Source organism: Staurois parvus, unplaced genomic scaffold, assembly GCF_062004578.1.
Source record: "Staurois parvus isolate SC_StPar_1 unplaced genomic scaffold, SC_StPar_1.0 ptg000020l, whole genome shotgun sequence".
NCBI classification, from domain to species: Eukaryota; Metazoa; Chordata; class Amphibia; order Anura; family Ranidae; genus Staurois; species Staurois parvus.
The window spans coordinates 14604250-14738123 of record NW_028317816.1 but is presented as its reverse complement, the minus strand read 5'-3'; the positions used below and the strand labels follow the sequence as shown (position 1 = coordinate 14738123).

Genomic DNA, 133874 nt, shown 5'->3' with positions numbered 1-133874 from the left:
TGTTCCAGCCTTTCCTCTGCAACCATGCTCTAGTGGACTTGGAGGTATGCTTGGGATCATTGTCCTGTTGAAAGGTCCAACGTCTCCCAAGCCTCAGGTGTGTGACGGACTGCATCACGTTTCCATCCAATATCTCCTGGTACTGAAGAGAATTCATGGTACCTTGCACACGCTGAAGCTTCCCTGTACCTGCAGAAGCAAAACAGCCCCAAAGCATGATTGACCCTCCACCATGCTTCACAGTAGGCAAGGTGTTCTTTTCATCATAGGCCTTGTTCTTCCTCCTCCAAACATAGCGTTGATCCATGGGCCCAAACAGTTCTAATTTTGTTTCATCAGTCCACAGAACACTATCCCACAACTTTTGTGGTTTGTCCACATGGCTTTTGGCATACTGCAGTCGACTCTTCTTATTCTTTGGAGACAGCAAGGGGGTACGCCTGGGAGTTCTGGCACGGAGGCCTTCATTACGCAGTGTGCGTCTTATTGTCTGGGCTGAAACTTCTGTACCCACATCTGACAAATCTTTTCTCAGTTCCTCAGCAGTCACACGGGGACTTCTCTCCACTCTACGCTTCAGGTAGCGCACAGCAGTCGAAGTCAGCATCTTCTTTCTGCCACGACCAGGTAGCGTTTCAACAGTGCCCTTTGCCTTGAATTTGCGAATGATGCTTCCTAAGGTGTCTCTTGGTATGTTTAACATCTTTGCAATCTTCTTATAGCCATTGCCCTTCCTGTGAAGAGAAATCACCTCTTCTCTTGTCTTCCTGGACCATTCTCTTGCCTTCACCATGTTTGTAACCACACCAGTAAATGTCTAGAAGGAGCTGAGTATCACAGTCATTTTAAAGCTGCCTAATTGGTGCTTATTATGCTTGATTGCTGCTCGGTGACATCCACAGGTGTTTTCAATACCTGATGGAAAGCACCTGTATGAACCTCTGTTCTTCAGAGTGGTAGTCTTTAAGGGGTTGAATAATTGTGGCAATGAAGAAACCACATAAGAACCATTTACTACTGTATTACATAAACAATTGATGTCATTTTAGTTGCATTTGGGTAGTTACAACGTCCTTGTAGGATTTGATTCTGAATACAATTCCAAATGTACACTATAGTCCCTAAACCCCTTTACAGCATTGGGGGTTGAATAATTTTGGCCACAACTGTATATATTGTACATTCACATCAGTCCCTAACCCTCAAGGAGTGTACAATCTAAGGTCCCTAACTTACATTCATACATACACATTTCAGGGCCAATTTAGACAGGATCCAATTAACCTACTAGCATGTCTTTGGAGTGTGGGAGGAAACCAGAGTACCCGGAGGAAACCCACACAGGCACAGGGAGAACATACAAACTCCAGGCAGGTGGTGCCGTGGCTGGGATTTGAACCAAGGACCCTAGTACTGCCAGACGGAAGTGCTAACCATTTAGCCACTGTGCTGCCCTTATTACAGTTGATAGTTGGAAACGCACACAAAAAATGATTATTTGCAGAAAATACAATTTCCAATGTTCTTTGCGGATATTAAAGAAAATGCCTGCTAGTTAGCTTATGTGCTAGGATCAGGAACTATTTTGTTCCCAATTATTTGATTTCTAAGGTCAGCCAGTCATGGTGATCACAGAAAAACAGAGATACTGCACCAAAATATTCCAGTTAAGCGGAATGCTGTCTGACATCACCTAGTTCTAGAACCTTGTAGAAATAAAATCAGGATCCAAACTGGCTGGGCCCTCATCATGTGTTCTCCTACAGTTTTAATGTTATCAAAAAAACGTCTTCACAAAAAGTAAAATAATTATCTTGGACCAGATCCTAGTAAGTGTGACCACAGATGGAAACAGACAATGAGACGTTTGTCTTAGAGGGCTTGCACATCACTGCGGCACACTTTGATCTAACCAAGGCTGCAAGCAGATAACGAGGGCACATATCACATATTTCTCTTCTTTTTTTTTTTACTAAAAATGAAATAATCAAATATTGGGTACAAATTAATTATTCAAACATAAATATTATTTCCAGGTCTTGGTAGTCTTTGTAACTCACCTTGTAAATTATGGTTGTCATTAGGGGTGCACCGAAAGTTCGGTGGCCGAAATTTTTTGGCCAAAAACACCCCTATCGGCCATTGGCCGACGTGAAAATAAGCACTGGTACAGGTGTAAAAAAAAACCCCGCCCCTCGCCGCTGCCACCCCTCACCACGTTCGCCCTCCACCTCCTGCCCGCTGCTGCCACCACCCACCGTCGCTCGGTGGTTCTCAGCTTTATCCCGGCACTGGGCATAGAGATAAGTGGAGGAAAGTGGGCCTCCACTCATCTCTATGCTCTTGGAGGACCGGAGCAATGTCACGTTCGGTTCTGGGGCCTTGTAAACAAGGCAATTTTTTTTTTTTTTCAAAGCACTAGACTAGATCAATGCTTTTTTTGATCTAATGCTTTACTTTGGAGAGATGTGTGGGGTCTTATTGACCCCATATTTCTGTATAAAGACCTGTCACTAATTATTTCTATCACAGGGGATGCATGGGGATGCATGGTGATAGGAATAAAACTGATTAAAAAAAAAAGTAAAGGGACAGTGTAAAAAATAAATAAATAAATGTTAAAAAAAAAAAAGTTTAAAGTGCCCCCGTCCCGCCCGTGCTCGCATGTAGTGGTGAACGGCGTTCAAGCCACACATGAGGTATCACCACGAGCGTCAGAGCAATAGCAATAATTCTAGCACTAGGCCTACTCTGTAACTTTACACTGGTAACCTGTAGAACTGTTTAAAGCATCACCCATGGAAATTTTTAAGTACCGTAGTTTGATGCCATTCCACGAGCATGCGCAGTTTTAAGGCATGACATGTTGGATATCTATTTACTCGCTGTATCATCTTTCATATTTTACAAAAAAAATTTTGTATATATTGTGATTTGTTTTAATCATAAAAGTGTATTTTTTTCCAAAAAATATGTATTAATTTTTAAAAACCGTCCATTTCAGTTTCGGTCTTTGGCCAAGTGCATCCTGAATTTTCAGTTTCGGCACCAGAATTTTCATTTCAGTGCACCACTAGTTGTTACAAGTGAAAGAATAGGTTACCCCACTATTTCATATTCCTGATATGTGTCAAGTACCATGTACTTGTGTTAACCTCTTATAGTCATGGGCTGGATGGGAGCATTGCCGATGTGGGTGGATGTTTCAAAACGTCCCCCTGCATCCACTGCTTGTGCTCGCTCCCTGGGGGTGTGCAGTGCTGTGATCTGTGCCTAATGTGACACAGTGGAATGCCGACCACTGTTTGAAGCCGCTGTGTGAGGTCCCGATTCATGTGATCACTGATTGGCCAATCAGTGATCACATGAACAGTAGTAAACAAGATGTCACTTTCTGACATCATTGTTTACAACTTGTGAATTCTGTGAATGATCACAACAGAGGTCACATGGTACAAGGCCATTCATAGCAGCCTTGTATCATGTGATAAGCTGTGACCAATCACAGCTTTCACATGATTTCTCAATAACTGCAGGAATGCAGCCAAAGAGAAGGAGAAATTATTGCTTTTACAGCCTTTATGGGTGTAAAAGCAATCACAGTGTAAAAAAAACTGCTAGGGTGACAGTATGTACAAAAAAAAGGAAATAAATATAAAAAATAAATAAAAATGTAAAAAAAGTTTTTGAAAAATGATAATTATTTTTCTATATACTCATTTAGGTTAATTTGTTTACCAAAAAGGTAGCAGAATACATTTTGGCCAAGATTTATGAAGAAAGATTATTTGCTAAATTTATAAGAAAAACATGTTTTTTTCAAAATGAATATCCCCAAAAGAAAGTTCTATCTGTCTCAAAAACATGTGGGAGAGCACTGAAAGCTGAAAATTGACCTGGGAAGGAAGTGGGTGAAAGTGTCTGGACTTGAAGTGGTTAAAAAGTATCCTGGTTTTTTTGTATTGCTTCCATTGTGTGCAATACCTGGTGATCCTGCCAGTCCCCCTGCTTTGCTATTTCAAAGTGACCACACTAGCCATAGAAGCACCCCAATCCCAGAGTAGTCAGTTTTCTGGCTGTGCTGGGAAAACAGCCTGCTTGTCCTCCAATGACCAAGACTTGTGCTGACACACCCTCCTGCACAACCATTCACTGTGAAGGTCAATGTGCTGCTGTTTCTCCACCCCCAGCTTTCCAAGCCCCTGTGCAGCTGAGAACAGAGATTGTGTTCACTTACAATATAAAAAAGGGTATTAATTTTTTTTATAGATATGTACACACAAATGTGCCTTTCATTTTTATTTTGGGTTTACATATACTTGAAGCTGGAAATATTTACACTATTTTAAATACTAAGGAAGAGGGTATGGGGTGGAGGATGGTAGGGTTTGAGATTACACTTATACTTTATTCTCTGGGTCAGGGGCGGACTGACCATTTGGAAATTCGGGCACTGCCCGAGAGCCCGAGGTCAGTAGGGGGCCCCTTGAGATGCCCCTGGTACGTTTTTCATAGGCTTTTTTGAGTTTGGGCAAGGACACAGGGGACCCATGATCCCTTATTGCCCCGGGGGCCCCATTAGTTGTCAGTCCGCCCATGCTCTTGGTATGTTATGGAGCTTACACTTGAAGGACGTGTGTGGACTGTCCCATAATTTGGTCAGTGCATATTGAAGTGTTTTGCTCCATGACATGGAATTGCTGATTTTTGCAATATATCATTTACTAGATACTGTAAATAACTACCTCTTGTAAAGTATATCTAAATCCAGAATGGGTTGGAACTCGTTCTTTTTTTTGTGTCCTATTGGGGAGATTTCCCTTTACGTCCTGTCTCAGAGACAGAACAGGAAGTAAACAGAAATCTCTTAGTGTGATGAATTTCTCTAGATGAATTTCCCTTTTATTTATTTATTTCAGGTACTTATATAGCGCCACCAATTTACACAGCGCTTTACATATATATTGTACATTCACATCAGTCCCTAACCCTCAAGGGGCGTACAATCTAACGTCCCTAACTCACATTCATACATACACATACTAGGGCCAATTTAGACTGGGTCCAATTAACCTACCAGCATATCTTTGGATTGTGGGAGGAGACCGGGGTACCTGGAGGAAACCCATACAGGCACAGGGAGAACATGCAAACTCCAGGCAGGTGGTGCTGCAGTTGGGATTTGAACCAAAGACCCTAGTGCTGCCAGGTGGAAGTGCTAACCATTTAGCCACTGTGCTGCCCCTAAATTAGACAGCTGTCACTAAAACAGGTGCTTCCATTGAAATAATCCCCCCTCACCATCTCTCTGGTGACAGGTGTAAAATTTTGGATCTATTATGTGACACTAGCTAATTATGACAAGAGAGGGTGCACAGACCAATGAAAAAACTGACACAGATTTAACTATTCCCTAGTCCATTAGTAAAAACAAGTTTTAGATTTAGATATATTTTTACATTTTTTTTTATCTATTTTCAAAGACAATATATTATCAGGAATTGAACCAATGAGAAATTGCAACTGGAAAGCCAAACTGTAGACTGTTATTGCTAGGCCCTAATACATGCCCAGACAGAGGACTGGACTGGCTCAATCTCATGTCATCACTATATGCAGGGCTGGATTTCCCATTAGGCACTGTAAGCATGAGCCTACATGCACCCTTCTTAGTGGGACCTAGAAAGAAGAATAAAGCAACCGAATGCATGTACTCCTGCACTGGACAGTGGACTCCACAATGTCAAAATCCCCCTATGAGTATGAAAGGAATGCAGGCCTTGCTGCCCTCAACGGACCAGGGAAATCTAAAGAGAACTGTATATAGGAAACAAAAAGATGGCGCACGGGCCTAGTGCATTACCTTTAAAAATGAGATTTATTCTAAATATCAAAATACTCACAAGAGAAATAAAATCAAATAGAAAGCATGGGCTCTGAGGAAGAGGTACAACCTCAAAACACGTCAGCCACCATCTAGAGGTCTCCAGTCCCCCACCAGACCACTTCCAGGGGTTTTAGACCTCATTGCATCCTCTGTGACATGCTTTCTATTTGATTTTATTTCTCTTGTGAGTATTTTACTATTTATAATAAATCTCATTTTTAAAGGTAATACACTAGGCCTGTGCGCCCTCTTTTTGTTTCCTATATACACTTTTTAGTGGGACACCCGTCTTTATGAGCCCCGATAAGGGCTCTCTCTTCCTTTTACACTAGCGCCCCACAGTGCAAGGGAAACTCTGACGTAAATGGGAACACTATGAACCCTGTAGTAAAAGGAATGCTGCTGAGTGTGATGTAAGGGGGGGGGGGGGGGCTTTGGTGACCAGAGACCACCTTACATCAGAGTTACCCTTTATTTCATAGTCCGCAGTGTCCGCCTTACATCAGAGTTCCCCTTTACACCAAAGTCCCGAACATTTCCCTTTACACATATTAAAATATCTTTTTAAAAAACATTGTCATAAATGAAAAAAAGGCAGTCTTACTGTCTTTTTTTTGGGCCTCTGCCTATAGGCTCCTGAGATGTAAATCCAGTGCTGACTATATGATTGCCTCATGACAGTATTGCTGCACCACACTTGGCAGAACCACAATTAGGTTCCATTCACACTGGTACGCCATTAGAGTCGCACAACTTTGGAGTGCAACTTAGGATGGGTACGACTTGGATGTGACTTGTCCTCTGCAAAGTCGGACCCACTGTTGCACCACTGTCGCTTGTAAATCATTCAGGTACAACTTTCATGCAACTTTTGAGGGTGTTTTGGGCACTCCAAGCATTCTGATTTATTATAGTTGAAGTATAATAGGTCAAAGTCTGGACAGGAATGTTCTCTTCCACTGCATATGCAGTTTCCATATATGCAGCGCCATCATGTTGTACATGTTCGGGGAAAAGCATGTGAATGAGTGTTCTCTCATACTCTGCTTTTTCAATCAAGTGCAGAGTACCGAAACATCTAAAGGCTTTTATCGCTCTGCTATGCTATACTATTGTTGACCTTAACCACTTCCAGATCGGACACTTCTACCCCCTTCCTGACCAGGGCAATTTTCAGCTTTCAGCACTATCACACTTTGAATGACAATTGCGCGGTCATGCAACACTGTACCCAAATACATTTTTTACCATTTTTTCGAGACAGATAAAGCTTTATTTTGGTGGTATTTATTCACCGCTGGGATTTTTATTTTTTTGCTATGTAAATGAAAAAGTTCAAATATTTAAAAAAAAAGTGTTTTTTTAATAAAATTTTGCAAATAAATAATATTTCATCATAAATCTTGGCCAAAATGTATTCCTTTATCTCTTTAGTAAAAAATAAAAAAAATCCAAATTCGTTTATAACCAAAAATTATACATTTTTTTTTTAAATTTTTTTTTACAATATTATTATTTTTTTTTTTACATACGGTCACCCTAGCAGTACGGTGTCACCATGGTGACACTGTACTACTTGTGGGGGGTGATGAAGATTTTTTTTTTTTTTTTTTTACACTGATTGCTTTTACACCCATATAGGATGTAAAAGCGATAATTTCTCTTTCTCTCTGTCTGCATTCTTGCACTCATTGAGAAGTATTGAGTGAGCTGTGATTGGTCACAGCTTGTCACATGGTACAAGGCTGTTGTGAATAGCCTTGTACCATGTGACCTCTGTGATCATTCACAGATTTCACACGTAGTAAGCAATGATGTCACATGTGACATCTTGCTTACTACTTTGCATGTGATCACCGATTGGCCAATCAGTGATCACATGATCGGGACCTCACACAGAGGTCCCGTCCGACGATCGGTGTTTCACTGTGTGAGGACACAGCGGGCACCGGATCGCGGTGCTGCACGCTCCCAGGGAGCGCGCACAAGCAGGATGCGGGGAGGCCGTTTATAAACGGCCACCTGACCCTGCACTGCCCGGCCGTTTATATGCAACGGCCAGTCGGGAAGTGGTTAAAGTGGAACCTAAGGGGTTAATCCTCTGCATTGCGTAAAAAGGCTGTTTGATCCTGTTTTCTCTGTCCCTCCTCTTGTTCAAATGTCCACCTGATAAGACAGACTGAACCCGTAGCCATTCTGCACATGTTCAGTTTAGTGTGTATTGTTAATAGAGAGGTTTTTTTTTTTTCTTGGGAGAGTGCATGTGATCAGCACAGTGCCAATTAGCTTTAACCAGTGCTCTGCTGAAGTCACAAGACTACTCTAACTGCTGATGAGAAAAAGGTATTTAGCAGTTTATATTTACTAAAATAATTGCACTTCCATGTTCTGTGCACTGTAGGAGACCAGATATAGTGAATGCAGGGTCCTGGGTTTAATAGCACTTTAACATTGAAGTCTATGGCCCTCAAGCTGCATGAAAGTCGGACCAAAGCAGTGCATGAACTACTTTGAAGTCACTGTAAATTTAAGTCGCACATATATGGATGGTTATGGTTGGAAAACATAGGGTACAATTTGTCATGCAACGTTGATGTCCAAGTCGCACAAGCAGTGGTGTATTTAGTTCTTGTGCTGCCCTAAGCAACACTAAAATTGAGAGCCGCACCACCACTAGCATCTCCTGGCCCCCGCCACTCTCTGCCACACCCAACACTCTCAGGCGTCCCCCTTGAGGTGAGCACAGACAAACCACACATGTGAAGGGAATCAAGAAAAGCACTGCAGCAAGGAGATACTGGTACATACCCATACCTTATTTGGAGAGGAGCCACTACCTGAGTGCTGACCCCCCGAGAGGGAGATCTGTGTGCGGGGAGAGCAGACCAGTGGAGAGGCTGTATGCTACAAGGATCTGAGGGTGTGATCCCACAATACGCTTTGACCCTCACGGGTCGAAGTCTGGAGGTGAGAGGCTAATCTAGCCGTTGGATTTTGTACCAGCAGTTACCTCACTTTTATCAGCACGAGTGTTGGATTTGACGTAGTGGAATCATCCACTTATTGGACTTTGGAGCACGGATCAGACTTTCCAGTTTGATCTAATTAGTGTGTTTGCACATTTTTGTCACACATTATATATTTTTTGCTTCATGTATGTTTATTGCACATATTGAGATTTTCACATATATTATACATATTTATGGTATTATCCTCTGTTATATATTGTGGCACTAGTGTATGGCTTGTTTATTTCATTTATATGCATTAGTCCTATGCATGGTTTATATATTTTATTTATATTTAGTGGTATTGATGTATCACTTTTTTCACTGGATCATTATTCACCTCCACGTTTGAGTTTAATTGTAGAACACAAATATTTAATGTAGTATATTCAGTGTCACATTGCATGGTGGAATTTATATATTGTTTTATAGGTACGTCACCTTTTATTGTGGCATTTTTTTGTTTTCATTTAGTTTGTGTTATTTATTTAACACTACATGTTTATTGATTAAATATTCACATAAGGGTATATTGATGGTTAATATTTAGGAGTAGTGCTACATTCATTTATTGTTTTGTCCTGCGCCCTGCCTGCATTTTTACCATTCTTTCTGCCTGGAAACTGAGAAAAGTCCATGAAATCCAAAAAGCGTCCCTTTAGGTCAAAAGCGGTTTTAGACCAGCTAGAGAACAGCGATAGTAAATTAGAACCACTTGCAGAATTGAGTGATGACTCGTGGGGAAATTCGTCATCAGACACTGAAAACGATTTTGCGACTAAGCTCAGTGATGTGCGAACTTGGCGCTCTATTTCAAATTTCAGTGTTTTTGGTTTGATTATATTATTGAATTTCATTTATTATATATTTTTTTGATTATTTATAATATTATAATTTATGATTTCATTTTTCAAATTTTATCATACCTGGGATGTTTACTAGACTCTTGTTCGGACAGATTTCAGTGAGTTATTCCTAAAAATTACAGGCCTACAATAAAAAAAAAAAAGAAGATATTTCCATGCAGAAAAATTTACCGCTTTGAGCACAGAAATACTGACATAATCAGACCACTAGGGAGGTTAATATAACAGTATACACCTGCTGAGTATGTCCTCCTAGCCTCTTTCTACTCCTAGTGGAACCACCAGCTGCAACAGGTCTGAATGTAAAACCTCTGCGATTCTGAGGTTACAAGAATTGGGGCTGATCGGAGGTCTGAAGATGCAGGACTTGGGGCTGATATGAGGTCTGAACGTGCAGTAATAGAGGGCTTATCTAAGGTCTGAAGGTGTAGGAATTGGGACTGATATAAGGTAAAAAGGTGCAGGAATGGGGGCTCATCTGAGGTCTGAAGGTACAGTAATTGGGGCTGATCTAAGGTCTGAAGATTCAAGAATTGAGGTTGAAAGTGCAGGAACTGGTGCCAAACTGACAGCTGAAGGTGCAGGAATCAGGGAGGCTCTGAGGGCTGAAAGTCCAGGAATTGGAGCTGATCAGAGTTTTGACGATTCAGGAATTGGAGCTGATCTGAGGTCTGAAGGTGCAGGAATTGGGGTTAAATGGAGGTCTTAAAGTGCAAGAATTGAGGCTGAACTGATGAGTGAAGGTGCAGGAATGAGGGCTAATCTGAGGTATGAAGGTGCAGTAATGGAGGGCTTGAGGTCTGAAGGTGTAGGAATTGGGGCTCATCTAAGGTCCAAAGGTTCAGGAATGGGGGCTGATCTGAGGTCTGAAGGTACTGTAAGTGGGGCTAATCTACGGTCTAAATATTCAAGAATTAGGGCTGAAGGTGCAGGATTTGGTGCCAAACTGAAGGTGCAGGAAGCAGGGTGGATCTGAGAGCTGAAAGACCAGGAATTGGAGCTGATCAGAGGTTTGACGATGCAGGATTGGGACTGATCTGTGGTCTGAAGGTGCAGGAATTGGGGCTGAATGGAGGTCTAAAAGTGCAGGAATTGGGGATGAATTGATGAGTGAAGGTGCAGGAATGAGGGCTGAGGTATGAAGGTACAGTAATGGAGGGCTTATCTGAGGTCTGAAGGTGTAGGAATAGACGCTGATCTGATATCTACAGCACATTATTATTCACTGGTAAATCTTTACTGTAATAAGCATTAAAAGGGACACAAACAATTTCATCATGACATTTTATTTAGAATCAAAGTTTTATTACAGTAGATACAGAAAATACATTATCACATTAAATGCAAAAGCTATTAGAAGCAAATTAAAACTTAGCCATCCAATAAACAATTACATGTCAACTTACACATTTCAAATAGAATACAGTTTGTTATATGGAAAATATACTGGTTTAGAGGTAAAAGTGAGATAAAGCACCTTGTTAGGTAACCATTCACTCAGCTGTCCATCTGATGTGACATTACAAGCTCATCGATGGTAGCTGAGAGGTCCAATTTATTTAAACTAGAGTAAGGAAAAATGTTTTAGTTGTCCATGGCAACCAATCCTAATCTATTTCTTATGTTTCTATGGTGTATATCCTGTCCAGCATAGGTCCTGTTCACTTGTGCCTGTCGTTATCTTCCACTACCAATTTGCCGACTGAAGCCTCACAAAAAAATGCTTATGTAAGTTATAGGTCACATCTAACACATTGCTATAGGCCTGCTCCTAGCAATTGGGTATGGAGGCTCCCATTTGTGCATGGTGGGAGGCAGTGGAGCCAGTCATGTATGTTTACATACCCAGAAATACTGTTTTTTGGGGGGTTTTTTTCCTCAAGACTCCAGAAAGCAATAAGCGAGTGGAAGGTAAGCACATGCATCGGCTATGCTATTCATTGAGCCTGTTACTTTGCACTGAATTGGGCAAAGAACAATTTTGCTTTAAAGTGGACCTGAACTCAAAAAGTGTGGATCTGCTATATTATAGGGAACATTTGGAAATGTTTTTTGTGCTCAAGCAGTACCTTGAAATTTTTTTTCTTGGATACCTCGTCAAAAATAGCAGTGCATTTCCTAGTATGTCAGAGTTCCTAGGCACACCTAAGACTACAGCCTCATAGCTGTATATCTGCAGTGTGAAATCTAAGGCACTACTGCCTCTGACTGCTAGTCGTAGGAGATTTGGAGAGAGATTTGGTGATGTCACTACTGTGCTGCATACTATTCTCCTTGCTGAAGGTTCTGACACAAGGAAGCAAAGCTCCGCTGCTACCAAGATGGCTGCCTCCACCCAGAGACAAAGTGCACAAGGCTAATTGACCATCTATGGTTAGTTATTTTTTGTGGGACTCTCCTCTGTCAGAATACACTGATCAGCAGCTCTTTTTCCCTCTTCCTAGTTTCACAAGTGGCACTGAGAACAGTGGGAGGCATAGGCTCCTGCTGGTGTCAGTCAAACCTTGTGAGAAGGGCCAAGTCACACTGTGTGTGTGTGTCTATGGGCGCACACAGACTGCGCGTCTATGGGTACACACAGTCTGCGCTTGGTGGGGAGGGGCACTCCGAGAGGAAAAAGAGGAGCAGAACAGCATTGGCAGGGGACTCCAGAACAGGAAGTAGGAGACCACTCTGTGCAGTATCATTGCACACAGCATTTAAGTATAAATTCTTTTTTATTTTAAAGTAAAAAAAAAACAGCCTTTAGAATCACTTTAATATTGTGTAATGGGAGATATGGGTAAAAAAATGAAGAAAGGAAGTAATTATTATTTATCATGTTTAAATTTAGCTGAACAGTATATTAGTAAGTCCATATACATAAAAAAATATAGGTGGATATGGTTGAATGATCTTTGTACTGCTAACAATATTGATATATATATATACTGTATATATATATATATTATTTTTTTTTTATATAATAGTCTCCCCTGAGGGTATCCCTTCACACTTTTACATTCCACTGCAGTGTGTTACTATTGGGTATTTTGTATGTTAACATACACAGTGGTTTAGGCAGCCCATTCATTTTTTTTAAAGCCGCACACCACAATGCACAGTGACATACACCAATCTGTACAATTATTATTATACAGGATTTACTGTATACAGTTGCAAGAAAAAGTATGTGAACCCCTTGGGATTATGTGGAGTTTTGCATGAATTGGGCATAAAATGTGCTCTGAACGTCATCTAAGTTACAACAATAGAAGAACACAGTCTGCTGAACATAATACTACACAAATATTAGATGTTGCCATGGTTTAATTGCACATAACATGTAGACATTCACAGTGCAGGAAGGAAAAAGTATGTGAGGCCCTAGCTTAGTGACTTCTCCCAGAGCTAATTGGAGCCAGGAGTGAGCCAACCTTGACTCCAATCAGTGTGATGATATTGGATGTGTTGCTGACAGCTGTCCTGCCCTTAAAAAACACACACCTGTTTTGGGTTTACTGGTTTCAAGAAGCACTGTCTGATGTGAACCATGTCTCGCAGAAAAGAGCTCTCAGAAGACCTACGATCAAGAATTGTTGACTTGCATGAAGCTGGAAAAGGTTACAAAAGTATCTCCAAAAGCCTTGATGTTCATGTGTCCACGGTAAGACAGACTGTCTACAAATGGAGAAAGTTTAGCACTGTTGCTACTCTCCCTAGGCATGGTCGTCCTGTAAAAATGACTGCAGAATGCTGCATGAGGTAAAGAAGAATCCCAGAGTGTCAGCTAAAGACCTACAGAAATCTCTGGCACATGCTAACATTTTTGTTGACACATCTACAATAAGGAAAACATTAAACAAGAATGGAGTACATGGGAGGACACCACAGAGGAAGCCATTGCTGTCCAAAAAGAATATTGCAGCACATTTGAAGTTTGCAAAAGAGCACCTGGATGTTCCACAGCACTACTGGCAAAATATACTGTGGACAGATGAAACCAAGATTGAGTTGTTTGGGAAGAACACACAACACTATGTGTGGAGAAAAAAAGGCACAGCACACCAACATCAAAACCTCATCCCCACTGTAAAACATGGTGGAGGGAGCATCATGGTTTGGGGCTGCTTTGCTGCCTCAGGGCCTGGACGGATTGTTGTCCTTGATGGGAAAATTAATTCCAGAGTTTATCAAGACATTTTGCAGGACAACGTACGACCATCTGTCCGCCAACTGAAGCTCCGCAGAGGATGGGTGATGCAACAGGACAATGACCCAAAGCATACAAGTAATTCAACAAAACAATGGCTGCAACAGCACAGAATACGCCTTCTGGAGTGGCCCAGTCAGAGTCCTGACCTCAACCCGAATGAAATGCTGTGGCATGACCTTAAGAGAGCGATTCACACCAGACACCCCAAGAATATTGCTACACTGAAACAGTTTTGTGAAGAGGAGTGGTCCAAAATGACTCCAGATCGTTGTGCAGGTCTGATCTGCAACTACAGGAAACGTTTGGTTGAGGTTATTGCTGCCAAAGGAGGGTCAACCAGTTATTAAGTCCAAAGGTTCACATACTTTTTCCTCCCTGCACTGTGAATGTTTACATGTTATGTGCAATTAAACCATGGCAACATCTAATGTTTGTGTAGTATTATGTTCAGCAGACTGTGTTCTTCTATTGTTGTGACTTAGATGACGTTCAGAGCACATTTTATGCCCAATTCCTGCAAAACTCCACGTAATCCCAAGGGGTTCACATACTTTTTCTTGCAACTGTATAGCACCAACAGTCTGCACAGTGCTTTACAATATGAGTTACAGTGATATTTATTTAGATTGGTATCTCAAGGCAGAGGAATAATAGCAGATATCATACCCCCACATACATTGTGATGCACTACATTACAAAACAGCTCAGGTAGATTTTTTCATAGTTTGTGATGAGGTGGCAGGCCTTTTAGTTTAAATACAACAAACATTAATGCACATATAATAATGCAATGCAACTTTGTGACGGGACCCTTAAAGGAAAAGTACAGCCAAATCTGGATGACAGAGTTCGTTCTGCATTCCTGTGACCTGTTTCAGCTGAGAGCGGACCAAAGCCCGCTGTTGGCTGTCACAGCCAGTCCAGGCTGGGGAAAGATCCTGACTGTATGGTCGAGATCCACCCAGGAGCCTAGACTGGCACCTGGTTCAGCCACTCCAACCCATTCCACAGCCCAGCTCTCCAGTGAGTACTGGGGGGGTAAAGTAGACAGAGGCAGGGAGCACTGAGCGATCAGCAATGTGCTGCATTCACCTAGGTATGATTTAAAAAGATAAAAATAATAAAAATCCTATACTGCTCTTTTAACATTTGTGTCTTTCATGCATTGCATTTGCTTTATATTATTATGAATACTAGGCTTGCATTTTATATTCATATACAGTAGTAAATGTATATGTTATATTTATACATACAGTATACTATGGGGTTTTTTTTTACTAAAGCTGGTTCACTCAGAATCTTGAGAACTTCTGCATAGAAACCAATCACCTTCCAGGTTTTATTGCTAAAGCTTAATTAAACAAGCTGAGGTTAAAAGCTGATTGGCTACCATGTACAGGTGCACCAGATTCTGAGTGAACCCACTTTAGTAAAAAAACAAACAAAAAACTCCTGTATATGTTCTGCAACACTAGTGTTACTTTAGGTTCACACCTAAGCATTTTCTGAAGCATTTTGCAGAAACACAGTACAGTCCATTTAACATGATATCCTATGGGACAGGTTCAAATCTTCACGTTTTCACCTGGTGTGTTTTTTGGAAAGCGTCAGGGACTATTTTGAATGCAAAAAGTTGTGTTTTTGGTTCTATAGACTTCAATGGCAACGCTGCAGAAAAGCATATATTGCATTTTTGATGCGTTTTGCATTTTGTTTAAAATCTGCCTAGCAACAAGAAAAAAAACCGCAAGTGCAAAAACACAACGCAAAACGCAATGCAGAAACTCCTCAAACACAACCTGCATAGATGTGAACCTAGATTTAAATAAAGAGATGTGCATGAAGGAAAGCACACAATACACATTTATCATACACATGTTTGCTGTAATGAACAACCCTTCAGTTCCTTTTCCTGCAGTTTTTATAAAAGGACCAGGCGATTAGTGTAATCATACAATAATATTAGATATATTCTTGTCATTACATTATAGCCATATAGCAAATATCTTAATTCCATCATTTGTATTCATGCCATTTCTTTGGTTAATGAATTAACTCTTTGGTATCATTTATTAAAAAAATGCACTCATTTGCAAAATTAAGTATGATAGTAGACAAATCAGTTACCATTTTGAAGAGTTTCTCACATTTCTGATGTGTTTATTAGTTGTTTAATACTACAGAGCTCAGAGGACATGTTTTGGGCTAACAATATTTTACTTTTTTTTTTTCAGGAAGGTCTGTCGGATGTTATTCTTCATCAGGCCACAATATGGAGCTGTGCGTTGATTTTTAGATGTGTATACACCAGGAATTAGTTGCCAGCAGTTAAAGTGTCACTAAACCCACAACAGCAAAATCAGTCTGTATATGCAGTAAAGTATGCTTGTTATACTCACTGTGGAACCTAAGGAGTTAATCCTATGACTTGTGTAAACATTCCTGACTTCTCTGATCCTCTCCTTCTTCCAGTGTCCCCCTCTTATCCCCCTATCTGCTGATAAGACATAGTTTGGAGTCACTGTGCACATGTTGAGTTTGGTGTGTATTGCTAGAGAGGTTTTTTTTTTTTTTTTCTTGGCAGAGTGCAGGTAATCAGCACAGGGCCTATCAGCCCCGTCCAGACAGAGGATCAGGGGTCTGCATCCTCCTAGAGCAAAATGAAAACTCCTCCTACAAACTTTAATATGTACTCTGCTGAACATTGTTAGAAGTCGCAAGATTGCGCTAACTGCTGATGAGAAAAGGTATTTAGTAGTTTATATTTACTAAAATAATTGCACTTCTATGTTCTGTGTACTATGGGAAAGCAGATATAATGAATGCAGGGTCCTGGGTTTAATAACACTTTAAATCCCGCTAACAAAATAATTATTATAACTGAACAGCAGAAACATTATTAAAAAAAACATTAAAACACAAAAAAGCTACTGTAGACATCAACGTTAAGGCAACCAATTTTTTTCCAGTGTAATTGAGTTTTACTGAAGCGCTATCCAGCTCCTAATATTGGCTCTATAAAGGCTAAGACTAAAGAGAGGTGCATCATATTTTGCTTAGTAAACTTAACACTACTCAGCTCATTATCAAAGTAAATGTGGACCCACACTAGAAAGGACATTTACAATGCTAAAGAACTGTGTATCAAACAATTGCCATTTTTTAAGTTGGTAGTTTTCATTCTTTTATATCTTTGCATATCAGCACTACTATTCTGCATGCTCTTTACAGCCACTTGTCCACATGTGTGCTCTCCAGCAACTTTTGTTTGCAGCATCTCTAGGTGGATTTCCTGACAAGTGGACCATACCTGTGCAAAATACATTGGCTAATTGGAGTCTCAACAACACATGACAGGGCACCAACTTAGAAAATGAGTGTTGTCACCCAATGAGAGGAAAGGCCTTCACAAAAAAACAAATGTTATAACAATGAAAGCTGCAGAAGTAAACATTTTAAAACTGACATTTAAATAATTACATTAACATGTTAACGTTTATGTCATTTTACTAATTGGGTTCATATATACATTAATTCTTAGTCCATAAAGCAGTGCAACAGAGCATAAATAAGGTGTAAAGCGCATTACCAATAACAACCAAATTTTGTCTACTAAAAACAGAAAATCAAATACTGATTGGTTGTGATGGGTTACTGCCTTACTGAATTCTTATGTTATACCAGATATGGTAAAATTGTGAATTACTATGTCCATTTTAGCACCAAGTTGGATGGCTCTTCATCAGCATAAAAACATGTAAATTTATTTCCCTTACTGCAAACATTTCAACATTTGCAGATAGTTTCCAGAGTTGCTTTCTATGGCTGGTTACCTAATATTCTCCAGTGATTAAAATTGTGAATATAGTTAATAATGGAAATAATATAACAGCTAAAGCAACCCATAGTGATCAAGGTGAAGCACGATTTGCTCTATACAGGTAACCTCACCAAAGTGACTTACTGAAAAAGAATAAAAATGATAATGTCCAATATAAGAAGTCCAACAAAAAAAAAAGTCCATGTGAAATTATTGCAGAAAAAGAAGAACGAATCTTCAAGAGACCTCTTTGATTGTGATCCACCACCAGTAAAGAGACTAATAACTGCTTACCAGATAAACATGGCTAATATTATAGAGTTATAATACGCTTGATCGGAAATCCACACAGATCCTCACACACATTCTCCCAGGATCTCCCCCTCTGGAAATAATCTCAAATGCCAGTGAATATCTGCATTGCTCCCACCAGGTAAAAGGCTCATGCATGCAAGGAAGTACCTAAAAGAGTACAATATGCTCCACATAGTGTGAAAACCGTAAATGTTACTAAAGGATATATCAAAGTGCACTTGCAATAATTTAAAATAAACCAGCGCTGTTAAAAACAAGACATCCAAATATACCACATTTCTGGTGAAACGTGATAATGTCAACAGGCGCTATCCTACGCGTTTCATCATAGATGTCTTGCGAGGCATTTTATCTATCCTTTATTACACTTTACAGTTTTCACACTACGTGGAGGTTATTGTTGTCTTTTTTGGGTACTTGTAAGCGTGAACCTATTACCTGGTGGAGATATTCTCTGGCATTCAAGAGATTATATCCATATTTATAATATTATATAAATGTTTATTGGGTAAGCAGTAATTAGTCTCTTTACTGGTGGTGGACCACAATCAAAGAGGTCTCTTGAAGATTCTTTCTTCCTTTTTATGCAATAATTTCAAGTGGACTTTTTATGTTATTTTTATTCTTTTCCACTAATTCTTTGGTGTGGTGTATTTAGGGCAGTACATTTTTTTGTATTTGTCAAGTGCAATGTCAAATATTTCATAACGTGCATGCAGCTTTTTGTAATTAATTTAATTTTTTTTTTACAAACACGGTAATCACTTGTTGCTTTTTATAAAGGTAAAAACTGTCAGGAGAGAAACACAGGCTGCTGGCTTGTTTTTGAAAGTAGACCCCCCCTAAGTCCATTAAAGGTATCCTTACTTTAATACTTACTGAATCACTGAACCAGATTAAGCAAATACCAATTAATTGCCTGCTTATTTTGGTTCACAAGCTCACATTACATTAGTGAAGGAATGAGAAGCATGACAACTCTGGAACTTGCACCTTCACAAAAAGTCAGCCAGACAGTAACAATATGTTTGTATTGACAGTAAATCAGCCAGTTAGTTTATTGAGTACAAAAAAAAAAATCTGATTCTTGTTCTTGGGTAAACTCAATTGTGACTGATTCCAATCATATAGGTTTAAAAACTTTAAAAAGTATTAGCAAATATAAATAATTTGGGTGCACTTGAATGAAGAACATGAGCCAAAGTTGCATAGCTGCAATACTGAAGTCTGAATTTCAGATACAGATTTTGGAAGGCACCTATTAAATGAACAGAAAGTTTCATTTTATTTGTGATGTGCCACTGTAATCATCTAAAGGACAGTCCATCCAAAACCGACAAATCAGCTACAAGAACATGTTGTTGGGCTGCCATTGGCTCCTTATATCTCTCAAGCAGTGTCTTCCTGGAGGAGTTCCCAGCTACTTTCCCACAAATACTCAATGTCTCTAGCATAAAATAGATGAAAAATCTACCAAGGGCAGTAGGACTTGTAATGACAGTAGCTGGTAGGCAGCCCTTTATGCATAGACCCAAACATCATCAGATCACCTGGGAGACACTAGAAACCATACTATATGGCCACAGGGAGGTTAAACACCCTGACCATGACACACATGAGCTTGTTAGACATCCTATTACAAAACCATGAGCCATGGGAACAACGTAGAGCTGGTCCCTCTGTAGCTGTAACACCCTATGCCCTTCTGGGAAGGCTCTCCACAAGATTATGGCTTGTCTGTGGGAATTTGTGAACAGTAAGGCATAAAAAAAGTATTTGTGAGGTCAGGCACTAAGGCTGGATGAGAAGACCTGACTTAGTCAGCATCCCAATTCACCCCAAAGGTGTTCAATAGGGTTGAGGTCAGAGCTCCATGCAGGCCACTTGGTTTAGTTCTTCCACACCAAGCTTGGTAAGCCAGACTTGCCAAGAGCTGACCTGCACTGGGGCACAGTCCTTCTGGAGCCTTCTCCTAACTGGTTGACACAGATGGAAGTGCACGATTGTCCAAAATATGTTTGTATGCTGCATTCACTGGAAACACCGCAATTCAACTTAACTCAATTTGTCAGTTTTGGGTAGACTGAACCCTTAATTATACCTGTACACCTAGAAGCAAATGTACTATAATCACAATTAGCCAGATTTGAAATGTAAAAACATGGAAGAAAAGTTCACACTAATTTACCAATACTAAGGCTTTCCTTATTCCTAGGGGAGAAATGTAAACAGGATGCAAAATAAATAAATACATTTATAGATAAAAAAAAAATCAGATTATAGATTGCGTTCCCAGCAACCCATTGCAGCCAAAATCATGTATGATTTTCATGGATTCCCATGGTCCTTCATTTACTTCACTGGCATCCTATCTTAACACTACCATACTTTTCTATACTCTGCAAATGATTGTGCAGAATTACAGCATTGAACAATTGCACACATGGAACAACTGGTCATAGCAATCAGCAACCAGTCAAGGGCACCAATTTGTGTAATTAAACTTCAGCTTGTATAGAGAAGCACCCAATTAAAATACCAGTAACATATATTCCAGTTAGATTGTCAGTGATATGAACGAAGTAAAATTTCCAAGGCAGTGTTTGTATCTGGAGCAGCTAACATTAAAAAGATATAACAGAATGCTCAAGTAATTCATTTAGCAAACCTAAAGTTTAAGGTCAGTGTTGTAAACACAAAGGGAAAAGGGGTTAGACACAAATTGCTGTGTCATCTGCTACCAGAATGATTGAAGATCCCCACAGGAAAAAGGCACTTTTCTATATTTTTAAACTATAGGCCATTAACAAATGTTGTGTCAGTTTCTAAACTTGACGGCTGATAATTTACAAACTATCCAATCTTCAAAGCCAAACTAACTTATTGCCTTTTACTTGCTCCACTGGCAGAGGTGTGCTGAACCTACCATCACCATTGATGTAACAGGTAAGGAGCCCAAAATCTAGTTTTTGAAGTTCTTCCATTAACCTCTTGCCATAACCTCCCAAAAGCAGGAAATAATTATATACAGCGAAAGAAATCCCTGCAAATTCATTCTGCATATTCTTTGGTGCCAGTCTAGGAAGAACACTGTGCTAAGTGAAGTTCTTATTTAAGCTAGAAGCATATTACAGTCTAAAGTGCTACATTAAGGGGATGACTATAATTTAACCAACTCCCAGCACAACGTATCCCCCCCCCCCCCCAAAGTATTTCTCTCACCTGTTTTGGCTCCTACCAGATCATCGCTCTGAAGCCCATTGGGAGCTGCATGGTCACCCCTGCCAAGTATTCCAGACAAGAATATTCTTCTTCTGCTACTTGGCTTCCAATGGGCTACAGGGTGAAGTTATGGCAGATATAAGGATATGCATTAGACTTTGAAGGGGTGTTGGGGGGAGGGGTCATGTGAAGGATAACTTTAAGTACAGTTATGCCTAAGGCACTTATCACTACGATGTTGACATAACGCTGCAAAGAGGAAGGTGGTTACATGTTGGTTGCTTTTTAAAAAAAAGCAATAAAGATAGCCCTTTCATTAAAGCAGGAATTCATGGACAAGGTCAAGTTGCCATGTTCCTCAATGTAATCAATGATCACAGGTAAGAAATGGGTGAGCTCCCTCTTGCTATACTGTGCAACAATAAATGCTGGTTGTATGGCTCTTTGGCTGAAATACTTTGAGTCACAGATCCAAAACAAGTTTGTGTGTCTGGACTTCTGATTTCACTAGCTTCACTTGCTGCATTCTTGTTCTGGGTCAGTGGCCATAGCCTCCGTAGAACAGCCAAGAAAGTATCCTTTTTAGAATGAGGTCAGCAAAGCAGCATACATTTGTCTCTTATGAGAGGTTCAATGCATAAAACCTCACTAAAGTAGTGAAAAAAGCAGAAAAATCCAAGCAATGTATTTAGTACACACATTATGTGAAGAAAGGAAAGTCCTTTGCATAGTCACCATCATGAAATCTGAAAGCAGAAGCCTAGCACACCAATGGTACAGATGTTGAAATTTGTGTGCCTGTTGTGCTTTTTACAGGTTTTTTTTAGTTATTATTTGAAGGATTTGACTCATCTTCACCTCTCACTTCTATGACTTCCACATTTCCTACCATCTTTCCAATGACTATTTCACCACCCTTTCCAGACAATCCATTTTCAATATCCGATGGCACCTTCTGATAAACAGTTCCTGAAAAAGGACTCAACCATCCAAGAGAGAAACTACCACCAAAAGCTTGCTTCAACCCTTCCCAGCTGCTGGTCTTTTCCCAGGATGTGGTCTCCTTCTTCAGTTTTTCGATGCCCTGAGATTTGGAAAACAAAAGTAATTCAAGGTAAAATGTAACCATGAGTTAAAAAAGTATACATATAAAAAAGCCACATAAAATAGCACCAAATTCTTAAACATACTGCATTATTATTGCCATACTAATTTAGGTTCAGCAAAAGATACTCTAGTATACAAAGAACATGCACCATCACAGTGTATACCTAAGGCATACAAATATATGCAGAATGCAATCTCTAAGTATTGCTGCCCAGGTAAGGCAGTCCATTCATGTTTCTGTGGGAGCAATTCACCATCTGGCTTTATAAAAGCTTTTCTGCTTGTTGCTGGCAGATGGCAAATTGTTAGCCATTTCATCGCTTCATTATCAGGACAACCATTGTTACCACTCAGATCAAACTTTTATGATGCAATATCTGGGTTTGCAATGACATTTATATCCTTTGTGGATATTGTTTATTATATTTAAATAACATTTTTGCACCCAGAGGTCAGCTTTAAATGACTTCAAACACGTCTTCCTTGCTAACAGAGAGAAGTGATGATTCCGATTCATTTTCTGGAAAACAGGTTGGAGACAGAGAGGTGACAAAGAAAGCTACTTTCATGAGCCAGAAAAAAATTCACTTGTCTGACTGTGCAGTGCAGTTGATATGTGAAAATTACAAGATACAAGACTGACTGGGCAGAATTACAAATCCTTTAGGTCGGCAATAGTTTTCATCTATCATTTACTTAAAGGGTCATTTTATTGTTTTATAAATGTTCAAAGATTTTTCAAGAGGTACATCCCCGTGAAAGAGACTTATTAACCGTTTCCGTGCTGCGCTATTGCAGAAATACTGCTACAGGGCAGCACGGCTGCACAAAAATCACGTATATATACACAGACACACACGTGATTTTGCAGTTCCGGGTAGGGTGCAGTGCGCCCTACCCGCACCGCCATTTGCGGCCTCGGCTGTCAATCACCAGGTCCCGGCCAGTGATTCCCCGCTGGCACCCGGAGATCGCAGAGTATCACCGACGGGGGAGAGACCTGTGTATAAACACCACAGATCTTTCCCGTCAGATCCTGCACACTGTAAAGCAGTACAAAGTTAACCCTTTGATCACCCCAGATGTTAGCTCCCTTCCTGCCCAGTGCCATTAGTACAGTGTCAGTGCTGTTTATTAGTACTGATCACTGTATTGGTGTCACCGACATCCCCAGTGACACCAAGTCAGCTCCCCGCAGTCCCACTATAAGTCGCTGATCGCCATTAGTAAAAAAAACGCTATAACTTTCTCGTAAACCAATTAATTTACACATATTGGGATTTTCTTTTCAGCAAAGACATTCAGCAGAATATATTTGATTTTTTAAATTTTTTTTACTGAACATGTTTAATAGCAAAAAGCCAAAAACTTTTTTTTTTTCAAAATTCCCCCTTTTTTTAATTTATAGCGCAAAAAACGCAGAGGCGATCAAATACCATCATAAAAAAGAAAGCTCTATTTGTGGGGGGGGAGACATAAATTTAATTTGGGTGCAGCATTGCATAACCGCGTAATTGTCAGTTAAAGTAATCCAGTGCCATATCGCAAAAAACAGCCTGGTCAGGAAGGGGGGTAAATCCTCTGGAGGGCAAGTGGTTAAGAGGCCTGAATGTAATTTAATTAATAGAAAAAAGAAAAATCAGTAATGACAATACAGGCATTATATAAACAATATAAAACAATGACACCCAGGTATACATTTAAGGAAAGAGTTAAGGGTAGAGTGATAAACACAGAAGAGGGTGTAAAAAAAAGGGAGGTGGGTGGGTGCCTCAGTCTCACCTCCAAAAGTTGACTGATCCAATTTCTAATTAGGCATTGTAAACTCTCAGACGCTCACATTACACTTCATACATCTCCAGGTAAGAAGGGGTGGTTTTGAGGGCAGTAGGCCTATACTTTTCGGAAGGGTTTGTGAGAATCACAATACTGGAGTGCCATTTTAAATAATTATTTACAAATCTACTTTTATCTAAAATATGCTAGCTATATTATTTGGCTACAGAAATTGTTTTTTATTATTTATATTTCTATTTACATTCTATTTTGCACATTTTATTAAAAGTACTTCTAAATTATTTAGCTCCTGCAAATTTTAAGGCATTCCAAACTGATAAATAAAGGACTAGGGGATGCTGTTTGGCAGTCCTCAATTCTACTTTTTGGCCAAAAAAAAAAAAATCTGTCTTCGCTTTATGTCAAACAATTTGGCATCCATGACTGTTTTTTCTTAGAATAAGATTTAAAGATTCTGCACCTGTATGAGCAATTAATATTTTCCAAACCTGCAACTTCTGGCTTTTTTATGCATACCTAAACATCATGCACTTCTATAACACCTCCCTGAGAGCCTGAAACAAGAGACAGTCAGAGCAGTTGACTGTATCCGCATCACGAGATTGAAGGAGTAATTTCTAAATGGACAGATGGTATACATGAAACCATCTTGTTATGTTGCAGACTGATACTACAGTTGTTTAAATTGTTTTCCTCAATCTATATTCAGTATCCATGCATGACAGATTTTTAGAAATGTTTGCAAAATGTATGAAAAAGGAAAAACTGAAATATCACATTAGCATAAACATTCAGACCCTTTGCAACAACACTTGAAAATTTAGCTCAAGTGCCTCCCATTGCTCTTGATCATTGCTAAGATGCTTCTACACCTTGGAGTCCACTTATGGTAAATCAAACTGATTGAACGTGATTTGGAAAAACACACAACTCTCTATAAAAGGCCTCACAGCTTACAACACATACTGTATCAGAGCAAAAGCCATGATGTCAATGGATCTGCCAGCAGAGCTCACAGACAGGATTATTGCCAAGCACAGATATGGGGAAGGCTACAAAAAAAGCTCTGCTGCACTGCAAGAGCATAGAGGCCTCCATATTTTTTAAATGGAGGACGTTTGGCACAACCAGTACTCTTCCAAGTGCTGGTCGCTGAGCCAAACTGAGCAATTGGGAAAGAAAGGCCTTAGTAAGAGAGGTGACCAAGAACCCAATGGTCACTCTGACTGATCTCCAGAGATCATGTGTGGAGATGGGACAACTTTTCAGGACAACCATCACTGGAGTCCTCCACCAACCTGGACTTTATGGTAGAGTGGCTATACGGAACCCTCTCAGTGTAAAACACAAGAAAGCCCTCTTGGAGTTTGCAAAAAAGTGCCCGAAGGACTCTCAGACTGTGAGGAACAAGATTATGTGGTCTGATAAAACCAAAATTTAACAGATTTAACAGTTTGGCCTCAAATCTAAACGCTGTCTGGAGGAAACCAGGCACCGCTCATCACCTGCCTAATACCATTCCAACAGTGAAGCATGGTGGCGGCAGGATCATGCAGTGGGGGTGTTTTTCAGCAGTAGGGACTGGGAGATTGGTCAGGGTTGAGGGAAAGCTAAATACAGCAAGGTACGGAGATATCTTCAATAAAAAAAAAAACCTGTTCCAAAGCACTCAGGACCTCAGACTGGACCTTCCAACATAATTCAAAGACAACACAGGAGTGGCTTAGGGACACCTCTGAATGTCCTAGAGTGGCCCAGCCAGAGCCCTGACTTGAACCCTATTGAATATCTCTGGAGAGACCTAAATATGGCTGTACAAAGAAGGTCCCCATCCCACCTGACTGAGCTTGAGAGGATTTGCACAGGACAATAGCAGAAAATCCCCCAATTCAGCTATGCAAAGCTTGTCAAGTCATACCCAAAACAGCTCAAGGCTGTAATTGCTGCCAAAGGTGCTGCAACAACGTACTGAGTAAATGGTCTGAATACTTAAGTACATGTGATATTTCAGTTTTTTCTTTTTAATAAAATCACAGACATTTCTAAAATTCTATTGTCACTTTGTCATTTTGAGTGTAGAGTAATGAGGAAAAAAAAAATTAAAAACTGTAGTATCAGGCTGCAACTACAAAGCTGAAAAAAGTGAAGGGGTCTGAAGGAACTTTAGGAACGCACTGTAATATATATATATATATATATATATATATATATATATATATATCTTGCAAAGTCCGTGCACGCAACCTGGTGTGTTCTCAAAAAACCACCAAAAATAAACAAATACAAAATACACAGAGGGAGTTACAGCACCGAGGGTGTATTTATTGCTTATTAAGAAGCAAAAGCATACAGATCAGGGATTCACCAATGCCATTTTTTTTTTAATGGCGAGTACCGATACTTTTGGACAAGTACTCGGCCGATAGTTTGTGGTGCGATTTGCGTTAATGGAGCCAAATCACACCGCAAAGATTACCATGCGATTTGAACAGGAATGCGATTCCTGGCCAAATTGTATGCAGTTTCCCCACTGCTCCTGTGTGAACCCAGGCTTGTCATAGCCCAAGTTCACACAGGAGCGATGAGGGAAACCTCCCTGCAGGCATCCCATGCTGAGTGTCAGTGGAAGAAGAGGGAAAGCGGGAGGGATTTGAAATCCTTGCCGCTTTCTTTCCTCTCCTTGAAGCGATGACAGTTCGGGCTAGATGGCATCCGATTTGTCAGCTGCTGTCCAATCCCTGCCGTTATCTCTCCTCTCTCACCGACACTCAGCACGGAAAGGTTTCCCACACTGCTCCTGTGTGAACTTGGCCTGAGTTCACACAGGAGCAGTATGGAAACCACGTGCGTTTTGGACAGGAATCACATTCCTGTTCAAATCGCGTACTAATCTTTGCGGTGCAATTTGTGTCCATTAGCGCAAATTCCATCGCAAAGTATCGGTTAAGATATTGAGAGATCGAGAGTACTCATGAAAATACTCGGTATTGGCACCAATACCGATACCGGTATCAGTGCATCCCTAATACAGATGAAGGCTTTTGCTTCTAAAAGAGCAATAAAATATGCTCAGTGCTGCAACCCACCTCTGTATTTGATATTTTATATATATATATATATATATATATATATATATATATATATATATATATATATAAATAATATTATAACATTTTTTTTTTGTTATAGACCACATGTACAAAACCGTTGTTTTCTTGAAAAACGTTTATTGCATTATTGTTTTCAGTATGGAAGCATATACTGTACAGAACGAAATGAGATGCAGTTTTCAATTCACATTTTAAATAAAATAGTAAACAGTTTCCAATCTGTGATAACCTATTTCCATAGTTTTCAAAGTCTTGAGAAGCCCGATTACAAGCCATGATCGCCCATACCCATCAGAAAATCAAGACCACGATAATCAAAAAAGATCTCCAAAATTTTGCAAAAATAACAAAAAATACATATGGTACAGTTCATTGCCAAAATATAATTAAAAATACTCTGCAGCAGTGGTTGAATGGAATGTGTCCTTATATACATGTATATTTCTATATACCAAGAAGTATAGTATACATCTTGCAAAGCAGATCTGCACAGCCTCTGCACTCCATTACTGTGCCTGATGAAACAAGACATGTAGTAACTAAAAGCTCCCACCATGCTTAGATTCCACAGAACCCTGGGAACCATATTGAATAATGCCCACCATCCTATGTTACATAGTTTGTATAAAATACTTGGGCATTTACTAATGTAAATTTATAAAAGGTGCGGCCACAAGGCCCAGTCAGCAGTTGTAGTCCAGTTGCTTTACTCACTATACAATTAAATCAAAAGTCTCTAACAGTGGAGTTACAACATCAAATGACAACGTGACAGTGTAGGCCTTTGGTATTAAAAAAAAAAAAAAAAATATGTGCTCATATAATTCCCAAAAGAGAAACGACAGCCTTTTAAAAAGAATTGTCAGTGTACTCAGCTTGGTGTTCATGTCAGTATAGTTTATAAATATATATGTACATGACAGCAACCATATTTTCCTACTACATCTGTAGGCTCTCCTTTCTGCTCTGTACCAATGCACAGTGATTGTTCTTTCAATGCAGTCTATTATGGCATAGATATACACAGAGATTTGCTTGGATTTGAACTGCTAAGAACATCTTACAATAACACGCTTAAAGTGACCCTGTCACTACAGGGTCACAACGAATATAATTCCATCCTGTAAGAAAAGATGCTCAGTACTTACCTTTCCGGTGGTCTGTGTGTAAAAACTGAAGCATGTTGCTGTTCTCTGGCCCCTGCAGGTATCCCACACTTCTGAGTGAGTTAAGTACCTGCTCCACCGATGGATTTGAAAAACTGCTCAGCCAGTCTTATGATAATTACACTCCTCTGTCATACTGCATAGCCACGTAGCTAAAACCCTATTTCTTGTATCAGCTGTACAGCTTCCAGTGCCACTTGCCTGCTCAATGGGCAATTAAAAAAATAAATAACTGACTCAATGTCCACTGACCAGGTGGGTGGTGTAGGAAACAGCAATGCTTTAATAGATGTTTGTAATTTCCCTTGCCTAGATAGTTAGTGCGTCAGACCTGTATGAAATCATATGATTAGCTGAACAGAATTTGGGAGGTAAAAGAGTACACATCATATACATGAGTATATGTCCTGGAGTTAAAATTGTAATAATTAATCAGACCAAAACTGCTTATATTTTATTACCAGTGCAATTTATTTATAAATGTGGATACATTATAGATTCTTTTTGATCATAAGAAAAAATATTATTTCAGGTTGTCTTAGAAATACCCTGCTTAATTTTACAGGTAACAAAGTAGAGAGGGTGTTATAAAAAGACAAAGCCATAGGAAAGCATGGTCCAGTAGCTTACTGCAGTTTTTATGCAAGGTGCATACAGGTCCTACATATTTGGGGCATACTGCATATCCTAAAGAATTGAATATTCCTAGTGATAGTCCTATGGTCCTGGGTGATATTTTGGGAATTTTCTGTAACAAACCTGTGAAGTTGCAGCTTGGCAAAGACAACATAGGATACCAACTGCGTAAATTAAAATGGACTTAAACCACAAAAGTAAGGATTTCCTGTCTTATAAGGAAATCTAGAAAATGCTAAAATGTGTTCTGAGCAAAACCCCAAAGCAAATGTAGCTTTTGCCCCGATTTCCTCCTAAAAATAGCAGTGCAAATCCTGTGCCTAATGCCCCAAAGCTACATATCTGTAGGGTGAGATCATCTAAGATTCTGCTGCCTCAGATTTCTAGTCACCCGAGATTTGGTGATGTCTCTATTGGGCTGCTCAGTGTTCTGCTTCCTGGAGGGGAAACTGTACCAGAGGATCTGCAATGCAAGGATCTCCCTGATTCTACTTCATTCTTTAACTTTTCCTACTGCTGCTTGATTATTACCCCACCAGTGATCAGAGGGACAGTTCTGACCAAAGCCCTGATTCCCAATCAAGATGGCCACTTACAAGGACACGGATGGATTGTGCAGAACAATGTATGGCAAGTAAGTAATTGGGAACAGATCAGATGTAAGGAATCCACAGACAATACCGGTGACTAGTCCTTTGCCCTCTACTATTATTTTGGGCAGTTTCCAAAGTTCAGGTCCTGTCTAACGTGACAACAAAATTGCAAATAGCAAGGCAAGACCCATGTCTAACAAGCATCATGTTTTGTGCTATATTTAAAGCATATGGAATGCATACTTGCCCTGGATTATGATGAACGTGTCTGAGAAGCAGCATAAGTGGGACAGCACGATCATGGGAGTGTTACAGCATATCAAGAGAGGAGACAAATTTGCTTTGGAGTTACATTGGGAAATTCTAGTAAGTATGCAGGATCCAACAGCAGCTAAGTATTGTGGCTCATTGAATACAAAGCCACTTAAAGGCACACAGAAGATTTATTGCTAAAACAGTTTTACATCAGCATGTGTGTTCTTAAAATAGTGATAAGATGCTAAAAGTTTGCTTTTATGTTTGTGCCTTTTTACTTCCTTGATTACTTAAAATGCCTTTACAGTTACCACATTTGCAAGCATTGCAAACATTTTAGAAAGAGATACTAGTAATACAGTAAATAACGTTTGCTTCATGCAGACCACAAAATAAACATACTTCAAACAGGAAACACAAATTGGACTTAGCAGGACTAATAACAAACCTCTTATGAGGATAGCTGGATATCAAATCAAGCAATTGTTTCTCAGTATGAATAGAAAATATATAAAATTATCCAGTTAGGATAGAATTCAATGACGGTACTTTTTTGTGTTTGTCACACAGAACACCAATACAATGAGTATCTATATTACTGTTGAGATACTCATAGGATACTGTTAATATAATTGTAGTCTCTAATGCTGGTATTAAAAGATTACTACCTTCTACCATGTATGCTGACACTGGGATACAACATTGGAAACATGATACAAACCTACTCATAAATACTGCAATACAGTTGCGGTAAAAAAACATTGTTTGTACTGAACATGATTTAACAATTATGTAGCAAAGATATAAATAAAACTCTCATTCCACTGTAGAAATGAGCATCATGGTGTATCAATAGCATATGGAGTGCCAGAGGTTGCACATTTTGCTTACAGTATACTTGGTTATACAGTAAATACCTCATAGAATGGAAATTAAAGCTAACAATTATCCTTTTCCACAAAAGATGTTAATTTTCAATACAGCCCAAAAAACAATCTGTCAGAGTCCAGCACATTTAATACACACTGCCTTAGAGGGTACCAATTTAGGTTTTCACCCTTTGCTTCAGCTTTAGACAGAAGACCACCAACACCTTTCAGTTTCAAAGAGGAACCTCAACCAAATTCTACCAGCTAACGTCTGACTGCTATAGTCTATTACATAAAATTTAGCCACAATGCCTTTTTGTGCAGATGGAAGCCGTTTTTCCTTTTTATGTAGGAAAATATAAAAAAAAAAATGGCTCACATTTAACAATACCAGGGTATAAGGTCATCCACAGATGACACCATTTCTAGAATCCAGATTTTAAATGTAATGAAGGTAGAACAGATGCGCAAATAATGGACATAACCCCTAAACGGTATGTATAAGACAATTTAAGTGCACTGGGCTCACATATGTGCAATTCTCCTAAACCACATATACAGTCTAATACAGAATAAGTATAACGGTAGTTGTAAACCTGCCAATTTAAATGCCATGTAGCCAATATCTATAAAAATTACCAAAAAAAATGCTTTTTTGGGGAAATGTCTCACTTTGAAGACCTCCTAAAAAGGGACACCCTTCCAGAATATCATGTTTTTTTTGTTTTAGGTAAAGCTGTGCGTAATGGTCTTTACCAAGGCCTACCTTCATAAAGATAATGTTGCAATTTCAAAACCCTATATTACCTTCACGTTTGCTGACATTTCAAACTAGATTTAAACTCATTCGCTTCAATAGGCATTTTCTCTGATTAGGTTCACCATGACAATTTGAGGCAGCTAAAATGGCCTTGGCTGGCCATACAGCATGCACACATTTTTGAAGAATGCTTGGACACATATCAGACCACCACTAAGAAACATACTCACATCCTAGAATTTTGTTGCAGCCCCCCTGTTCTTAGTCTAGGAGGACAGAGATTTACCTAGGATGAGATATATGCCAAAAATGCAATTATAAATTCTGTTGTTACTCCACAAATATCCTATTCATTAACAAGAACAATGACCACTGAGAGTGGGTCTAAGGTTACCAAATCACCATGCCCAATGAAAGTGTTGCAGTAAAAGACATTCCACGTTGTCCCACAGCAACTAACCTTTTCCTCCTTAGCTCTAACAACAGGATGCCAGACAGTTATTTTGCGAAAATTAATTTGTGTAACCAGTTCTAACAACCTGACTGAAGAATGAGCTGTATACATTTCCCCTGTAAAACAGGTTATGGTCATCTTACAAGAAATTGTAAAATAATTTTCTGAAGTATAATCTGCAAGCTATAAAGAGATGCTACTTTGAGCCTTCAAACCCCATAATACTACTGCAGACCAAAACATCTGAAGTTCAAGCCAGAAGAGGTCTCTCCACTATTTCTAGATATTTCATATGCTTCCAAATTCAGAGTTTTGCTCAGAGCTCTTGTATTCTAATGACTAGACCAGACATCAGTGATTAATTGGCACAGTCAGCTATGGCAAATGATGGCAGTTGAGGTCAAAAAGCCAGTTGGTTAGCAGAGACGAAGCAGTGAAGAACCAAAAGAGAAGGCATCCATTTTGTTACTGTGAAGAAAGCAGAGATGGAAAGAAAAGACCAATCAAATGGTTCCAGAAGTCAGGAGCAAACAACTGCTGTACGTTGGAGGCTTCTTCCCAGCAGTAACTTTCAGCCAATACAAAAATAATATGTTGTATTTGTATGAAACATTCAGTGTTAAGCTGGTAAATGGTAGTACTGTGGTGTTTGTTTTTTCTGTGTGATAAAACTGGCACAGAAATCTTCAGACCACATATTGATAAGGGTCTGCTTTTCCCTGGTCTGGAGTGGCGAGGGGGTTAAGCCATGCTATAGAGAACGGATGGCCAAATACTGCTTTCAGATTCATCCATTTTGTTTTTTTAGCCCATCTTCTCTCTTCCTTTTTCAACTGTTCTATTCCCTGGAAACAGAAAGATCACAAACTTTCAGTAATGTGGGTTGGCTATGGTATCATATGTGACAGGACAATACAATGGTATAATCGTGAACTCACAGTTGTCCTGTGGGAACAAGTTAAAAAAAAAAAAAAAAAAAAAAGCATAGAATGTGAAAGTTCTGTGGTATTAAGAAATGAATATATCCTACCCACAAGAAAATGTGTATTTTTACAAAAGACAAACTATTATGTGAATCTAGGCCACCAACAGTACAGGTCAGTTAATAAAACACATACACTAAGAATAATAGTTTTCGATTAGAAAATAGAAATGTTAAAGAAGGGATCAAAGTAGTAACAAGTCCCACAGATCAGCGATAAAATACATTTTGTAGTAAAAAAACTTAATAAAGATGTCAACCACATACATTTATATTGGGGTGGCAGGGGCAGAACTACCATCAGAGCAAATGTTACAATGGCACAGTGGTGCTTCAGGAGATATTTATTCCTGATGACTCTCACTTTCCTTTGAAGTAGCAGTTTCAGTTCAAGGAGAACTGGGCAAGTATCCTGGCCCCAGGCTATGTATTCAGCCCATTTTATTGATGTGCAAGCCAAGTGAGACACTTGCATGCCAGGATCCATTCTGAAATACGCAGTATAATGGCAGCTTATGATAGCAATAAAAGACCAGGTTTTCCTTGCAGCCAAAAAAATTGTCAGCTTAAAAAAAAAAAAACTGTCTTAGTTGTTTTGGGCAAAAATGTTTCAGTGCCAGACATTTCTACACCTATCTAAAGTATACGTAAAGGCAAAACTTTTTATTTTTTTAGTTTTGGATAGAGTGGAGAGGGATTAGAACACGTTCGTTTTTATTGCTGTCTGTGCCCCCATTAAGGAAATTCACACTCTCTACTTGTCCTGTTTATCATCATTAAAAGTGAAAGTAAAAGAAAATACCAAATTTTGGGTTGTCCCCAGAAAAGTAATAGAGGGGAAATCTTCCAATGAGGATTTCCTCTCACTTCCTGTTTGGCTATGGGGCAAGAAATGAAGGGAAACCTCCATAATGGGATTGCGAAAAAAAAAACCTGACAGAATAGAACACTCCCTTGCTCTATCCAAAATAATAAAAAAAAAGGTTTTGCCTTTAGTTCTACTTTAAGTGCACGTGTTATACGCTTAGTGCGAAAAGAAAATTATTTGATTAGAGCGAAAAAAAAAAAACCTTTAGCCTTTAACCTTATCCTCATCCTCAATCAAGTGAACCCATATGTTGCTTATTCAGGATATCCTCTTCAACAGCTTATACTTGCCTTTCTTTTGCTCCGTTGTTAATCCATTTACAGTGAAGGAAATACGTATTTGATCCCCTGCTGATTTTGAATGTTTGCCCACTCACAAAGAAATGATCAGTCTAAAAATCGAATGGTAGGTATATTGTAACACAGAGACAGAATAGCAACAACAAATTCAAAAGAAATGCATGTCTAACAAATTATGCACTGATTTCCATGTTCATTAGGGAAATAAGTATTTGATCTCCTTCACAAAACATGACTTAGTACTTGGTGGCAAATCCCTTGGTGGCAATCGCAGAGGTCAGATGTTTCCTGTAGCTGGCCACCAGGTTTGCACACATCTCAGGAGGGATTTTGGTCCACTTCTCTTGGCGGATCCTCTCCAAGTCATTAAGGTTTGGTGGCTGACATTTGGCAACTCGAATTTTCAATCGGATTAAGGTCTGGAGACTGGCTAGGCCACTCCAGGACCTTAATGTGCTTCTTCTTGAGCCACTCCTTTGTTGTCTTGGCCTTGTGTTTTGGGTCATTGTCATGCTGGAACACCCATCCACGACCCATTTTCAATGCCCTGGCTGAGGGAAGAAGGTTCTCACCCAAGATTTGACGGTACATTTCCCTGTCCACCATCCCTTTGATGCGGTGCAGTTGTCCTGTCCCCTTAGCAGAAAAACACCCCCAAAGCAAAATGTTTCCACCACCTTGACAGTTGGGATGGTGTTCTTGGGGTCATAGGCATCATTCCTCCTCCTTCAAGCACGGGGAGTTGAGTTGATGCTAAAGAGATTGATTTTGCTCTCATATGACCACAACACTTTCAACCAGTCATCCTCTGCATCATTCAGATGTTCAGTGGCAAACTTCAGATGGGCCTGGACATGTGCTTTCTTCAGCAGAGGGGCCTTGCAGGCACTGCAAGATTTCAATCCTTGTCGGCGTAGTGTGTTACCAATTTACAAAATCTTCACATGTAGTTCTGGGATTATTCCTCACTGTACTCATGATCGTTGACACTCCACGACGTGAGATCTTGCATGGTGCACCAGACCTAGGGAGACTGACAGTTGTGTGTTTCCTCCATTTGCGAATGATTGCACCAACTGTTGTCACCTTCTCACCAAGCTGCTTGGCGATAGTTTGGTAGCCCAGTCCAGCCTTGTGTATGTCTACAATCTTGTCCCTGATATCCTTGGACAGCTCTTTGGTCTTTGCCATGGTGGAGAGTTTGGAATCTGATTGTTTGATTGCTCCTGTGGACAGGTGTCTTTTATACAGGTAACAAAATGAGATTTGCAGCACTAACTTTAAGAGACTGCTTCTAATCTCAGCTTGTTACCTGTATGAAAGACACCTGGTAGCCAGAAATCCTTCTGAATGATAGGGGATCAAATACTTATTTCCCTCATGAACATGCAAATCAGTGCATAATTTGTTAGACATGCATTTCTTTTGAATTTTTTGTTGCTATTCTGTCTCTCAGTGTTACAATACACCTACCATTCGATTTTTAGACTGATCATTTCTTTGTGAGTGGGCAAACATTCAAAATCAGCAGGGGATCAAATACTTCACTGTACCTATGGAAGTGATTAGCAACCTGAGGACTCTCTACTCACTCCATGTGACAATTCTGGATGCCCAAGTGGCTGATAACAGCGCGGGGAGTAAACCACATATTCTCTATATTTGGATGTACCAGCTATTTTCAATGAATGTCAGTGGTCAAACACAGCAAAGGGGAAATCACCCGTAAGGCGAGTATATGCTGATAAAAGGGCAAGCATTAAAGTGAATCTATTGCCCTGCCCTACATGGCAAAGCAAAATTTCAATTTAAGTCTAAACCTATCCTTCATTTTAAGAGGTAAGGCTCAGATTAAAGCTAAACTCTAACACCATCTCTACCTTCAGTGAAAGTTAAATGGTCACAAAGATAATTACCATCATGGTGAATATAGTGGGCAAAAGGTTGTATTACACAGAAAAAAATTAGATAAAAAAAATTGGGGGCCTGTTTACAATGTGTCAAAATATTGGCACTGGAATCTGAATGAGAAAATGACGACTTGATCACCTGTATTTCTTGTTATCAACTGGTAATGAGGTTCAGTTCGGGAGTCTTTCCTGTTCCGTGTTCTTCCCATCTCCATTTGTTATAAAGCAACCCATTGTAAAATCCCCCCACTAATATCAATAATGTCCAGGTGGATTCCCCCACAACAGTGTGCAGCTGGAGTTCATCCTGCTTCAGCCTGGTTTCCCTTTTGTATTGTTTCACACTGTACATGTGCGCAACCTTGTCCAAATTCTCCAATTTTACCTGCCTATATCACCAACATGCAGCTGCAAACCCTTCTTCAATTAGGAGACACACATACACAAACAAAAGTAAGATATCTCATGCAAAAGGTGTAGTAGGAGTTACTGCCATCATTTGTAACATTATAAATGCAATACATTTGGTTTGTAAACAGTCTTTCTCCCATAGGCCTGTCTATGCTTTAGCCAAGTCCACCAATAAATTTAATCCCAAGGTAAATTGCTAGGAGCATCCTTAAATTATCCCAATTATTATTTGTCTTTGGCACATCCATAGTGTGGTTCTAATGTCAATGCTCATTTATTCTTCAAATTAATTCAAATGAATAAAAATGCTATACGGAGAACTGTGTTATCCATACCAGTAAGTCTTTCCTGCCTTGTGGTTTTAAAATAACTGTTGCATTTTCAATAGACCCTTGCTACAGTTGTATATCCGAATTGTGTTGCATGAACATTTGCTTCTGTGCACTTCATAATTGTATTTAAAACATCCAGTAATGCAAACCTGGCTATCAGGTTCATGGGATATCATTGCTCTCCTACAAGAGTGGCAATGAACAGGTCTGTCTACAGCACAGTGACGTCCTTCTCATTTTGTGAAAAATCTGCATTAGCATGTGTAAAGCTAAAAGTTTTTTTTATGACAATTAAACAAATGAATGAAATTAGGATACAATAAAATAAAAGATGTCCCATAAAGAAGTGGCTACATGATGCTAACCAACATTCTCAAATGAACAGTCTTATAGCCCATTGCATAGGACCTAAGAAGCTTTGCATTGCTCAGTACACTGAAATGATGCTTAAATCAAATACATCACTTGATTAGATTTGACCATGTAAAACCACCTTACTAAAAAGAGAAAAGCTATACGATGGTAGTAAAGAGTATCTAAAAAAACTGAAAAATGGCTTTAAACAAATATTTTACAACTGGGATTAGCGGACTCAAAGCATGGTAAAAAACAACAAAAAAAAACAAAACAAAAAAAGAAAGAAAAAAAAAAAAACTTTCCCAAAGCAAACTCTATAATAATGACAAAACTACAACAATGACTAAAAATAATAACACCGCAAAGACTAAAAATAATAAAACAGCATGGGATACAACACCAGAAGATACACTGTTGTCAAAAACATACATTTGCCATAGACACACAGGGTAGAGACCTGTACATGTTATATGCTTCTAATTTTCAGCCTGAGTTTTCTCAGGCACTGAAAAAAGCCAAACTCGGTCTACCTACAAGGAATTATGGGAAAACTATTGTAAAACTTAAAATGTGATTGAATGTGCTTTCTAATCTTATCACAAGGGCATTGATATCTGGACAGCTTCAGTGGTTTGGTAAAGATTTTATGTGTTGTCTTGAGTTCCTAAATGGTTTAACATTTAAAGTAATATTAAATACAAAAGCAAAAAAATAATATTTCACAGTTTACCAATCCTTATGTGATGGCAGCAATAGTTTTCTTTTTTCCTTTATTGTTACCTGGTGATCTGACCAGTAAGTCTGTTATTTTTCAATCTGTCCAGCAAAAGTAGCAATTAAATTGTTGAGATAAACTATTTAAAGAAGTGGGGCCAAAGCTCTTTTGGCCCTACTTCTCCTGTGACCCCCCTATTCATCTGGCAGTGGGCTAAAGTCTGCTGTAGGCTAATGTCACTTGGCCAGTCCAGACTCTGGAAATATCCTGAATTTAATGTCGGGATCCACCCAGATGCCCAGTGAGCCATTGAGAGCCTGATCCAGCTGCTCCTGCCCCCTTCACAGCCCATTGCTACAGTGAGCACTGGAGGGGCAGAGCAGAACGCTGGTGACTGAGTGTCTCTCTGCTTACTAAAGACCAAAAACTGAGCCATCAGTGGTCTTTGAATGCTCAGTTCTCGGTCTTCGATGCTGCATCTGTCCCCCGCCGGCTCTGACTGATGCTGCATCCACCTAGGTGAGTAGGTGTGCTTGCTTTTTTTCAATCCCAAACTTCTCTTTAAACACTTAAAATGATCTCTTTTTTGTTTTGGAATAACGGTTTACATGAATGAATAAAAGCTGAACAGTTGCTGTAATATATTAAAAAGTCTTAGCTGGAGTTCAGCTTTAACCTATTTGTCAGGTCCATCTAAATCTGCTAGTATATCTAACACAATCCTCTCCCCCGACCAACAATGCTGCTGTCCAAAGGCATCTCTGTTAATCTTCCAATGGACTGTAACAGCCACCCTAAGACAGGAAAGTGTGTTACTGAATGGATCACTAGATGAAATAAAGGAAAAAGGCCTTAAAAAGAAAAAACTTATGTAGCCGCCACACTTAAGAACTGGTCAGTAGTAATATATCAAATTTTGTTTTGGGTAAAATACTGCTTTAGTGCCAGTTCACAGAGGAATCGCACAGAAACACGCTCCATACTGCTGTGCAATGTGATTTTCAGCACATTCATTTGAATGGTAGTAGAAATTAAATATGCCATGTTGCAAACTAATGCTGCAAATAGACAAACAATGACAAATAAGACCTGCTTTAACAAATGACTACTGGTGATACAATGGCAAGATATATAGCAAACTGGACAAAAAACAAACCAAAAAAAAACAGTTCATGTATTGACAGGTATTAAACCCCTAAAAGAGCAATACCTAATGACTAGACTTCATAGACAAAGTAAAAAAAAACAAAACAGTTGAATACTTGCATAAAAGTACTTACCGTTTCATCAGTACATATGGAATGTACCTGTGTCCCAAACATAACAGCAGTGAATATGAGGAAAAGTAGACCCTCAAAACAAAGTAGAATAAGTAGGATGACTGTGGTAGGTGGCGAAAATGAGCTGCACTCTGTAAAAACAAAATAAGAAGCCTGAATAAGTATAGCAATACCCAAGTCGATCTCTATTAGCAAAATTGTTTTTTTTCTTGGGGGGGGGGGGGGGGGGGGAAGAGAGAATGGAGAAGGGTTACACATCCTATATATATATATATATATATATACACACACACACACACACACACACACACACACACACACACACACACACTTTAACAAAAAGGACAGCTTTAAGATTAGGAAGCCATTGAATTTCTACTATGTAGTCTGGAACCATCAACAGAAGAAAACCAGTGTTAACGTCACATTCAGCTTTCCTGGAAATATATATTAAAGTTTAACTGAACTTCCAGTTAAAATTAGCTAAACACAGGTGCATCGATACAAATAGGCGTGCAAAGTCTTTTACTTGATTTTCTTTAAAATGCAGCCACAACCTGAGTAGAACAGTTTGTCCCCTGTCAGCATGTTGTTAAAAGAGAAGTATGGGATCCTTTTTTTTTTTTTAAATCATACTTATCTAGGTGGATGCCGCATTGATGCGATGCTGCAGCTGTCTCCTCCCGGCTCGAAGGCTGAGAACTGAGCGATCAAACACCGCTCGTTCAGTTCTCTTTGCTGCTCTGAGCAGAGAGCAGTCAGTCACTACTCTCTGCTCTGGTCTCCCCCCCCCCCCCACCGCGCCTTGTCACGGGGTACAGTATCAGAAGTTAAGACAACTTATACAGTTTCCAGGAAACCGTCTGATAAGCTTAAGCGCCGCTGACATGGGCAACTGATGAAAGAGGAAGCAGGACACTGAGCAAAATTGTGACCCAGAATAACAAAACTGCTGCAAAAGTGACTGAAGAGCTCAATCTCAGTCTCAACTTGTGACACTTTATGTAAGACTTTCTTAACCTTTTTTTTTTTTACCCGGGAGGAACCCTTAAAGTGATTTTTAAAGGCTGAAATTTAAAAAATAATAACAACAACATCATCATGTTATACCTACCTGCTCTGAGCAATGGTTTTGCACAGAACAGCCCCAATCCTCTTCTTATTGGGACCCCCACCGGTGTTTCTGACTCCTCCCCCCTGCTGGGTGCCACCTAATAGCAAGCCCACTCCCGAGCGGCTCGGACCCTCCCTCTGCTCTCTCCATATTGGTTCTGATTGACAGCAGCAGGAGCCAATGGCTCCGGCTGCTGTGTGAGCCAATGAGCAGAGAGGGACCCAGTAGAACACATCATTGGATTGAGACAGGGCTCATGTAAGTATTCGCGGGCGGGGGGTGGCCAGAGGGGAAAGCACCCAGAAGGTTTTTTTTTTTAGCTTAGTACATAGACTTTCTGCCTTTAGAACCACTTTAAACACTAAGGTCTGCAAGACCCCCTAAAACAATTTTCTGAGCTACAGCTTAGGGGAAGCTTAGAGTAATTAGCGAGTTGTAGTTATAATAAGAAATAAAAGAATACATAATACAATTACTTGCGATTGCTTTGGTGCTAAGTCACAACATTGCTCCAGAGCCCTGCCCCGTATGTTCATAGACACACACAACTTATTTAGTACATGACAAACTACTTTAAAGGGTAACCTGTAACTGCAAAGCTTAAATGCACAATATTGCATAGGATACCAGGAAAAATGATTTGTCTTATCCCTTGCTTCTCCTGCAGATAACCTCTTCTCTCTGACACACTAGGTTGCAAGCAGAACCACTGGTGGCATACAGCTGCAACCAAAAAGAAAAGGCTTTGGGGACTGGTAGCATTGAAGGAGTAGCATTTTTACTGGTACCCTAAGCAGTAATGAGCACTTAACCCTTGTGGGAAGACAATGAATTCTGTCCAATTAATCAAAAAGATTTAATAAAATCTATGAAAGGGGGGGGGGGCTGCAACTGAGTTTGCGGGAGGTTTCGGACATGAATGTGCTGTCTGGCAGGAATCCCTGAATCACAAGACTGACTGAAAGACTTATTTCAGCTGTTTATTATTTCTCTGCCATGAGTTTAGCTTTGATGCTAAAACAGAAGAAGATGGTGATCGGTACTAGAGGATATACACATTGGTCCCTAAAAATAAATTCCTGAGACACCCAAATTATTTGCTATAAATACCTTAGAATACATCAAAATAAATTTAGAAGTAGCTGTTCCCTACTATTCCCTCTCTCTATTCTAGTATGGTTTTCATTAGTAAATTTATCACTCAAAGACATTATTATACAGTGTTTATATAGCGCCAAAAAGTTTGCTCAGCACTGTACAATATAGTGGGGGACAGTACATGAGAAAATACAGTAACAAAACAATATACGAGAGGTTCAAGGGCCCTGCTCTTTCGAGCTTACAATCTAGGAGGGAGGGGATAGTGGTACAGGAGGAAGTGGCTGTGGGGGATGGAGTGGTGGGAGGAGTGGAGGAGATCGGCTGTTAGGTGAGGGTGGGGTAGGCTTACCTGAAGAGATGGGTTTTCAGGGTGCGCCTAAAGGTGAGGAGGGTGGGTGACAGTCTGATGGATTGGGGTAGTGAGTTCCAGAGGATGGGGGAAGTCCTGGAGAAGTCCTGAAGTCGGGCGTGGGAGGAGGAGATCAGGGAGCTAGAAAGTAGGAGGTCTTGTGAGGAGCGAAGAGTACGGGTTGGGTGGTATTTGGGTATCAGGTCGGTAAGGTAGTTTGGGGCAGTGTTATGAATGGCTTTGTATGTCAATGTTAGTAGTTTGAATTCAATGCGTTGGGCAATCGGGAGCCAATGGAGGGAATGACAGAGGGGGGTGGCAGATGCGGAGCGGTTGGTAAGGTGGATGAGTCTGGCTGCTGAGTTCAGGATAGACTGAAGCAGGGATAGTCTGTGATGAGGTAGGCCAGTGAAGAGGGAGTTGGAGTAGTCGAGTCGTGAGATAAGGGAGTGAATGAGATGTTCAGCAGTGTCTGGGGTTAGGAACGTACGTATTTTGGAGATGTTGCGGAGGTGGAGCCTGCATGAGTTTGCCAGTGATTGGACATGGGGTTGAAAGGACAGATTAGAGTCTAGAGTGACACCTAAGACTTTGGCTTGCGGGGTGGGACTGATGGTGGCGTTGTTGGTCGTGATGGAGGGGGGGGGGGAGGGGGGTCACGGGCTGGGGGGAAAATTAGGAGCTCAGTTTTGGAAAGGTTTCATTTGAGGAAGTGGAGTGACATCCAGTCTGATATGTCATTCAGTAGGCAGGTGATTCGAGCGGAGACTGAAGGGGGGAGGTGAGGGGTGGAGAGATAGATTTGAGTGTCATCGGCATAGAGATGGCAGTTGATGCCGTGGGAGTGTATCAGTTGGCCAAGGGAGGAGGTATAGATGGAAAAGAGAAGGGGCCCGAGGACAGAGCCTTGGAGGACCCCAACAGAGAGGGAGAGAGAGGGGGAGGTGGCAGCGTTATAGGTAACGCTGAAGGAGCGTTGGGATAGATAGGAGGAGAGCCAGGAGAGAGCGGAGTCTCTGATGCCAAGGGAGTATAGTTTATTAAGGAGGAGGGGGTGGTCAACTGTGTCGAAGGCCTCGGAGAGGTCGAGGAGTAGGAGAACTGAGTAGTGGCCATTAGCTTTGGCGGTTAGCAGGTCATTAGTGATTTTGAGTAGGGCGGTTTCGAGTGTAGGGAACAGAAGCCAGACTGTAGTGGATCAAGGAAGTTGTTATCATTGAGGTGGGAGCTTAGGCGATTGTAGACTAAGCGCTCAAGGAGTTTGGATGAAAATGGCAGCAGGGAGATGGGTCTAAGGTTGCTCAGGTCGGTGGGGTCCAGGGAGGGTTTTTTGAGTATGGGAGTGATGTGCGCGTGCTTTAGGGGGGAGGGGAATGCGCCAGTAGAGAGGGAGAGATTGAAGATATGGGTGAGGGAGCATAGGATGGAGGAGGAGGGAGACCGGAGGAGTTGTGTGGGGACAGGGTCAAAGGGGCAAGTGGTGAGGCGGGCTTCTGAGAAGACCTTAGTGACCTCTTCAGTGGTAGCAAGGTCGAAGGAGTGGAGTGTTGGGGGGGGAGGTTCAGTGTGCGGGATGTTAGGTGTGGTGGGGGTCAGGGCGGTTGCGAGGTCAGAGGAGGGGAGAGTTGAGGGGGTTATCGTGGTAGGGAGGCTAGGTGGGGAGGTAGATTGAGCATTGGCGATGTCTTTACGGATTGCGTCAATGTGGTTTTGGAAGTGGTTGGCAATCTCGTGGGCGGTGAGTGAGGTAGTGGGTGGAGGTTGGGGGGGGGGGGGGGGGGGGGAGAGAGTAGGGAGTTGAAAGTGGAGAAGAGCCGGTGAGGACAGGTGGAGAGGATATTGATGAGGTTTACGAAGTAGGCTTGTTTGTCGGCGTGGAGGGAGGAGGTGTAGGTGAGGAAGGCGGATTTGTAAAGGGTGAACGCTTGAGGGGATCTGGTTTTGCTCCATAATCGCTCCAGCATGCAACTCCGTCGTTTAAGATTTTTGGTGTGGTCGCTCTGCCAGGGTTGAAGCCAGGGTTGAAGACATGAAATAGCTTGTCCAAAGAAATTTAATAGGATACATAGCCCATGGTACTTAAAATTATCATATCCTTATGTTCCTGGGTTTCCAATATTTTCTTTTTTCTTCAGAATTCTAAACTTATCAAGCCTGTGTACAAACAGTAATGTTTGCTTTTTTAGCAGTTAATGTGGAAGTTTGGTCAAAACCCAGCAAAGCTTAAAATGGTAGTAAACACCACTCGGGCACTTATAATAAAGCTTACCTGTAGGTACAAGGAATATCCCCTCAACGTGCACCATTTAGGAGATATTCACTGTTTCTGCAGCCGTGACATCACCGACGTATGTGCTCTGAAAGACAGTATGAGGATGCCATACTGATGCTGGCCCTTCAGAGCTCTTTGCCACAGCCATGTGCACGCGCTGGTGCAACATCATTGCGACTCAGCCATTCAAACAGCCTGAGCCCACGAACCCAGAAAGAAAACTAGATGAATACTGAAGCCCTGTCATTGGTGAGAGTGCTGCTGGAGGGCTTTGGTTTAAGGCAAGTCTCATCTGCTCCCACTTCCATTCTAAGCCCGATGATAAATACCCAGTAAAGGAAAGATGTGTATACTCACCTTATCTAGAGGCGCTCCGGTTCGGTCACAAGATTGGCTCCCAATGCCAGCTTCAGGGAAGAGGAGGGACGGCAGACAACGAATGCCCCTATAGAAAGTATATGAGTGTTGTCAACACACAGGCTCTGCAGCCCTGGTCACTGCTCTCCCCTGAAACCATCCACTGGGAAGAGCACATGACCAGACCAGAGCACCCTTAGATTAGGTAAGTATACACATTTTTCCTTTACAGGGTAGTTAGTATAGGGCTGAGAAGGGGGATAGGGACAGGTTTAAAGCTAAATTGGGTTTTGACTGGGCTTCCACTTTAACAACAGCTGTCAATGTTGGTGAGTTTTTCCTTGATGTGTAATTTTTATTGAAAAATAAGAAAGCCTTTGTACACGGTTTGCACACATTAGGTCAAGTGGTGTTACGAACATCACCATTATAATTGAACAAGCAAACAATTTAATTGACCTAAGGGAAAAATAAAGGTTACCATCTATCAAGGAGATAGCACAGCAGAGAAAAAACAGTAGATATACATAAGTGGAAAGCATCACACAACCTAACATTAGCCCATATAAACAACACATCATAAAGTAGAAGGATACAAAGCTGTATCCTATGAATCAGTCTTGCATCATAATCTAGATTGGTGAGTTTTAAATAAAGGTTTACCATACATTTCTGTCAACCTCTTGTTACCTTATGATACTTATAGTAACATCATAGATTAGTTTTTGAGGCTTGATAAAACGCAACACATTTGTACTGTTCTTGAACACTGTACAGTATGTTCAAGGATAAGTTCACCTTTCCAGGAAGAATTCCACTTTTCATAATAAATATAAGCATTTCCCAGTGCTATTTCTGGCCCAGCCATCCCAATGTGCTTTTCTCTCACTTCCCTTATCCGCAAGAGGTTTCATTTTTTTGTCAGTTTATTTGAATTTTTAATGGATTTTCAGATTCCACCATTTCCTGTAGATAATTTCTCAGCATTCACTTCCTAAAGGCAACCTCCCAGAAGCCTTCACTTCCTTGCTGCATCATAGAAAAAGGGTGTGATAGAGTCTGGACCTCCGGGTCTCCCTCATTACAATAATACTATCTTTCACCAACTTCCTATACAAACTAATTGTACGATCTTCTTTAGATCTCTCCATCAGTACAAGGGCCTGTCTAAAATTGATACAGATTGAATGGATTGTTCAGGTGTGTCCTCCTATTCCATAGTTCTGATAAATCTAAAGGAAATTGTACAGAGATTGTACAATCAGATTGCATACTGTATGGCCACCTTTATACAAGTACATAGGAGGGAGTGAACAGAGACACTCAGTTGTCAGGCCTCAGTCACAACTCCACATAGCAAAAACTCACATTCCCGCAGGTGTTTGTTTTGGCCGTTGTGGAGCGTTTTCACTCATCACACACAGGGCAGCCCATTCACTTGAATGGGCTGCCCTACATGCAGAAATGCAGCCAACTCAGAATGCAGCCCGAGCCCAATTGAAGGGACGCTAGGGTAGCCAGGCAAATGCATGTCTGTAGAGAAACCGGGGATGTTGTAAAAAAAAAAATAAATTTGATTGGTGAAGGGTGTGGGTTTTAATGAGGTCAGGGCAGGAGGTGTATGCTAATGAGATCAGGTGGTAATCTGCTTCCTGGGTCTTAATGGCTCCTCTGTCCTAAATCTACATGCCAGCAATAGATGAAGCTCTCTAAGAAATACAGCAAGGGCTAAGGTAAGGCCTAGTTCTCAAAATCAAAGAGAGCTTGTAATTTTTTGCATCTGAGATTAATTAATGGTATAATGGTGCATAGGGGAGCTGGATTTTAGAAAAAAAAGAAAAAAGTGAATTTAGCCTTTAAAATAAAATAAAAAGTTCCAGTATGAGCCACTGGGTCTGACACTTAGTCTAGATGGCTAATAAGAGCTTAGCCACTAAACAGGAACAAATATCCAAGGAATCTAGAGGGGGATTGCAAGCATAGTTGCAAGGTGATAGATGTCAACAGCCTCTAAAGGCAATCATATCACTACATGTACATTTACGGACTTAAAAGGAGCCTTTTAATCCACTATTTACCAGAGTTATGAAGGTGACGTTTGCTACAGAATATATAAAGAACCTAAGAAACCACAGGAAATTAAACTATTGGCTGTACACTAGAAGACTTTTGTTCATAATATTTGTTCCTGAATTCCCTTGATTTTTGAATCATTAGCGGGGTCAAATCAATGTTTGTCTTCAACCGCAGCCGTGAGAAAATTAGAAAGAACAGGATGGCAAAATTTTTGCAAATGGACACACTGTTAGAAAACAGTGAATGTGGTTTTTGTTCAGGAGATTTCAGTTAATCAAAAACTGAAAGTTAAAAGCAAAGTCAAGATGTACTTTTGAACGACATTTGTCAAGCCATTGAATCTACTAGTGTCTGCCACCTTTATATGTGAGATTTAATGTTACATTTTAGGATAGCTGTATACATATTACTCACTTGTCCAGTCTTCTTCAAAGCAATACAGGAAATGAAACCCTACCATAACTAGGGCATGCAAGGAGATCAGAGCTATATACATCTGAAAAAACAAACACAATGTATTAGATAGGCAGAACTACAAATATATACACCTGTAGTGAAAACAGAAGAGAGAATAATGTGCATCCAATTAAAATTAACCTTCCATGCAGTTAATCATATGGTTAATCACTAGTGTTTCCTCCAGATTCTTGGGTTTGACAATGTCTTAATAACAAGTCAAGCTCAGGCATATTAAAATACTCCTGTCTACACTGGATCTTTCAGCCATGAGCTGACAGAAAATTCCAGCGTAAAAAAAAAATTTTTCTTGGTGTGTAATTACCCATATTTACATGTGTATGGTGTTTAGAAGCATATGCAAGTAGGCCAGGTAAAGGTGGTAGGTCACCTTTACCAGGCAGTCAAAACAACAAACATAAATAAACTACCATAATGCACAACAAACTAGAGATTAAATATTTTACATCAATAGAAGTACTATAATGATAGACTGTAATTAACATTTTGGTCTGCTTGGAAATTACTTAAAATAGATTTTTCTTCGTGCTTCTTCATGCCAGAAATGTATTTTTTTTTTTTAATTTTCATTGAAGATATACACTATATTGCCAAAAGTATGGGACGCCTGCCTTTACAAGCACATGAACTATAATGGCATCCCAATCTTAGTCCGTAGGGTTCAATATTGAGTTGGCTTACCCTTTGCAGCTATAACAGCTTCAACTCTTCTGGGAAGACTGTCCACATGGTTTAGGAGTGTGTCTATGGGAATGTTTGACCATTCTTCCAGAGGCGCATTTGTGAAGTAAGGCACTGATGTCGGACGAGAAGGCCTGGCTCGCAGTCTCCACTCTAAATCATCCCAAAGGTATTCTATCGGGTTGCGATTAGAACTGTGTGTGGGCCAGTAAATTTCCCTCCACCCCAAAACTCGCACATCCATATCTTTAGGGCCATCCCCAAACTGTTCCCACAAAGTTGGGAGCATGAAATTGTCCCAAATGTCTTGGTATGCTGATGCCTTAAAAGTTCCCTTCACTGGAACTAAGGGGCAAAACCCAACCCCTGAAAAACAACCCCACACCATAATTCCCCCTACATCAACCTTTACACTTGGCACAATGCAGTCAGGCAACTGCCGTTCTCGTGGCAATCGCCAAACCCAGACACATCTATTGGATTTCCAGACAGAGAAGCGCGATTCGTCACTCCAGAGAACACGTCTCCACTGCTCTAGAGTCCAGTGGTGATGTGCTTTACACCACTGCATCCGACGCTTTGCATTGCACTTGGTGATGTAAGGCTTGCATGCAGCTGCTCAGCCATGGAAACCCATTCAATGAAGCTCTCTATGCACTGATGTTGTGCTAATCTGAAGGCCACATGAAGTTTGGAGGTCTTTAGCTATTGACTCTGCAGACAGTTGGTGACTTCTGTGCACTGTGCATGTCAGCATGCATTGACCACACTCTGTCATTTTATGTGGCCTACCACTTCGTGACTGAGTTGCTGTTGCTCCCACTTTGTTATAGTACCACTAACAGTTGACAGTGGAATATTTAGTAGCAAGGAAATTTCATGGATGGACTTATTGCACAGGTAGCAACCTATCGTGATACCACGCTTGAATTTACTGAGCTCCTCAGAGCAACCCATTCTTCCACAAATGTTTATAGAAGCAACCTGCATGCATAGGTGCTTGAGTTTATACACCTGTGACAATGGAGGTGTTTGGAACACCTGAATCCATTGGTGTCCCAATGGCTATTTCCTAGTAAAATACATTTTCTAGAAGTTGGTACATGCATGTACTTTCATGCATGTATGTTTATGTGCATTTATAAATGTTTTGCCTACATACATTTATTAGCTACAACCGAAACTGAGACTCTGATGCCAATACTCACAGTAAACAAGACAAAAAATTTCTGGTTGTTTTCTCCCACACAGTTGTTGACCCAAGGACAATGGTGATCCATTTTTCTAATGCATCTCTTGCAAACACTGGAAAAAGAAAAGAATATATAAGATTATTCTGGATGGAGACAAACCTTATTGAGCATTGCTACAACACATTAGCAAATACTTTCAGCAGGGCCTGACATCTAAAACTCATTGGAAATGCTAAGCTGGAAATAAAAAGTAGCATAAGTAGTAATAAACAGTCTAGTATGAAAACATACCAGTACAGAATAATGGCTCTATAGCCTAAAAGTCTATAAATTACTATATCCTTTCTATATGTGTTTAGTGGGGACAGTATAAGATTTTAAAGCAGTATTAAACCCAAAACCAAAAATTTAATATATTGCACCTTACCAATCATTATGTGGTGGCTGCATCAGTTTTGTTTATTTGTTTTTTACCCTCTGTTTTCACCTGGTAATCCGGCCTCTTGTATTAGAGTGCCCCCACTCTGGATGAAAGAGCACAGGGGGCAAGGCAGACAGCTGCATTGTCAGTCTGGAGGAGGGTAGTGTTAAATGTACTAGCAGATTTAAAAACTGTACCAAAATTGAAGCCAAACTCCAGCTCACACTTTATACAGCAAACAGTTGTTTTTTCCTTTTGTCATTAAGGTTCTAGAACCTACACCACTGTAAGCACCCCTGCCCGTATTAAATGGTCTGTCTCATCCATGTGAGCGGATACATTCTTCTGGAGAGCTTAAGCTTTTGAAAAACAATAGACTTGTTGGCCAGATCACCAGATTAAAAAAAAAGAAAGAAAGCCTGAAAAAAGAAAACTAATGGCCATCACATCTAAGAATTGGTAAAATGCAATATAATGTTTGCTCTTGAGTTAACTACCGCCTGCCACAATGTACAATATCTACATTAAACTGTAATAAGGCCTGTCAATTTGCAAAGAAAGTCTGACTCTCTAACTCCTTTATACTTACCTGCTGTGTGTAATCATTCTGCACAGAGCAGCCCAGATCCTCTTCTTTTTGGTTCCCCCCTTGCCACGCCCCATAAATGTAATAGGAATTCAAAAGGAGCTTGAAGCAAGTTGATGCAGCTTACAAGAAGGTCATATGCAAGCAAGAAAGTCACCCGCAGGTCAAATGCAGCTGTCAAACTTTAATTGGTCGCAAAAGCATCTAAAACTGACTTCAAATGCAAGTGGAATCCACCTGGAAAAAAATCATCTACACACAGCCTTACAATCAACCAGAGGTCTGCTAGCATGATAATGCAGAAACCTTTACCACTCTAAGATCCTGGGTGTAAAACTAAAAAGGGTTCACCAAAGACCTTGTACCTCTCGCATCAGCTAGTAAGAGAGGCAGAGCTCTGCTGACTTCCACCATTCATTTTTCTACATGCATGTGATTGGGCATTCCACGCTAAGTAAATTTCCAGCGAATTCACTAAACCAGGGCTTGCCAAATTTGCGTTGACTCTAGGAGCCAGCTAAAAAAGTTTGGAGCCATTTTTTTTTTTTTTTAGCGTAGCATGGGTTGTCAGCGCCCGGGACAAGGCGAATTTTTGGAGAAAAGCTTCACGCGATGTGATTTGCTGCACGATAATCACAACAAAGCCGCACCACGTTTTAGGTGCCATTGAAAATAATGGCACCTGAACCTACGTTTTGCAATCACAGCGATTCTGGCACGATCCCAAAATACCCAGGTGTGAATGGGGCCACCCTGGTTCACACATATGCGATTATTGATACGTTTTCAAACTCACATATTCGCATGGCAGGCCAGATATTATGTGTTCCTATTGAGGTGGTGCACACAGATGTGATCCACACGCACTGTGTTTTGAGTGCCATTATGAAAAGGTTCCTATGCGAGTTCGTATCTGTGGATTACAGACTCGCAAATGATAGAGTAGAATGGCATGCAGAAATAAGTGGTCACATAGGATTGCAAATGACAGGCGTTTTTGCATTGAAGTTAATGGGAGGCGTTTTTGCATTGAAGCCAATGGAAAGTAATTTTGCATTGAAGTCAATGGGAGTCAGTGTGTGAATCCAGGCACCAGGACACCATTTCTAGTCATCATGGCTACCTGGTTCCTGGGATGTGTCAAACCCTGCAATAAACAATGGGATAATTTCCCTGCAAGGAGAAAATTCCATTGCAATGTGAATAGCCTATTTGCATTGTGCAGTGTAATTGCTCTCTCAGCAGCTGACTGAATTAAGCATTTTAAACAAACACTGCACTCATAAATTTATTACGATAATAGGGTTACTATTAAAGTGGTTATAAACCTCAGATATGAAATCTGAACAAAAACATATCCCTCTACAGTGTTTGCTTGTTTCAATCCAGAGCACTAAGTGTAATTTCTGTCCACTGCCTCATTCCTATGCTATAAGCAGGAATCACTTCTGATGAACTTTTCTGACACCAAGAATAAAAATTGGATTTTTTTTCTATATACTTACCTGTAAAACCAATTTCTTAAAGTACATCACATCACTAGACACAGAGCAGGCTATTCATGACTATGTGGGTTATATGCCACCTATAGGTGAATGGACACTGGCCGGACGAATCAGAGAAGTCCTCCCTTATATAACCCCTCCTACACAGGAAGTACTTACATTTTTGTAGCAAGCAATGAAATTCCAGAAAGAGGGGTGGGACTGGTGTGTTCCGAGATGTACTCCAAGAAATGGAATTTACATGCAAGTATATAGAAAAATCCAATTTTCTTTATTGTAAATCACGGGACACAGAGCAGGCTATTTATGACTATTTGGTATGTCCCAAAGCAATAAGAAATTTTGAGTGACACCATGATAGGCACCACCAACAATCCCTACTCAGCCGTTCGTAATACGCTGTGGCTAAAGGCAGAGTCCTCTGCAGCTCTGACATTCATCGGGTAAAACCTTGTGAATATGTGAACCGAAGCCCATATAGCGGCCTTGCAAATCTGAGCAACTGACGCCTGATGGCAGATCGCCCAAGATGTCCCCACACTCCTGGTAAAGTGTGCTTTCACCCAAAGGATGGGGCCTTACCCTTCAAACCATAGGCTTGAATAATCAACTGGATGATCCAATGTGAAATTGTCACCTTGGATGCCGCCTGCCCTTCCTGGGCCCTTCAGGTAGCACAAAAAGAGCCTCCGACTTACTGGCCTGTGCCAACAATTTCAGGAAGACCCCTATAGTGTGTACCATATCCAAAGTATGCAAATATCTCTCTCTTGCTGACTGAGGCTTACGAAAGAATGAAGGCAGAAGAATGCCCTGATTAACATGAAAACTAGAAACCACTTTTGCTAAAAAAAAAAAAAAAAAAAAAAAAAAACGGCTGGAGGTCACAATACCACCTTATCCTGATGCAAAACCAGAAAAAGAGCTGCCAGTTCTGACACCCTTCTTGCGGAAGTGATTACACTAGTCCTGTTGACTTGGAAGGTTTTGTTTCTAGTGGCAATCTCCCTAATAGGTTCAAATGGTGGTTTCTGCAAAACTTCCAAGACCGAGTTCAGATTCCACAGACATAAAGGTAGTCTAACAGGTGGCGCTATATACATTACTCCTTGCAAAAAGGTACACACTAGAGAATGAGATGCAATAGGCCTTTGGAAAAAAATATCCAATGCGGAAACCTGGCCCTTAGTACAAACATCAAAATTATTTTCCAGACCTGATTAGTAAGGTCCTGTCATTTCTTCAATTACATATTTACATGGATGCTATTTCCAGACCTCACACCAGGAAATGTAAGCTTCCCAAGTTCTGTAATAAATGTTCCTAGAAACTACCTTTCTAGCGCTCAACAAATCGAGGATGACAGAACCCGATACTCCCCTATCCTTCAGGATCTGGGTCTCAATAGCCTTGCCGTCAAATTTAACAACTGTAAAGCTCGGTGCAATATAGGTCCTTGAGACAGCAGGTCTTGCTGAAAGGGCAGGGACCATGGCCCGCCTACTGCCAGCTTCACTATGTCTGCGTACAAATGTCAATGTTCTGGGGCACAAACAGGACCAAAAACCTGATGCCAGATTGCCCACTCTTCAGGACTCAACTGTCTGCAACTGAGTTGATATGCCTGCCGATTCTCTACCCCTGGATAAACACCGCTGACAAATTTGGAACATATCTCTCTGCCCAGGTCAGAATGTAATTTACTTCCTCCTGAACCCTTCGGCTCTTGGTACCACCCTGGCAGTTTATGTATGCCACTGCTGTGGCATTGTCAGATGGAATCCTTACTGGCCAACCCTGAAGCCTGGATGTCCAATACCTAAGAGCCAGCCTCACTGCTTGGAGTTCCTGGAAATTGATAGGTAGAACCCTCTCTCATGGCAGCCATGTTCCCTAAACTGTGGCCTCCTCCAGGACAGCCCCCCAACCTGAGAGGCTTGCATCAGTGGCTACCAACTTCCCCACCACCGGACAAAAGGATTTCCCTCTCTCCAAATTCTGAGTCATCAACCACCAATTCAGGCTTTGCAGTACCTCGGGAGACAGAGACATATGGTAATCCAGGACCAGAACCTTCTTGTTCCAAACAGTCAGAATGTTCCTTTTCAGCAGTCTGGAGTGGAACTGTGCCTAGGGAATCGCCTCGAACGAGGACATCATCTGCCCCAGCAACCTCATACAGAGGCAAATTGAAGGATACCTCTTGGCTCTTAACTGCAGACCTCATTCCTCAGGGTGCAACGCTTCCTTGGAGGCAGAAAAACCTTTGCCTGAACCGTGTCTAGGACTATCCCCAAATACTCCTGGCTCTGTACTGGCTCAAAGGCTGACATCTCAACGTTGAGCACCCAGCCCAGCTGTTCCAGGATCTGCATCGTAAGGGCCACATCCTGCTTCAGACCTGGCACTGACCAACCTCTGAGCTAGAGATTGTCTAGATAACCTATGACCAAAACCCCCCTGAGTAGCTCCAACACAAGAGCAAGCATTTTGTGAAAACACGAGGAGCTGTGGCCAGCCCAAACAGTAATGTTATGAACTGGAAATGCCAAGCCCCTACTTCAAACTGCAGAAATCTTTGGTGATGAAAGAATGAATGAATATTGGCACATGTAGGTATGTATCCTTAATGTCTATGTATGCTAAAAAATCTCCTTCCTGTAAAGGGGCCACTATTGACCGCACAGATTCCATATGAAAAAAACTGAACATTTAAAAACGGATTCAGAACCTTGAGGTCCAAAATGGGCCTTACATCCCCATTTGGCTTTGGGACTGTGAACAGGTTTTAATAAAAGCATGAAACCTTTCGTCCACTGGAACCTCTGTGATCACCCCCTGAGACAACAGGCGATCGAGTACCTATAACAAAGCTTTTCTTTTCTCTGGATTCACCGGTACATTTGACTTTAGAAACCGGGGAGAGGGGAAGATCTGAAATTCTAGTCTGTACCACAGAGACACCATGGAAATTACCCTCTTGTCTTGGATTAGAGCCCTCCAGGCAGGAACAAAATTCAAAAGCCTTCCCCCCACTGGAACGAGTGGGGGCACCCCTTCAAAGGAGGCGGACTTTAGATCTGCCTTGGCTGACTTTTATACCCAGGGCCTCCTTAGGTTCCAATTCTGAGTTCTACCCCTGGAGGCTGGGGCCTATGTACAGCGAAACAACTGGTAGATGAGGAGCCAGCAACCGAAGTCTATGACCCCTTAAAAGAAGGGCGCTTGGACTTCCTTTTAAAGAGAGAACTCTTTCCCCCTGAAATCTTTTGGATATTTGTCCAAATCTTCCCCAAACAAATCGCTCCCTATAAAAGGGAAAACCTACCAACAACTTTTTGCATGGCCAACCAACTCTTTAGCCACAAAACCCTGCACATGTGTACTGAATAGAGGGCCATGCAAGCAATTTGCTGAATTGAATCCTTAAGAGCATCAACTGCGAAAAAAAAAAAGAAAAAAAAAATAGCACGTGGAACATCCTCCAAATCATTGGCCAAATATTTTCCCTGCACCGATGGTCTTCCAAGCAATCGTTTGGACACGGTCAGATGCCAATAGCTACCACTGCTGGCTGTGTGGCAGAACCTGCCAGGGAGAAGGAGGCTTTAAGGGGAGGCTCCAGCTTATCTGCTGAATCCTTGAAGACCTGAACATTATCCACGGGACATGGTAAAGGCTTATTCAGGGATGAAACAGCCGCATCCACTACAGGCATACCCCACTTCTTAAACTTCTCTTCCATGGGGTAAAAAAAAGAAAACCTCTTTGGTGGAACAAAAACCCTGTCTGGGTAATCTCAGTCAGCATACATAATCTGCTCCATAAGAGGATGCACTGGAAAGGGCAGAGTACTCTGTAGAGGTTTCAAGAGCCCAGGGAAGAATAAGTAACCTCAGAGGTTTCTATTGGAGGTAGCCTGAACCCAGATCGTACCACATCAGTGAGGTCCTGGACTAATAACCTCTGAGATTGAGAGGCAAAGACTGCTTGCTTCTCTTCAGGATGTAACTCTTCAGACAGACTCCACTGCCTGACCTTCTTCCAGCTCTTCCACATCCTCAGGCTCCACCCATTCCTGCTCCAGGATTGGTGGTTCTAATTACGGGGATTTTAATCCCTTGAGAAACAGACGCCATCATCCCTGAGATTTTATTCTCCAAACTTGCTAAGGCTGAAGCAAGATCATCCTTGGTTACATATGCCAATGCAGACACCCCAGTCGTAGCCACTTTGCCAGATAAACGCAGTGGCTCAGATTGTCTAGTTGCTTCTGGCCTCTCAAGAGAGGATAGTACAGTGGACATCCAGCTAGGTTCCTCAGGACCTCATGGCATTACATCAGTGCCCTCTTTATGCTATGCCTCCCCATTTTGGCTTTCTGGAAGACATTACTTCACTTAGCGTTAAAGCAGAGCTCCACCTAAAAGGGGAAGTTCCGCTTAAAGGACAGCTCCCCCACTCCCCATTAAGGATTGGCACCTTTGGGGGGCGGGGGGGGAGCGGGTACCCAAATTTGACAGGTAACTGCTCCCACTTCCGGTCTGATTGCCTAGGTGATCGGAAGCAGAAGGCGTCCTTCCTGTAGTCTTTTGGGACACGTGACAGGTCCCAGAAGACTACAGGTTCATTCATGAAGTGCAGCGCTACTTGCGCATGCGCAGTGGGTATCCGGCTGTGAAGCCACAAGCTGCACAGCTGGGTGCCTACACTGAAGATGCCGGCCTCCTGGAATACAGGACGGCCGGTAAAACGGGCTACGGGAAACACACCGAGGGACAGGTAAGTGGCTGTTTTTTAAAAGTCAGTAGCTATAGTTTTTGTAGCTGCTGACTTTTTTTGACAGGGTGAGTGGAACTCCGCTTTAAAACCTGTTGACCTTCCAGTAGTAAACACAGAAAACAAGATACAGCTACGCAGGTAGTGTGCTAACAAAACACTCTATGCAATCTGCTGAAGTCACGAGCCTCCAGAAGCAGCCTCCTGACTGACTGACCGACCAATACTGCTTCCTCCGAAGGGAAAACTCAAGTGCCCCACTGAAAGCCTGTTCTGTGTCCCAGCCACAGGAATCCACCAGCAGCAGCAGCCCACGTTCCTTGATAAATAAACATGGCCGACTTCCGTTTCCGGTCACTACTGCACATGCGCACGCGATCTTTGTACAAACGTATGCTCGCTGAATGAGCGCTCACCCATGGCTGCATTCTTTAAAAAAGGCTCCTTTTAGTTGTCCACCCAGAAACAGCAGACAGGCATAGATTTTCCTGAGCTAAATGTTGTGAGCTCTCCCCCTGGTGGTATATTGGCCAATTGCACCAAGAAGCTTTCCTTTTTTCCCTAAAAAAAAAACCTGTATTTTGTTTTTCCTCTTCTGAGAGAAAACAAAAAAAAAAAAAAAAAAAGAAGAAGAGGTAGCTTACCTGTCCCGCACATTTTGGGAAATGCTCTGGGGACCTGCGACAACTTTACCAAAGATTAATATTTTATAGCAAAAAGCATATTTGCAAATAGACAGATATTATATGTCCATCATTTGCAAGGAATGTGATCCTAATCCTAGGTAATTAATTAAAAAAAAAAAGTAAACTGGCCAATTAGCCAACAAATGTAGTTGCATTTGTAACAAAAGCAGTTACTTGCCTGCCAATAAATACAAATCTCTGTGCCTCTCCATTCTGAAACCTTCATGATACCCGTTACCCTGTATGTGGCTCATCTAAGCATCCGCTACAAGATATTAATCCATGATACACTTTTTGTTACGCCTTTTTTTTTTTCCTCTGTGAACCAGGCTTAAGAGAGAATCACACAAGCATCCAGTTAGCATAGTTTTGATGTCATCGAATTCCCAGTATTGATGACATTTTAAACATTTAAATCACTAAAACTAGACAAAGCAGATTAGATTGATACATACTCGTCAGTAAATCGGTTTCCAGGCATTTAAGTATACTGGCTAAACCCTAATCCTTAAATCCTTCATTATTGCTAATTGAAATGGCTGGTGACTCACCTCTTAAAGGATACGTTCACCTTTAACAAAAAATAATAAATGCACATTTTTTTTGCAGGAAAAATATTTTATTTTTTGTTTCTTGAGCCTCTAAAGCATTGCATCAGTGACCAGCACATCGTTGGTGCCAAGCAGGTCTTCTGCAGACCTGTCAGTACATCTGTATGCCTGTACTTCTAGTATGGGCAGGCAGACGCTGTCAGGAAGACTCAATGAACTGCCACGGCGCTCCACAGTGCTGAGGCAGTTCATTGAGAACTACAAGCCAACAGCCACAAAGGCAGTATTCTGTGAATGAGTGATGCGGCCGGGCGCTAGCTGTCACAATGGGGAAGCAGCTAGGAAGCTAGGGTGTAAAGAACTTTCTTGCCCTTTTTAATTTTTACTTTAGGTTTTTAAAGGGAGAGGTGGGGGCTACTAAATTGCCATATTTTGCATTTTAATGTAAGTTCTGCTTTAAGAACTATCTGGCAGGTATTTTCTTTATGACAACAGGGATGCCACCATAATTTACCGTTGAACCTCAGCCTCTTTTCATACCACCCACATAATAAATAGGTTTCTTGCATTTATAATTGAAGGTAAAATAAAATAAGAAATATATATCTCTAATCCCACATGTGTAAATAAAAAGAATGTTTCCAGTAATTTATAACAGCCACTATATGATTTGAGTAGCACTGGTCCAGAGAAGGGAATGCCATAGCTGACAATATCTCAGTTCTATGATGTAGCCATGGGGTCTAAACTACATGTTCCAACATTTATTGCACTTAACCAAAGTTCAGGATAGGGAAGGGGGGTGTTGAGTCCATGACAGTAACGGTTATAATATACTTTACTAAGAAAATTGAGGTGCACAGGTACATGTCATCTGATGTCAGAACATACAAAAGACAAGAGTAAGTTAGCATAAACATATAACATGCTGCTAATTATGACAGGATTGGAAATGGTAGATTATACATGAACAACTAACACCGGACAGAATAAAACGGCTCTGTGCTTCATCAAGAATTCTGCATAGAATGCATGCAGCTGCTGCTGAGAAATAAAGATCATTATTTAAAGTGGTTGTAAAGGCAGAACATTTCTTACCCTAATGCATTCTCTGCATTAAGGTAAAAAAACTTCTTCCTCCAGCTCCCCCCGTATACTTACCTGTGTCTGATCGTGATCCAGCAATATGCACAAGAGCAGAGGCTCTCTCGGCTCTCTACCTCCTCATTTGCTGAGACACAGCAGTGGGAAAAATTGCCTCCCACTGCTATCAATAATAGCCACTGAGGAGGGAGCGGACAACAGAGCTGAGCCCCACACTTTCCTTATGGACACGCACAGCAGGACTCAGGAGTTAGCATGTACGAGTGTCCCATACCAAGCGGCTTGCTATGATGGGCACTCGGTGAGGAGCATTGGCAGGGGACCCCAGTAGAGGAGGATAGAGACTGCTCTGTGCAAAACCATTGCACAGAGCAGGTAAGTATGACATGTTTGTTCTTTTTAAAACATAAAATGTATTTTAACCTTTAGGATCGGTTCACACTTCCACAACTTGGGATCTGACTTGTGAGACCCCAAGTTGCATGACATGTGAAATCTCATGTTAGTCAAAGAGGATGTCTTAATTAGCACTACTGAAGTTGCTCTGACTATAAAAAAGGTTCCTGTGTTACTTCAAGGTGACTTGTGCCGATAGACTTTAATGGAAGTTGCCTCCAGGGTGGATCCTCAGCTATATTGATGTGATTTGTATCTGACATTACAGGAAGACTACCTATAGCTGATGTTCTCATCGACCACAGACAAAGTCATATAGCTTGAAAGACCAGGGATGTTGAATTTATATCACCCGACGCTCGGGACACGTAGTTCCGGGCGTCAGGCAGGTAGCTTTGTTCAACATTTAGCCCTGCTGCAGGCAAGCAACAGGGCTCACCTGTCAGGTGAAAGCATTCGGATGGCAGCGCTGCTGCCCGATTGCATCCACACAGTCCACCACGGTGCCAGCCTCCACCCCCTGTGTGAACCTCCTGATGTATACTGCATTACATTCAGGGGAGCACAGGGGAGACATGCAGGGTCTTTTAGACCCTGGATGTCTCATCAAAGAGAACCTTTCACCAAAAAAGTTGCACCCAAGCACATAAAATCCCCTCCAATAAAAAAATTGAGCCCCACCCACACATTTACGCACGTACAAAAGTAAAATTGCATGCCGGGGAGCCGATGCATGAAAATGTTCATTGCGATACATATGTTACATATCGCCATACATGCCAGAATGAGAGCAATAATTCTAGCATGAGACATCCTCCGTAACACTATACTGTGACCTACAGTATCTCACAGAAGTGAGTACACCCCTCATATTTCTGTAAATATTTTATTATACCTTTTCATGTGACAATACTGAAGAAATGACACTTTGCTACAATGTAAAGTAGTGAGTGTACAGCTTGTGTAACAGTGTAAATTTGCCGTCTCCTCAAAATAACAACACACAGCCATAAATGTCTAACCCCACCACCCCTTCAACCTCACTCATACATCTATTTCCCAAAGACAACCTTTGGATATGACGCTGAGCACGTGCACTCAACTTCTTTGGTCGACCATAGCAAGGTCTGTTCTGAGTGGAACCTGTCCTGTTAAACCGCTGTATGGTCTTGGCCACCGTGCTGCAGCTCAGTTTCAGGGTCTTGGCAATCTTCTTATAACCTAGGCCATCTTTATGTAGAGCAACAATTCTTTTTTTCAGATCCTCAGAGAGTTCTTTGCCATGAGGTGCCATGTTGAACTTCCAGTGACCAGTAGGAGAGATTGAGAGGGATAACACCAAATTTAACACACCTGCTCCCCATTCACACCTGAGACCTTGTAACACCAACGAGTCACATGACACCAGGGAGGGAAAATGGCTAATTGGGCCCACTTTGGAAATTTTCACTTAGGGGTGTACTCACTTTTGTTGCCAGCGGTTTATACATTAATGGCTGTGTGTTGCGTTATTTTGAGGGGACTGCAAGTTTACACTGTTATACAAGCTGTACACTACTTTACATTGGAGCAAAGTGTCATTTCTTCAGTGTTGTCACATGAAAAGATATAACAAAAATTTGAGGGGTGTACTCACTTCTGTATAACTGTACTGATACTGTATAAGAGAGGCTTTAAAAGGGTCGCCTATAGAAAATATAAGGTACTGAAGTTTGTCGCCATTTCACGGGCGCATGCATATTTAAGGTTTGACATGTTGGATATCTCTTTACTCAATGGAACCTCACCTTTTATATTTTATAAAAAATATAAGGGTAATTTATTGCTTTTTGTGCCCTAAAATTAATTTGTGTATTTTTTACTGAAATTTTGCATTTCCTAGACCTTTGCAATAATATTGTGCGACATAAAAAAATTGGAACTACCACTATTTTATTCTCTAGGGTCTTTGCCTTCAGAAAATATATAATGTTTGAGGGTTTTGTGTAATCTTCAAGCCTAAAATAATTTTTTAAACGTGTGCAAAAAATGCAAAAATGGCTCTGGCATCAAAAAGGAAAAAGGATAAGCCCGACACTTCCCTTCCCTGACGAGCACCCAATTAGTCATAGAGCCCCTTTGGATTTTAAAAGTCCCAGAATTTCCTAAAACCTCAGATTTAAATATGGTTTTAATTAAAATTGCTTATTTTTTTTATCAGGACAAGTAGATTGTCATTCGGGACAAGTAGATTGGGACACCGATTTAGTTCCTGGATCTGGACAAGTAGTTTTTATAAAATTTCCACATCCCTGAAGTCGGATCAAAGCAATACTCAAGTCACCAGCAAATCGCCAGGTCGCAGTAGTGTGAACCGACATTTACAATCACTTCAAAGTCAGGACATTGAGAGTTGTTTTGGGGTAAAAGATATTAAAATCAAATGAGGAATGGCTATATGCAGAGAAACCATGGTCATATCACCAAAGAGGAAAAAATATGAGTTTGGCTGCTCACATGAGTTGTGGAAAAAAACCTATTCACCCCAGATTTTTTTTAAATTTATTGAGAAATCCTCTTGCATTGTTGGTTATTCTGTGCAGAGAGAGTACTATACTTTCTACACATTTCTTTGCATTGATATCTAGGACAAGGCGTGAAATTTCCACTCGCCAAGTGTGAGGGAAAATTCCTTTGTGGCGAGCACAGATGGAGCAGGTGGCTTGCAATGGAGTGGGTGGCTTGCAATGCGATCCGCAGGCCCCGCTGATCGATTTGCGTTCCACTTGCGCTCCAAGCCTCGTTGTGAAGCCGACTGCTGGTTTCCGACTTCCGGTTTCTTCTTTGCCGCCGCGGGGGACATGAGGCCAGCTCTCCACCACTTTGGGGGAAAATGACTTCTGTATGGCCAGCTTAAGGTGAGCTGCTTGCATGCACACTACAGGTCATTACTCATTGTCACAGTTACAATGAAAGGGCTAGAACTTATGTATTTCACTGTTGTCTGTGTCTGGCCTGGTGAGATTACAAAGACTAGGAAATTGGGTACAATGCCCCACCATTTACACTGTTTTTGCCAACATCCTAAATATTGAAACAGACAACTATGGAAATATCCCTCTGGGATTTTGAAAGGCAAAAAAAGTGTGTACACAGGTATAAAACAATAAATGTTTATTGCAACAAATTATTTTTTGATAAAAAGAATCGAAAGAGGTTGAGAGGTTGAGCTGCAGTACAACAATGTATGACTTAAAAGTAGAAAACATACACTGTGTGCATATCCTGACAGTTTGTAATTATTACAGACTGTCCGGATATGCACACCATGTATGTTTTCTACTTTTAAGCTTTAAGGGGGCGTGGTTGGGGGCAGGGCTGGGGGCGGGGTTGGAGGACTGGCCAGGGATGGGGTTGGAGGTAGACCTGGGCAAGGTTGGGTGGGGCAACTGCTGGAGAGTAAGGTTTGTGCCTGGCTAGTAGGTCTAGACTCGAAATTTTAAGCCCTGGGACATCAATAGACATGTATTTCAGTTTTTCATGCATAAAAAAAAGAAATAAACGTGTAAACATTTTTATTGGCAGTGCCTAAATCTATTTCACCAAAAGCATTGAAAAGCTACCATTCTGAATTACATATGTTAGGAGCATGAAAGTTACTGTTATAGGATAAAAACAAAATTATAGAGATTACATCAGGTTATGCATACACATGAAATGGCATGGCATAGCACAACTGATATATTGGCATGACTGAAATAATCTTTGTGAGCATCTGGATCACAAAAGAGTGGGAAGGGGACAACGATGGCCTTGTTTAGGCAGTAACGGAATGTGGGGTTGACCTGCACTAGAGATCTCTCCTCTACCTACATAAATGTAATGTTAAGCTAAAAGGTACTTGCATATATGTTGAATTTAAAAGCCAGGGATTGCAGTCTAGGAGCTAACAGGCCCATTTACAAGATTTAGTAACTTACTCTTAAAACAGTAGTAAAACATTGCTCGGTGACTTGTACCTCGGTGAATTGCATACATGCATTGTTTAGGAGATATTCACTATTTCTGCAGCCAGTGGCATCACCAGCGCATGCGCCCTGTGCTCTGAAGTACGCAAGTATGCAGCCCTTCAGAGTGCTATGCTGCGATCATGGCTCCTGTGCACATGTGTGGAATTTAATTCATTGTTGTTCAGTAAAACATTTGGAGCCTGTGAACCTAGAAGGAAGACCGGGTGAAGATGGAGCCCTGCCAGAGATGACAGCGCATAGCTTGAAGACTTTGTTTTAAGGCAATTCATTCACAATGTGCCAGTATGCGATGCATACTAGCACATTATGCCCTTAAAGAGGAACTCCAGTCTCCTCCCAAAAAATACTGTAGCGGCAGACTTTTAATATAGAACATTTACCTGCCCAGGGATCCAGCGATCTTCTCACCCGAGCCGATTCTTCAGTCGGCTTTGGGTGCAGGCACCGACACCTTAGGTAAGGGAAACCAGCAGTGAAGTCTTTTTTGGCTTCAAAGACATTTATGTACTATGCATGCGCGGGCCACGCTGTGGTTTGTGAATGGTCCCGTAGTCTTCTGGGACCTGTGAGGTGTCCCAGAAGGCTGCAGGAGGGAGGAGAAGGGGGCCAAACTTCCACAGAGATCGTCGCGGTGATCTGACTGGCAGTGGGAGTGGGTGCCTCTAAAACCTGGTACCCACTCCCCCCACTTCCCTAAAAGTACCAAATATGGCAATGAAGGTGGGTGAGGGATGTTGGTTGAGGATGCAAAAAAAGCAGAACTTCCGCTTTTGGCTCTGTTGTAACTTGCAGGGGCAAGGATTTTTTTTTTCTTTAGACTTTACTACTTCTTTAGCCCAACTCTATTGAAATGCCTAAAAAGCATCAGCATCCACTGTCAATATGACCCAATGCTAAAACTAACCTGTGTAAACCTAGGAGCATTACACCAAATCATAAAGCATATCTAATTTTTTTTTTTTTCTTTGCTGTTTTTTTTTCTTTTTTTTAGCTTTGGACAGAGTACAGAATGATTACAACTTGGTTAGCGTTTTGGTATTTGTCTCATTGGGAAGAATTACCTTCACCTCCTATCTCACAGGCACAGAAGTGACAAAAAATGTTTCCAAAGTAAGGGACATCTCCATAGACAGTTCTTAACAACACAAATTGGCATCCCCAATGGAAGATTTTTACCCCTATTAAGCTTTTTTAGATTTTTCCTCACTTTCATAAAAACAAATAGAGATGGTATTTCTTCCCACTGGGGACTCTGACAACAGCCTGAAGGGCGCCAACTCTTTCCTAATCTATACACAGTAAATATATTATTACACACTGCCCCATAGGCAAAAAAGTGCTTCAAACTGAAAAATACTGATCTCATCGCTCCCGGCAGCTGCTATTCTAAATGATGTAACCATCACCAATCAAGACTAATAAATATGGAACAGTGCTACCTGCACTAAAGCCACAACACCACAATATATGTCACTTACATAAAAGTGCAATGTGCAAAACTACAACATCTATTCTGCATAAAATACTCTCCAAAAATATTCTTATAGCGTGCATAAAAAAAATATACAAATTATATATAACATTGCCATATACTAATTTAAGTGCAATGTGCTCAAAAAAGTGCAATAAATAATCGACATTTTACAATGTGGGTTTTATACAATAAATTAGCCTGATGGTTTTACACTGTGGAAGCTCCCCTCTTCTTTTCCTTTTGAGCGAGTGAGAGATATGAGTCTGCTGTTCTGAGAAGCCTGAGGCTATAAGACAGTGAGACTCCCAGGGCAACATGCTGGTTTATGATTTGACTGAAATCTCTCTGGTGAGTTCATTCAATTCATTTGGTGGTGGAATAGCACTAGTTTGGGGGTGTTATGAGAAGATTCAAAAGTTTTCTTTTCACTGGTGGACTGTTTTATAGTTTTTATATATTCAATGGACACTATAATAAATAAGGAGTTATATGATATTTGCATTCAAATAAGTTTGAATATGGTCACTTGCACAGTGATTTTTTTGCCCTTTTGATCCTCTGCACTGAATATTAGCATGTTGATTATTTATTGCACTTTTTTTTTTTTTTTTTTGAGCATTGTATGCAGAATAAAAGGTTGTGATATTGCACTTTTATATGAGTGACACATATTGTGGTGTGGTAGTTTTAGTGCAGGTAGCACTGTTCCATATTTATTAGTCCTAATCTATACAAAACTTAAAACAAATTAAAACGTTTTGGCTTTAGATAAGCTATAAATGTATTTCCTGTGTTAACTGCTAAAGAGATGTAATTTTCTGATCTTACTTAAAAGGTGTGTCTCAGTCACAGTTGCAATTTTCTGTTCATCTTTAAGGTGTGTCTCAACTACAAAATACTGAATATATTTTATCAAGCAAAATTCTAATTGTGGTGTTCTTTAAATCTTCTTAGGAATTAAGAGTGAAAGCTCTGATTTACTAATGCCCATTATCCCAAGATGTATTGTGTCATGATAACAAGACATTCCTCCCTTCAGTATAAGGATGTGGTATAGTGATGTTAAGGTAAAACAGTACCTGCAGTGATGAGCCCTGTCCGGCTTGATGCTACAACATTTCGGACACTTGTAAACCACCTGCCCTGGTTTCAACTGCAAGCTTTCAATGAATTCCTTTGTGGCATTTCCTTTGGGTACAGCACCCTAAAATAAATGCATTCATCACATACTTTGTAACTATACATACAAGGTAGACAAATAAGTAGAAAACTCAATGTGAAGCCAGTCATTCCAGGCTAAAAGCTATAAGAAACTTTTAAAGCGGATCTTTATCCCCACCCCCACCAAATTATTTTTTTAACCCCTGCTTACCAGGTTGTGGGTTCTGCACAGTTTAGATACTCACCCACCCAGTTGATCCTTTCCTACTGAGATTATCTTCTCTTCTTCCACTGCTCAGGTTTGTATCGCCATATTTTAGTGTGATGTCATTGTGAGGCTGCCAGCTCTTCTGTGTTCAGCCAGCGGGCCTCCCAACGATGTGCCATTAGGCACAGCCCCTTATCCCTTTCTGAATGAAAGCCCATGCTTCCTGAGATATTTGGCATGCATATCCCAGGAGGCACAGGGCACACAGTGCACACCATTCGCCTAGGCAAGTTTTGTGCACGGTGGCAGGACCAAAAATAATAAACGAATTTAAAAAGTGGGGAAAAAAAAATAGCAATGTTTTTGTAACGGAGGAGGGAACTTTGTTTTGAAGGGGAAGATCCACTCTATGGAGCAAGGGATTATATACAGTGCATCCAGAAAGTATTCACAGCGCTTAACTTTTGCCACATTTTGTTATGTTACAGCCTTACTCCAAAATGGATTAAATTAATTTTTTTCCTCAACATTCTACAAACAATACCCCATAATGACAACGTGAAAGAAGTTTGTTTTGAAATGTTTGCAATTCATTAAAAATAAAAAAACCCACATGTACATAAGTATTCACAGCCTTTGCCATAACACTCAAAATTGAGCTCTGGTGCATCCAGTTCCCACTGATCATCCTTGAGATGTTTCCACAACTTGATTGGAGTCCACCTGTTGGAAATTCAGTTGATTGGACATGATTAGGAAAGGCATAAACCTGTCTGTATAAGGTCCCACAGTTAGCAGTGCATGTCAGAGCACAAACCAAGCCATGAAGTCCAAGGAATTGTCTGTAGACCTCCGAGACAGAATTGTATCAAGGCACAGATCTGGGGAAGGGTACAGAAAATTTTCTGCAGCATTGACAGTGGCCTCTATCTTCCGTAAATGGAAGAAGTTTGGAACCACCAGGAATCTTCCTAGGGCAGGCCCGGACAAAATGAGCGATTGAGGGAGAAGGGCCTTAGCCAGGGAGGTAACCAAACACTCAATGGTCACTCTGAAAGAGCTCCAGCGTTTCTCTGTAGAGAGAGGAGAACCTTCCAGAAGAACAACCATCTCTGCAGCACTGCACCACTCAGGCCTGTATGGTGGAGTGGCCAGACAGAAGCCACTCCTCAGTAAAAGGCAAATGGCAGCCCACATGGAGTTTGGCAAAAGGCACCTGAGGGACTCTCAGACCATGAGAAACAAAACTCTCTGGTCTGATGAAACAAAGATTGAACTCTTTGGCCTGAATGCCAAGCATCATGTCTGGAAGAAACCAGGCACCACTCACCCCCAGAACAATACCATCCCTACAGTGAAGTATGGCGGTGGCAGCATCATGCTGTGGGGATGTTTTTCAGCGGCAGGAACTGGGAGACTAGTCAGGATTGAAGGAAAGATGAATGCAGCAATGTACAGAGACATCCTTGATGAAAACCTGTTCCAGAGCGCTCTGGACCTTAGACTGGGGTGACGGTTCATCTTTTAACAGGACAACGACCCTAAGCACACAGCCCACATAACAAAGGAGTGGCTACTTACTAACTCATGAATGTCCTGGAGTGGCCCAGCCAGAGCCCAGACTTGAACCTGATTTAACATCTCTTGAAAGGTCTGCAAATGACTGTGCACCGGCGCTCCCCATCCAACCTGATGGAGCTTGAGAGGTAGTGCAAAGAAGAAAGAGAGAAATTGCCCAAAAATAGGTTTGTCAAGCTTGTAACATCATACTCAAAACAACTTAGGCTGTAATTGGTGGTAAAGGTGCTTCAACAAAGTATTGAGCAAAGGCCGTGAATACTTATGTTCATGTGGTTTTTTTTTTTCGTTTTTATTTTTAATAAATTGCAAATATTTCAAAACGAACTTCTTTCACGTTGTCATTATGGGGTATTGTTTGTAGAATGTTGAGGAAAAAAATTAATTTAATCCATTTTGGAATAAGGCTGTAACATAACAAAATGTGGCAAAAGTTAAGCGCTGTGAATACTTCCTGGATGCACTGAACACTTTAACAAATGTGGGGATGATCAATTTAAACAGGATAATGAAAACAAATATACAGTCATGGCCAAAAATATTGGCACCCCTGCATTTCTGTCAGATAATGCACCACTTCACCCAGAAAATTGTTGCAATTACAAATGTTTAGGCATTCTCATGTTTTTTTTCTTCCGTTTGTATTGGTATGACACAAAAAAAGTGGAGAAACAAAAAAAACAAATCTGACACATTCCATGCAAAATCCCATACTACTTAAAAAAACAGTCTATACTACTTACATTGAGAGAAGAGTATATAACTCTATACTTTACTGCAAAACATGACATTATACTTGTACACCGCTTTCATATCTTAATAAAAATTTTAAGCAAGAACAAAAAAAAAAAAAAAAAGGGATATGAGCTACTGCAAGCTAAGAGAATGCTCATATGAGGGTTTGAATCAGAGAGAAAGCCCACTCTTGTGATGGTGGAGGTAAGCAGTAATAGGTAGGATTCACTTAGCAACGTCCTAGCAACAGCCTACACCTATAGCAAGGACATTATTCAACTTTAACAAAAAATAAACTCTGCAACTCTGAATAATCTACAAACACCCCTTACCTGCATAAGCAGTTTTTTTTTTTTTAATAAAGGTGAACTAACCCTTTATTTATAGAGCAAAACAAGCCTAAGTAGGTATGAGCGCTTCTGACATCACCACAATTTGCTTGTCAAATGACTGCACTCAGTGCTTTTTATGCAAAACACTTGACTTCCAGCGTAAAACAATCTGACTAGCAATTAAAAAAAAAAAAGTCAGAGTAAGACTCCTATGAGGAATAAAATGAAAATGATATACAATTCTTTCCAAATCACAGTTTAAATATGTGTGTATGTGAGACAGATATAGATATTATCTATCTATCTATCTATCTATCTCTCTCACACACACTTCAGACAGTATTCAGACCCCCTTCTATTTTTTCAATTTTGTTATGCTGCAGCCTGATACTACAGTTGTTTAAATTCATTTTCTCACATTGATCTATACTCAGCAGCCTTAACGAGAAAACAAAAACAGACTTTTAGAAATGTCTGTGTAATTATTTAAAAAAAACCTGAAATATCACATTGGCATAAGTATTCAGACCCTCTGCAACAACACTTGAAATTTAGCTTAGGTGCCTCCCTTTTTCTTTTGATAGTTGCTGAAATGGCTCTATACCTTGATTGGTTTCCAACTGTGGTAAATTAAATTGATTGGACGTGATTTGGAAAGGCACCCACCTTTCTATAAAAGGCCTCACAGCTGACAATGCATACTTGTAATAGAGATGCTGGGTGCAATAACTAAAAACAAGTCATATACACGCACACAATCAACATGTACTGTAGTCATGCAGGTACCTTTTAATCAGCATTTAAACCATTACATATTCTACGCACGTGAAAGACCATCTACCAAATGAATACCTGCCCTGGCACATCATAGCATTCACCCGACACTCCAAGAAATAACAGAATCCAACTGCAATATTCTTGCACTGTCAAAACCTCCACTTTTATTATCACATGACACACAGGAGGATATATCTTATAGTCATCACAATTTGCATAACACCACACACCAATAAGAGTGTGAGCATTACAGCATGAAATAGACACATCATTTGACAGCGTCACAGCATAGAATTACCACATTACCAAAACTATGTAAGAAGCTGGGCGGAACAAATCCCATCAGAAACCAAACTGCCCAGGGGGTCATGGGGAAGCCGTAGGCGCGACCAGTCAATGAGCCCATATAGCCTTGGCAAAAATCCAAGCGTCATCTGGCCACTAAGGGGGGGCTTCTACTGGTCTCGCCCAAACCTCCGCCTTATAAACCAATTTTCTGGAAGCTGTCCAATAGTGGGCAGCGCCACACCCACCACAGGAGGAGCTAGCAGAAGGGATCCGCGAGGATAACAGAGTCACGTTCAACCACCTTATTCGTTATCTGAAAATTCACACTTTTGCTTCTCATCTACCCTAAAACCTCTTCTCATCTACCCCAGACTTAAGGATTTCTAACTTAGACGTCTTTAAACAGGTTTTTATCTCCTAATGTGAGGTTACTAGATGTCATAAACACGTTTCATTCCATAAACAAGTTTTTATCTAGCTCTCAGCAGAATATCTTGTGACTCTAGAGAAATGACACATCAGTCACCTCTCATGCCTCTGGCATTTGGGCAACAATGATTTATTGTAGAAATTACACAAGAAACAAAGGGTCCAAGACCACACATTTCATAGGCATTACAATACTGTATCAGAAAAAATCCATGAGATCAAACAGTGCCTGCAGAGCTCAGAAGTAAGATTATTGCCTGGCACAGAACTGGTGAAGGCTACCAAAATGTTATGCTGCACTGAAGGTTCCCAAGAGCACAGTGGCCTCCATGATTCTCAAATGGAAGACGCTCAGCACAACCAGGACTCCCAAGAGCTAGTCACCCAGACAAAATTCCAGAAGGACAACCATCACTGCAGCCCTCCACTGATCTGGGATTTATGGCAGAGTGGCTAGACAGTAGCCCTTCCTCAGTGCAAAACACATGAAAGCTTGCTTGGAATTTGCTATAGTTTTCCTTCTGGTACTTTGACTGAGCTCCAGAGAACCTTTGAGGAGATGGGACAGAGTGACCATTGAGTTTACCTTCCAACATGACACGATCCTAAGCACACTGCCAAGGCAACACAGGAATGGCTCAGGGGCAACTCTGTGAATGCACTTGACGGATTCTCAGACTGTGAGGAACAAGATTCTCTGGTCTGATGAAACCAAGACTGAACTCTGGCCTCAATTCTAAATGTTATGTCTGGAGGAAACCAAGCACCATTCACCACCTGCCCCATGCCATCCCAAGAGTGGAGCATAGTGGTGGCAGCATCCTGCTGTGGGGGGTGTTTTGTAGCAGTGACTGGGAGACTGGTCAGGGCGGAGGGTAAGATGAATGGAGCAAAAAACGAGATATCATCAATGAAAACCTGTTTCACAGCACTCAGGACCTCAGACTGGGCAGAAGGTTCACCTTCCAACATAAAAACAATCCTAAGCACACAGCCAAGACAACACAGGAATGACTTCGGGACAACTCTGTGAATGTCTGAGAGTGGCCCAGCCAGAGCCCCGACTTGAACATCTCTGGAGAGACCTGAAAATGGCTGTCTACCAACGGTGCCCATCAAACCTGACGGAGTTTGAGAGGATTTGCAAGGAAGAGCAGCAAACAAAATCCCCCAATCCAGCTGTGCAAAGGTTGTTGAATCATACCTCAAAAGACTCGAGGCTGTAATTGCTGCCAAAAGTGCTTCAACAAAGTAACGAGTAAAGAGTCTGAACACCTAAAAACGGAATTTCACCTTTTGGGTGAAGTTCCATTTTAAGTCCCCCCTCCCATATTTAGCATATAATGTTTGGGGCCTAGGTGATCTGGGCAGAAGTTCTCCTGCCCCCTTCCCTCCCCACAGTATTCTTGGACACATGACAGGACCCAGCAGACTGTAGGACCTTTCAAAAAGTGCAGCGTGGCTCACACACATGCAGCCGGCTGTGAAGCTGGAAGCAGCATAGCCGACTGCCCACAGTTAGGATGCCGGTGCCAGGAACCAGAAGGCTAGTGAAGAACTAGCTCGGATGAAAATGGTGCTGGATCCCAAGACATGTAAGTGTTATTTTATTAAAAGTTAGCAGCTACAGTGTTTGCAGCTGCTGACTTTTTATTTTATTTTTTTTTTTTTTTACAGGATGCTGTATTAGCTATGCTTTTCCATGACATGGAACTACACACCTTCTTGTGTAAACATTCATCCAGATAAGTGAGGCTTTTTATGGCAAATATACTAAGGTGTTCCACTCCAACAGTAAATATGTCCCTATAGCATAACTCTCAAAAATTCACTTACATTTCAGACAATGTAATTAACTGTGTACATGCATAGAGGATAAAACAATCTAGATACTACACAAAGAGCCAAATTAAAATTTTTGCACCTAAAAGTGCATACTTTTAATTTATTTACTCACGTTGAGGTCACACGCCGCTTAGTGTTATGTATTTCATACAGGCTAGATTTACAGGTGATATTACTTATTTAAAGTGTAACCAAAAGACAAATCTTTTTTTTATTAGTTTTGGATACAGTGGAGAGGGATTAGAAACCCTGTCATTTTTTATTGCTGTCTGTGCCTCCATTAGGTAAAGTCACACTCATTTTGTCCTGTTTACCGTTATCATCAAAAATGAAAGTAAAAGAAAATCCCAATCTTTCAATGGGGACAGTAGTTCCCTTATTTTGGAGGGATTTCCTGTCTTTGCTATGGGATACAAATGGCAAAAAAAAACTGAAAGGAGATATAACCCTCCCTCTTACTCTATACAAAATTAAAAAAAAATAAAATGTTTTGCCTTTAGTTACACTTTAAAGAAACCTGTGCTGAGATAAATAAATAGGGTGCCATTGCTGATACACATCTGAAAATGCCAGTTTCTTGGCTGTCTCTGGCTTTTACATTTTTTTTTTAATCACTGACACTAACAAAATATGCAGCAAGTGAATTTTGGTTTCACGTCAGTGACTTAGAAAGTACTAAAGCCACATAGAAAAACTTTTCAAAAGAAAAAGGTACATTTATGAGACAGGTATAGAATTTGTTTAGGATGTACAGAATACAGACTTGAAATAGAATAACTAATTACACCATACTGTGGCACAATAAATATAAAACAGCAATTCCATAATATCCATACTTACAGGATCGGTAATCATAGCCCGCAGATGTGATGCCAGTGCCAGGAATGCCAAAATATTAAAGATGATCCCATTAATTACGCTATAAACAGCGTCCTTGGATGGAAGCAGCATAACGAAAATCACAACAAACTCAGCATAGAAAACCAGTAGCCAGGTCACCACGGCACATGCAATGCCGCAGCCATCCTTGATAAACCACACTTTAGCCATGGAGTTATCCACAGGTGGTGGGATGCACTTCTCTGGCTGGAGGTACTCTGCTGTCCTCTCAATGTCGCGGTAGCGGTGGCTTGGGGGCGACATGATAAGTTTTACATTCCATATTTTTTGCCTAAAAGAGATAGAGGCAATTGACATAAAATGAAGGGTGCATGAAAAGTTAACATAAATAATTTAAAACTTAGGCTATAGCTATGAATGGACACAACACAAACGCTTATCAATCTCTGCTCACTCTGTATGTGCATAAAACACATACATATTTACATTTATGTCATCCAATAAGCTGTACAGAAATATATACATTCACAATTGCAAGCCACAGATCAAATTTTAATTTACTTGATCTAAGCTTATGTTTAGGTTAGCATTTACTTTTACTTCATTATACTGCATCAGTCTCGTGACAATACGTTTTAGCTGTCCTTTGCCAAAGCAAAATTCATTTGGCGGCCAAATATAAAACAAAATGTATACTGGAGTTGTTGCCCACAGAAACCAAAGGCACCTGTCAGTCTCTGGCTTATAATAAAAGCTGGCATTGAATTGGTTTTGCTCTATTGCCATTTTGAATACACAGGGTGTGACACTTATACAATGTGCATAGCATTGCAATGGACTTTTTTGAGGGACATATAGATGAAAAGCACTACACACATGTATAAATAAACTTTATGATTTTATTTAATATCTCATAAAAAAAAAAGAAAACAGACATTGGTATAGGTCTATTTTTTGGTTCACACAATGTCTACATCCAAGATATCCACATGTAGACTCAAACCATTTCGAATGACCTTCCTGAGGAAAACATCTGAATAACCCAATTTTTTTTTTAAACCACTTCCCGTCTGGTCCATCTACATAAACGGCCAGACGGGAGCAGTGCAGGAGCAGGTTGTCGTTCATAAACAGCGCCCACATTTACAGCCTGAGCGCGCACCCTGGGAGCGTGCGGCACCGCGATCCAGTGCCCAATCAGTGTACGAGTCCTCTGTGTGATTGGCCAATCAGTGATCACATGAATAGTAGTAAGCAAGATGTCACTTGCTGACATCACTACTTACTACTAGTGAAATCTGTGAATGATCACAGAGGTCACATGGTACAAGGCTATTCACAACAGCCTTGTACCATGTGACAAGCTGTGACCAATCACAGCTCTCAGTATTTCTCAATGGCTGCGGGAATGCAGCCAGAGAGAAGGAGAAATTATTACTTTTACAGCCTTTACGGGTGTAAAAGCAATCAGTGCTAAAAAAAAAAAAAAAAAAAAAAAAAAAGGGTCTTCATCACCCCCCACAAGTAGTACAGTGTCACTATGGTGACTCTGTACTGCTATTGTGACAGTATGTTAAAAAAAAAAAAAAAAAAAAAAAGGGTCTTCATCACCCCCCACAAGTAGTACAGTGTCACTATGGTGACTCTGTACTGCTATTGTGACAGTATGTTAAAAAAAAAAAAAAAAAAATTATAATTTTTGGTTATAAACTAATTTGGGTTATTTTTTTTTACTAAAAAGATAGCTGAATACATTTTGGCCAAGATTTATGAAGAAAGATTATTTGCAAAATTTTATGAGAAAAACACTTTTTTTCAAAATTTTTGGACATTTTCATTTACCGTATTTTTCGCTCCATAAGACGCACCTAGGTTTTAGAGGCGAAAAACAAGAAAAAAAAATATTCTGAACCAATGGACTGCAGACATAGTACAGGGGATGACCAGAGACTGCGGACATAGTACAGGGGATGACCAGAGACTGCAGACACAGTACAGGAGATGACCAGAGACTGCGGACACAGTACAGGAGATGACCAGAGACTGCGGACACAGTACAGGAGATGACCAGAGACTGCGGACACAGTACAGGAGATGACCAGAGACTGCGGACACACAGTACAGGAGATGACCAGAGACTGCGGACACAGTACAGGAGATGACCAGAGACTGCGGACACAGTACAGGAGATGACCAGAGACTGCGGACACAGTACAGGAGATGACCAGAGACTGCGGACACAGTACAGGAGATGACCAGAGACTGCGGACATAGTACAGGGAAAATACCAGGGACACAGTACAGATCACCAGAGACTGCAGACAGTGCAGGGGATGACCAGAGACTGCAGACAGTGCAGGGGATGACCAGAGACTGCAGACAGTGCAGGGGATGACCAGAGACTGCGGAGAGTGCAGAGGATGACCAGAGACTGCGGAGAGTGCAGGGGATGACCAGAGACTGCGGAGAGTGCAGGGGATGACAATAGACTGCAGAGAGTGCAGGGGATGACAACAGACTGCGGAGAGTGCAGGGGATGAGAATAGACTGCGGAGAGTGCAGGGGATGACAATAGACTGCTGACCTTTGGGGAGGGAGGGGGAGCGGGTACCTGAATTTGACAGGTACCCGCTCCCACTTCCGCGGTGTTGTCCTTCCCTCTTCTTCCTGCGCCGGCTTCTGTGACAGCCGGGTGCCCACTGCACATACGCGAGAAGCGCTGCGCTTTGTGAAAGGCCCGGCGCCTTCTGGGACCTGTGTTGTGTCCCAGAAGACACCGCACCATTCACAAAGCGCAGCGCATGCGCAGTGGGCACCCGGCTGTCACAGAAGCCAGCGCGGGAAGACTGCAGCGCTGGAGCGAGGAACAGGTAAGGCCCTGCAGGAGAGAACAGCTGAGCGGCCGGCCCGGTATTCTGACATGGTGGCAGCAGAAATACCGGACCGGCCGCTTTATATTCGCTCCATAAGACACACTGACATTTCCCCCCCTTTTTTGGGGGGAAAAAAGTGCGTCTTATGGAGCGAAAAATACGGTATATAGCTAAAAAAAAATCCCAGTGGTGAATAAATACCACCAAAATAAAAAGTTTTATCAGTCTCAAAAAATGCAAAAAAATTCATATGGGTACAGTGTTGCATGACCGCGCAATTGTCATTCAAAGTGCGATAGCACTGAAAGCTGAAAACTGGCCTGGACTGGAAGGGGGTAAAAGTTTCCGGACCTAAAGTGGTTAAACAAATACATAGTCAGCTGGAATTAACACAGTGTAAAGCATCTTGTTCCAAAAGAGTGGTGCGAGGTGGGATGATAAAAGGACCACAATAGTCGTAAAACATCCAAAAATATTATACGGACATCATCAAAAGCCCACAGCCCTGTGCTGTGTGGAACAAGAATGTTTCCTCATTCTGTAGGTCCCCAGTATGAAAACAGGTCTCATCCATATTAGAGATTTTTCTGTCTTCCCCTGCTCCTTGAGGTATTTCAGTCAAAAGAGTACACAGGTCATCAAAATGTCTCAAACAATACCTGTAGAGTCCAGCAGCAGACTCATGTGAATGTGAAGCTTATAACTTTGTACTGCAGCTACTCATATGCATTGTGCAATGCACTGTAAATACCACATCTCACCAATACCCTTTTTCTTTTTTTTAACGTCATTGAAATGTCACAAAGTGACATTTCCTTCATCATGATTCACCGCAGCGGGTTGGTGTGAACTGAGCTAATGGGACATGAAGCAATTTTCCTTGTCTATATGTTGGGGCTGCACTGAGCAAGCCTGCCCATATTGATATGAATGGGCCCTAAAAACACAATTCATTAATACTCAACAACACCGGAGGTTTAAAGTCACACCCAGCCAAAAATTCTTTACTACAGATTTGCACAATCAAGTGACATATATTATTTTAACAAATAAGATTTACATAGAAAATGTTTCCAATACAGAATCTCCTACCTCAATCCATTCTGAGCCTCATGCTTTCAACTGCCGAGTGCTGACAGTTCAGAAAACAGACATATAGACATCCATAGCACAAATCCAGCGTTTTAAACATCAAAAACTGAACGGAAGAAAATTAAAAAAAAAAAAGAACGACCAAAGATCACACCTGAAAGGTTCAAAAAAATCTCTTAAAGTCAGCGTGGAAGCAGGAAGAAAAGAGTTACTGACAACCAGGAAGCAAGCTATCGTTACACAAGAGTCAATTCCCTACCAACACCTGACCCAGCTCCTCCCAACATTCTCCTCCCACCTAAATGTATTGCCACACTATGAGAAAGACACCTGGATCTTCATTTGCATAGCACAAAGGTAAATGAAAAGACTGCATTATAGCTACAGAACAGTCTATTTGACATTGACTGAAGACTGTACAATTATCAGAAGTCTAATTGAGTAATCGTATGCCAGATGATCCCTTACAGTACCTGTATTTCCTGTATAGAAAATAAAACCTCCCCTGTGTATTCAGGAGTCACTTCTAAAACACACAGGAGAAGTTTTATTTGAAATACGTGAAATACAAGTACTGCAAGGTGTCTGCTGGTCAAAAAACAAAACAAAACAAAAAAAAAAAAACTTTTTGTTTGCCCAGCTCTCCTAGACGCCTTTCTTCCTGGCAGAGGCGTTTTGGGAGAAAAAAGTGTTGCCGCTTATAAACACGTGTAACATGTTTAGGAATGTCCAGCGCTTGGCCATTAACCACTTGCCCTCTGGAGGATTTACCCCCCTTAATGACCAGGCCTCTTTTTGCTACTCGGCGCAGCACTAATTCAACTGATAATTGCGCGGTCATGCAATGCAAACAAAATTTACGTCCTTTTTTTCACACAAATAGAGATTTCTTTCGGTGGTATTTGATCACCTGTGCGCTTTTTATTTTTCACGCTATAAACAAACAAGACCGAAAATTTGGAAGAAAAAACTATATTTTTTACTTTCGGCTATAAAAAATATATAGTAAACTCAAAGTTAGTTATAAATTTAGACAAAAATGTATTTTGCTACATGTTCTTGGTAATAAAAATCCCAACAAGTGTATATTGATTGCTTTGTGTGGAAGTTATAGCGTCTACAAACTATGGTATAGATACTGCAATTTACGCCATTTTTTTGCTATACAGCGCTGCACTAGTTTAACGGACAATTGCGCGGTCATGCAATACGGTACATAACTGAAATTGATGTCCTTTTTTGACACAAATAGAGCTTTCTTTTGGTGGTATTTGATCACCTGTGCGCTTTTTATTTTTGGCGCTATAAACAAAAAAAAGTTTGAGAAAAAAAAAACAATATTTTCTCATTTCTGTCATAAAAAATATAAAAAAAAAAACCCAAAATTTCATCATAAATTTAGGCCAAAATGTATTCTGCTACATGTTTTTGGTTAAAAAAATCCCAATAAGTGTATATTTATTGATTTGTGTGAAAGTTATAGCATCTACAAACTATGGGAAAGATAATGGAATTTACACAGCTTTTACTTTCTAACTGCTCATCACATTTCTTGAGGTGCTAAAATACCAGGACAGTACAAACACCCCCAAATGACCCCTTTTCAGAAATTAGACACCCTAAGCTATCTGCTGAGAGCCATATTGAGTCTATGGAAGATTTATTTTTTTCTACAAGTTTCTGGAAAATGACAAAAACTTTGTCATTTAAAAAGTTGTAATTTAAATTATATATTTCTCGCAGAAGCCATGGGCATATGTGGAATTACACCATAAAATACATTCTGCTACTTCTACCAAGTATGGGGATACCACATGTGTGAGACTTTTTGGGAGCCTAGCCACATACAGGAGCCTGAAATCCAATGACCACTTTGAAAGCCTGAAGGTGCGTAACTTCCTCATTTCACTTCCTCACTACCTATCACAGTTTTGAAGGCCCTGAAATGCCAGGATAGCACCAAACCCCCCCAAATGACTCCTTTTTGGAAAATAGACACCCCAAGTAATTTACAAAGAGGCATGGTGAGTATTTTACAGATCTCATTTTTTCTCACAAGGTTTTGAAATATAAAAAAAAAATAGAAAAAATATGTTTGTTTTTTTTCTTCATTTTCCAAAAACGTGCGGCAACAAACGAGATCTGCAAAATATTCACCATGCTTCTTATCAAATTCCTTGGGGTGTCTACTTTCCAAAAAGTGGTCATTTGGGTGGGTTTGGTGCCATCCTGGCATTTCAGGGCCTCAGAAACTGTGATAGGTAGTCAGGAAGTGTAATGAGGAAATAAAGTCCTTTAAAAGCCGGAAGGTGCTTATTTGATTTTGGGATCCTGTACTTGGCTAGACTGCCAAAACGTCTCTCACATGTGGTACCCCCATACTCGAGAGAAGTAGCAGAATGTATTTTGGCGAGTAATTCCACATATACCCATGGCATGTGTGAGCAATAAATCATTTGACAATTTTGTGTAAAAAAAAAAAAAATTTTTTGTTTGTCATTTTCCAAAAACTTGTAGTAAAAAAATAAATTCTTCAATAATTCAACATGCCTCTCAGCAAATAGTTTGGGGTGTCTACTTTCCAAAACGGGGTTGTTTTGGGAGGTGGGGCGGTTTATGTCCAGCATTAGAAGTTAATGCCACACATCATTCACTCTTCTAACCACCTGAAGACCAAGCCTTTTCTGACACTTTTTGTTCACATGAAAAACAAAAAAATCAGTATTTTTTTGCTAGGAAATTAATTTAAACCCCAAATATTATATATTTTTTTAAAGCAAACACCCTAGTGAATAAAATGGTGGGTGCTGACATTTTTTTAAATGTCACATAGTACTTGCGCAGTGATTTTTCAAACGCAATTTAAAAAAAAAAAAAATACACTTTTTTTTACTTTTAATGCACAAAAACACAATATATTGGCAAAATATAAAAGATCATGGTATTCTGAGTAAATAGATACCAAACATGACATGCTTTAAAAACTGTGCAATGGCGACAAACTGCATGAGTTTTTAATAACCATAGGCAACGTTTTCAAAGCCTTTACAAGCTACCATTTTAGATTTACAGAGCAGAACACAGGTGCGCGCATGCATGGGGGGGGGGGGGGTGAGGGTACTTTTTTTTTTTTTCTTAAGTTATTGATTTTTTTAATTATTTTTACACTGACCCTTTATTTATTTTTTTTAGCACTTTTAATGCTATCACAGGGTATGCAAATATCCCCTATAACTTCTATGGGCATTATCATATACTATTTTTTGAGAAATTTGGGTTCTATCAGACTCTAGATATGTCTTCTGCCCTTACATTATCTATTCAAACCAGGATCGGTGTGATCAGATGCTTTCCCAATTTACAAATGGCGCTGTTTATATCCTGCGAAACTGAAGTGATGAAATGCTCGTAGCTTCTGATTTCTTAGGTTATAGAGATGATCGGCACCATTCTGGTCTCCAATCATCTCTATGGTCAGCTGGCAGAAATACCAGCTGCATTCTCAGGGTCCCCCGATGGCACGGGACTGCCCGAGAAGGCCATTGAAGGCAGCGGGGGAGGGGGGTGCATGGTTTCCCGTTGCTTTTAAAAGCAATCCTGTAGCTAATTAGCCACTAGGATTGCTTTTTCATGAAAGTTGACCGCCAGGATCCTAGGTCCTAGTATCAATGATACTAGGATGATGCCTACAGCTGCAGTGATGTACCAGTACGTCGCTGGTCCTTGTTGGTTATATATGCTATGTTTTTTTTTTTTTGTATGCAGCCTGTAGACTGAATGTAAAAAAGAGAAGAAAACTCTACCAGAGAAAGTGTGTGGTATGCCCACCATTAGAATATACCGCCCTGCATTCACACACACCTAATGGTGGGCACACATTAGGTCACACTTTGCCACATGCGCCAGTTCCAAGATTGTACAAATGTCTAAATAGTGGCACGCTTCAATAAAAATTGTCCACGTATGAGTGGTACCCCATATAGAAAAAGGATGACACCAAGTCCCAAACTATCTTGTCACTGCTCCCCATGTAGTCTGGGCATCCGGGGGGCTCCATCTTTTCCCTTGTAAATCCAAAACTTATAAGTATAGCCTGTTGCCCTCTCACAGGTCTTCTACATCTTGACCCCATATCTGGCACACTTGCTGGAGAGAAATTATTTGAATGCAAGGCGGACAGAAAAATTAATGAGGGACTCATCAATGCAGATGTTTTGCTGGGGAGTATAGACATCTGCAAATTTTTGGTTAGGGTGATTTACGAGGGGCTGAATTTTGTGTAGCTGGTCAAATTCAGGGTCACCTTGAGGACGACAGAGTTGATTGTTGCTGAAATGCATAAAACACATTATACTCTCATATCTATGCCTGGCCATGGCAGCAGAGAACACGGGTATATGATAAATCGGTTCTGTGGACCAATACAACCGCAATTAATTTTTTTTAGTAATGCCCATGTTGAGGGTTAGGCCCCAAAAAAATATAAATTCGAAAAACCGGAATGGTTTTCCATGCGAATGGTCTGGCAAGGTTTGAATTTTGGTTGGCGGCGATACATTGTTGTGCATATAAAATGCTTTGAACCACAATCAATGCATACAGATCTTCCGTGACAAACAGCTCCAAAAAATCAAGGGGAGTAGTTATATTTGCTATTTCCAGCTGAATTCCAGGTTGGGCAGTGAATGGAGGAAGTACAAGTGCTGCAGAATTTGTGGACTGCCAATCGGGATTTGCAAGCACATCTGGAAGGATACTAGGGGCTCTACAGGCCTGTGTGCGAATTCTTGGTGGTTGCAGGACAATACTTGTGCTCGCCACCGCACTGCCTTGTACTGCACTTATGGGACTCGCCACGTCACCGAGTGATACTGCAGTGCTGGTATTATTATTATTATACAGGATTTATATAGCGCCAACAGTTTTCTTAGCGCTTTACAATATAACGGGAGACAATACAGCAACAATACAGTTCAATACAAGAGGGTTAGGAGGGCCCTGCCCCTTGGAGCTTACAATCTAAGAGGTATGTGAAAGACCAGGATGTACTAGACCGCTGGTGCTTGCCAGTTCACCAAAAGGTAGCGTGGCACTAGTACTGGCACTCTGCTGCATATGAGTCATCAAAATTTACCGGCAAGTGCTAACAGAATCAGGCCCGATTCTGCAAACACTGCGGTTTTGTGTGCAATGTATCAAGTGACAGTTACCTACTGACACTGCACTTGCTGGGGGAGAAGGGGGGGGGGTAAGAGTAGGGGCTAAACTCAGGTGCTGGCAGGTGCCAAGGCTGATCCCGCTAACGCTGCGTTTTTGGGGACGCTATGCTAATGTGAATGCTGGTATAGTGCTGATCTGATCAAACATATTGATCCGTTCAGACACTATACTAGCAATGGAGGTTTATTGTGTATGAACGTCTTCCTGGCAATCAATGTGATTACTGGTGTACTGAGAGGCAATCTGACGCTATCTGGGAGGGGCGTGAAAACCACAGGAGCGCGAATCACATATATATTTGTGATTTTGTGCACCTGTGCCGCCCTGTAGCAGTATTTCTGCTATAGAGCGGTCAGGAAGCAGTTTGTGTTATAGCGCTGCTTCACTTTAAGTGACAATTGCACAGTCATGCAACGCTGCACCAAAATTAAAATTTACATCCTTTTTTCCCCACGAATTGGGCTTTCTTTTGGTGGTATTTGATCGCCTGTGCGGTTTTTATTTTTTTGCGCTATATAACAAAAAAAAAAAAGACCGACAATTTTGAGGAAAAAAAATAATATTTTGGACTTTTTGCTATAAAACAAGTCCAGTAAAAAAATGTAAAAATCAAATTTTCTGCGACATGTCTTTGCTACAGAAAAAATCCCAATACGTGTAAACTGATTGGTTTACGTGAAAGTTATAGCATTTACAAATGGTGGTATAGATACTGGATTTTTAATTTTTTTTTATACTAATAATAGTAGCGATCAGCGACTTATGGTGGCAATCAGCGATTTATGGCGGGACTGCGGCAGACATTCTGACACTGGGGGGGAACTGACTTGGGGTCGCCGACATCCCGAGTGACAGCAATACAGTGATCAGTGCAAATAAAAACCACTGACACTATAATAATGGCACTGGGGAGGAAGGGGTTAACTTCTGGAAACAAAGGGTTAACTGTGTGAGGGGAGTGTTTCACTAGGGGGCGGGGGTGTGTACCTCTCTGTTACACACTGTCCCGGAAGGCGGTGTCCAGCGATCCCGAAACAGTGAGCTGAAAGCTGACAGGGAGGAAAGCTCCATTGAAAACAATGCAGCCTTCCTCTGTCACTGATTGCCGGCAATCGCCGGGTTCCGGTGGGTAATCACCATCCGGGACCTGGTGATTAACACCTGTGGCCGCGATCGGTGCCACGGGTAGGGCGGTTGCGCGCCTCGCGCACCCCCTACCCCGGAAAGCAGGATCACCTTTATATCCTGCGCACAGGGGCCGTCTTGTAGCAGTATAAGTACTGCGGGCGGTCCCCTAGTGGTTCATTCATGTCATAATAATTAATTCTGGCCATTGAAATGAATTAACGCTCAAGAGCTAAACACACATTTAGAAGTGTTTAGTTTTTTTGCCTTCAAATGCCCCCCGTCTCTAATTAATTAGACCAGCTAAACACCCGTATGTGCATGGACACATAGGATAACAGGCAGGGGCCTTTAGAGGTAGAAAAAAATGCCACATGCCCCTAGAAGCAGTGTTAAAAATGTCCAGTGTGCATGAGGCCCTTAGCTCTACTTTAAAACGAAGGGTAGAGAAATAACAGGCAACACGTACCCTAAACCTTCCGCCGGTAGGAGGACTCAGAGAGCCGTGCTCGTTAGAGCTTACAATCTCAGCGGGAGTGACACAAAAAGGTAATAACTGTGGGGGATGAGCTGATGATGAAAATAAAAGTACAGCTGTAATCTGGAGGCTTCTTTAAAGAGATGTGTTTTCAGGGATTGCCTAAAAGGTGGATAGAGTAGGAGACGGTCGAACAGATAGGCATAGAGAGCTCCAGGGAGAGGTTCTGGAGAAGTCCTGGAGGTGAGCATGGGAGGAGGTGATGAGGGAGCTAGACAACAGGAGGTCTTGTAAGGATGGGAGAGGACAGTTGGTTGGTATATTAAGACGTTAGTGATGTAGCTGGGGACAGAGTTGTGTACTTAAAGTGTTACTAAACCCAGACCCTGCATTCACTTTATCTGGTCTCCCACAGTACACAGAGCATGGAAGTGCAATTATTTTAGTAAATATAAAAACTGCTAAATACCTTTTCTCATCAGCAGTTAAAGTGGAGCTCCACCCAAAAGAGGAAGTTCCGCTTTAATTAGACAAGTACCCGCTCCCACTTCTGGTCCGATCACCTAGGAAGTGTCCTCACTCCCTGTAGTCTTTTGGGACACGTGACAGGTCCCAGAAGACTACAGGACCACTCATGAAGTGCAGCGCTACTCGCGCATGCGCAGTGGGTACCCGGATGTGATAGCTTGCCCACACTGAAGATGCCGGCCCCCTGAAATACAGGACAGCCGGTGAAACAGGCTGCGGGGGCACATCGTGGGACCGAGGGACAGGTAAGTGGCTGTTTTTTAAAAGTCAGCAGCGACAGTTTTTGTGGCTGCTGACTTTTAGTTTTTGACAGCATGAGTGGAACTCTGCTTTAAGGGCTCGTTCACACTTGACTGTTTTTCCAACTCTTGCCAAACATCCCTATAGCGTTTAGCAAACGTTGGTCTGGCATTTGCGGAGCATTAAAAACACTCCGCAAACGCCGCATGCGCGGTTCAGCGGTGGTTGCTAGGCGTTTACCGAGCGTTAAAAACGCCCCACAAACTCCTATAATGAAGTTTGAATGGTGTTAACGCTCCGCAAACGCCCCGCAACTGCGTCAAAAACGCCAGCTGGGCGTTTGCGGAGAGGCACCATAGACTAGAATAGGAGGCTTCAACTCCTCCTGACTCGACCAGAGGCGTCCATTTTGCCGCGACACTAACGCTCCCGTTTGAACAGCACTATTTGCTGCAATGTGCAGAATTTTCCCAGGCGTTTGGGAAACGGTAAAAACGCTTCCCAATTGCCTGTCTGTCACTTGCTAACAAGGCTAGTGTGAACGTAGCCTAAGAGTTATCAGTGTCCAGCGGAGCACTGGTAAAGCTTGTAGGAAGAGTTTTCATTCTGGTCTAGGAGGATGTAGAACCGCTGACCTCTGTCTGGGCAGTGCCAATTGGCCTTGTGATGATCACATGCACTCTCCAAAGAGAAAAAAAAACAACACCTCTCTAGCAATACACACCAAACTGAGCATGTGCAGAGTGACTCCACATGATATGTCTTATCAGGAGATAAGGGGGGGGAAACTGAAAGAAAGGGAGGGTCAGAGAAGTCAGGATCAAACAGCGTTTTTACACTATGCCGAGGATTAGGTTCTACAGTGAACATAACAAGCATACTTTACTGCGTAAATAGACTGATTTTACTGTTGTGGGTTTAGTGACACTTTAAATTAATCCAATATATCATCATGCTAATATATTTAGCAACCTGCTTAGTGGGACTGAAGACTCTGGTTTTATGATTCTGTGCTGTACAACCTTCACAACTTTATTACTGTGACCCCACTAGGGAGATTCCCCACCCCTCTATTTGTTCTGTTTACTGTTATCATTGAAAGTGAAAGCAAAAGAAAATCCCACATTTTGGACTGTCTAATGCAAAGTAAGAGGGGAAATCTTCAAATGGGGACACTAGTTCGAATGACCTGGGGGTGCCCAAGGATTCCCTTAATTTGATGGGTTTTTCTGTCTCCTTTTTGCCTATAGTTCTACTTTAACCGGTTCCGCACCACCCAATCAGAGAAACGGGAGGCACGTGCGTGCAAAATCACGTATAACGTGATTTTGCAGTTCCAGGTAGAGGGCGAGCATGCGTGTGCCCTACCCGCGCTGCCATTCGCTACCTTGGCTGTCAATCACCGGATGTCAGAGGGGAATCACTGGCCAGGACCTGGTGATTGACAACTGAGGCTGCGAATGGCAGCGCAGGTAGAGCGTGCGCGCTTGACCTCTACTCGGAACTGCAAAATCACAATAGGGGGAAAGAACTGTGGGGAATGGGAGACCTGTGTATAAACAACACAGATCTCTCCCCTGTCAGCTCCTGCACAGTGCTTTGTATGCTCTGCATAGCAAAGCCATGCAAAGCGGTGCACTTACAGTGAAACACAGCACACTTAGTAAAACAGCACAGTTAACCCTTTGATCTTCCCAGTACCATTAGTACAGAGTCAGTGCTTTTTATTAGCACTGATCACTGTACACTGTATAGGTGTCACTGGGGTGTCTGTGACACCAAGTCAGTCCCCCCCAGTGTCACGATGCCCATAGCAGTCCCGCTATAAGTCGCTGATTACTAGTAAAAAAAAAATAAATATATAATCACCATTTGTAAACGCTAGAAACGTAAACCAATTAATTTACACTTATTGGGATTTTTTTTTTAGCAAAGACATGTAGCAGAATACATTTTGGCCTAAATTTATGATGAAATTTAATTTTTTTTTTAATTTTTTACTGGACATGTTTAAATAGCAAGAAGTCAAAAATATAGTTTTTTTTCTCAAAGTTGTCGGTCTTTTTTTGTTTATAGCACAAGAAATAAAAATGCACAGGCGATCAAAAACCACCAAAAGAAAGCTCTATTTGTGGTAAAAAAAGAACATAAATTTAATTTGGGTTAAGTGTTGCATGACCGTGCAATTGTCAGTTAAAATAATGCAGCGCTGTATCGTAAAAAAATGGCCTGGTCAGGAAGGGGGGGGGGGGTAACTCCTCAGGAGGGCTAGTAGCTAAAGTGGTTCTAAAGGCTCAAGGTTTTTTCAAGGTTGAGCTTAAGGTCACAAACTGATTGCCAGACATTGTCCTTCAGGATTTTTAGGTGGAGCAAAGAATTCATGATTCCAACATTATGGCAAGTCATCCAGGTCATGAAGCTGCAAAACAGCCACAGACCATCACACTACCACCACCATATTTGAATGTTGATATGATGTTCTTTTTATGAAATGCTGTGTTAGTTTCACACCAGATGTAACGGGATGCACACCTTCCAAAAAGTTCAACTTTTGTTTCATCAGTCCACAGAATATTTCCTCTAAAGTCTTGGGAATAATCAAGATTTTTTTTTTTCTTCAAAATGTAAGACGACCCTTTGAGTTCTTTTGGTCAGCAGTGACTTTTGCCTTGGAACTCTCCCATGGATGCCATTTTTGCCCAGTCTCTCTCTTATTGAATTATGAACACTGAGGCAAGTGAGGCCTGCATTTCTTTAGATGTTGTTCTGGGTTCTTTTATGACCTCCTGGACGAGTCATCCTTGTGCTCTTGGAGTGATTTTAGTAGGTCGGCTACTCCTGGGAAGGTTCACCACTGTTCCAAGTTTTCTCCATTCGTAGATAATGGCTCTCAAAGTGGTTAGCTGGAGTCCCAAAGCATTACAAATGGCTAACCCTTTCCAGACTGATACATATCAATTACTTTGTTTCTCAACTGTTTTTGAATTTCTTTAGATCACTGCATGATGTTTTGCTTTTTCTGATCATCCAACATGCTTCACTTTGTCAGACAGCTTCTATTTAAGTGATTTCTTAATTCAACTGGTCTGGCAAATTAAATTTAATTCAGATTTCCAAAAAATGTGCTTAATCACAGTCCATTCGTGATTTAGCAACTGGGGGGTCAATTAATTTTTTCACATAGGGCTAGGTAGGTTCAGGTTTTCCCTTAATAAATGAAATCAGCATTTAGAAACTGTATTTTGTATTTACTCAGGGTTATCTTTGTGTAATATTAAAATTTGTTTGATGATCTGAATCATTTAAGGCAAATACTTTTTCACAGCACTGTATGACAGTTCAATTGTTTGTCCCAAACCTGTCAACAGTTTGGTCCGAACGTGGGGAACAATGTAAAAGTCATGTTAAAAAAGAAGTGAATGCATATACTCAATACAACTTTTTTTCATGACAGCAGCCCTTTAACGCGTTCTGTTAACGTTCTTTTAGACCCCTTGCACAAAGACGTAATAATTTGTTGATGTTTATACACAGGATCTTGCTGGCAGAAAGTTATGTTCCATAAAGACCTTGCATACACACTCATACAGGCACCAGGGTGGTCAACTGTCCATAAATTTACAGTTTATAAATATCAGCTGTTTACAAACTGTCCCTAAATGTTTCTTACGGACAGGAGTCACCTGTAAAAAAATATGGTCAGGCCAACTTTGGAACTGTGCTTGCGCAGTTCTGAAGCCGGCAGGGCTCGGATGGGGGGTGGCCGCTCAATGATGTCATGGGGCCACTTGTCGCCTTTTATGAATTCTAGCAGGGCCAACCGGGGAGTTGGGACTGAAGAGGACTGGTGTGGTGGAGGAGAAGAAGACATAGTGCAGAGCAGACTAGAGTGGTGATAACTGAAAGCAGAGGAGAACCAGACTTTTATGTCACCGCTCTGCTCCAGTCTCCTCACTCAGTTATCACCGCTCTGCTCCAGTCTCCTCACTCCGCTGTCACTGCTCTGCTCCAGTCTCCTCACTCCGTTGTCACCGCTCTGCTCCAGTCTCATCTACCACTGACACCACAGGAGTTCCATCACACACGTTCAGGGATCGCTGCGTTTCTCACACTGCATATGTGACTAAATGGTAAAACAGAGATGCAATGTAGATATAAAGATATATATGATGAAAGCCATATATTTTCCATTAGATGGCACTCACCAGTTTCCAAATTGTAGAATGGCACTTACTGACAAGGAAAGTCACTCTATGCCAGCCTTTCCCAGCCAGGGTTCCTCCAGAGGTTACTATGGGGTTCTGCAATGAGCAATCTCTGTCTCTCAGATAGGTAACCACTGACACCAATGATCTTTGGGATATCTGGGGGAGCATTTTTTTCTACTGACCACCAACATAAAGCGCACTTTTCCACAGGCCATCAATGATCAATGTCCGCGGTTTCTTTTTGGTTGTTGTTATTAATTTTTCATTCGTTTGCTTTCATTATTATTACCAAAAAAAAATAAAAAATTGGCTTATATGAAAGCAAAGGATGTCAAACATGCTAAGTACACCACTTTTTTTATTTTTCTGATATCTCAACTAACACTTTAACCTACCACGACCTATAGATTTCCTAATTATTAGGAGGGGTTGCCCAAGATGTAAAAGTTATTATAAGGATTCCTCCATGTTAAAAGAGTTGAAAAAAGCTGCTTTATGCTGTCCATGACAATGAAGACAATTGTAACTGGTATGACACAGTGTGAAGGAAAGTGACATTTTACCACAGTGCAATACAATACCAGGCTGTATGGTGCAATGCAATGTCAGACTGTGTTTGCAGAATTACCATGACCACAGGATACAATGGAACAGAACTGAAACCAAAGCAATAAAACTCCTTCATTTTATCTTGTCTCCTTAAGATAACATTTTCACAAAGACAGAGTCCAACTACAACCCGATGCAGGAAAAAAATGAAAATGATCAAAAAAAAAAAAAAAAATCCTGAAAATGTTAAGCCAAATCCAAACTCAGTTTTGTGTACAGCTAAGACACTAGAAATCAACTCTTACGCACATACTTTTTACATCTAGAGCTCTTTTAGCCCACAGGATCAGAGTTTGTGATCTCACAATATGTTTTTGTTTACATTTCCCCAAGAAGTATTAAACCATGAGCAAAAGAGTTAATAGTGGACACTGCATTCCCCAGCCAGTCTGTTAGCATGGAGAAGAAAGGGGGGGGGGCGGTGGAGGAGCAGGGGATAACCTAGGCTACAAGGCTGTGTATTTCTTTTGATGTACACAGTATAGGGAGAAAACTATAGTCCCTTCATGTAAGGGTGGCTCCATAGGATGCTCCTAGAGAAAGGAGCCACCCTTAAACAGGAAATCCCTTGTAGCAATCATGGTCTGCTTCAGGGTTCATGTACACGGGACATTTGGAAAACTCTTCTGAACGATGGAAACTGACTGCTGGAAAACGTAGGTTAAAAAAAAGTCTGTTTAGCCATGTTTTCCTACCGCATTTATGTGCGCTTGGGTTTAGAAGTGTTTTTTTTTTAAGATAACCTCAGGAGACCTTCCAAAATGCCCAGAAAGCACTAAAAAAACACAGTAAAACATGAACTATTTCAGACATTTTGAGAGAAATCGAGAGAGCAGAAGCAGAGAGAGCAGTATGTGTTAACCTGTCTTTTCTGGTTGTATTCACTATGGATCCCATCATGAGCATAATGCGGCACATTCTACCATTTTTTTCCTCCAAGCAAAACCTGGAACTGACTGCGCTGGTGTACCGGTCCATTTGAATACATGAATAACACTTTGCATACATTTTTGATGATAAAAAAGGCTCTGCACAGCATCTAGACATGGAACAGTTAAAAAACGCTTCTAAACGCAAACACTTATACATGCGGTTAGCCACGTTTACAAGCGTTTGATGTTTGAAAAGCTGATAAAATCTACTCCTGAATGCAAGTTTGGCGCGTTCAAAAAAACGACTGTAAACTCAGCTGCCTGTAAATGACTGTAAACAAACGACATAGTGTACATGGACACATAGGAAAACATTAGGGAGCGTTCAGGGGCTGCTAAAAAAAAAAAACGCAGAAAAGCTTCTGAACGTCAGTTTATCAGCTGCAGTGTACATGAGCCCTAAAAAGGAACATAGACAAAGGATTAAAAGATAAAAAGCTGCATATTTAGTAATTAAATTAGCTGTTTAAAGGGTTTGGGAAAAAAGAGTTAATATCACTTTAAATGCACCAAAAATACACACAGTTGAATGCGACATTAAAGTGACATAAAAGACATACACATCTGTAACAAGGCAACATATAGTGTGAAGGGGGACTTTTACATCTACTTTAAAGAAGCCCTGTCACCACATTCTACCCTAACATCTAAACACAGGCTGGGAATCTGAATAATAAATACCCACACTAGCTCTCTCTTCTGCAATATGAGTCCTAAGCAATTTTCTGGCCCACTGGCATCGGCTACCCCTCCTCCTCCCCAGTACCTCCATAAATGCAGTGTTTATACTGCATATACAATAATCTTCCAGGATTGGCACTAAGATTGGGACACCACATGTGATTCACACAGGAATCACACAGGATTCAAACATCCAAAAACTAGCACCTATCCTGTATATATGTCCAGGGCTCAAAGTTGCAGCAAAAGAGAGAGCTACTTTAAATATATATAAGGCCCCTTTCACACGGGCGTTCTGTCTGTCCGTATTTATCCATCTATTGATGGGCAAAAAACCAACAGCAATTCATTTCCATGGACAAATAGATATAAACGGAAGATAATCCATTTACATCTACGTCTGTTCAGTTCCGTTTTTTTAATGAAATGTCCAAAGTCCACATCCATTGAAACAGAATGGAACGGATGCCGTTTGTTTACATTTGTTTATACAATTGTCACCTCTAAATTTCTGCAACAATGTAAAAAACAAAAAAAAAAACTGAGGCAAAAACAGACGTAAACTGAACAGAACGGATATAAACCAAACTCAAAACTGAAGTAAACTGGCATAAGCTGAACTGAAAACGGACGTAAAAAGTGATATAAATGGAATCTGTTTTTCTTTGTGAAAATGTGACTGAACAGATGACGCCCATGTGAAAGGGGCCTTACACATTGCTGACCTGTGTTAACATTTCAGGATATAATGTCTCTTTAACCCCTTGGTGACTGAAGGTAAAACAAATGGTAATACCTGAGTGCAATTTTGAAACTTTGACATACATTAGTAAAGATGTACATATCATCACAACGACGTATTGTATCCAGGTGGATTATACCTTGTTTTTTTTTTCAGGGCAAACTGGGCTTTCATTGGTGGTAAATGGTAATGAATATCTCCTGGGTTTTTTATTCTTTTGTTTTAATCAAAGCCAAACTAGCCCTAAAATAGTAAAAATAATTTTTTAAAACAATGTAGCTGTATATTTCTAGCTAATACCATAACTTACTACCAAAGATCAACCCAAAAGAAATGATCCAGCTCTTGACAATCTGTGCGATACCGCATACAGTACAAACGTTTTAGGCAGGGGTGAAAAAATACTGTAAGGGTCCTTTCACATTAGCCTTCCGTTTTTTTTTATTTCTTCAGTTCAGTCACGTTTTTTTCAAAGAAAAAAACGGATGAGTTTACATCTGTTTTATCGTCCGTTGACATCCGTTTTTTTGCGGAAGAAAAATAGGGTTTTCTTCCATTCAAAAAAAACGGATGTTAACGGACATTAACGGATGTAAAAAGATGTTCATCTGTTTATATCCGCAAATCCATAGAAATACATGGGGGGGGGGTCCGTTTTACATCCGTAAACGGACAGATGAAAAACGGACGTACAGAACGCCGGTGTGAAAGGGCCCTTAAAGAAGAATGCTTTCAAAAATAGAAGTGTTAATAGTTTATTTTTATCAGTTAACAAAATGGAAAGTAAATGAACAGAAGATAAATTCAAATCACATGCCAAGTCACACCCTATTGTCCACAATTGGAGCGGTCATATCGGTGTGGTTCCGACTTTTCAAAAGTAGTACATGCACTACTTTTGGTGCGATTTGCATAGACATCTGTATCAGATGTCTTGCAAATCGCACCTGAAATGGGCATGTCCCCCGACTTTGAAATTGTATGACTTCACTGTAAGTCGCACAATTAAAAAGTCGGGCTTGATGTGAACGGGGGGGGGACAAAACATCTTTGAGAACTAACTACAGATCTTTTATGGATGTAGGCTGCCTCATATCCTTCTGTCTCATCATGTCATCTCAGACAGACTCCATGATGTTGAGATCAAGGCTCTGTGGGGGCCAAACCATCACTTCCTGGACTCCTTGTTTTTCCTTACACTGAAGAAAGCTCTTAATAGCAGTCTCAGTGATCACTATATTTTGACAGTGGGAAAAACTCCCACTGTCAGAATACAGTAGCACAGCAGGAGGGATTCTCTCATCAACAATGACTTTGTTGATGAGGAATCAAGCAATTTTCTTTCCTTCAACCCGTGGCTGGAGGATAGAAAATTGCATAATGTATGGCCAGCCTCAATGGGGTCTAAGAACTGATTCAAACATGCGTTGCGAATTGCGGGCTCAGGTTTCACAGATAATTGATACAGAATTTGTGCAGTGGTTCGGGTCAGGTTTACATCAGGTTTAGATTTGGTTCAGGTCAGGAGTTTATCCTGTTCACACATATGTGGTTTAGAAACGGTTCCCATAGACGCCAATAGCGTACTCTGGACCGCACTACTCAGAAAACATACAGGACTCGTTTTCAATCCGTATTAAAGTTTGGAAGTAGATGCTCCCAACACAGGGTGGTTACTGTGAGGACACAGTAAAAGCTCCAAAGTGCTTCATCCTATTATTAACTATTGCAAGTAAAGAAAACAAAATACGGACTTTATAGGCACTACAACAATGACATTGTCATTGACAATGAATTATTGTAGTGCCTATATAGTCCATAAGCTTTTTTTCTTCACTTGCAATCTTTTTCAATTTGCACCGCCAGTGCACTGGACATATGTGAACAGGCACCATAGACAGCAATGTTATTTCACATATCATGCGGATTGGATGCAGTTCAATCCACATCCAATTCACATATATGTGAACTGGCACTAAAGCTGATTCCAAAGTGGCAGTTCACCCCTACAGGCAATTCACCAGTGGCAGGATTGCTAAAAAAAAAAAAAAAAAAAAAAAAAGAAGCTGCCTGTGTTTTCCTATGGGACCGCTCCCTCTGTGGCCAGATACAGCGAGATGTCACTCAGTCGCTGCTGAATATTGCTAGCTAGTGATGTGAGCTGCATCTTGCTGCTGCTGCAGCTACAAGGGGAGCGACTCCACAGGAACACGGTCCTGACGTTGACGATTTTTACAAAATTGTACGCGGCAGTCGGCCATCTCACATCAGTCCAAGACCCCCCTCACACCAAGTGTTTTGCGCTAATGCAGATTATTATTATACAGGATTTATATAGTGCCAACAGTTTGCTCTGCGCTTTACAATTTCTGCCGCCTTCATCAAAGGAATACCTGGTGATCCTACCAAGAAGGTCCCCTATATATACACAGAGTAAGGCCCCCCCCCCGTATGTACACAGGCCCCCCGTGCGCACACAGAATACGGCCCCCCGTGCGCACACAGAGTACGGCCCCCCCGTGCGCACACAGAGTACGCCCCCCCCCCCCCCGTGCGCACACAGAGTAAGGCCTCCCGTGCGCACACAGAGTAAGGCCCCCCCGTGCGCACACAGAGTAAGGCCCCCCCGTGCGCACACAGAGTAAGGCCCCCCCCGTGCGCACACAGAGTAAGGCCCCCCCCGTGCGCACACAGAGTAAGGCCCCCCCGTGCGCACACAGAGTAAGGCCCCCAGCCTGTTTACATGTGGTGACAGGGTCCCTTTAAAGGAAGAGTATGCCATGCAGCAAGCTGGAACCCACACACTGACCCCCCCCATCTCACCAATTGCAGCACATACTCCCCTCCTGTATACAAGGTGTCACAGGCTCCAGCTGACCAGCACTCTGTTACTGATGTGTACTCAGCATTCAGGTGTCCATGTCGCTCTCTTACCGCTTGCAGTACAATTCCCTGCTGTCTTCTTCTTTCTGTCAGCAGGCCCCTGACAGGCCCAGGGGTTTCCCTGCTACACTGAGGAACTAGCGAAGGGGGGGGCGGGGGTTGGAGCTGAGGGCTCCTCCGCCGCACCCACCACAACACAAAGGGGAGGGCACAGCGAATACACAGGGGCAGCAGCTCTGATGACGTTACATTCCTGGCTAGGCGACTGAATGGGCAGAAGTGCGGTGCGGCAGTCGCGCTTAGATGACGTCGCGGCACGGCATTGGAGGAAGTGCTTAGAGCTGCGGCATGGCTTCGGTGGTACTGAGTGATGCGGAGAAGGTGTACGTTGTGCACGGGGTACAGGTACGACCTGAGGGGAAGGGGGCTGCTGAGCTCACACTTTAATGAAAGATCAGTAATTGCTGCTTCGCTGATTGTTACAGGAACTCTGTAGTGGAGAAATACGGAGCAGCCATTACTGGCCTTTTTCTGAGAATACCAATCTCCTGGCTGTCTCTAGCTTTAGCACTCAGTCACTGGCCTGGAGCGAGCAGGAAAAATAGAACTGTTCGCCTACTTGTTCTGGGCTGTGACATGCAAAGTGCTGGAGTCAGTGGATCAGCATGACGGCCAGAAAGACAGCATTTTAGAAAACCTGAGGACTGGCAGCCTGCATATCCTCCCTCAGTACAGGTTCTTTAACCACTGCAATACCGGACACTTTCACTCCCTTACTGCCTTGGCCATTTCAGCGTGTTTGCATTTTGAATGACAATTACTCAGTTCACATCTATGCAGGTTGTGTGATTTCACAGTGCATTGTGTGTTTTTGATGCGTTTTTGTCTTTTTTTTGCCAATAGGAAAGTATTGCCTTTGGTGCGACTTGGATGTTACTCTGGATGTGTGTGACTTTGATGTGACTTTACACTCTCTAGTACTCCAGTAGCATCAAAGTCACACCCAAAGTCCAAAAAAAAAAAAAGGATAAAAAAACGCAACACTCACTCTGGTACGGGTCCATTGAAGTCTGTTACACGCAAAACACAATCTACTGCAGGAAAAAAGTCGCTGAACCTTTCCAAAAAAACACACAGACTCAAAATGCACAGATGTGAACTAGATCCTTAGGAAATTGTTAAATTATTATTATACAGGATTTATATAGCGCCAACAGTTTGCGCAGTGTTTTACAATATAAGGGAGACAATACAATTACAATACATTTCAGTACAGAACGAATAGGAGGGCCCTGCTCATGGAGCCTACAATCTAAAGGAAGGGGGAGGTGATAGCTGCGGGGGATGATCTGGTGGAGGTGGTTCAAGTACAGTTCTTAGGTAGAGGTGGGGTAGGCTTCCCTGAATAAGTACGTTTTCAAAGATAGGGCAGACAGGGTGGGGGCTGACCGGACATACTGGGGCAGGGAGTTCCAGAGGATGGGGGAGGCTCTGGAGAAGTCATGGAGGCGAGTGTGGGAGGAGGTGACAAGGGAGCTAGAGAGAAAGATGTCTTGGGAGGAGCGGAGCGGACGATATCTGTGGATGAGGTTGATGATGTAGCTAGGGGCAGTGTTGTGGATGGCTTTGTATGCTGTGATTAGTATTTTGAATTTTATACGTTGGGTTAGTGGAAGCCAATGAAGACATTGGCAGCAGTCGCTGATCTGTTGGTAAGGCGTAGCAGCAGCATTCATAATAGACGGAAGGGGGGATAGCCTGTGTAACGGTAGACCAGTGAGGAGGGAGTTGCAGTAATCAAGGCGGGATATAACCAAGGCGTGGATAAGTTGTTTTGTGGTGTCATTGGTCAGAAAGGGGCAGATTTTAGAAATGTTCCGGAGGTTGAGGCGGCATTATTTAGCCAGTGAGTGGATGTGGAGCACAAAGGAGAGGTCAGAGTCTAGGATTACGACTAGCACCCTGGCATGAGGGGAAGAATCAATGGTTGTACCGTTGATCTTAAGGGTAAAGTTGTGAGTGGCGGATCGAGGAGGAAATATTACAAGCTCGGTTTTGGAAAGATTGAGTTTAAGGTAGTGATGTCACATTCATGCAGATATGTCGCTTAGTAGATTTGTGATACGTGAGGGGTTTGAGCTGGGGAGTGGAGAGATAGATCTGGGTGTCATCAGCATAGAGGTGGTATGGGAGGTTAAAAATTGGCCCGGTGAGGAGGTGTAGAGGGAGAAAAGAAGGGGCCCAAGGGCCGAGCCTTGGGGTACCCTAATGGAAAGAGAGGAGCGGAGGAGGAGTTATTGTATGTGATGCTGAAAGTGTGCTGAGAAAGTTAAGAGGAGAACCAGGAGAGAGCAGAGTCACGGAGGCCAATGGAGTGGAGTTTACTGAGGAGGAGCGGGTGGTTGACTATGTCAAAGGCAGCAGAAAGGTCAAGGAGTATGGAGTAGTGGCCATTGGTTTTAGCAGTTAGTAGGTCATTAGTGAGTTTCAGTAGGGCAGTTCCAGTAGAATGTTGTGGGTGGAAGCCAGACTGTAGAGGATTGAGAAGGTTGTTATCGGTGAGGTAGCAGTTCATACAGTTGTGAACAAGACGCTCAAGAAGCTTGGAGGCAAACGAGAGCAGGGAGATGGGTCTTAAGTTATTCAAACAGGTGGGGTCCAGCGAGGGTTTTTTGAGAATGGGGGTAACCAGTGCATGTTTGAGTGGGGAGCGAAAGGTGCAATGGAGAGTGAGAGGTTGAAGATGTGGGTTACAGAGTTTAGGATAGGGCAGTGGGTTAGAGAGTTTAGGATGGAGCAGGAAGGAGGCTGCAATAATCGTGAGGGGACAGGGTCCAGGGGACAGGTGGTGAAGTGAGCCTTCGAAAGGAGTTCGGTAACTTCCTCAGTGGTAACAGGGTTGAAGGAGGAGAGTGTTGAGTTTGGTGTTGGGCCTGGTATTTTGGTTGGAGGAAGAAGCTTGACACTGGAGATCTCATCACGAATTGTGTTCTTGAAATGACTGGCAATCTCCTGGGCAGTAAGTAAGTAGGTGGGCAGAGGCAGTGGGGGATGGAGTAAAGAATTAAGGGTAGAAAAGAGTTAGGGGTGTGGAAATTTTTGAAAAAACTACTTGTACAGTGACTAAATCGGGGCCCCAATCTACTTGTTCCTCATGACAATCTACATGTCCAGATTAAAAAAAAAAAAAAAATTTTAACTAAAACTGTATTTAAATGGGAGGTGATATTAGGAATGTCTGGGGATTTTAAAAACAAAAGTGGCTTTATGGCGACTTGAACGTGTAATATCTTTAACATTGCACTGTTTATCTCCTCCTCCCCCCTGCCTGTCTCCAGCAGCACCCCCGGGAACTAGCAGGGAGGAGAGAGACCTTTCAGTGTGATGAACACCGATTGGCTGCTCGTCAGGAAAGGGTGGGTCAGGGCTTATCCTTTATTCCTTTCACTGCCAGAGCTGTTTGTGTGTTTTTTGCACAAGTTTAAAAAATAATTTTAGGCCTGAAGATTACATTAAAGCCCCTAACATTATATATTTTCTGAAAGCAGAGACTCTAGAGAATGAAATAGTGGTAGTTCCAATTTTTTATGTCGCATGATTTTACCGCACAATTTTAGTAAAAAATACAAGTAAGTTAATTTTAGGGCACAAAAGCAATAAATTACCCTATTTTTTTGTAAAATATAAAAGACGAGGTTGCACCAAGTGAATAGATATCCAACTTGTCTAACCTTAAATTTGCGTGCGCTCATGAAATGGCAACAAACTTCAGTACCCTATATTTTCTGTAGGCAAAGCTTTTAAAACTCCCTATAGGTCATCAGTTTAGCGTTACAGAGGAGGTCTGGTGCTAGAATTATTGCTCTAATTCTGGCGTGCGTGGCGATATGCGACTTGTGTATCGCAATTGACGGTTTCATGCTTTTACATTTGTATGTGCGTATATGTGGGGGTGGGGGATGGTATGTGCTTGGGTGTAACTTTTCATTTTTTACAATAAAAAAAAATTTTTTTTTTTCATCACATAGGGGACAAAGGACACTGATGTCCCCTCTGAGGAATGCCGCGTACTGTCTCTCCTCTCCTCACAGGCTGTCAGCATGAGGAGAGGACTGCCGATAGCTGGCATTTCCTTGTTTACAAACGATTAGCTGTGTTTGGACACAGCTGATCACATGAAAAAGCCGACGTTTCGGTTGGTGATCTGCTGTGTCCCAGGGACACGGGGCACCACTGATCGCCGCCCGCCTCTGGGGGTGCGCATGTGCAGTTAGAGTGGGAGGACGTCATAGGGTTTATTTACTAAAGCTGGAGAGTCCAAAATCAGACTCCCTTCTGCATAGAAACCAATCAGCTTCCAGGTTTCATTGCCAAAGATTCATTGAACAAGCTGAGGTTAGAAGCTGATTGGTTTCTATGCAGAAGGGAGTCTGATTTTGGACTCTCCAGCTTTAGTAAATAAACCCCCATATGTCGTCCTCCCAAAATGAGAGAATTGCCGCCTGTCTGTCATTTCCTTATATGACAGGTGGGAGGCGGTTAACAAGTTATTTCTCACACACTGCATAGGCATACTTGCAATTACACCCCAAAACAAATTCTGCTACTTCTCTCAAGTAAGGGGATACCACATGTGTCAGATCTTTTTCACAGCCTAGCCACATAGAGGGGCCCAAAATCCAAGAAGCACCTTTGGGCTTTCAAGGAGCTTAAATTATGCGTGTAATTTCCTGACTGCCTATCACAATTTTAAAGGCGCTGGAGCACCAGGACATTGAAAACACCCACAAAATTACCACAATTTGGAAAGGAAAACCCCAGTGTATTTTCTGTGAGGCATAATGAATGTTGTCTTTTTTTGCCACAAGCTTTTTGAAAAATGTGGAAAGAAAACGAAAACGTTTATAGAATATAATAAACCACTCATATGCCACATTCATAAATATCAGATATATACCATGAACAAAATGTTGGACTTTACTGGCATTGAAAGGGCAACACACATGTATATATAAAAGTACAAATTGTATTTTTTATACAAAAGAATCATAATACAATCCCTTTAAAAAAACAGGAATTGCTCAATATTGATACAAATATTTCCTACTACTGACTCGCTCTACCACATAATGAAGATGAACATATAAAAATTAGTTATATAGTAACCTCTGCTGAAGTCTATGGCAACCCACGGGTATACTGCACTTCACTTCACTGCTTCAGTGTGAAAGCACCCTAAAAGTTTGCTGATTGCTGCCCCACTTTGAATCTCTTGTAGTAGGATAAAAAAAGCAGGATAAAAAAAATTCTGAGCACCTTGTGAAGGATTAATGTCTTATGAGCTCTATATGACAGTATCTGTTCATATTGTCCAATAAGTGTTATTAAACCCAAAAGCAAACATTTTTTTATACCACAGCTTACCATTTCTTTGATGTGATAGCTGCACTAGTTTTCCTTTTTTTTTAGGCTTGCTTTTATTTTCATCTGGTGATCTTGCAAGTAAGTCTGTTGTTTCTCAACAAAGCAAGCTCTCCTACAAATGTACCAGTTAGAGTGTTGAGGCAAGCCATTTACCACTGACTGGGTGCTTATAATGATCAGCTTTTATTTATGTAAAACCTATCCCAAAAGAAAAAATGTTGCCATAACTGCAGTGTGAGCTGGAGTTTAGTTTCAGTTTGTTAGTATATCTAAATCTACTAGTACAGCCAACATTCCCCTCCCCCCAGACTGACAGTGCTGTTGCCACTGTGCTCCTTCTTCCAGAGTGGAGGCAATGTGAAAACAGAAGGGGGAAAGCCTAAAAAAAAAGAAAACTAATACAGCAACCACATCTAATGATTGGTAAGCTGAAATATATTACATTTTTGGTTTGGTGTTTATTGCCGTTTTAATGGCATCCTACATTCATGATAGAACACAAAAAAGAAATCACAGGCTGCTACACCATGCAAGCCTTAAAGCATTTGAAAAGTTCTTTCTATAGTACAGGTCCAAGCCAAATCAGCCTTGCAGTTCTACATAAGGAGAGGTCACAATGACAAAGGAGAAATTTCCCCCAAAACATCTCCTAGTAACGGAACCCGAATACTGTTTGTAGGTGTACGTGGACACTGTTGATGGATAACGAGCAATGAAGGCAGGACTTCAATGAGACTTGTGCTTCCCAGACATTGTTACTCTTGCTGATCGCTCAGTTCACCCCTAATGCTAGTGGCCAAGTACCCTAGAAGGCTAAATTCACACTTTGTGGGCTGGTTGCAGGTATCGCACCTGTTCCCCCAGCCAAATCACACTGTCTTTGTGAGACATTTATTCGGAATGGCACTCCCATGCATCTCAGCTCACAGCGCGGGTGTGGGAATCACAGAAAAAAACGCATGGTCAAAAAGACCATGTTTTTTTCCTGCTGCATGCACCTTTTTCCTGCAGGAAACGCAGCACAGCAGCCCATTCAAGTGAATGGGCTACTGTACCTGAGCAAACATGGGCCGCACGGCCCGCAGTGTGGACTGAGTTTAGAGGGAGCTAGTCTGATTTACCTACTTGCAATCCACACTAGGTTTTAATTTGTGAATGTATTATTCATTTCATGTGAGCTGTCAAGAAAAGTCAAGAAAAGAAAGCAAAGTTCTCCCTACGTTTCTGGTGACAGTCACTTGTCCTTGGACAAATATAATACAGTATATTAGCTCCCAGGCAAATGATATGAGGATGAGGGCTTAGCTTCTGGCAAGAATTTTCATATCAGGAATATTCTTTTTAGGCTGCATTATTTGGGAAAAAAGGATGTCTAATGGAGCTGATTATAAAGGTATCACTATGCTTAGTAAATAGGTTTACTTTAGTGACACACAAACCTAGTAAATTAATTAGCTGCTTGTATGACAGTTCTCCTATGCACAGTGGTATGGGGGGGGGGGGGGGGGAATTGTATTTTATATGATCCCCTAATAGTATTTTTATGTATAGTGTTCATATATTTGGTTATACATAGTCACTGAATTTAACAGCGATGTGATCACTATTTTTGTTCCATCGTATAAGTTCTATAAGGTCCACCCTTATTCAGCCATACACTGATTCATTTTCGACCGGTTGATGAAGTGGCTGAAGTTCTTTCCATTGATAGCCTTGGTGGCGGCCTCCCACCCAACATTCTTTGGTTGAAAAATTGAAAAGGCCTGGCAGAAAATTGTGGGATGAAAAGTGGTTCCATCCATTCAGATGCAGCTGCTGTGCAGGTATTGCTGTTGTGGGGCCAGCTGTCATTACAGTAGCCACAGCAAGAGATTTGTCAATGTGTAGCATAGATAGAAGAATATTTACGTCCAGCTTTACATTGCACATACTAAACAAGCAGCTGTTTTTTGTTTTTTTTCTCAGGATGATTTGCGGACAGATGGCAGAGGATGTGAAGACTACAGAGGGATTGAAGTGGAGACTGATGTTGTGTCAAACACTACTGGATCTGCCCGCGTAAAAATTGTAAGAGTCTGCCTCTTCTAGAAACGGGGTCTAGAGTCGGCAAAGGCCGCACTCATATTTCTGTCCTCACATGTTCACTTTAAAGCACAAACAATATAGAAAAATAGTGTCCGTGAGGTGCAGAAGAGGACCACCTATCCTCCCCATAGCCTGGGACTGGCACACTGTTTACCAGCTCTGGAGTTCATTGTTTTCGCTAGACTTGGGGGCATGCACAAAAATGGAAATGGTTCTGAGCAGAATGGCCATTATTCCTTAGGAGACCCTGTCTTCTCTGTCTGCAACACAGCACATGTGCCCCACACTGATGGAAGCTATGAGTACTGATACTAGTAAAACCATGGGCAGGCTGTTTTTTGCGGATATCATGCTATAATTGATATACTTTTTTTTTTTCTTGGATGCAGGGGGTGGGATCAAAATTCAATCTTAGAGTGTTACTGAACCCACAACAGTAAAATCAGTCTGTAAATGCAGTAAAGCATGCTTGTTATACTCGCTGTGCAACTATGGGGTTAATCATCCGCATTGTGTAAACAGGATGTTTGGTCCTGTCTTCTCTGATCCCCACTTCACTTACTGTCCCCAATCTATCTTCAGATAGAACAGAGCCTTGGGGGCAAGCTGGACATGTTCAGTTTTGGTGTGTATAGTTAGAGAGTTTTTTTTTTACAAGAAAAGGTATTTAGAAGTGTATATTTGATAAAATAATTGCATTTCCATGTTCTGTGTACTTTGAGAGACTAGGTATAGTGAATGCAGGGTTCTGGGTTTAGTAACCATTTAAGTAAATGTGCACTTAACCTTAAAAAAAAAGTATGACTAAAGCTTTTTTTTTGGTTATACTTCTGGGTCACAGGAGTGCACTGTCACTTTTTCTCTTATCTACATGTACCTTTTCCATTTAAGAACTGATTGGCTTCTGCTCTGCTTCTTACTCTCACACTCTAGCCATGCTATACATGACTGATACATAATTATAAAAGCTTTTTTTCCAGACTCTTGCAAATGCCTGTAATGAAATACGGATCCTTATTTCATTTTTAGCATTTCTAAGATACAAGACCTTTTATGTGATACCAAAAATTATACAAGACCACAGCAGTATGTTTCTGCAGTACATGAGCATTATCCACATTTAGTGTCTTTAAAATTATGCAAGTACAGAAAATGACCTTTTGATCCTGCCACAAATCCATTGAGCTCCTAACTTCCTTTAGTAAGCTGATTACTCATTGCTGCTGCTATATTGAAATCCCAAGCAGTGTTATTCCCTCTGTCTACTTATACCTTCTGGACTCACTTCTGGAGCACCTCTTTCTTATGTTTAGCGATGAGGAGAAAGGGAAGTGTTCTGTGGTCCAGAAGGGAGGACTGCAGGTGGAAGAGTATTTTCAGCGCAGTGTCAGCTTGTATAGGAGATTGGGGGCCCACTGGATTTCTGACAGGCTCTTCAGATATTTTTCTGCGCTTGCATCATTTTTAAAGAGGCGTTCCAGACTCCCCCTAAGAAAAGTAAACGTCAGCGGCTACAAATACCGTAGCTGCTGACCTTTAATAAAAAGGATCGTAAACAATGTGGTAGTGTGACAAGAGCAACACCACCTAGAAAAAAGAGGTTACTTAAAGATCCACGCGGAGTAATGTAGGTTCAATAATTACAAAGAGTACTTTATTTGATCACATAGATCGTGGGGAGGTTAAGCAAAAGCACGGTGAACATATCAGACCAATAAAATCATTTAAAAGCACTTGGCGTCCTCATTTCTGGGTGATTTTGGCACATAGGGAACCATATAAGGCAATGGGGTATTATCTAGCTATATTCAAGCTAGATAATACCCCATTGCCTTATATGGTTCCCTATGTGCCAAAATCACCCAGAAATGAGGACGCCAAGTGCTTTTAAATGATTTTATTGGTCTGATATGTTCACCGTGCTTTTGCTTAATCTCCCCACGATCTATGTGATCAAATAAAGTACTCTTTATAATTATTGAACCTACATTACTCCGCGTGGATCTTTAAGTAACCTCTTTTTTTCTAGGTGGTGTTGCTCTTGTCACACTACCACATTGTTTACTATGCATTTCCCGGTTTATAAATCCACACTTTTATGATAAGTGAGTCGGAGATAGTACTAGGACACAAACTATTTGTGCCTTTTACAGGTGGCTTTTTTCTGTTCTATTTTTGCGGTTTAATAAAAAGGACACTTACCTGTCCAGGGGTATAGAGCCGTTGTCACTCGGACTAGTTCTTCACTAGCCTCCGGGTTCCTGGCGCCATTATTGAAAATGAGGGAAACCAGAAGTGAAGCCTTTCCTACTGCACGTTCGCGAGTATGCCTTCACGAACTGAGCTGGAAGTGGGAGCGTGTACTTTTCAAAACCAGGTACCCGCTCCCCCCCACCACCACAAAAAGTGCCATGTTATCAACATGTTATGGAGGCTTTACAACCTGGGTGGCTTCATTGTTGGAAAATGTTTCTCTGGCTACTTCAGATCATAAACAAAGTAGACACATAATTCACATGATTTTTTTTCTTTTGTTTCTTGTTTCAGGGTCACACAGATGTATTGGTTGGAGTCAAAGCAGAAATGGCGACACCTAAGTTAGAGCGGCCATGTGAAGGGTTCTTGGAGTTTTTTGTGGACTGGTTAGTAAATGCCCCATTTTATCATCATCTTAAATGTCACGTCAGTTAAACCATGGTAATGTGCATTATTGGTGTATGACTGTTGCAGTTTATTACGGATACAATTGTCTTCTGTTTTAATGCTATTTTAAGATTGAAAGTCTAATTTTCCTTTATGCCCTACTCCAGCCAAAATATTTTTTTTCTTGATGTGTGGAAAATGGTTAGGACCTCTTTCATGATTTATTTGATTTCCTTTTGGGGAAAATGTTCTCTTTCAAGGACCATACTAAAAGTGAAGAGAATCTACCCAATGGACACAGCCTTTAAAAAAAAACAAAAAAACAAGGTTATAAGGCTTTTCCACTATATACAAAAAGAGATTTTATTTTCTGTTTTTCTCCTCCTTGGCAGGAGTTCTTTCACTCCCTTTTCTAGCAACCACAGAAGTGTGAGAAAGTGTCCCCAACTGAGTCAAAAACAATCCAAGGCTATTAGAATTTCCACAGTATCTTAAACTTGAAAATTAAAAACCGTATTGACTTGAGAGTTGTCTCAATGTTAGTTTCCTAGAGCCTCATTGGCTTCTGGATGGAACTGTGGGCTCTTGCTAATTTTTCTGTGCTGTCTTCAATTCAAGAAATACAATCAATGTACTGCAATGCTTAAAGCAAAACTAAACTGACATCTTTGGCTGGTCTTGACTCAGGTTTATTGTCTTTGCTCATCTTCATTTGCCGGCCCAGGATGGTAACACTAAACTGGTTTTAAAAAAAAAAAAAAAAAATTCTATTTAAGGCTCCTTTCACACGGGCGTTCCATCTGTTGACAGATAAAAATTGGACAGCAATACATTCCTGTTGGCAAATGGATGTAAATAGATGTTTTCCGTTCTACATCAGTTTTTCGTTCACCTCCGTGTTTTTGTTTTTTAATGGAACAAGTCTTCATTTTTGTTCTCTTTAAAAAAACAGAAGCGAACAAAAAAATAGATGTAAATGGATGAAAAACTGATACAGTTGTGAACGGAATGAGTCTTAACTAAAGATGGATGTTACCTGATATAAACTGAATCCAATTTTCATAGCAAAAATTTAACTGAATGGATGATGGCCATGTGAAAGGGGTCCAAGTGTGTAATCTTAACTCAAAAAGTACATTCTGTTGCTCCCAGTCTCCTACAAATTCCTTTTTTCTTTTCTTTTTTTTTTTTTACACTTTGATCTGACTACCTGATGTCAGTTTTCCGTGAGCCCACTGTATGTAGGAACATAGCCATGCTCTTTCGCTCATAATGGGCTAGGGACTATGGACGATAGACTATGGGATTTGCAGTGTGTATAGAGCAGAGCACATGATCGCAACTAACGTGCACTGCTCGTTTCAAACAAATGGAAGAGGTGAAAGGAGAGGCTCAGGAGCTCATGGAGGACCTTACAAGGAAGCAGAAAAAAAGTAAGAAACAATTTTTCGAAAAATAAATTACAGGATCTTTCAGTAATGGATGAAACCTAAGACTAAGTGACATCTTTGCACATTATTAGTTTTAAACCCAGTACCCTGCATTCACTATATCTGGTCTCCCACAGTACACAGAACATGGAAATGGAATTATTTTAGTAAATATAAACGGCTAAGTACCTTTTCTCATCAGAAGTATATAGCAGTCTTGTGACTTCTTTCAGTGTCCAGCTGAGCACTAAAGCTTGCAGGAAGAGTTTTCATTCACCTCTGACTGATCCCCGATCTCACCGTAAACTGAGCTTGTAAAGAGTGACTCCTAGAGCTCTTTACTATCAGCAGATGTATCGGGGACAGTACAAGAGGGGGAGGAACAGAGAAGACAGGACCAAATAGCCTTTTTTACACAATGTTGAGGATTACCGCTTAGGTTCTAAAGTGAGTATAACAAAAAAGGCTTTACTGCATATACAGACTGATTTTACTATTGTGAGTTTAATAAAACTTTAAGAATATCTTCATTGCCTTTTGGTAACTAACGTGAATAGTTTCTAAATGACCCTGAGGTGTATATAATCTATGCAGCAAAATTTGGATGAAATTTGTAATTGTAGGTTCATAGTCTCAGCATTCAGTTTTCTATGTCCACCATGTCACTTATTATCAGAGCATGGCCTCTTGTACTGACAATGCTGGAAATAATAAATGCCCTGAACAGATAGTCATTGATGATTTGCTAGATTTGATTAATTTGTGTTTTTGAGGAAAAGAATTACTGTATTGCTGACCTCCCTCCTAAAATTGTAATTCCCTGGCTGTCTATAGAGCTGGTACTTTCAGTCATTGACCTGAACAAGCATGTGTAAGTGTGTAGTATCTACATACTACTTCTAGGTTTGTCACTCCGGAGGCACTTACCTACTTGACCACTGGGAGGTTTCACCCCCTTCACAACCAGGCCAATTTTTGCTATTTAGCACTGCGCTACTTTAACTGGTAATTGCGCAGACATACAAACCTGTAGCCAAATAAAATTTATACCATTTTTTTTTCACACAAATAGAGCTTACTGTTGGGGGTTTTGATCAACGCTGTTTTTTGTTTTTTTTATTATATAAATGAAAACGTATGGAAAACTTTTGAAAAAAATACAATATTTTTTTTTACTTTCTACTATAAAACCTATCCATTAAAAATTTAAATTTCTTCAGAAATTATAAATATAATATATTAATAGTAAAAAGGTCAGGTCTGAGCATGTAGGCCCTTTACAAAATAATCTAGAGTGGGTGACTGGGGACAAAGAGAAGGTAAATTTATTAAATACCTTCTTCAGCTCTGTGTATACAAAGGAGCATGGAGGAGCTCTTGTCCATAATGGGCATGGTATTGACACAGCTCCAGATTATCCACATTGGCTCACAACTGCTATATTCCAGAAATATTTGACAGAATAAAGGTGAATAAAGCACCTGGACCGGATGGCATACACCCACGGGTCCTGAAAGAATTGCTCTCTGTCATTTTCAAAGCCATTGTTTCTCATTTTTAGGGACTCTTTAATAACTGGCATAGTACCACTGGATTGGCGTAAGGCCAATGTGGTGCCAATATTTAAAAAGGGGTCAAAGTCTTTACCAAGTGATTATAGACCTGTTAGCTTAACTTCTATAGTTGGGAAGATACTGGAGAGCTTAATAAAACACCACTTAGATGAGTTCTTGCTGGAAAAAAATATTTTAAGCAACAGACAGAATGGATTCATGGAAGACAGAAGTTGTCAAACAAATCTGATTTCTTTTTATGAGGAGGTGAGCAAAATCTTGGACAGAGGGGTGGCGGTGGACGTGGTATACTTGGATTTTACAAAAGTGTTTGACACAGTTCCCCACACACGGCTAATGTGTAAGGTAAAGTGTACAGGTTTGGAAAAATCTGTATGCAAATGGATAGAAAACGGGCTTAACTATCGTATTCAGAGAGTTGTGGTTAATGATTCATACTCTGACTTGTTAGTGGTTCAGTGTTGGGACCCTTACTTTTTAATATGTGTATAAACGATTTAGGGTCTTGTAGTAGAAATCCCATTTCAGTCTTTGCAGATGACCCCAAGCTTTGCAGATGAATAACGTCCTTACAGGATGTCTCCAACTTACAAGCTGACCTCAATGCACTGTTAAATTGGGCAACCAAGTGGCAAATGACTTTTAATGTTGATAAATGTAAGGTTATGCACTTGAGGGCTAAGAATATGCATGCATCATAAATACTGGCGGGGGGGGGGGGGGGTATAACTGGGGGAATCAATGGTGGAGAAGGATCTGGGAGTTCTGGTAGATCACAAGCTTAATAATGGTATGCAATGCCAAGCTGCAGTTTCTAAGTGTATATTATTTGGTTTGTGTTAGCAGGCAGGTAGGTTTTTTTGTTTTTTTTTGCCTTTATCTTTCAGGTATATCATACCCTATGTGATAAAAAAAAAAAAGTCTTCCTTACCAAGCTGTGACGAAAAAACACTTTTTTTTCAAAATTTTTTGACTTTTTTCATTTATATAGCAAAAAAAAATAAAAATCCCAGAGGTTAATAAATAACACCAAAATAAAGTTTTATCTGTCTCAAAAAAATGCTAAAAAATTCATATGGGTACAGTGTTGCATGACCACGCAATTGTCATTCAAAGTGTGACAGTGCTGAAAGCTGAAAATTGGCCTGGACAGGAAGGGGGTAAAAGTGTTCAGACTTGAAGTGGTTAAGGACTTCTCTTTAGTCCAGTAAAATGTAGTATCTGTGGTGATTTTTACTATATATCTATCTCAGAAAAGCAATTGCCATATACTGCTGTTCATATCTAAACAGAAATTGCAATGACTTGAGAATGTGTAAGTGGGTCACAGCAGGAACTCATTGAGTGTTTTCAACTGGGATTTAGAACTTTCTTTTTGTGCTCATGTGTCAGATTACTGAGTGTCTTACTTTATTAAACTATCTGCATACTGTACATTCAGGCTGTGATCATCAATCCAAATTAAACCAGCTCTATGATTCAGGTCATAACGCTGATTGAAAGTTTTGAAGCTTCTTGCTGGTTGTGTGCCACTGCTCACTGTAATTTTTATTTAATATAAAATCCCTTGCATGTTATTAATTACACATTGGAATAAGCCATCCACTGTTTCTCATGCCAATCCATTCAGTAACTCCCTAAAATAACTAAAATCTAATAAACTATTACAATAGCAAACTGTTTTTAAAAGAAAAAAAACAAAGTGATGGATCGTGGTCTTCACAACTCAATGTCTGGGAGAGGAGACCAAATTAATGTTTTGCGAACATCTGGTACTGTAATGACAGCCAGAGGTATTTGGACAAAAACACTGAGCACTTTCTAAAAGATTACTGCTTACAACATCAAAGGTAGAAAGTCACATGTGGCACACAAGCTCATAAAACATAAAATCATGTAAATCAACATGGTTACAAAATAATTGATAACTTAGGACAGTGTTTTTCAACCTTTGCTCAGTTAAGACAACCTTTAAAATTGGCAACCTTTAAAATCGTGCACAATCTCGAGACACCCATCCTAAAATGTAAAAAAAATAAACTAATAGTTTTACATGTTGCAGCAACACCCACACACATAGAACTCCAAAGTTAGAGGTAATTTATTCCTCCAAAGTAAATATACCTTTGCACACTGGTACTGACTAGTATTCCAATGTTTCCTTTCTCCCTCAGTTTCTCTCAATCAGCTAATGAGACCCTAGTGCTGAGGGGCAGAAGAGGAGCAAACAAGGATGCTGTGCTGGTGTCCAGTGTCCTCCTTTTTGATCAGTGGCGTCATTGGTTGTTAGGTCGCCAGCAGCTAGAAGGTTGTAAAGCAGCACAATGAAAATCTGAGGCTTTCTGTAACTAAAAGGCAGGCTTCATCCATCCACTAGCTTGTATACAATTTTAGGCAATTTTTGGGAATGTTGCCAAGGCACTCTGGTTAAAGGCTGACTTAGGGCTCAGAAGCTCTCTGCTAAAAGACAATCCATTCAAATATGCTATGGGGCCACTTTCTGATATATCATGTAGGAACAGAACTTAGAAAAGTGTGAAATAATAAAAACATGCCTGATGAAGGGGTCCTGCGAGAGGTCACATGCCTGATGAAGGGGTCCTGCGAGACTCCGAAACGTTGCCTTGCTGTAACTTTGTGATCGTTTATTAAAACATTTTGGACCCATATTGGTGATCCTTGGTGTGCTGGTGACATTCTCCCTTGCTGATTCTGTTCGGTTCCAGCCGACGGTCGCTGCAGCACCCACTTATATACACACAGCCATTTTTAATGCAGGAACGTTTGGATTGTACACTTGCATAATAAAAACATATTCACATTGAATGCATATGTGTATTTGTAGTGATTGCATTAATATATGCTTTGCCTGTTAGTTTTCCAGACAGAAAGACAGTAGTCATGCTTGTACCCTGTATTTGTGTCAACACTATTGACATAAGTTTTTAAAAAAATATTTGTTCTTTGGTTGGCTAACTTTAGAATTGATCTCGTTGTATAGCTCTCTCTGATGGGATTGTTGCTTTTTTAGTTCGGCAAACGCAACTCCAGAGTTTGAAGGTCGTGGGGGAGACGAGCTTGGCACAGAAATTGCAAATACGCTGTACAAGATATTTGATAACAAGAGCAGTATTGACCTTGAATCCCTTTGCATTTTGCCAAGAGAGCACTGCTGGGCCCTTTATATTGATGTTCTGGTAAGTGACAGACAACACAGTTAATCACTTTTCCTAAAATGAAAGGGAATGTATAGAGGGTTGGTACACATATTGATGTTCTGGTAAGTGACAGACGACACAATTAATAACTTTTCCTGCAATGAAAGAGAATTTATAGTGGGCTGGTACAACTTTTCTTTATTTTACGTGGGCCTACCAAATGTTTCAAAATAGTTTTTTTTTTTTTTCTGAGCATATAAAGATAATCGGGGCAGTTCAAAAAAGCATTTGTGGCACTTGTCTAGCATTATGGCAACAATAGCAAGTCCTTTGCCAAATGCATGAAAGTCATGCAACATTTTATTACCCCTTTCTGAGGCATAGGGCAAAGTTGGGTAGTTCTTGTGTGGGACACATTTACACTCTGATGCTGTAGCTGCAACAAATTCCTTAAGAAATGGTGTTATATTGGTGATCAGAAAAGTGCAGGTACATACTCCTTTTGTAATGGAGTAAATTGTGCTGCACTTGTGTAAAGTGTAATTCTGCAACAGACTCTCATATACACGTTACTGACAGTTACATGAATCTGACTCAAGTCGAGCCATTTTGTTGCACAGATGAGAGACAGATTTTTAATTGGTGTCTACCATATCCTCTATATTTCAGGGATAGTGTCTTTTTTTTCTAGACAACTAATGCCAGTTTAGGCTGCTTTTGACATTTTTCATTATTCCCTGCTTCCTGTTGGAAAACCTTTCCATTTAACAGAGTTTAACCCCTTGGCGCCAGCGTATCCCAGCCCTTTAAGGGTTTCAAAAGCTGGGAGGCAGGGCAGGATTTTAGGGTCATGTGACCGCCGTGATTTGCTGTCATTGCAGTCACATGATCGGGAAAGGTTCCGATCGAAAGACCTTTCTGTGAGTACTGGACGTGTGTGCTGGGAGCACGCAGGGCGCACGCTCTCAGCACATATGTTTTCTTAATTGCACGGAAATGTGCGGCCGCTCGGCATCAAGGCCCAGATGTGCGGCCTGCACGAAGAGGTTAAAGTATATGTAAACCCTCACCATATAAAGCATCCTATTCAGATTAAAACAGAAATGAAAGGCAAACATTTTGTGTACAGTTGTATAAACATTATAAATACACTTCTTTTTTTTTTTCCTGTTTTTTATAAGCGATCACATACCCTCTAAGCTCCTTCTGCAGCTGAGAACAGAGAGTTGGGGGAGGACAAACAGCAGCACACTGAACTTGCCAGTAAATGGCTGTGCAGGGGGGTCTCAGAACAAGTCTGATCATTGGAGGAGAGCAGGTTGAATTCCCGGCACAGCTAGAGAACTAACCACACTTTGCTCTAATGCCTTGTGTGGTCAGTTTTTAATAAGAGTGACACCATGGATTTCACACAAAGGAAGCAATACAAAGAGAACAGGATACTTTTTCATACAAGTACATGGTACAGCAGACACAAATCAGGAATATAAAATTTTGGGTTTACATACTCCTTTAAATAGCTCAAATTGAAACGTACACACGTTAATCAGAGCAGTAACTCCTTCCCCTTTCTTTCTCTATTCATGATTCCCCAAGGTTTCAGTGAGAGACCGCATTGAATGAAAGGGAACTGCTGTGGTCTGTTTAGAAAACCCAAAGTACTCTGAAAATCATTTGCCATGTATTCAATGTTTGTAAAATAAAAGCGACCACATCCTGCACCAGTTTCATCAGACTTTATCCTCAATTAAACATCCATAGTGCTCTCCATTTTTGTTTTATTTTGATCAAACAAGATTAAAAACACTCACATCAGCTCAGAACATGTGACAGCAAAAAACAATTCTTTTTCATATACTAATCCTCCCACTAGTGTCCTGTCCTGTGCTTGTTTGCCTTTTACTAAAGAGTAGCTCAACCCTTAGTCAGACTATATAGATTGCATCCCTAGTGAAGCAGCTCTTCAAGGGAAATTTGTTGGATAAACAGACATTCTAAATTTGCCTGTTTGGTTCTACAGTACTCAGACCACCTGTTGCGTACAAGTTTATCTCTTGTATACATATGCAACGCCTCTTTTATTCGATCATTTAGATTTTTTTGCGGTGTATGTCCCAGTATACAGCTGAATCTCAGTAATCATACTTAGTTCTTGGAAATTTCATTGTTTGTTCATAAAAGACTTGATTTAGGCTATTGGTAGTTATAATCACACAAGCATTCTAAATGGCCACCTGACTAATTGTTCATTGTGTGTTCTTTTGATGAAGATTAAAGCTTTGGCTAGGTCACAGAAAACAAGTGATAAATTAGCTGTTTTTCATCATGAATTTGCCGCCAACTCTGTTCCATGTAGAAATAATATTTAATAGCAACATTTACATGCTGCTCAGAATTAAAAATGATCCTCCCAGTTTTTACAACTTTTACTGGATGTGTATTGTATTTCTAGTAATACTGGGGATTTTTTTTCTTTTGTTTTTGTTTTTTTCCCTTGTGATGCAGGTTTTACAATGTGGCGGAAACCTTTTTGATACAATGTCTGTTGGTGTGAAGGCAGCATTATTTAATACAAGGTAAGAGAGAACATTTGTAACAATTACCTTTTGGTTTTTCTTACTGCTTAATTAACTTGATTTAGCAGAGACCAGCCACATTTCAATCCATGTATAGGCACTGTGGTTGTGCGGAAGTCGATCAGATGCTTTGACTTTTGTACAACCGCCCTGTCGGATTTCCCCCACTCGACCAGTGCTGCAGGCTAATGGCTGTAACTTGCATCAATGCATTCTGGTGATGAGGAAGTCTTCCTGCTGCCAGAAAACAATAGCTTAGCAGGGAGCATTCCCTTATCTTTTTTGAATGTATAGATTGGGGAATCTGGTCATTTTTTATGTTCAACCCTTTCGTTCAATATACAAAAAAAAAAAACCCGCTAAAGTGTGGGCTACCTTAGAGAGGCGACATCAGTGGATTGGTGACATGGATGTAGTAAGCCTGCTGGAGTCAGGAATAAAGTATTACTATTTATTCCTGTACCTCTTAGATCAGCCTTTCTCAACCTTTTACCCCAGGGGGCCCCCTAAAATAATTTTAGGTCTTGGGGAACCCTTAAAGCTAGTACACATGGGCTGAGTATCAGCCAGTTCAACAGAAACTGGCTGGCATTCGGTCAGTGTGTACAGCAGCCTGTCCATCAGAAGCCATTCTAATGACCGGCTTTTGTTGAACGGGCATGCTGGAAAACCAGCATTTGACCAGCGACTGGGTGGGGGCAGTTTCCCTGTCAGAACACAATATCTCAGCGGGGGAAATCGCCGCATTGGTATCTTAGTACGGCAACTACTTGGTTGAACGAATAGAAAATTCCTGTGTGTGCCTATTATTAATGAAATCAGTTCATCTAGGGGCAATGGGAAAAATTCCTATATATTGGTAGTCTATAGGACGAAAAAAACTCAGAGCGCTGGTCAGAATGCCTCTCTTACAGATAGCTAAAAAGATAATTGGCGGCATTATTATTATTATTATTATTCAGTATTTATAAAGTGCCAATAGTTCGCTCAGCGCTGTACATTACAAAGGGGGACAGAACATGTCACAGAACAATACCAATACAATGCAAAACATGAGGGGTGCGAGGGCCCTGCTCTTTCGAGCTTACAATCTAGGAGGGAGGGGATTGTGGCACAGGAGGAGATAGCTGTGGGGGATGGAGTGGTAGGAAGAGTGGAGGAGGTCGGCAAGTTAGCAGGGGGTGGGGTAGGCTTCCCTGAAGAGATGGGTTTTCAGGGTGCGCCTAAAGGAGAGGAGAGTAGGTGATAATCTGATGGGTTGGGGCAGGGAGTTCCAGAGGATGGGTGACACCCTGGAGAAGTCCTGGAGGCTGGCGTGGGAGAAGGAGACCAGGGAACTAGAGAGAAGGAGGTCTTGTGAGGAGCGGAGTGTGCGTGCTGGGCGGTACTTGGATATTAGGTCAGTGATGTAGTTCGGGGCAGTATGGTGGACAGCTTTGTACGTCAGCGTTAGGATTTTGAATTTGATCCGTTGCGCAATTGGAAGCCAGTGGAGGGATTGGCAGAGGGGGGTGGCGGAGAAGGAGCGGTTGGAAAGGTGAATGAGTCTGGCAGCCGTATTCAGGATCGACTGAAGCTGGGATAGCCAGCGGCGAGGCAGGCCAGTGAGGAGGGAGTTGCAGTAGTCGAGTCGTGATATGATGAGGGAGTGGATGAGCTGTTTAGGGGTTTCTGGGGTTAGGAACGTGCGGATTTTGGCGATGTTGCGGAGGTGGAGTCTGCACGAGTTTGTTAAAGATTGTACTTGGTGCTGGAAGGATAGGTTGGAGTCCAGAATGACACCAAGTACTCTGGCCTGCGGGGCCATGCTGTTGGCTTTGCCAAGTGGCTTTGGTTCTGGAAATATGCAGGCACCATCAAATGGGATTCAATCAACCACAGCTCATGGAACCCTAATAACCTCTGGAGGAACCCTAGGGTTCCATGGAACCCTTGATGAGAATGGCTGCTCTATGCTAAACTATATGCCTATTCAAGTGAGGACTAATGAGGTATCTCAGATTTAATTTTTAAGGTCCCCAACAAATGTGGAGTCTTTGGCCTGGGAAAGGTAAATTGCCTGGCCACCAGTTAATGCTAACTAGTATAATCCCTTTTAGTGGCCTCCCCTCAGTTGAATTCTTATAAGCATTCCCTACCACCTAATCTGCTTGTGTTATATGTAAATCTCTGGATTTTCTCATGTTTGCTTCTTAATAAAAAAGTAATGCTAGAAGCTCTGTGGATAAAGCTGTTCTTTGCTTCATGTATTTACCATCTTGCTCTTTTTTTTGTCATTACATATAGCACAGGATCTTGGGCGAGCATAGGGATATGGTCTAATGTGTAAACCACAAACTTGCCTATAATTTTGGCGCACGCTTTGCTGTGCAACATCTGCACTGCATCTGTCAACTCCACTCCAGATTTTAATGGCTTTAAATGAATTAGTTGGCATTAGCTCTTAGATGCCTCTCAAGTACAACTGTGCAATATTAGTATAAATATAAAAATAGCTGCTACTCGGGCAGTAATGTGCAAAGTTCAACGTACCACTTTGTTATTCTTTTTTTTTTTTTTTTTTTTTTTTTAAATAGCCTGTACCCCTCTGCTATGTGAGCTGCCATTTGTGTGCTGTGCTTTCCCTACTATTAATGCAGCTTTTAGTTTTGGTGCCCTGTAGTGTTGTCGGCTGTGTGTTAATCCAGAGTATTCTTCTTTTGTTAGTGAAAAAAAAAAAAGTGTTTTTACGTTACGACACAGAGGTGGCTCTGAAATGAGCTGCTTGCTCTGGGGGCACTCGGCGTGTGGGAGGAGCCAGCAGCGCTGGTACAGGACCCGAGAAGAGAATCAGGGCAGCTCTGTGTAAAACTATTGCACAGAGCAAATAATTATAACATGTTTGTTATTTTAAAAATAAAAAATAGATTTATTTTTTACTGTCACTTCAACCTCATTCTAACCATACAACTTTAGCCCCTAACCTAAAACCTTTGAAAGGCTGAAGTTAAATTTTTGAAAATGTCATGGATGCATACTACCAGTCCCAGTTCAATGGAACTAAATATCTGGTACTGAATGTGTTCTTTGGCTAGGGAGTAGAGAAATGATAGAGATATTGTGGATGAGAATGAAACCGAAAGACATATTAAAATTAAACAGTGCTAAAGTAGAAAAGTGGTAGTAGAAGAAGATAGTCATTACGGTGGCCTGTGTAATCCATTACCCGTGGGTTATGCTTTTCCTATTCATGCATCTCTGTATGCTCTATATCTACCTCTACAGTATCTCACAGAAGTGAGTACACCCCTCACATTTTTGTAAATATTTTATTATATCTTTTCAGGTGACAACACTGAAGAAATGACACTTTTCTACAATGTAAATTAGTGAGTGTACAGCTTGTATAACAGTGTAAATTTGCTGTCCCCTCAAAATAATGCAACACACAGCCATTAATGTCTAAACTGCTGGCAACAAAAGTGAGTACACCTCTAAGTGAAAATGTCAAATTGGGCCCAATTAGCCATTTTCCCTCCCCGATGTCATGTGACTCATTAGTGTTACAAGGTCTCAGGTGTGAATGGGGAGCAGGTGTGTTAAATTTTGGTGTTATCGCTCTCACTCTCTCATACTGGTCACTGGAAGTTCAACATGGCACCTCATGGCAAAGAAAAAATGAATTGCTCTACATAAAGGTGGCCTAAGCTATAAGAAGATTGCCAAGACCCTGAAACTGAGCTGCAGCACAATTGCTAAGACCATACAGCGGTTTAACAGGACAGGTTCCACTCAGAACAGGCCTCGCCATGGTCGACCAAAGAAGTTGAGTGCACGTGCTCAGCGTCATATCCAGAGGTTGTCTTTGGGAAATAGATGTATTAGTGCTGCTAGCATTGCTGCAGAGGTTGAAGGAGTGGGGGGGGGGGGAGTCAGCCTGTCGGTGCTCAGACCATACGCCACACACTACATCAAATTGGTCTGCATGGCTGTTGTCCCAGAAGGAAGCCTCTTCCAAAGATGATGCACAAGAAAGCCCGTAAACAGTTTGCTGAAGACAAGCAGACTAAGGACATGGATTACTGGAACCATGTACTGTGGTCTGATGAGACCAAGATAAACTGATTTGGTTCAAATGGTGTCAAGCGTGTGTGGCGGCAACCAGGTGAGGAGTACAAAGACAAGTGTGTCTTGCCTACAGTCAAGCATGGTGGTGGGAGTGTCATGGTTTGGGGCTGCATGAGTTCTGCCGGCACTGGGGAGCTACAGTTCATTGAGGGAATCATGAATGCCAACATGTACTGTGACATACTGAAGCAGAGCATGATCTCCTCCCTTCGGAGACTGGGCCACAGGGTAGTATTCCAACATAACGACCCCAAACATACCTCCAAAATGACCACTGCCTTGCTAAGAAGGTGATGGACTGGCTAAGCATGTCTCCAGACCTAAACCCTATTGAGCATCTGTGGGGCATCCTCAAACGGAAGGTGGAGGAGCACAAGGTCTCTAACATCCACCAGCTCGGTGATGTCGTCATGGAGGAGTGGAAGAGGACTCCAGTGGCAATCTGTGAAGCTCTGGTGAACTCCATGCCCAAGAGGGTTAAGGCAGTGCTGGAAAATAATGGTGGCCACACAAAATATTGACACTTTGGGCCCAATTTGGACATTTTCACTTAGGGGTGTACTCACTTTTGTTGCCAGCAATTTAGACATTAATGGCCGTGTGTTGCGTTATTTTGAGGGGACAGCAAATTTACACTGTTATACAAGCTGTACACTCACTACTTTACATTGTAGCAAAGTGTCATTTCTTCAGTGTTTTCACATGAAAAGATATAATAAAATATTTACAAAAATGTGAGGGGTGGACTTACTTCTGTGGAATACTGTATATATCCACATAAACGTGTACAGATCAAATGTGTGCTGTATTATTATTTTGTAGTACAGTGTTATCTTCTCTACTTCATGAATAATCCTGTTGCTGGCTTTTGATTTTCTATTTATAAAGTAAGAGCATATTGGTGGTGTCATGACAGGCAGACAATGTGAAGAATGTCTGTGAAGTTCTATGGTGCCCTGCTGAACACTTGAAAGCAATGCAATCCACATGTTCTGCTTTAGAATCCCTTTGTTGTAATCCTTGTTGGGAAGCATGTTTATCCAGTAGGCAGTGAAATTGTGAAATCCTGTGTTGGTGTTCAGTATGTGAAACACCACAGAACTGGATAGATAGTATGAAGAGCCAAGCCAGCTAGAAAGGTGTTTTTAGCAGCTGCAGAATATCTTCTTCCCTTCATGAAGAACTTCATACACAAATGCTATGGACAGTACAGGCTTCTTGTTGGAACAAAACATCTCTTTGAAAAAAAATTTGCATGTAAGAAGACCTTACATAACAATTTGGAATGAAGAGCACCTGGTTTTCTTGAAACTTGGACCCTTTAGGGTTTATTTACTAAAACCGAAGAGTGCAAAATCTATTGCGGCTGTGCATGGTAGCCAATCAGCTTTTAATTTCATCTTGTTCAATTAAGCTTTGACAAAAAAAAAAAATGAAAGCTGATTGGTTTCTATGCAGACCTGCACCAGATTTTGCACTCTGTGGTTTTAGTAAATCAACCGCTTTCTGTTGAACTTTCAGTCATACTTAAAAAATTGACTGGGTGTTTTTTTAAATTAAAAAAAAAAAAAAAACTAGAATGTTTTGGGAGAGCCTACACTTGGCGGCTGAACAGAAAATTTTAATTGCATTGCCAATTACCTCACTAAACCAGTTTTGACTACTCTGACTCCATCAACATATGCTTCATAAAAATTAACGATTGTGTACGCTGTCACCTCTGATGTCATGTGGTAACAGTTTTATCAAGTCAGAATTGGTGCCTGCAATAAATTGTAATTTAAAGTATAAGTTCACCTTTTAACCACTTCAAGTCCGAACACTTTTCCCCCTTCCTGTCCAGGCCAATTTTCAGCTTTCAGCGCTATCACACTGACAATTGTGCGGTCATGCAACACTGTACCCATATGAATTTTTAGCATTTTTTTGAGACCGATAAAGCTTTATTTTGGTGGTATTTATTCACCACTGGGATTTCTATGTTTTTTTTGCTATATAAATGAAAATGTCCAAAATTTAAAAAAAAAAGTTTTTCTTATAAACTTTTGCAAATAATCTTTCTTCATAAATCTTGGCCAAAATGTATTCAGTTATATTTTTAGTAAAAAAAAAATAACCCAAATTAGTTTATAACCAAAAATTATAATTTTAAAAAAATTTTTTATTTTATTTTTTTATTCTATTTGTTTTTGGGGTTTTTTTTTTTGGTTTTTTTACATACCGTCACCCTAGCAGTACAGTGTCATTATGGTGACACTGTACTACTTGTGGGGGGTAATGAAGATTTTTTTTTTTACACTGATTGCTTTTACACCCATAAAGGCTGTAAAAGCAATCCTTTCTCCTCTCTGGCTGCATTCTTGCAGCCATTAAGAAATACTGTGTGAGCTGTGATTGGTCACAGCTTGTCACATAGTACGTGGCTGTTGTAAATAGCCTTGTACCATGTGACCTCTGTGATCATTCACAGATTTCACATGCAGCAAGCAATGATGTCAAAAAGTGATCACATGAAGAGTAGCAAGCAAGATGTCACTTCTGTTTTAGCACTGATCATTGTATTGGTGTCACTGGGAGTGTCAGTGACACCAAGTCAGTACCCACCCCAGTGTCAGAATGCTCGTCGCAGTCCAGCTATAAGTCGTTGATCGCCTCCATTATTAGTAAAAAAAAAAACTCCAGTATCTATACCGCCATTTGTAAACGCTATAACTTTCGCGTAAAGCAATTCATTTACACGTATTGGTTTTTTTTTTAGCAAAGACATAGCAGAATACATTTTGGCGTAAGTTTGTTGAAATTTGATTTTTTAAATTGTTTTTACTGGACATGTTTAATAGCAAAAAGTCAAAATTATTGTTTGTTTGTTTTTTTTCGTTTTTTTCCCTCAAAATTGTCGGTCCTTTTTTTTTTTTTTTGTTCTAGTGCAAAAAATAAAAAATGCACAGGTGAGCAAATACCACTGAAAGAAAGCTCAATTTGTGGGGAAAAAAGGACATAAACTTAATTTGGGTGCAGTGTTGCATGACCGCACAATTGTCAGTTAAAGTAATGCAGCGCCATAATGCAAAAAATGGCCTGGTCAGGAATGGGGGAAAATCTTCAGAAGGGCAAGTGGTTAAGGACTGCACTAGTCTGTGGTTGTATAGTGAAGAAGCAGCAACACATTGATTGGGTCAATTATGTAGTCTCCCTTCCTATCAGCTAGGCATCCCTCTTATTTTGCATCATAGTAAAGCCAAAGTTGTCCCCCTGCAGGCTGAGCTAGTATACTGACTCATCTATTCATATGGCACTGGGGCATTCAGAACACTTGGCTTCATGCACACTGGACATTTCTCTATCTCTCCTGGATGTCTTTCCACCTGACAGAGCAATTTGGCATTAAAAAAAAACACTTAAAAAGTGTTTAACACGTTTTGGCACATTTAGGTGCATTTAGGCACGGCAAGCATTTGAGAGTTAATTTTTTGCCAAAACGCCACTACTCTTGGACACTCTGGCAGTGGGGTTTTTTTCTGCCTTTAAACGCCTATGCATCTAGACTCCTCTAAAAATCTGTGTGCATAGATACAAAGGTTAACATGCAGGGGTGTTTAGAGGCAAGGGAACAAAGACACCAGACACCTCTAGGAGCAGGTGAAAAAACATCCAATGTGCATGAGGCCTTAGTAATAAAGTATGCCAAGCAAATCTGATCAGATTGACAATAGCTTATTTTTACTTGTATAAAAAAAAAAGGATGCCTCCATGTCACTAAATAGAGGAATCAGATGGAGTAGTCCAGTAAAAGTAAAAAAAAAAAAAACCATATATATAATATATATATATATATATATATATATATATATATATATATATATATATAATATATCTAAACATATTTAATGTTTTATGTGTATTTAGGATTCCTAAAGTGAGTGTTTTGGAAGATGAAACAGGAACCAAAGAAATTGAACTGTCAGATGATCCTTATGACTGCATGCGGTTAAATGTAGAAGATGTTCCATGTATTGTCACACTTTGCAAAGTAAGTACTGTTGTACTTTTTTATTTTTTTTTTATTGAGAAAAAAAAATTGCAAGATGCAGTATAGAATGCAGTCATAAATCCAATTCACTAAAAAAGACTATTAAATTACAAAATATATATGTAGTATCATTCTTGGATCTTACAACATAAAGATCCCGCTGCCTTAATCCCCAGAGTCTTTTTTTTTTTTCTCTGCACCTGGGGGTTTTACATGTTCTCATTGACCTCTGCCTGTTCCAGCACATACTTTTGCATTTCCCCATAATATACAATTATGGAAATCAAAAAGGGAGAGTTGGAGACCTGCATAGTGGCCACGGCATTTAAGAAAACCCAGGATCTCTCACAGAGTACCATAGAGATATTAGAAATAGTCAGGTGGTTTCTTTCTCCAGCACTTGTCAAAATTTGAGATATCAGGACTGGATTGACTGTCCCTCTATTCAAGAAGCAGTGCTGGTTTAATATAGTCAGAAAATTCCTCAAATTGGAATTAAAGTATAACTAAACTCAAAACTTTTTTTTTTTGGTTTGTTTTGCATATGGTGCCGCTGGTTTAGATCATCTGTCAGTTTTCATTGCTGTCTGTGTCCCGATTGTGACTATAGGTTTGCTATACTCCTAGTGAGGTTTAAACACTTGTCACATTGATTTTCTGTATGGCAACCTTCCTGTCACCTGAAGTGAAGGAGTGAGGCTGCAGTGTGTAGTGCTGACACCATGGAATGCACTGGTTTGCTTTTTAGGCCCACATTTAATACAAGCACATTTAGGGATGTAGACAGCCGCATAGCTAGGCACACAGGATGAATGACAAGCTAGAAACTGTTCATTCATGTCTGTTCCATGAGTCAGTTTACATGCAAAATTACTAGAAAGCAGTGATCTAAATAGTATGTTTTAGTATTGAAAAAAAAATACTATACAGATGTAGAGCAATTGCACTTTCAGTGTAACTTGGAGTGCATTTGCAGTACACAGCCTATTTACCTTTAGTAAATCAACCCCTATTTGTTTTTAGCCGCTGCATTTTTGGAAAGACTTTTTTCTTCTTTTTTTTTCTTTTTTTTTCTTCCCTGCAGCAGATTGCAACATGCATAAGTATGAACCAGGCCTTAAATCATAATAACCAAATTGGTCCTGATCAAAAGTTTACATACCCTGGAATGTTTGGCCTTGGTACAGACACACAAGGTGACACAGGTTAAAATGGCAATTAAAGGTTTTTTTCCCACATCTGTGGCTTTTTAAATTGCAATTAGTGCCTGTGTATAAATAGTCAATGAGTTTGTTAGCTCTCATGTGGATGCACTGAGCAGGTTAGATACTGAGCCATGGGGAGCTGAAAAAAACTGTCAAAAGGCCTGGGTAAAAAGGTAATGTAACTTTATAAAGATGGAAAAGTATATAAAAAGATATCCAAGCCTTGAACATGCCAGTAAGTACTATTCAATCACTTTATTAAGACAAGGACAATTTAGGGATCTCTTGATAGCCAAGCCAAGGTCAGGTAGGCCAAGAAAGATTGCAGCCACAACTGCAAGAAGAACTGTTCAGGATACAAAGAAAAACCCACAGGTCACCTCAGGAAAAATACAGGCTGCTCTGGAAGAAGATGGTGGGGTTGTTTCAAGAAGCACAATACAATGATACTTGAACAAAAATGACCTTACAATCAGTTGTGATGAGCAGAAAGAAGCCTTTACTTTGCCAATGTCACAAAAAAGCCCTGTTACAATATGCCCGACAGCACTTTGACACACCCTACAGCTTCTGGCACACTGTAATCTGGAGTGACGAGACCAAAATAGAGATTTATGGTCACAACCATAAGCACTATGTTTGGCGAGGAGTTAACAAGGCCTATAGCGACAAGAACACCATCCCCACTGTGAAGCATGGTGGTGACTCACTCATGTTTTGCTCTAAAGGCACAGGGCATCTTGTGAAAATTGATGGCAAGATAAATGCAGAATGTTATCAGAAAATACTGGCAGACACGCATTCTTCTGTACTTAAGCTGCGCATGGGAAGCTCTTAGACTTTCCAGCACAGACGTGACCCTAAGCACAAGGCCAAGTTGACCCTCCAGTGGTCAAGTGGCAGAAAAAGGTGAAGTTTCTAGAGTGGCTATGACAGTCTCCTGACCTTTTTAAAGCAGAGTTACAGCTGGAAAAAAAAAAAATAAAAGTCAGCAACTACAAAAACTGTAGCTGCTGCCTTTTAAAACACAGACACTTACCTGTCCCTCGGTCCAGCGGTGCCATCACCACTGCTGGTTTCACCGGCTGTCTTCTCTCCCTAGCGCCAGCATCTTCAGTTTGGGAACCCGGCTGTGACGGCCTGTGGCTTCACAGCTGGGTGCCCACTGCGTATGTGCAAGAAGCGCTGCGCTTTGTGAATAGCCCTGTAGTCTTCTGGGACCTGTCACATGTCCCTGAAGACTACAGGGAGAGAGGGGGGAGGATAACTTCTGCTTCCGATTGTATAGGCGATCACAGTGAAAGTGGGAGCGGGTACCTGTCAAATTCTCCTCCCTCCCACTCATAGACTACTATTACAAAAGACTGCATGCTGTCATTGATGCTAAAGGAGGCAATACACACTATTAGGAACTAAGGGTTTGCAGACTTTTGAACAGGGGTCATTTCATTTGTGTACTTGTTGCCGTGTTTTGTTTTACGATTGTGCCATTCTGTTATGACCTACAGTTGAGTATGAATCCCATTAGAAATAAAAGAAATATTTTGCCTGCTCATTCACGTTTTCTTTAAAAATGTATATTACAAATTCTCCAAGGGTGGTCCTGATAGTTGGTAATGAGGAAAAAGTGTAAAGACTGCGCACTCACCAGATACACAATCACACTGCGCATTTAGAGATATCTATCTCAAAGAACCAGGGTGTCCCCTTTAAGGTCTGGTCAGGTCTGGTGTCCCTCTTGAGCCGACATCTACTGCCTGTGGTGGCTCGCCTCCTCTTTGGATGGTAAGAGCTCGTGGAGAGCTCAGAAAAGTGGAGGCTGATAGCGTAATAACGTTTACACAGAGGGTGCTTTATTAGCCAAATAAAAGTACAGAAAAAACACACTGACCAGTAATGGTGTTCCAGGGTGGCTGCCGGGACCACTGAAGTGCCAGCAGCATGGCGTCCTAGTGCTGTAGCCCTGACGTGTTTCGTGCGATGGCACATACTCATAGGGGGTCTGCCAGTCACTGGTCACTGTACTTTTATTTGGCTAATAAAGCACCCTCTGTGTAAATCTTATTACGCTATCAGCCTCCACTTTTCTGAGCTCTCCGTGAGCTCTTACCATCCACAGAGGAGGCGAGCCACCCACGGCCAGTAGATGTCAGCTCAAGAGGGACACCAGACCTGACCAGACCTTAAAGGGGACACCCTGGTATTTTGAGATAGATATCTCTAAATACACAGTGTGATTGCGTGTCTGGTGAGTGTGCAGTCTTTAAACTTTTTCCTCATCACCAACTATCAGGACCAGTCATTTGGATCCGGAAGATTCCTAGGCACTTTAATATTTGGACTTATACATGGCACTGTGCACATGGCGAGTCACTGATTAGTGACGCACTACATTTATCTTATTTTTGCAGTATGTCACTTTATCACTTATTCTCTGATTTTTGGGAGTACCATTGATATTTATTGATGCTTGAACTACGTCATTTAGACACGATTTAGATTTCCTTTTTGTTTTATATGTATTTTTATCTGAGCACTACACCCTGCTGTTGTATAAACTTTTCAGCACAACTGTACTCTGTATCTGTGTGATCTGTGTGAGGGAAAACCTTGTGTAAAGGTACATCTGTTGATGAATAAAAAATGGCGGGAATCCTAAAATGTACTTTTCTGAGTGGATCCAGTTCCTGGAAGGCTCTCCATTTGGAGCTCCATCTCACAATATCTAAATATTTTCTAGGTTCAGCTAGCAGGTTTGGCTCTAAGTAAGTCACAGCAGCTGAAATCTCAGTTGCTGAGATGATACTAGACCTGAATGATTCATTGTAAGTAGAAAAACTCCTGTACATTTCTTAGCTAACATACAAATCCAAGCTATTGCAATAACACCGTTTCCGAGAAAACATTTACTGTAGGCAGTGTTGGGCTCTTTTTAGAAATTATATTCGAGAGATTCTCTGCAAGCCAAATGTTGTTGTGGATGTACCCTGTTATTAAATGTGGTCTTGTAAAAGTAAACAAGTTTTTAACCTTTATTTTTTTGTAATTGCATTCTAAATTTTAAAAAAATTGAGTGTATTTTTAAGGAGTCTGCAAACTATTGCTTTCCTTAGAATGTATCTAAATCCCAAAAAAATCATTTTTAATTTGTTGTAGCCTACAACTCCATTAACATGGTGACTGCATTCATTTTTTTCCCAAGCTTTCTTTTATATATTTTTCATTTGATTTTGCCAGTAAAACATTTCCAGTCCCAGTATGACAACACTCACTTGCCATTCTCTATCAGGAAAACTAAAACAATGTAGCACTACGGAACCCCATTTCTCTCCTAATCTGTGTAATATAAAAGGGTTCTGCAGTCCTCGGAGATAGTTGAACACAATATAAACTGATTTATATTCGGCACAAGCAGGCAGCACAGAAAGTTATCAGTTAACAAGATTTCTGCAAAGATCAAGGTATTTTTTGAACTTATGAAACGGATATCACAAAACACCTTTTAAAGTTTATACACATTTAAATAATAAACCTTTCTCAAACCTGGGTCATTAAGTAGCGCAGACTGCATGTTAAAATGATCAGTAGATCCCAGGATATATGTAGCTGAGGTTGACCTTGGCCTTACCCAGTCCCCTAGATCAATAGGGGGTGGGAGCGATGGGGCTAAACACAGTCGTAAAAGAAAAAGTCAAGGTTTGCATGTAAATTCAGCTTCCTGTATCTTCATATTCTGATCACATTGACTTGCAGTATTTTAAAGAGGACCTTCAGTTGTTTAAAAAAAAAAATTATAAAGAGACACTTACCTTTTCAAGGATTCAGTGCTGTTCTCACCCGGGCCAGTTCTTTACTGGTCTGTTGGTCCCTGGTGCTGCCATGTTCACTGTGGGAAGCCCGCTATGACTCCTTAGGGCTTTAAGGTGGAGTCCTGCTTATACATTATTTTTAGTAGAAATTCCTTGCAACAGGTGTATTTTTTTATTTTTTTTGTTTTTGACTCTGCTCTTTTATTACAGCTAGCTAGGATGAGGCATGAGATAATCGTGGCCCAATCTATTCTATGCAGACATCCCACCTGCCAACTCTCATTTGTCTGAAATCCCTTTTCCTTGCTTAATTCCTATAAACATGTGTTCAACCCAGAGATATGCAGAAGTCCGTGCCTGCACACTTTTATTTCTGTCATACTGTACCTTTTAGCCAACTTTGGCATTTCCAGCTGTTTTAGTTACCAGCCAGTTTCTGCAGTTGAGAAATATACATTTCAAATGTTTTTTAAAAGGTCTTGCTTTTTCCACAGATAGGTCACCGACACGTGGTAGATGCCACCTTGCAGGAAGAAGCCTGCTCTTTGGCCAGCATCCTTGTTGCTATAAACATCAAAGGCACCCTGACTTGCATGAGAAAAATGGGCAAAGGAAGCTTGGATCCTGAATGCATCTTTGAGATGATTGAGGTAAAGACATGACTAGTGAGACTGCCAAATGCAGACGTGGTTCTGTGGAATGTTGTTTTTTTTTTCTTTAAAGTGGAAATGGCATATAGTAAATCAAGTAGTAGTCAAAGCAACACTAATACTCCTAATAACTACGCATTTCTAGCAGTCCACCTGCCAGATTAGCATTATTCAAAATGAGGTTGTGGGACTGTCTGCTAATTACCTAACACTAATTCCAGTGCACTAGTGTGAATGACTGACAGTGACTTAATGAAAGCACTACTGCAAGCGTATGTGTGCATAGTAAAATTTTATTTGTGTTCAGTAGAAGTTTTCAATGTGTTTTGGGCACTCCAGGCATTCCCCATTATTATGGTTGAAGTATAATAGGTTAAAGTCTGGACAGGAATGTTCTCTTCCACTGCATATGCAGTTTCCATATATGCAGCTCCATCATGTTGTACATGTTCGGGGAAAAGCATGTGAATGAGTGTTCTCTCACACTCTGATTTTTCAATCCTGTGCAGAGTACCGAAACATCTAAAGCAGTGGTTCTCAACCTGTGGGTCGTGACCCCTTTGGGGGTCGAATGATCCTTTCACAGGGGTCGCCTAAGACCATCGGAAAACACATATTTCCGATGTGTAAAGAGCAGCTACTGTGTAGAAAGTAGCTGCTGTGCTGAAAGCAGCTACTCTTAAAAGCAGCTACTGTGTTGAAAGCCGCAGTATTGGAGGTAAAACGACACTTCATGAATTATAATTACTGGGTAAATAATTTTAGGATTGGGGGTCACCACAAAATAAGGAACTGTATTAAAGGGTCGCGGCATTAGGAAGGTTGAGAACCACTGATCTAAAGGCTTTTATCTCTCTGCTATGCTATACTATCGCTGACCTTTTTTAAAGTGTTACTAAACCCACAACAGTAAAATCAGTCTGTATATGCAGTAAAGCATGCTTGTTATCCTCACTGTGGAACCTAAGGGGATAATCCTCCGCATTGTGTAAAAAGGGTGTTTGATCCTGTCTTCTCTGATCCTCCTTCTACTGTCCCCAATCCATTTGCTGATAGAACAGAGAATTGGGGGTAAGCTGCACATGCTCAGTTTGATGTGTGTTGCCAGATAGGTGTTTTGTTTTGTTTATTATCACAAGACTTCTCTGCCTGCTGATTAGGAAAAGTATTTTTAGCAGGTTATATTTACAAAAATAATTTCCATGTGTGTACTGTGTGAGACCAGATATAGTGAATGCAGGGTCCTGGGTTTAGTAACACTTTAACCCTTTGAGGACCAAGGGACGTATTTGTCCCATGTTTTTAATTGCCTGTATCATCTGATTAAGAACTTAAAATACTTTTTTTTTTGGTTTGAGTCAAAATATTAGTTCTTATCAACAAATGGATCTAGCTTTTTGCCAATTATTTCATGAAATGGCTTAGTTACAGCAACTGAAGTGTACGAACTTTAAAAACAAAAAATTGATTCTTTTGGCGTTCCGTAATCTTATGGTCCTCAAAGGGTTAAGGATTACCCTTCTAATGCAGCAAAGCATTGGGAGAGCAGTTGTAGACCCCTTTGTAGATGATCAGTGAGAAGTTGCATTGCAGGCGGTCCAGATTTGTTCCCTTAATGTTTCCCAATGGCACTTTCAATAGTAAATTCTTTTTAGGTCCCATTACACTCCCTCCAAACTCTTTACAATGGGGTTGTGGGTGACCCACTTTGTGGCAGGTATCGTAGGGATCACAGGGATCTAATACACTTACTTTGGCATTGTCCCAAACTTAATATTTATTGGACTGGTGCGGTAAGTACCTTGAATTTCAGTCTAATATCCAAGCCAGTCCAAAGCAATGAATTCTAGGTGTTTTAAACACTTTGGCACAATACTTTTACTAAAGATACTTTTTCTGGTGTTATGCAAACTTATATTACGTTGTTGGAAATCAAATCACTCACCAGCATGGAAGGGCCAGGAGCGCCTGCAGGGGACCCAAGAAGAGGAGGGTCAGAGTTCTTCTTTACAAACAGTTCTTCCCCCCCCCCATTGGAGATGCTTCTCAATCACCAACAGCCGCGAATGGCGGGCTGAAGTACTTCTGCTATAGGGCGGATGGGAAGCGGTTAATTGAGACAAGTACACACTATAGAATGATATGCTTTGTTTATACTTCATGTCTGAGGTTTACAACCACTTTAATGCATCTAAACAATGTAGATGGTCACCACTCTGTTCCCATTCCACGACTGAACAGTAAAGAGGAAGCTGCAGACTGAGGTCATCCCTCTGCTCACTGTGCTCTCTCTCCTCCTGTAACACATCTAATTGGCTCCTTTTTCTGACCCTCTCTCAGTCTGAGTTCTACTGTACGTAGAAAAAAGGATGATGCCAAGTCAGATTTATATGACAATTATAGATGAATACAACTTCAACACTGCTTTTGTATCAGTTGTGCTGTCAGTCAGCATAATAAGGAAGGGACACAAGGGAACAAGTATGTACATCAGAAAATAGGTAGGTCCTTCATTTCCACACTTGTTCCATGTCATTAGTTCAAGGTAGGGATGCAACAAGTACAGTTAGTGAAGTCAGGACTCTGATGCAGAAGGTATTGAAGTATTGCATCAGTATGACATTGGGCAGCATGCATTTTCATGACATGAAATATACACTCACCGGCCACTTTATTATGTACACCTTGCTTGGACCCCCTTTTGTCTTCAGAAATAGCTGAATTCTTCATGGCATAGACTCCACAAGGTATTGGAAACATTCCTCAGAGATTTTGGTCCAGAGTAACATGAGTTACTGTTGCCTTTCTATCATCTAGAACCAGTCTGCCCATTCTCCTCTGACCTCAATAAGGTGTTTTCGTTCACGCAACTGCCGCTCACTGGATATCTTCTCTTTTTCGGACCATTCTCTGTAAACCCTAGAGATGGTTGTGTGTGAAAATCCCAGTAGATCTGCAGTTTTTGAAATATTCAGACATGCTTGTCTGGCACCAACAACCAGGCCACGTTCAGAGTCACTTAAATCCCCTTTCTTCCCCATTCTGATGCTCTGTTTGAACTTCAGCAAGTCATCTTCATTACATCTAGATACCAAAGTGCATTGAGTTGCTGCCATGTAATTGACTGATTAGCCAATTTGTGTTACCATGCAATTGAACAGGTGTACCTAATAAAGTGGCCGTTGAGTGTAAATCAGCAATGACAGTCATTGTATTTCCTCAGTACAGGTTTCCTTTAACTCTGTTCATGTTGCACCATAAAGGAGGTTAAATTTCTCACAAATATGTAGATAAATATTTAAAATGGACAGTAACTACTGCATAATATCTCATTAATGTAATCATTTTTGCAAATGAAAACAGAATTACTTCCCACAGTTTTCACAAAACATGAATATTCAGTGACAAAATGTATCGCTTTTCATAGAGTTCTGATTTTGAACCAGGTCACTGTATAATAAGAAGGACACACTGTTAAATATCCAAGTCTTTTGCATTTAGCTATATTTACATTATTCTAATGAGCTTTATACCTCTGACAGATAGATGTGAGTTGAAAATATTTGCCGGCTTTCAGTAGTTTTTATGGAAGATAAATCACATGGCCTTTTTTACAGAATCAAAAATTTTTTTAAAAAAGGAACTGTGGAAGTTGTGCCCACAAACAAAAGGGGGAAATCTGGGGCAAAGGACTACTCATCAGTTTTGCCTGTGGTCTCCCTGCAGCTCTTTTCTCCATTACTGACCTATCATGCTTTTTTTTCCTTTTTTTTTTTCCTGCACCATGCCTCTTTGATGGCCAGCTTGGTGGAGGCACAGGTCTTTGGTTCCTCATGCCTGATGGTGATTGGACAACTAGTGGGGGGGATATTTAAAAGCACTTGGGTAGGTTCAAAAATCTTAGATTCACAGAATGAATGCGGAAGTAATGGGGTAATGCATACAGGATAGATTACTCTCCAACAAGCAGCACAGTATTGAGCACACCTAATATAATTTCAAATCTCCTGAGACAAACCGTTGGAAGAAGCAGTGCCTTAAATGAGCTGGCACTGCAGATATAAAGCTATTGGGCTATATTATTATTATTATACAGTATTTATATATCGCCAATAGTTTGCGCGCTGTACATTATAGTGGGAGACAGTACAGTAACAATACAATGCGATACACGATATAGGTACAGGATTGCCTAGGCACCCTCACATACCACACGGTGTACAGCTATTTAAACCATTTCCGGACCAGTGACAACTTGCTGTGGTTGAACTGGAGTGATGCCTGCAGCGCCACTTTTAAAAATCTGAAAGCATGCAAAAACACAGATCTTGATGTTTTGAATGCTTTCAAGTGCAGAGGAGGGATTTGGGGTCCAAATCCCTATACCCAAGATCCCTGTATGAAAATACCTGTCACGTGTCTATTGCTGTCACAGGGGAAGTTTACATTCCTTGTGATAGCAATAAAAGTGATATCCCTCCCCGCAAGTGTGATCGTCCCGCATGCACGCAAACGGCGATCGCTCTACACATGTAAGGTATTGCCATGAACATCAGATTATGGGCAGTCATTCTACCACTAGACCTCCTCTGTAAATCTAAAGTGGTAACCTGTAAAGGCTTTTGAAGCATCAGCCATGAATAGTAAAGTTTACGTCGTTTGTTGCCCTTTTTCACGGGCGTGCACAATTTTAAAACATGACATGTTTGGTATCTATTTACTCGGCGTAACATCGTTTTTTTATATTTTACAAAAATTGGGTTATGTATTGTTTACTTTTATTTTTTTGCAATGAAATTAAAATAAAAAATGTATTTTTCCCAAAAATTGCGTTTTAAAAACCGCTGCGCAAATACTGTGTGACATAAAACATTGCAAGAAGCAATATATCTCTAGGGCCTCTGCTTTAAAAAAATTATATAATGTTGGGGATTCGAAGACCTATTTTAGAGCAAAAAATACTGATTTTAAAATGTAAACAAAGTTGGCCTGGAGCTAAAGAGACAAAGTGATGTAAAACTGAAAAATTTTCAGAAGGGAAAACCTTCCATATTTGTACTTGCTTAGGAAAGATTTCCTCTGATTTTCTGTAAGAAGTGAAGTGAAAAGAATTTTCTTTAATGGGATACAACAGCAGAAACCTAATCAGGGCTACTCCCCACTCTATCCAAACCTAAAAAAAGAAAAAAAACTGGCTTTAGCTATATCTTTAAGCGGACGTTGAGCTAGTTTTTTTTTTTTTTTTTTTTTTTTTTTTTTTTTTTTTTTTTTCATGTTCCCTCACTGAAGCTATACAGCAAAAAGAAAAAAATTAAACTTCAACTTAATTAACAAAAAAAACTTACAAAGGAGTCTAAAAATAAGGGTTTAAAAAAAATTACCATGAATCCCAACTTCTATTCACTGAGCAATGGTTACATCACCAAGTCTCACTGCTGTCTCCTAGGAATGCCTGGCGCTAAAAGTCCCTTCAAAAGGTGTTTATGCAGTCTGTCAGTTAATGCTTTAATTGACAGTCGGAGAATGAGCAAATAGTAATCTTTAGTACCTTTTTAGTGTACAAGAAATAATTGTGAGTGGCCAGAATTCTTGGAAGAAGGGGATTTGCCTTGTTTAGGGCCCATTCCCACTATATGCAGTTACCTTCTTTTTCCTTATGGGTAAATGCAGGTAACTGCAATGACACACAGAAAACATTAGTTTTCTTTTTGTCATGTTCACACCAGAATGTGGTGTTTCACTGTGTTCCAGAGCTGTGTGATATTCTGCAACAAGTTTGCATAATATCGCACCTCTCTGGATGGCCCTGCATGCCACTTCACAGCAAGTGCAGCACACTATGCTGCTGTGTAGTGACATGAATAAAGTGTCACTTTGTGCACTTCACTTAAAGCCCACACAAAAAAAAACACTGCAGTTTAGTGTGGGGTTGTTCAAGGCCACACACCAAATTGCAAGGCTAGTAGTCAGTAGTGCTCAGAATTTCTCAGCTTTTTGTGTGTTTTTATTTTTTAATGTAGTCTTTTTCGTTCTCTACAGACAGGAAAACGCGTTGCAAAGTCCTTGCACTTGTGCCTACAGAATGTTCTAAAGCAGGAGGAAAGTATGGGAAAAAATCGACAAAATATTGGTTTTTTGAGATGAACTTTCAACATTTTTGTGTGTACTTCAAGTAATAAATAGTTATTTTTGCAAAACTGCCTTGTAATTTGTGCATACCTCTAATAAAAAGTTTACTTGTTTGTTAAATAAAAAAAGTTATGTATACACTTTGCCTTTTTAACCACTTCAACACTTGGCCAAATTATGACACATCTCAGCCACTGGGCTGTTCAGCCACTCAACCACTTCTGCTTTACAGGGAACTGCCAGCTTTTTTTAAATTTTGATACCGGGATGATGCCTGCCAGTCCAGGCATCATCCCGTTGTAACTCCTCAATTCCCAGGATGTCATATGATGCCCACCTGGGAGAAGTAGTCAACAAGAATTAGACAATGGAAAAATAAAGCTGTAAGAACAGTCCAGTATAATCACTCTCAGCATGCCTCCGTTTTTTGCTAGTGTCCTAAGAGAATGGATGACTTCTCTACTCTGGGAGAAGAAAAACCTTTTCTTAGCTTTGATGAAGAACCATTTTTCTTTTAGTTTTATACATTTCATGCAAAATATAAGGTGCTCATTTTTAAAATTTTGCTGATTCTCGACTTTGCCATAAAAGCTGTACTTTATCCCCGCTGAGCATAGAGTGAAGGATTTTTTGACTGGAACACACCTTTAACGGATTTGAGAGACACATGAATGCTGGTTGAATATGTCTTTATGGTTCACTTGCCAGGGGGCAGATTGCTTCCAGCTGCAGTGACTATTGGGGAAACCATAGCTCTAGTGCGCTGATATTGAATACTTATGTATAGAATTTTGTTTCACATTTTTCGATTTTCTAATAGTTGGTGGGGTCAAATCAACATTTGTTTGACCACAGTGATTGGAAAATTCGAAAAAAAAAATCCGTTCACAATCCATGCAAGGTC

The 133874-nt window shown here is 40.9% G+C and overlaps 2 protein-coding genes across 5 annotated transcripts; one reads left to right on the top strand and one right to left on the bottom strand.

The window, feature by feature from the left end:
- Positions 1–16083: 16083 nt before the first annotated feature.
- On the bottom strand, positions 16084–94434 carry ZDHHC3 (zDHHC palmitoyltransferase 3). Of its 4 annotated transcripts, none has more exons than XM_089687462.1 (7): positions 94091–94434; positions 72540–72870; positions 65426–65550; positions 48850–48946; positions 46898–46979; positions 39215–39345; positions 16084–22397 (listed from the first exon to the last, which is right to left on the bottom strand). In XM_089687462.1, the coding sequence occupies exons 1-7, from the start codon at positions 94102–94104 to the stop codon at positions 22137–22139; spliced, it is 1041 nt and encodes a 346-aa protein (XP_089543588.1). In that variant the 5' UTR covers positions 94105–94434; the 3' UTR covers positions 16084–22136. The 4 variants fall into 4 exon arrangements, with proteins under 4 accessions (XP_089543588.1, XP_089543591.1, XP_089543595.1 ...); XM_089687465.1 differs by having other exon boundaries at positions 94202–94429; XM_089687469.1 differs by lacking the exon at positions 94091–94434 and adding an exon at positions 76505–76725.
- EXOSC7 (exosome component 7) lies at positions 94399–133038 on the top strand. The gene is made up of 8 exons (XM_089687489.1): positions 94399–94555; positions 101540–101641; positions 104207–104301; positions 110338–110503; positions 112970–113040; positions 121054–121177; positions 126686–126841; positions 132881–133038. Exons 1-8 carry the CDS (start codon positions 94499–94501, stop codon positions 132983–132985), a joined length of 876 nt encoding a protein of 291 aa, XP_089543615.1. The 5' UTR covers positions 94399–94498; the 3' UTR covers positions 132986–133038.
- Positions 133039–133874: the final 836 nt, after the last annotated feature.

Bases quoted from the DNA above. Each gene is read 5' to 3' on its own strand.
- EXOSC7 (XM_089687489.1), top strand. From the start codon at position 94,499: ATGGCTTCGGTGGTACTGAGTGATGCGGAGAAGGTGTACGTTGTGCAC. The intron at 104,302-110,337 runs GTTAGTAAATGC...TTGCTTTTTTAG, and splicing joins TTGGAGTTTTTTGTGGACTG to TTCGGCAAACGCAACTCCAG. The intron at 113,041-121,053 runs GTAAGAGAGAAC...ATGTGTATTTAG, and splicing joins GCAGCATTATTTAATACAAG to GATTCCTAAAGTGAGTGTTT.
- ZDHHC3 (XM_089687462.1), bottom strand. The intron at 48,947-65,425 runs GTACTGTTTTAC...TTCTTTTTCCAG, and splicing joins GACAGGGCTCATCACTGCAG to TGTTTGCAAGAGATGCATTA. The intron at 46,980-48,849 runs GTGAGTATTGGC...TTGTTTTTTCAG, and splicing joins AATTTTTTGTCTTGTTTACT to ATGTATATAGCTCTGATCTC.